The 143,213-nt window shown below is 47.2% G+C and overlaps 2 protein-coding genes across 7 annotated transcripts; one reads left to right on the top strand and one right to left on the bottom strand.

Moving 5' to 3' along the window:
• Positions 1 to 39,741: 39,741 nt before the first annotated feature.
• Positions 39,742 to 89,826, top strand: SLC25A48 (solute carrier family 25 member 48). 6 transcript variants are annotated; one of them, XM_069589794.1, is made up of 9 exons: positions 39,748 to 40,007; positions 44,539 to 44,653; positions 47,559 to 47,602; positions 52,487 to 52,558; positions 54,769 to 55,027; positions 69,949 to 70,206; positions 73,917 to 74,050; positions 86,405 to 86,534; positions 89,081 to 89,826. In XM_069589794.1, exons 2-8 carry the CDS (start codon positions 44,560 to 44,562, stop codon positions 86,525 to 86,527), a joined length of 984 nt encoding a protein of 327 aa, XP_069445895.1. In that variant the 5' UTR covers positions 39,748 to 40,007; positions 44,539 to 44,559; the 3' UTR covers positions 86,528 to 86,534; positions 89,081 to 89,826. The 6 variants fall into 6 exon arrangements, with proteins under 6 accessions (XP_069445897.1, XP_069445895.1, XP_069445894.1 ...); XM_069589793.1 differs by lacking the exon at positions 39,748 to 40,007 and having other exon boundaries at positions 44,234 to 44,653; XM_069589792.1 differs by lacking the exon at positions 39,748 to 40,007 and having other exon boundaries at positions 44,442 to 44,653; positions 86,362 to 86,534.
• A 15,287-nt stretch (positions 89,827 to 105,113) lies between these two features.
• IL9 (interleukin 9) lies at positions 105,114 to 108,182 on the bottom strand. The gene is made up of 5 exons (XM_069592888.1): positions 108,069 to 108,182; positions 107,918 to 107,953; positions 107,801 to 107,833; positions 106,699 to 106,830; positions 105,114 to 105,224 (listed from the first exon to the last, which is right to left on the bottom strand). Exons 1-5 carry the CDS (start codon positions 108,180 to 108,182, stop codon positions 105,114 to 105,116), a joined length of 426 nt encoding a protein of 141 aa, XP_069448989.1.
• Between the last annotated feature and the right edge of the window lie 35,031 nt (positions 108,183 to 143,213).

Raw genomic sequence — 143,213 nt, forward strand, 5'->3', positions numbered from 1 at the left:
CTGGCATCATGTTGCATTCCTACTGCTCACTTTCTGGCCCCTTTTTCTCCCCCATCACCAGGCCTTGCTTTTGCTCGCTGGTTCATCACCCACATTTTCTCTTCTCAGTGCTCAACCTCTGTCTTCACCCCGTTGCTCAGACCCCCACCCCAGGAGTTATCCTTGACTCTGCTCTTCCCCTCCCCTTCCCCCCAACCCATCAGCAAGTCCTCTACCGCCAAAAGCAGCCCAGGCCTGACCTCCTCTCTCCCTTTCCTCTGCTGCCACACTAGTCCAAGCTGTTCTCACCTGCTGCCTCAGAAACTGCAGTGATCTCTGAGCTGATCCACCAGCCACCACTCTTATCCACTAATGTCTCTTCTCCTCACTGCAAACCAGATTGTTCAGGGCCTTCCACTTGGAGTAAAATCCAAGCCCCCTACCCAGCCTGCGAGGTCCCGCATGATCTTCGCTGCCTGGCCCGTCTCCTGATCTCAGCTCCTACCCCCTCTCCTGCTTGCTCCACCTTAGCCACTTCAGCTTCCTTGTTATCTCTCATTTACTCCCAAGCGTATGCCTGCCTCAGGACCTCTGCACTTGCCATTCCCTTTGCCTGGAACACTTCCCTAAGGTACCCTCATGGTTCACTGCTTCCCCATAGTGAGGTACCCTCGTGGTCCCTACTCCCATGTCACCTCTTCAGAGATGCCTCCCATGGTCCCCTTAGCTAGAGCAGCCTCCCTATCCCTGTCTTTCCCACCATCCTGTTTTATTGTCTCATAACCGTTATCAGTCTGAAAGGCTCTCAAGTGCTTGTTTACGTGTGTGTTGTCTATTTCCCTGCCTGTGAGGTCACGGGGACAGAGCACCAGGCCTGTCCTATTGATTGCTGGATGCAGCACCTGGCATGGAGCAGGCTTCATAGCAGGAGGACAGCAAATAACGGTTGAGTGATGGATGGATGGATACAGGAGCTTGAGGCCTGGGTACCTGGGGCTGAACTCGAGGAAGGAGGGTGGGTCCTGGGCAGCTCGGACTTGAGCTGGGACATCCTTTTCCTGTAAGCTCCATATCACTGGGACTCAGACCTTCCAGTCTCCCAGGCAGCAGGGACTATGGAAAAGAATATAGATTATGTCCAGGCATTTTCCTTTTTGTTTTTTAATCTTTTATTACAGAAACTTGCAACATCTGCAAAAGTAGAGAGGAAGATATGATCCATACCCGTGAAGATGGCACTTGCTCTGCCTAAAGTTGGTAAAATGCCATGTCACTGGATAGTGTTTCCATTTAGGCTGCATGACTGTCCTGCCAAAGTGACTTTATTATTACTAAGGGTGCAAAATGTCATTTTGAGAAGAAAATAACACATAGCAGCTTTGCTCCACATACTGAAAACTTTTGTACATTGATGTCTCGACCAACAGCTCTTTGCAATGACAGTCAGCTCCTTGGGTGCCCCAGTCCCCAGCTCCACACCAGGTGCCAGCATTGCCCTTGTCCTACTGCTCACAGAGGCTGCCCAGCACGAGGACTCACCTGCTTCTGGGGAAGGATCTGGCATCAGTCTGGATCCCCCAGCTCTGGGCACTGGGCTCTGGGCTCTGGGCTCTGGGCTCCAGCCCCACCCAAGCCAAGACCAGCTTTCTGGCCAGGTTTCCCACTAAATGTTGTGGGAAGCTATGGTTAGATAGCATCACCAACTCAATGGACACGAATCTGAGCAAACTCTGGGAAATAGTGAAGGACAGGGGAGTCTGGAGTGCTGTAGTCCATGGGGTCACAAAGAGTTGAACATGATTTAGCAATCTGGGAAGATCCTAACTGGAGGCCAAATCTTAATCCATCAGTCCTTGTTTGCAAATGTTAGTGAGCAGGAGAGTTGCCAGAGGGCTCAATAAAAATCCAGAGTCCTGGGCCCCCCACCCCAGAGGTTCCATGTCAGTATACAAAGAGTAAGGCCCCGGAATCTGCATTTTAGTAAACCAGCCTCAGTGCTTTCGAAGCAGGAGTCCTCAAACCATATTTGAGAGACACTGCTGCTGCTGTGCTGAGAGGTCAAGTGTGGTGGTTAAAAGGCAGGGTTATTTGTTATAAATCCTGAGCTTGAATCTTGGCTTACTATATATTAGCCTTTGCTGAACTTTAGTTTTTTCCTTTTTCAATGGTGATAAAAATAATACTTACATCCTATGGTTCCTATGGGTCATGTATGATAATACTTGAGAGCTCAGCACAGTGCCAGGAACATTGTAAGTGCTTAGTTCATGTTGGCTGCTGTTATTTATACTGTTGTTTCCCACCAATTCTCAATGCACAGCTGTTCACTCCCCCAACACACGTCTTTTCCAAGAATACCATCAGCTGGATTTCTGGGTTAAACAAAAAGCCCTGATTTGAGGCATTTACCAATTCCTGTGGTGTAAATGCTCCTGCCAAGGCCAACTTAAGTTCCTAGTGTGAAGGCATTGACCACGGAGTTGGGAGGAAGAGGGCATAATTGGCTGGTGTGTGCTGGGATGAACTGGTTCCTGGCACTGGAGCTAGGTCTGTCTTTACGGTGAGATCTCAAGTACATTGTCCCGGCCTCAGCTGGAGCTGGTAAGTGCAAAGGGCTATGAGCAGAGTCTGTTGTAATTGCTACCTTCTGCTGCAAGGGGCAGCTGTTTTTTTGCAGTTTCGCAATCTGTGTATACTCATAGCTAATGCAGGAAGTGGGAATTGTAGCCTCAAATTATTGTCACTGGGAACCCAGAGCAGACCTGATGTTCAAAGGGCAGAGATGGCTCCCACATGCTAATATTTACCTTTTGCTGTGGACCGCATGAAAGGGTGTGAGGCCTCTGAAGCCGCTGCTGTCTCCTTTGCTGGTTCTGGTTTTGTTTTGTTTTGATCACTGAGAAAAGCAGGCTTATGTTGTGAAACTAGCGTGGGTCTTGGAGCCAGACAGTCTGGGATCAAATTCCAGTTTTAACTTCTCAAGTGTTCAGTCTGTTCCTCTGTAAAGTGGGCATATTCATGAATACATTGCAGACTGTCCTGGGAATTAGCTGTGACATATGTTGTGTGCCTAGGGTAGGACCTGCAGAGAAGAGCAGCTCCATGAATGAGAGGTAAGTTACGGCTATTCCTGGGAGGAAGGTGCAGTCCAAAGGCCTTTCTGGAGCTGTTCTTTATCTAGGAGTTTAGATGCTAGCTGAGAACTCATCCTCATGTGTATGGATGAGAAGGATAGACAGTTTCCATAATAGCAAGTTTCAAATGTTTCATTCTCTCCCCAGAATGAGCTTTTCTACATGAAGAAGTATTAGTTTCTTTCCTCTTAACCCATCACGTGAATAAAGCTGACTGAACTTTTTTTATTTGCCAAATTAGGAGCTGTCTTTGGGATGCTTATATAAAATATAAGGTAAATGGATACATGCCACTTAGAGGCCTGGCCATGAAGTCTAAAAGATTCAAAGATGGTGGAGCCGCACAGTGGAAGGAGCCCGATTTTCCTCTTGAGGACGCAATGCAGGAGAGCACACTGTTTAGGAATATCCACTGTGGATTTTCTGTGAGTGAGAAATAGGCCTTTTCTGAGTTAAGCCATTGAGAGTTGATATATTCTGTTACAGCAACTAGCATTGGTCAGCTCTGAATGATAGCAGTTGTATAAGCAAAACAGACTCAGAAACCTAAGAAACACTCGCAGAAGTGGTCAGTGAGGGTCCAGGCAGCTAAGCTGGGGTCTGAGATGAGCTTCCATGTTACTCCATCATCTTAGATGTGTAGCAGCAGTAAGAGGATCTGGAAGAGGAAATAACTGGTGTATTCAAATAGGAACCCCAACGTGAAAGGCGCAGGGTGGAATCCAAGAATGTTTTCTCCCTCGCCAGGCAGGTCAATTCAGTTCAGCTCAGTCATGTCCGACTCTTTGCAACCCCATGAATCGCAGCATGCCAGGCCTCCCTGTCCATCACTAACTCCTGGAGTTCACTCAAACTCATGTCAGTTGACTCAGTAATGCCATCCAGTCATCTCATCCTCTGTCGTCCCCTTCTCTTCCTGCCCCCAATCCCTCCCAGCATCAGAGTCTTTTCCAGTGAGTCAACTTTTCGCATGAGGTGGCCAAAGTACTGGAGTTTCAGCTTTAGCATCAGTCCTTCCAATGAACACCCAGGACCAATCTCCTTCAGAATGGACTGGTTGGATCTCCTTGCAGTCCAAGGGACTCTCAAGAGTCTTCTCCAACACCACAGTTCAAAAGCATCACTTCTTCAGCGCTCAGCTTTCTTCACAGGCCAACTCTCACATCCATACATGACCACTGGAAAAACCATAGTCTTGACCAGATGGACCTTTGTCGGCAAAGTAATGTCTCTGCTTTTGAATATGCTATCTAGGTTGGTCATAACTTTTCTTCCAAGGAGTAAGCAGTCTTTTAATTTCATGGCTGCAATCACCATCTGCAGTGATTTTGGAGCCCCAAAAAATAAAGTCTGAAACTGTTTCCCCATCTATTTGCCATGAAGTGATGGGACCAGATGCCTCTTAGTTTTCTGGATGTTGAGCTTTAAGCCAACTTTTTCACTTTCTTCTTTCACTTTCATCAAGAGGCTTTTTTGTTCCTCTTCACTTTCTGCCATAAGGGTGGTGTCATCTACATATCTGAGGTTATTGATATTTCTCCTGGCAATCTTGATTCCAGGTTGTGCTTCTTCCAGCCCAGCGTTTCCCATGATGTACTCTGCATATAAGTTAAATAAGCAGGGTGACAATATATAGCCTTGACATACTCTTTTTCCTATTTGGAACCAATCTGTTCCATGTCCGGTTCTAACTGTTGCTTCCTGACCTACATATAGGTTTCTCAGTTAGTTTAGAAGAAAACACAAAAGGCCTTTTCATCATCCTGAGTCCTCTCCTGCTCTTCAGCCCAAGGGGAATTAAGGGTGGCAGACATGAGGCTTGCATGAAGCTGATGATATTCAGCTGTGGTAGATTATATGTGTCCCCAGCCCACGGGAGAAGTGCAACCCACTCCAGGTCAGCCTCTCAGGTTCCTGTGGCCTCCTGTGTGGGTGTAAACTAACCATGCAGGTGAGTTCTCAGGAATGCCCTATGAACTGCTGTTTTCATGCAGTTTGGAGCAAAGGAGAAAATCTTCAGTGCTAAAGGACACTACAAAGAGTGTCCCAGAGAAGTAAAGTTGCCAGCATCTCCTTCCTCTCATCAATCCTCTTCATTCACTTCAACTGGCTCTCTCCCTATAGACCCGGGGATGTATAGACAACAAACGGAGCCTACTTCCAAATTGTTATCAACCCTGTAAAACTCTTCCCAGCATGTTAAAATCTGTCCATCCTTTTGTGACCTTTCCTCATTGCCTGGCCTGTATTCTTCAGTTACCTGGAGTTGGTCCCTCAGGATTGTGGTTATCTCTGGACCTTCCTTCTCTACAGTTTATTCAGGGCCAAGTCCTGGTGGTTCCCCCTTTGCAGAGTTTTCCTCCTGGATCCCTCTTCCTAATTTTCACTCCTGCCCCCTCTGTGGGCCCCAGGCTTTCTCACCTGCGGTGTTGCAACCACCTCCTTACTGGCCCCCTGCTCCCAGCATCCCCTCCCCCTCTTCCCACCCAGGCACCCTGCAGGTTGTACTTTTCACAGTGCTCTCAGCTCCTCACAAGTCTACTTGAAAACTTTCCATGTCTTTCTTGGCCGTGACCCTGAATTGTCGATTTTCTGATGGAATCAGAGTATCCTTTGTTCCAAAGTTTTCTCATTGTTTTTTTTTTTTTTTTTTTTATTCCATGGGATTGTAGAAAACATCTCCCACCAGGCACACCCTACTGTTTTTGTGAAAATTATAGGCTGCAAATAACTGCTTAAGTCAACTGCCAGACAAGGTACTCTCTTCAGAGGGAAAATTCCAGCTGTTGAACAAGTTTATGGCTTTATTTTTGGGGTAAGGAGTTCATCAAGTGAAGAAGAGAATTTTCCAGGTGCCCCAGCTCCGTTCTTACTGTAAAGCATGTGTGTTTGAGTGGGCTACTTCTTTCAAGGACAAATTTATGACTCCAGTACATAGCCACCCCCTCGTTGGGCGCCTTCCGCAGCATTAACAGTAGACTCTTTGGAGAACACACAGAAACAAAGACTTAGAGAGGGCCTAAAGAAGAGGCTCAGAGAAGGCAAGGGCACCCCACTCCAGTGCTCTTGCCTGGAGAATCCCATGGGTGGAGGAGCCTGGTGGGCTGCAGTCCACGGGGTTGCTAAGAGTCGGACATGACAGAGCGACTTCACTTTCACTTTCATGCATTGGAGAAGGAAATGGCAACCCACTCCAGTGTTCTTGCCTGGAAAATCCCATGGATGGAGGAGCCTGGTGGGCTGCAGTCCACGGGGTCGCTAAGAGTCAGACACGACTGATTGACTTCACTTTCACTGAGCAACTTCACTTTCACTTTCATGCATTGGAGAAGGAAATGGCAACCTACTCCAGTGTTCTTGCCTGGAGAATCCCAGGCTCGGGGGAGGCTGGTGGGCTGCTGTCTATGGGTTCGCACAGAGTTGGACACGACTGAAGCGATTTAGCAGCAGCAGCAGCAGCAGCAAAGAGGCTAGCCACCTCCCCATCCTAGCCCACTCCTCCTGAAATTTGAGAGCTTCCTGCCTCAGGCTCTGAGTTGATACTTTGTCCTGAAGGTAATATCTGGCCTAAGCCAGTTTGTTCCCTGAATCTAAACAGTTTCAGATGAGACCCACCTAAGACCGACCAGCTTCCTCCCCATGCACTCTTGCAGGGAGAAGAGGGTACCCAGAAGAAGCTCGCCAAGGTCTGTGATCAATCCATGCTAGCCTCTCGGGTGGCCTGCCTTTCCACGAAGCATCCTGGACACAACCCAGGAAGTGTGTGCACCTGTCCCCTCCCCCAGACCTCACTTCCCTCAAGTGCCCCTGTGCCTCACCCCTGTGTCTTATAGATGGATGGACCATCCTCACTGGCCACCATGCAGGGAAGCCCCATATTCTAGAACCTGCCCATCGTCAGGCAACTCCCTCAAAACTTACCCATTCTGTGTTCTCCTCTCCCTAAATCCTACAATTAGCTGGTTGGATAAACTAATTTACATTTTGGGTTTAGTGAACAGTAATCACTCAGTATTAACCTCATACCTTATTACTCAAAATGTGGCCACAGACCAGAAGCAGCTGCCCCGAGAGCTTGTTAGAAATGCAGAAGCTCAGGCTCACCCCAGCCCTTCTGAATCAGACTCTCCAGTTTAACGAGATACCCTCACACACATGAAAGTCTGAGAAGCAGTGAGACTTAACAGATATTTTGCCCCTTTTCAGCAGATTACATTCAGTGTGAGACATTTCATGTTAGTGATGCCAGTGGTTTGGCATTTTCACAGTTTTACTAAGCCTTTTTCACTAATGTGAGCTTCTGTGGTTATCAGAGGAGCTGGACTATGCGTTTCTGGAGGCTCCAGGGACCTGGGAGATTTCTCCTGGCACCCGCCTTTAGGCCTGGCATGTGACCCCAGTTTAATTAGTAGGTGAACAAACGAATAAATTAACAGACCCCTGAGGGAGTGGACAGACATTCTTTCCATTTTGCACATGAGGAAACTAAGGCTTAAACAGGTTGAGACTTGCTCTAGTTTAGTTCATGAGAACTGAAATTCCATCACTGACTTCTAACTTCCCATCTCCAAGTGATGGAGACTTTCTGATGCTCTGTTTCAGGGAGGTTTGTGTGGTCCTCACTCACCCTGCCCCCACACCTCTTTCCTTGTCATAGCTGTGTAGTCTTTGTGGAACTACCTTCCTGCTCTGGGGCTGGGTGGGTGGAGAATACTGCGGCACTCTGCATAGCCCACCTGAGCCCCCCTCCTGGCAGGCTGCCGCAGACCTGTGGGCACAGGGTTCTCCCCTCGGCACCCAGGTGGCCAGCTATGGGAAACCATGCCGGAAGCAGTTCTGGGAATAGGAACTCCGGCTGCTCATCTCCCTCACCCCTCCAGGGAGGAGTACAGACAAGGCTTATTGAGAATGCTTTCTCAGTTGTGAAGCTGTTAAGCTGGAATCATCTACCCTGGAACACCCCCTTCCCTTCAAGGGTACTGGGCTCTGGCTATCCTTGTGGAGCAGGTCAGGTGTGACCTGGTGCAGAGAGGCATATATTCACTTGCTTACAGGGCCCTTGGAGAGAGAGCAGAGTAAGTAATCAGGCAGAAGTCAGAAAACCCAGGACCACAGGAATGCACTGAGCTTCCCATGGGGAATTACTGTAAAGGGTAGAAGCAGATGAGGGCTTTGCTGTTCCACTGATTCCTCTAGCCCCAGTCCTTGACCTTACAAAAGGGGCACATGGGCAAGGAAGCGGCCAGGAGGGTGGATACCAACCTTCATAATTTCCCTCACCTTGTACTTCCTGTAGTCACTCCAGCTCATCCACAGCTGGAAGCCTGCCTTGATCTCAGGCTTGAAATGCAGACCAACCCCTATGGGGCTGGGTATCATCATCCCCCACACAGTGTAGCTTGGGTGCCCTGGCTGCCCAAGGCACCGAGGAAAGTTAAAAACACTAGTGAGAGTTGCCACCCTTTTTTCCCCTCAATTTCTTTCTTTTAAAAATAATTTTATGACTTTTTATTTTTGGCCGTGCTGGGTCTTTGTTGCTGCATGGACTTTTCTCTAGTTGTGGTGAGTGGGGGCTGCTTTCCAGTTGCACTGCATGAGCTACTCATTGTGGTGGCTTCTCTTGCTGCAGAACACAGCGCTAAGGCGTGCTGACCTCAGTAGTCACAGCTGCATGAGCTCAGCAGTCGCAGACCCTGGGCTCTAGAGCACAGGCTTAACAGTTATGGTGCACAGGCTTAGTCGCTCTTTTGCATGTGGGATCTTCTTGGCCCAGGGTTTGAGCCTGTGTCTCCTGCATTGGCAGGCAGATTCTTTACCACTGAGCCACCAGGGAAGCGCCTGTTTCTATTTATTTATTTTTGGCTGCGCTGGGTATTGCTTTGTGCGTGGACTTTTTCTAATTGCGGTGAGCAGGGGCTGGCTACTCTTCATTGCGGTGCACAGGCTTCTCGTTGCAGTGTCTTCTCTTGTTGCGAAGCACAGGCTCTAGGCACATAGGCTTCAGTAGTTGCAACACACGGGCTCAGTAGTTGTGTTCAGGCTTAGTTGCTCGACAGCATGTGGAATGTTCCCGGACCAGGGATCAAACCCGTATCCCCTGCACTAATAGGGAGATTCTTAACCAGTGTACCACCAGGGAGGTCCAAGAGTTGGCACTCTGTGAGCACTTCCTACCCCTGGCACTTGGCATCAAGTCATCAAATCCCCATCCCAGGCTGAAGAAATAGGAAAGCCCTCTGATTATCTCCATTTTTAAGATGAAGCAAAAGAAGCACAAAACGGTGATGTGATTGCCCAAGGTCACACACTGGTGGGTAGAAGACCCCTGTAAGCACATCTGGGGTTAGTGAGTTAGGTGAAGACAGCATGGCTTGGGGAAGGAGGGGGTCCCTGCAGCCCTGGACTCTATCACGGTGACCTGCAGACTACACTCTGCCTAGTGCTCTGGGCTCAGGCGTGGGGTGTATGTGTTGGGGCCAGGGGATGACACTGGAGAAATGATGCTGAGGGGCAGGGCAAAGAGTCTGAGGCTTCCCCACAGGCAAAGGGAACCCCTCAAGGAGTGTGAGAATCTGACCCATGTTGCAGAAAGGTAAAGGGATGGCATTGTGGGGGCCCAACTGAAGAAGCAGAAGATAGGAGGCCAGAGGCTCGGGGCAGACAGGAGGTGAGGGATGGACTGGGGCAGAGAGTGGGGCTGAGCAGACAGACCACATCTGAAAGAAAGAGCAGAGGTGCACTTAATAGAACGTGGCTACTGGTCCAGTGTTTGAAATGGTTCCTCTTCTGGGCTGGGCCTTTAGCCCAGAATGGGCAGTTCTCTGTCTGTCTTGTCTCTCTGTGAACGTGGGAGTCAGTATGACAGGGCTGAATTAAGTCAGGTTTGTGTTTAGGTTCCTGGAGTGTGCCCAGGGGTCTCCACCCCAGCCAGGGTGGCACAGCTCTTCCCAAAAGCCTACCGCGGTGGTGAGTGACTGATGGCTCCCATTGGCTTTGGTGACCTTTTCACCCCCACCTTCCCACTCCTCCCAGCTCTTCCCTCCCCACTACCATGTGGCTGAGCCACCACCCCTTCATGGACTGACACAGACATGCACCGGAGCTGCTGAATGGGCTGCTGCCCGGGAGGGCGTCAGGAGGCTGTGGCTGGCGGAGGTGACTTCACCTCTCAGGACTCTCTCAAGAGCCCCAGGGGAAGGATGGAAGGTTTGGATATGGGAGAGTTGGCATACAAATGCACTTGTAGGAAAAAGCAAATTTCTTGAATTACTAATCCATCCGTTCTGTGCTAATACCTTCTGAAAGAAAACTCTCAACTTGGATAACACTGCCTTTTCTTGCTTGGAATCAATCATACCTGTAATTAGGAAACTGTGCCCCAGTGAAGCCATGGCCCTGGGTTACAGAGCTGACTTGCCCAGGGTGTAGCTTTGCGCCCTTTTCCTTGTGCAGTCCCGTTTCCCTGGGCTGCATGACTCCTTCTTTGTATCTCCTGGCATTTACTTGGTTCTCATAGATGCCTGTCAAGATTTATTCTTTAATTCCTAGCACTGTTAACTGTGCCATTCTCCCAGAGTCTGTTCTTCAAGGCTTTGTGGTAGACATAGCTTGGGCCCCTTGTCACCAGGTGGCATGTTTCTACTTTGAAACACAACTCTCAGTGCTGAGAAGACATTTTGACCAAACCATCCTCCTTTCCTCAAGATAGAGGCTGTTTCCTCCAGGGAAAAGTCACCTTCAGCCTTCCCTAGCCCCCTACTCCAGGACATCCCCCTCCTCAGGGAGAGAAGCAGGACTGAGCACATTCACTGAGAAAACTCGGGGAGAGCTGCTCAAGCCCCCACCATGCACATGGTTGGTACATTGACATAGAGAGCTGAGGTTTTGACGAGCACCTTTATATGGGCCTGCGAGTAGGTGGTGGTCTGGGTTTCAAAGAAAGTGAGCTTATTGCTGACCTAAGCACTCACCAGAATCTCCTGAGCAGCCACAGAAAAGGGAAACTGTTCAGTCATGTCTGACCCTTTGCTACCCAATGGACTGTAGCCCGCCAGGCTCCTCTGTCCATGGGCTTCTCCAGGAAAGAATACTGGAGTGGATAGCCATTCCCTTCTCCAGTGGATCGTCCCGATCCAGGGATTCAACCCAGTTCCCCCGCATTGCACACAGAGTCTTTACCATCTGAGCCACCAGGTTAAGATGAAATTCCCCACAGGGACCACGCTCTGATCTCATTGGTTATCATGTCTTTACACCCTAGTGTGAATGAGTCTGCTGCTTTCTGAGGAGTAGAGTGTAAACCTGTCTTACAGTACGTACTATATCACTTCAGTCGTGTTCAACTCTTTGTGACCCTATGGACCGTAACCCTCCAGGTTCCTCTATCCATCAGATTTTCCAGGCAAGAATACTGGAGTGGGTTGCCATACCCTCCTCCAGGGGATCTCCTGACCCAGGGATTGAACCCATATCTCTTGTGTCTCCTGCATTGGCAGGCAGGTTCTTTATCATTAGCGCCACCAGGAAGATGATTGGCTTTGCTTTCTCTTCAAGAGGTTTCAGGCATCTGTGAGAGGAACCTTGTCTAGCTGTCTTTCCTGATATTGTGATAAAAAGGCAGTCCCTGAATTTATCTACATAAAAGGTTAATAAGGGATAGACCCAGGGTTGAGTCTATCCCTTAGGGTCTATCCTGGGATTTCTTTGGAAGGATTGATGCTAAAGCTAAAGCTCCAGTACTTTGGCCATCTTATGCGAAGAGTTGAGTCATTGGAAAAGACTCTGATGCTGGGAGGGATTGGGGGCAGGAGGAGAAGGGGGCGACCGAGGATGAGATTGCTGGATGGCATCACGGACTCGATGGACGTGAGTCTGAGTGAACTCCAGGAGATGGTGATGGACAGGGAGACCTGGCGTGCTGCGATCCATGGGGTCACAAAACGTCGGACACAACTGAGTGACTGAACTGAACTGAACTGAAGGGATAGACCCATGGGTCTGAAACCCTAAGTTACAAGTGTGGGATCTGGGTTGTGGGAAACCCCAGACTAGGGGGAGTGGCCCTTGTGACCGTTTACCCCGAGCTCCTGCCAGCATGACAGCCCCTCGGTAGCAGTGTTGCCCAGCCTGTTTAGCTATTCTCCCCAACTGCTGCCTCCTATGAAATTTGAGTATCACAGATACATCATAAATCTGTTTGTGTACTATGACCTTTTGGAGGGCCACAGCCATTACAATAGCTAAGACTTCTTGTTCCCCAAGAACCAGTTTTGTTCTGTTGGTGAGTATCCCTCTCACTGAGAAAGCTTGTTCTCTATCCTGTCCCTGAGCAGTAAACATGCAACTTCTGCTTGGATGTCACAAGCGTCAGGCAGCTCACTACCTGCCTCCTGCTCAGGGTAGCCTTGGAATACTACTTGGCAAGAGAGAACTCTTGATACACACAAGTTGAATGACTCTCTGGAGAATTATGCCAGGTGAAAAAAGCCAGTCCCAAAAGGTTACATACTATATGATATCATTTATATTATGTTTTGGAAATGATAAAATGTTAAAAATGGAAACCAGACTAGTAATTGCTAAGGGTGAGGTGTGATTATAAAAGGGCAAAGAGAGGGATGCTGTGGCTTTGGGACTGTACAGCACCTACATATATAATAAAACTATTGAGCTGAACACACACACATAAAAGTACAAGTTAAACTAGGGAAAATCTGATGACAATCAGTAGATTGTATGATTGTTGGTATCCTGGTTGTGATTCTTTTAAATTTTTATTGGAGTATAGTTGTTTCACAATGTTGTGTTAGTTTCTGCTACTTAGCAAAGTGAATCAGCCACACATATACACATGTCCCCTCTTTTCTGGTTCTGATATTGTGCTATAGTTTATGAGATGTTAGCATTGAGGGAAATAGGATGAAGGCACAGAGAATCCCTCTGTATTTCTTAAAAATTGCATGTAAATTTACAGTCTTTTCAAAATACAATGTTAAATTTAAAAAATAATTAACTTTGAGAATAGAAATGAAACAAATTAAAGAGCCTATGTTTTCACTTTATAAATCTAGGGTTTGTTTTTCTCCTTGGAAGTTTCTCAGAGCCCACATCAACTGTCAAAATCAGTCTGATGGACTTAAAAGACGTGTAAATTAGCCTACATGTAAGTGAGCCACTCATGTCCCAGAGGCAGCAGGAGTGTGCATCCCACTGCTCTGGGGGTGGGGGTGTTCGCTGGTGGGTTGCGGGAGCTGTTCAGGCATGTAGGAGAAGCAGGAAGAATGAAAACTGGCTTCCCTCCCTGCCCATGAAGCCCCAAGGGGAGAGATGCAGAGAGGTGATGGGGGACAGGAAAGGGTGCTCCCATGTCCCCCAGGAACTGACCTTCAAAGGAGCAACAGGAGAAGGAGGGGAAGGCGTTCAAGCTGCTACGCGTAGGACGTAGGACGAGCCAGGCAGAAGTTGGGAGCCCTCAGAACTTTCAGTTGGGGAACTGCCTGGACCTGCTCAGGAATGTGGGAGGGGGTTGGGCAGCCTCGAGCTATTTCTGTGGCTTGCACCCACCCTTCCCCTCCCCTCCTCACAAAGCCAGGACAGGCACCATTTCTGCAGCAACTTGGAGCTCAGGGGTGAAGAGGCTCTGTTTAGCCCAAAGCAGAGGGGGCTGCGGCCCGTCCAGAAAGGAACCAAATTCTAAAGGGGCTCATAGATCTGTTGGATCAACAGTCCCCTCCTCCCCAAATCATTTGTTTTGAAAACTGCATGTAATCCATTTCATTCTTAAAGCTGGCTGAGCTTGCAAAATGCAGTAGCCCAAAGTCACTGCAGCCCCTGCTTATTTTAGCAGCTGAGCTCCTTGATATGAGGTGGGGTCTTTCCCCAGGATCCCCACCCCAGGTGGATCCAGGTGACTCAGACTCATTTCTCAGGTCCAGAATGGACTGAAGTGGACAGCTGCCTGGACCCATGCACGGAAGGGGTTAGCATTGCCCACGTGCCCTTCTGTTGCCAGGACACAGCCGAGTTGCTTTTTAAGCATCTGAAAGCCTTGGTTGATGTGGAATCACTGCCCAGGCCCTCTGTGGAAGGAGGATATGGATTTGGTGATGGGGTCCAGGCCCTGTGCTGAGTACCTCACAGACACACACACACACACACACACACACACACACACAGAGCCCCACTCAGATGTGGGTCCTCTGCTCCCCTTCAGACGAGGCTCACAGAGATGAAAGAGCTTGCCCAGGGTCCCAGCACTGGCCATGCTCACCCTGAAACCCAGGTGTGCCCAATTACAGAGCCAAGCTCTACACCACCTGGCTGTCTAATTTCTGTCTACAGGTCACACTCTCCACGGCCTCTTCATGCCCCACTCTGTACCCCAGTGAGGCATGGAAGGTGGGGATTATATCCCCTTAGTAGAGAGGAGCCCAGGTCCCAGAGGGGCAGCATGTGCTAAGAACCCCAGAGTTGGCTGCAGAACTGTCCCTGATGCCGACTTCACTGTCCTTCCATCTAAACCATGAGGCTCCTCCTGTGACCCGAGAGACTTATGTGACTGTCACTTATACACATTTACAAAACAGGAAGGTGGCTCTAATGGGAATCAATGTTCTGTGACTCCGGTATTTCCTGTTGCTGGTACTTAGTGATAGTAGGTTCCTCAGATGGTTTGATGCCCAGAGAAAGTTTCATAACACCTTTGGTACAGGTGTCCATCTGCCCTTGCACAGCCCAGCTTTGGCACTACCTTGGTGGATCCAGCTCACCTGATTGCCCCACAATTCATTGCACAGAGATACCAGGGTGGGGCAAGAAGGGAAATGAGGAAAACGGCCCTAGGAATCGCTAGACTCATGCCAACAAAAGTGGGGAGTGGAAGGAATTCCCTGGTGGTCCAGTGCTTAGGAATCTGCATGCCAATGCAGGGGACATGGGTTTGATCCCTGGTCTGGAAAGACTCCACATGCCTCAGAGCAACTCAGCTGTGAGCTGCAACTTCTGAAGCCCATGTGCCCAGAGCCTGTGCTCTGCAGCAAGAGAAGCCACCACAATGCGGAGCCTGCACACTGCAGCAAAGAGTGGCCTCCACTTGCTGCAACTAGAGAAAGCCTGAAAAAAAGCAACAAAGACAGCGCAGCCAAAAACAAATTAATTAATAAATAAAGTTTTTTTTTTTTTCTAAAATGGGGAGTGGAGCAGGGGGTGTAGGTATGGAAAAGGCTGCTTTGTTCTCCTGGAGGTGGGAGAAGTGGACACCTCCAGCTGGAGTCAGGAGGCCTGGGTTCTGGCTCCACCTCTGGCCCTGACCCACATCCTCTTCACATTCTTGAGCATATTGGGGTGCAAGTGCCACCCTGATGAAGGGGTGCTCTTAGGAGCAGGTAGCAGAGGGGGACCTGGCCAGAGGGCTCTGAGCTCCAGTTCCCATTTCAGCCAGCTCTGTCTGATTCAATCCACCTCTGTCTGATTATACAAGGGGGCCCACCTAAGATTATTCTCCAGAGGATTCCACAGCTAAAGCTGGTTGAAAGTTCCTGGCTAGATGGTCTGAGCACTGCACAATAGGAGCAGACCTCTGCTCTCCAAAATCAAGTGTAAGAGCCAGGAGAAATAAGAAGTAGGGACAATTCCTGCAGGAGGAGGAAAGTCGTCAAGGGAGTGTGGGTCAGAGAAAGGGAGAGGAGGTGGAAAAGAACTGTGTGTCCACAGAGGCTGCTGACAGCTTTGCTCACTGACTGGACTGATGCCAAAGCTCTGGGATGATTACTTGGACTCAACCCAAAGAAGATGTAGTTGTGATGCCCTGGAATTCCTCTCCGATTATTATGATAAGATGTGCTCTGGTGATGGCATGTTGCTGAAAACCAGAAAGGACCAGCAGGAGGGCCTGCAGCCCAGGTATGTGGGGCTTCTCCCAGCCTGGGCAGAGTTCAGTGTTCATCCTACAGGTTCCAGGTACCATGCTGGAGGGAAGTGGTACTGTGTGGTTTTGCCTTGGTTGTGAACAATTTCAGAAGACCTAGAGCAGAGCAAAAGTTGAAAATCAATTCTCCTCTCTTCTGAATCTCTGTGTGAGCATGTTAATTGAGCAGGCAGGGGTCAGGAGTCTGTATTTCTCTTTTAAATTTCCAACATTTTTCATTCACATTTGCTCGACTTGAAGACAGCACTGTGTCGGGCTGTCTGGGTCTGTCTGTTGGCCCAGCCACCTGAAGTTCCATGCTGCCTGTCCCCAAGCTTCTCACGCTGGTAATAGCAGTTGGTACCTTCTGGACAGTTTGACCTTGTAAACCAGCTGTCTGAGGGATCCATCAGTGGTGTGTGAGCCCCAAGGGAATTTTCTTTCCTTCCTCTTTCCCGACACTGGGTTGCTCCTCCACATCATTCATTACAGCAGGCAATCAGGAACATGGCGTGGATTTGCATCACCGTGTTATTTATAAGGACGTGGCCTTGGACCTCGGGCGAGTTACTTGTTTCTTCAGAGACTCAGTTCTGTCCGCTGGAGAGATACATTGCAGTTTATGGACTCTGCCTGGGAGAGGCCACAGGAGCCCAGAGCCTGAGCCCCATCATGGCTCAGCTGAGGGCAAGGCTGGCATTCCAGGGCACCTTGCAAGATCCCCGACTGTCAGGACAATGATGGGGGCTCACAGCTGTTGTTCAAGTGTGAGTGATTATTACAGGTCCTGCATCTCTCCACCCTGGCTGCCCACTCCACAGGGGTCACCCCAGACAGGGCCTGATGTCTTAAGTGCCCCCTTTGCTCACTACACAACATCTGCTTTTCTTCCAAGAAGCCTGCATGGCTGGGTGTCTTCTGGCTGATGAAGCAGCCAGCCCTTGTGGGCTCTACCTGAGGGTTCAGAGTTTCTTGATTCACAGGCTCCTTGAAGACATCTGTTGTCATGGTCTGGCTTCCCCCAAACTTTCCCTTTGCCCTATGTTTCTTTACCCATTGTGCTAAAAGGTTTGATGACAAAGCCCAGCAATGCTTTTTCACTGGCCAGTCAATTGGCTATGCTTTCAGCTACTGTAAGTTTGCAAAAATCCCTCTTCAACAGGTCCTGTTGGGTCTGGAGCCATTTTGACTGGTAGCAAAAGGGAAAGACGTAGTATCAGAGAAAGAAGAGAAATGAATGAGGGGGACAGCTCTAGGGAGTGCCAGGGGCCCTTGAGCAACACCCATTCCCTTATGATCCTCCCCTCTGCTTTTTTTTACTTAAAAAATGGCACAAACCACAATATAACAACCATAACAAAAATGTTGCTTTAATCACTCCTAATCCCATCAGTCAAGCAAATCAACTGTTTTCAATTTTCGCTTCCAGAGTTTGTCTGTAAGCAGACGTTTTTCTAAACAGATGTAATTGGAACACAGGTTTGCATTCTGTGCTCCCCCTTCTCTGCTAAGCCTGGCCTCACATTGCTACAATCTTCCTAGGTATCATTTTTAATGGTGCACTTCATTGTGGCCTCTGGAATTCACTTACTAGCTATCACATCATTACTTATAAGAGCTAAAATTAGCTGGGAAACAAGTATCTGGGTTATTCTATAATTTCTCAGTGTTACTGACTTCTAGAAGTATCTGGCCTTAACATGCTTCTTTGGGAAGGCACGTCACTGTTCTAAGCCTGGAGCTGTTCTCCATACCTCCTGTGTAAATAAATACACTTTATATTTTCAAAGGAGGCTCCAGCCCGACCCCTTTGTCTGTCAAGAGCACAACCAGAGGTTGTGACTTTTTTGAGTATGAATTTACCTTCTTCACCATCTCCTCCTCCATCATCAGCAGCAGCACCACCATACTAAGAGCTGCCATTTGTTGAGAATTTACCCTGTGCCAGGCACTGTATTTGTCACAGATGAGCACAATGAAGCTCAGGACGCTGAAGTGGCTTGTCTGAAGTCTAGTAGCTCTCGAGAGTGAGAGGCCTCGTCCAGCTCCCCAAACCCCACCCTGGGAGGCATCCCTCTAAGGTGACCGAACCTTTGTACCATCTAGCTCCTCACACAAGGGCCTTTCGTCCAGGGCAGAGTTTGTTAAGAGCTCCCAAGGTGGGCTTCTGGGTGCAGGGAGCCTACTGTCTTAGTCCTTCTGGCTGCTGTAACAGAATACCACAGACTTGTAGCTTCTAAACAACAGAAACTTATTTCTCACAGTTATGGAGGCTGGGAGGTCCATGATCACGGCACTGGCAGATTCAGGGTCTGGGGAGGGCCTACTTTGCTGTAAACCTCACATAGCAGGAAGGCAAGGGAACTGTCTGGGTCCCATTATAAGGGCACTAACTTCATGCTGAGAGCTCCACCCTCATGACCTCATCACCTCCCCACCTCCTAGTATTGCTTTGGGCATTAGGTTTTGACATATGAATTTTAGGGCCAGAGACATTCAGTCCATAGAGTGCACTTACTACCATGAACCTTTTCTCTTGAGGGAAAAGCAGAACTTTTCCCACCCCACAGGAACCCTGGGCAGAACAGAGAGCCTATTGAAGATGGGAGTCCAGCAGCCATGTTTCCTTTACAGAAATCGAGGCCCAGAGATGCCAAGAGATGGGAAGTGTCTGGCCCAAAGTTGTGGGGTGGGTCTTTGGCACAACAGCCACCCCACAGGAGCTGGGTCTCCTGACCCTGATCTCATCACTGGGAAGTGATTTCAACGCACCCCATCTAAACCTGAAGAAGAGGCCTTGGAATACTCTAACATCTCTGTTCTTAGAGCATGCTGACACTGTCACATAGACCATGCAGGACAGGAACAGGAGAGAAGGCAGTCACCGAACCCAGCCTGCCGGCAAACAGCATCGACTCAGAGACTTCAGAAAAGCAACCCTGACTTGGCTTGTCAGACTCTGACAAAACTTCCTACCAAAGGGATTGCCGAAAAGATGGGGCTCTTTGCTCTTTTGAGTTTCCCATAGGCAGCCAAACCCCTGAGAGGAGGCTTTACTGTGACCACAGCTTTTCCTGGGTAGAATTAAAGCTGCTATAGGAAGACACAGCTTCAATCACTGATTCTTTCACCAAGTCTTTATGGAGACTTTCTGTGCCAGGTAATGGAATAATGGGGGAATAACACCAGCTTCCTGTTCTTATGGAGCATCCTCTTTGGTGGGGATAACAAACTAGTACACAAGATACTTCCTGAAGATCAGTGCTTAGAGGGAGGAGGGAGGCGTGATGGGGGCAGTGGGTGGAGGTGGGGCAGGAAACCAATTTGGAGGGAGCGGTCTGGGATGGACGGCCCTTCTGGAGAAGAGTGTGCTGGGACCCAACAGAAGCAGGTCAGAACTGGGGGCAGAGCACTCAGGCCTTAAGGTGGGAAACAGAAAGAAGAGCAGCACGACAGGATGAGATGCTATCTTAGGTTCAGCGTTAGTGCTGTTTTGAGCAAAGAGAGAGAGCCGCTGGGGTTGCTGGCCCGCCTCACCTGCTTTGCTCACCCACCGGGGCTGTACTCCTCCTTGGCCTCTGTGCATCACTCCCGTCGTCACCTGTGTGCACGCTCCAGGGAGCAGCATGTGCCAGATGCTAGTGCCTGCAGACAGCAGCCCTTCAAGGTACAGTGCTCCCTTCAGATTCTCCGTTCCCTCAATCTGATGGCTCGTGTGCATCTCAGGGAGCTGCCTCCTCATTGGAGGCCGTTAACAGATCGAAACCGCTTTTCTTGGATTTTGTAGAGTAATAAGTCATGTTATGTGTACCTTTTGGTTCCTAAGTGGAGTGCTAGGGTTTGCAGAAAGACCGCCTGTGGTTATTTAATTGCAGAAAGCTGCTCTTATTAAGGACTTGTAGCTCAACAGCCATTGGTTCTGAGACAGCCCTGACCAGGCCCTGCCTACCCATTTGTTGGTTCCTGATGGATGTCAACTGACTCCCAGATCTCAGTGCCTGTGGGCAGGGCCCATCCAGGTGTGCACTGCACTGAGGCTGTGCTGCCGAGGTCTAGGCCTGGCTCAGCACTGACTGAGGAGAGGCCCTGCCAGCCCGTCTCCTCCCGTCCTGAGAATGCAGACAGGGCAGGGGGTTGATAGGGGATCCTCCCCCTTCCCATGGCCCTGACTCTGGCTGCCACTTCGACAATGAGGCACTCCTGGGTATAGACAACACACTCGATCTGTTTCCCCTGCAGGATGCAAGGCCTTTAATGAAGACCGCCGTACACGGGCCCATGTCTGCCAATGTTCTGGGAACAGCCTCATCTACTTCTTATTCTAATTAAACCTTTTATTTCAGGATCATTGTAGATGTACATGCAGTTGTGAGCAATAGTATAGAGAGATCCTGCGTACTGTTTATTCAGCTTCCTCCAACGGTAATGTCTTGCAAATAATGGTGTTGAACACTTTTCATGTGTGTTTTGGCCATCTGCATATCCTTTTTGGTGAAATATCTTTCCTTGTCTTTTGTCCATTTTCTGATTGGATTGTTTGGGTTTTTTTTTACTGGTCCATTTTGTAATTTGTTTACCTGCAGGGATAATAGTCCTTTGTCAGATAGGCAGTTTGCAAATATTTTCTCCCACTCTATAGCTTTTTCTCCATTCTCTTAGCAAGGTGTTTTTCAGAGCAAGAGTTCTTCATTTTGATGAAGTCCAATGTATCAATTTAAGGGACAATTTTTATCATTACATTTATGAAATCTTACTTGGCCTTGAAGGCTTGTTTTGTTCTAAAAGTTTTATAGTTTTAAATTTATGTTTGTGATACACTTTGAGTTAATTTTCAAAATAAAATGTGAGACTTAGGTTGAAGTTAGTTCATTTTTGTAGCCCGCAGATGTCCAATTGTTCCATCACCATTTGTTGAAAAGGCTGTCCCCTCTAAAGATTTGCTTTTGCACTTTTGTCAGAAATCAGCTGGGCATGTGTGTGCTGTGCTTAGTCGCTCAGTCATGTCTGACTCTTTGCAACCCCATGGGCATATACATGTGGGCCTATTTCTGGGTTCTTTTCTGTTTCATTGATCTATGTGTGTCTCCACCAATACCACACTATCTTGGTTGCTGTAGTATTCAGTTCAGTCACTCAGTCGTGTCCGACTCTTTGCGACCCCATGAATCGCAGCACACCAGGCCTCTGTCCATCACCAACTCGCGGAATTCACTCAAACTCAAGTGCATCGAGTCCGTGATGCCATCCAGCCATCTCATCCTCGGTCGTCCCCTTCTCCTCCTGCCCCCAATCCCCTCCCAGCATCACAGTCTTTTCCAATGAGTTAACTCTTCGCATGAGGTGGCCAAAGTACTGGAGTTTCAGCTTTAGCATCAATCCTTCCAAAGAACACCCAGGGCTGATCTCCTTCAGAATGGACTGGTTGGATCTCGTTGCAGTCCAAGGGACTCTCAAGAGTCTTCTCCAACACCACAGTTCAAAAGCATCAGTTCTTTGGCGCTCAGCCTTCTTCACAGTCCAACTCTCACATCCATACGTGACTACTGGGAAAACCATAGGCTTGACCAGATGGACCTTTGTTGGCAAAGTAATGTCTCTGCTTTTGAATATGCTGTCTAGGTTGGTCATAACTTTCCTTCCAAGAAGTAAGCGTCTTTTCATTTCATGGCTGCGATCACCATCTGCAGTGATTTTGGAGCCCTAGAAAATAAAGTCTGGCACTGCTTCCACTGTTTCCCCCATCTATTTCCCATGAAGTGATGGGACCGGATGCCATGATCTTCGTTTTCTGAATGTTGAGCTTTAAGCCAACTTTTTCACTCTCCTCTTTCACTTTCATCAAGAGGCTTTTTTGTTCCTCTTCACTTTCTGCCATAAAGGTGGTGTCATCTGCATATCTGAGGTTATTGATATTTCTCCCAGCAATCTTGATTCCAGCTTGTGCTTCTTCCAGCCCAGCGTTTCTCATGATGTACTCTGCATAAAATTTAAATAAGCAGGGTGACAATATACAGCCTTGATGTACTCCTTTTCCTATTTGGAACCAGTCTGTTGTTCCATGTCCAGTTCTAATTGTTGCTTCCTGACCTGCATATAGGTTTCTCAAGAGGCAGGTCAGGTGGTCTGATATTCCCATCTCTTTCAGAATTTTCCACAGTTTATTGTGATCCACACAGTCAAAGGCTTTGGCATAGTCAATAAAGCAGAAATAGATGTTTTTCTGGAACTCTCTTGCATTTTCGATGATCCAACAGATGTTGGCAATTTGATCTCTGGTTCCTCTGCCTTTTCTAAAACCAGCTTGAACATCTGGAAGTCCTAAATCTTAAAATCAGGTAGAGTGATTCTTCTCATTTTATTCTTTTTCAAAAATTATTTTAGCTATTCTAGTTCCTTTGTCTTTCCATATATATTTTTGAATAATCTTGCCTGTATCTTTAAATAATCTTGCTGGAGTTTTGATAGACATTTTGAGTTGTCTTTTTATAAATAACTTTTGTGTAGCTAGCACATATTTTGTATATTATTTTTAGTAGGACTAAAATTTTTAAATTAGCAAAAAAGAGAAATGATAACATACACAAGTACACCAAAATATATGCATTCTGCATAATCTATTTCACAACCAAGCTGTCTTTCAGTTAATATATTATGACTCTTTTTCCATAGCAATGAACACATTTCTATGTTATAATTTTAAACTAATTCATAATATTTACATGTGTGGATATAATATCCTTTATCTGACCAATCTCCCATTGTTTAGGTCACATATTTGGTCAAATTTTTAGGGACTTTCTTTTTTAATTTTATTTTTCATAGAACTTATTCTGTTATAAACAACACTGTGATAAGTACCTTAAAGCCATATCTCTGAAAATATCATCCAATTATTTTCTTAGGAAAAACTTTTTTGAGTAAATAGCTGTTATCTTCTAGACTCGTGTTTTCCTGAACTTAGATGGAGATCCAGTTCCCAGAACTGAAGATAATGTTTGTTTATTTGCTTGAAAGAGGGTTGAGCATCAACCATTTTTACCTCTGGCTTGCCTTCCATCCCCGTTTATCCTCTTGGAATGCCCTCCCACCCTCCACCCCCCTGCCACCCCCCCACCTCAGGCTTGGATTGGAGGGGGGAACAGATGAGAGATCCAAGTTCTCCACAACTCTCTGCTCTTAATATCTTCTCCGAGGCTCTTGCTATAGTTCAGAGCTCTGTGTCCTATTTCTAATCCCAGATGTAAACCAGATGGGAAACGGATCCTATGCCTTCCTCTTAGATTTCCCCCACACCCCTGCATTTGCCCAGTGAGTCTCTAAAGGTGGTTCTGCCTTTCTGGAAAAAGGTGCCCAGGGACTCATGGGCCCCCCTTCCACCTCTATTGTCACTTATAAGCCTCTCCCCACAGCCCAGAGTAGGCTGTGACTGTTTTCAGAAAATTCTTTATGGGCTTCAAAGAGTAATAGGATAGTTTTCTGGGATGCTTGTTAAAATTCTTGAATATATTTAAGGGATTTACATTTTCAAAGAGAGAATGTTTTCTGTTTGATGTTGAGAAGTTTCTTTCTTTTTTTTTTTTCCTTTCCTGTGAATTTAAATAATTTGCTTGACTTTCTAGTGGAAAGACCACAGAGTTCTTACATTCTGGATGTGGCATTTGTTAGACTCTTTAATGATTGACTGCGGGCAGTGTGTGTGTGTGTAAATGATTTTGAAATGTTTTCAAACCACTGGCCATCTGTAAGTTGTCAGCTTAAAAAAAAAAGATGTCTTGCATGAATAGAAGTTCATTTCTTTGAAAGAAATAGTCACACACACAAAAAATCAGAAATAATAGTTTAAAATTATTTTTAATGATGACCCAAAATGTGCCTTCCAGAAGAAATGGAATCAGTCTTCCCCCTTGTGGATAACAAGGAAAGTACCTATTTTCCCCACTGAAAGTTACATGAAAGAGTTCTGAGGGAACTGTACGGCATACAATTTTTCTTCCTTCTCATTTAAAAGTAATAGTCAGTACATTTAAGTAAAATTTGTGTTGAAGTAATAGAATATCTCCATAATAGCTGATTGGCTTAATGACTGGTATTTTAAAATACACAAAATAAGTACAAAGGTTAATGTCAGCTTATATGTATAATTTATACAATATTCCTTCCTATCTATATGTTGGAGAAGGCAATGGCACCACACTCCAGTACTCTTGCCTGGAAAATTCCATGGATGGAGGAGCCTGGTGGACTGCAGTCCCTGGGGTCACAAAGAGTCAGACACGACTGAGCGACTTCACTTTCACTTTTCAGTTTATGCATTGGAGAAGGAAATGGCAACCCACTCCCGTGTTCTTGCCTGGAGAATCCCAGGGACGGGGGAGCCTGGAGGCTGCAGTCTATGGGGTCGCACAGATCTGTCACTTTAGAGATTCCTGACCGGTGTCCTCGGAGCCCTGGCAGCCCTGTGGGAGAGGTCACTCTTCATGTCCCCATCTAGGTCTTGTGAGCTGAGAGGTTTGGGGTACTTTGAGAGGTTTTGGACAAGGAGCCCGGGGACCCGTGGGAGAGGTAACAGTAATAATTACTGTCACCTGGTAGGGAGGTTACTATGTTCCAGGCACTCTTCTGATCATTTACGACTGTTCTCTACATTAATTCTTATCACTAGCTTAGGCTGCTATTATCCCCACTTCACAGATGAGGACTCTGAGGCTCAGAGAGGGCTAGTGGCAAAGTCCCTGCAGAGGACAGGGGAGCACAGGAGCGGCTCTGGGGATCCGGGGAGGCAGGAGGAGGCCATTCTATCTGTGCACAGTCTGAGAAAGGGGCACAGAAGAAGAATGAGCACCTGTTACGAGCCCAGTTGTATCCCCCCAAATTCCCATGTTACAGCCTAACATCTAGTACCTTCAAATGTAATTTGGAGATAAGTTCTTTTTTTTTTAATTTAAATTTATTTATTTTTAATTGGAAGATAATTGCTTTACAATATCGTGTTGGTTTTTGCCATATATCAACATGAATCCGTCAGAGTCTTTAAAGAGACAGTGAAGGCAAAACGAGGTCATCAGGAGGGGCCCTAATCCAATACGGTTGATGTCCTTATGTGTGTGCGTGCTGTCATGTCTGACTCTTTGTGACCCCATGGACTGTAGCCCACCAGGCTCCTCTGTCCATGGAATTCTCCAGGCAAGAATACTGGAGTGGATAGCTATTTCCTTCTCCAGGGGATCTTCCCCACCCAGGGGTCAAACCCGTGTCTCCTGAACTGGCAGATTCTTTGCCACGGGGAAGCCCATAGAGGCATATGACGGTGTCCTCACAAGAAGAGGAGACTAGGACATGGACATGCACATGGGACGACACCATGAGGAGGGACCCGTCTATAAGGGAAGGAGCAAGGCCTCAAAAGAAATCAACCCTGCCTGTACCTCGACCTCAGACTTCTAGCCTCCAGGACTGTGAGAAGATAAATTCGAGTGTTTACATCACCTAGTCTGTGGGCTTGTATTATGGCAGCCCTAGCAGGTTAATACAGCCTCTGGGGTCACCTAGGAAGTTTCTTGGAGGAAGGCTGCTGGCTTGCTCAGGTGGGAGTAGAGCCGCCATGTGAGAGCAACACAGGGGGCAGCGTGCCAGGTCTGGTAGTAGTGTATATAATGTTAAGTCTTGACCTAAGCCCTGAGCTACATGTGAGTGGGACAGACCCAAATCAGCACCGCCAAGCTTTGGGACCAAACTCAGGTTTAAACCATGTACATAAAAGCTTTTTAAAATGAGTTTTATGCTCTCAGGGACCCATCTTTTTAGCCTATTCACTAAATAATGTAAGCACAGGACAGACCCAAACCGCCACTGCAACACAACAAAGGCTTAGAAAACTGAACTAAGATTTGAACCACTGCATACAGAAGGTAAGACAGAACTTGCAGCTTGAACCTGGATTGCCTTCTAAAACAAAAGCATCAACTGTCTCCAGAGGATTCTATACAGGACCCAAATCTACAACATAATATTCATAACGTCCAGGACATTTCAAAATTACCTAGCACATAAAGAACCAGAAAAATGTGGCCAGTTCTCAAGGGAAAATAGATGCCAGTGCCAAGGTATCCCAGGTGGCACTAGTGGTAAAGAACCCGCCCGCCACTGCAGGAGACATGAGAGACTTGGGTTCAGTCCCTGGGTCAGGAAGATCCCCTGGAGAAGGGCATGCCAACCCACTCCAGTATTCTTGCCTGAAGAATCCCATGGACAGAGGAGCCTGGTGGGCTTCAGTCGATAGGGTCGCAGAGTTGGACATGACCGAAGCAACTTATGAAGCAAGGTAACCCATGTGCTGGAATTATCAAAGACTTCAAAAGAAGATATGATAACTGTGTTCCATCAGGTTAAAAAAATACTGGAAATGATTAAAAGGATAGAAGTTCTCAACAGAGAAATAAAACTATAATAAAGAACCAGATGGAAATGTTAGAACTGAAAAACTCAAAATCTGAAACTAAAAAGTTCACTGGATGATTTCAGTAGCAGGTTGGTGATAACCAGAAGAAAAACCTGTAAACTTGAAGAAATCAATAGAAATTAAACAATCTGAGGAACAGAGAAAAAAAGAAAATCAGAAAAAATGAACAGAGCTCCAGGGATCTGTGGGAAAATGTATTTTTAAAAAATAACATGTGTGTTATTGGAGTCCCAGAAGGAGAGGAAAAGCAAGCTGGGAAGAAAATATTTGACAAATATTTGGCCTAGAGCTTCCCAAATTTGGTGAAAGAAAGAAATTGACATATGCAAGAGGCTCTATCAATTCCCCAAAGGATAAAACATGAAAAATAATCTATCGTGACAGAGAGCAAGTCAGTTGCCTGGGGACGGACCTGAGGGAGGGACAGAACAGAAGTGCAGGAGGAAATTTGGGGGGATGGTAAAAGTATCTGTTAACCTGATTGTGGTGATGGTTCCTCAAGTGTGGATATAAGTGAAAATGTATCAAAGTGTACACTTTGAATAGATGCAGTTTACATTTTTTTTTTTTTATTGCCATGCTGAACTTGTGGGATCTTAGTTTCCTGACCAGGGATCAAATCCGGGTCCTTGGCACTGAAAGCCCATGTCCTAACCACTGGACTGCCAGGGAAGTCCCACCAAGACTTTAACAATTACGATAGAGTTGATAAGAGTTGGCAAAAGACTTGGACAGAAATGAAGATAACATAAATTGACAACATGCACGTGTTTGTTGTTCAGTCACCAGGTCGTGTCCGACTCTGCAATCCTATGGACTGCAGCACACCAGACCTCCCTGTCCCTTGCCATCAGCTGGAGTTTGCCCAAGTTCATGTCCATTGAATCAGTGATGCCATCCAACCATTTCATCCTCTCTCACCCTCTTCTCCTGCCTTCAATCTTTCCCACATTAGGAAAAGACCATGCACGTGAAAAGATGCTAAATATCATTAGTAATTTATGCAAATTAAAGCCATAAAGATATACCACTACATACTCACTGCTGCTAAGTCACTTCAGTTGTGTCCGACTCTATGCGACCCCATAGACGGCAGCCCACCAGGCTCCCCCACTCCTGGGATTCTCCAGGCAAGAACACTGGAGTGGGTTGCCATTTCCTTCTCCAGTGCATGAAAGTGAAAAGTGAAAGTGAAGTCGCTCCGTCGTGTCCGACTCTTAGCAACCCCATGGACTGCAGCCCACCAGGCTCCTCCATCCATGGGATTTTTCAGGCAAGAGTACTGGAGTGGGGTGATATACCCACTAGAATGGCAAAATTTTTAAATGATGGTGAGAACGTGTGATGGACTTCCCTGGTGGCTCAGGCGGTGAAGAATCTGCCTGCAATTCAGGAGCCTTGGGTTTGATCTCTGGGTCGGGAAGATACCCTTGAGACGGGAACGGCAACCCACTCCAGTACTCTTGCCTGGAGAATTCCATGGACAGGGGAGCCTGGCAGGCTACTGTTATAGTCCGTGGGTTCTCAGAGTCGAACACGACTGAACGACTAACACACACACAACACACAAGAATGTGAAGCTACTAGAACCTTCATACATTGCTGTCAGGAGTGTAAAAATGGTATAACCACTTTGGAAACAATTTGGCAGTTTCTTATTTAAATATGCACTTACTGTATTTTTTTTCATTGGTTTTATTTATTTATTTTTGGCTGTCTGGGTCTTCACTGCTGTGCAGGCTTCTTTTCTGGTAGCAAGCAGGGGCTACTCTTTAGCTGTGGTGCGCAGGCTTCTTTTGTTGCGGAGTACAGGCCCTAGGGCTCAAGGGCTTCAGGTGGTTGTGGTTCCCGGGGTCTAGAGCACAGGCTGAATAGTTGTGTCACTGTTGAGCTTAGTTGCTTGGCAGCATGTGGAATCTTTCCAGACCAGGGATTGAGCCTGTGTTTCCTGCATTAGCAGGCAGATTCTTTAGCACTGAGCCACCAGGGAAGCCTGTGATCAAGCTATTTGAATTCAAAATATTTACCAAGTATTCACATGTTAAGTCCTGTATATAACTATTCAGAGCAGCTTTTTATTTATAAAGGAAACAACGGAAATGCCTCTATACAGATGAATGGATAAACACGTTGTCATGCCATACAATGTTATACTGCTCACTGATAAAAAGGAGCAAACTGTGCCACAGTAGGAATGAGTCTTAAAATGTGAAACAAAAAGTCACATATTAAAGAATATATATTGTATGCTTCCATTTATTCTAGAATGTATCTTTACCATCAAAAAGCAAATCAGTGGTTGCTTGGAGTTGGGAAGCAAAGAGAGGATTACCTAAAAAGAGGTATTTCTGTATATTAATTTTGGGGTTGTCATATGGGTGTATAGATTTGTTATTATTGTTCAGTCATGTCTGACTCTTTGCAACCCCATGGACTGCAGCATGCCAGGCTTCCCTGTCCTTCACAGTCTCCCGGAGCTTGCTGAAACTCATGTCCATTGAATTGGTGATGCCATCCCACCATCTCAACCTCTGTCTCCCCCTTCTCCTGTCCTCAATCTTTCCCAGCATCAGGGTCTTTTCCAATGAGGTGGCTTTTTGCATCAGTGGCCAAAGTGTTGGAGCTTCAGCTTCAGCATCAGTCCTTCCAATGAGTATTCAGGGTTGATTTTCTTTAGGATTGACGGGTTTGATCTCCTTGCTGTCCAAGGGACTCTCAAGAATCTTCTCCAGCATCAGAATTTGAAAGCATCAATTCTTTAGCGCTCAGCCTTCTTTATGGTCCAACTCTCACATCCATACATGACTACTCAAAAAACTATGACTATGTGGGCCTTTGTCAGCAAAGTAATGTCTCTGCTTTTTAATACGCTGTTTAGGTTTGTCATAGCCTTTTTTCCAAAGGGACTTCCCTGGTGGCTCAGACCCAAGGAGCAAGTGTCTTTTAGTTTCATGGCTGCAGTCACCATCTGCAGTGATTTTGGAGCCCCCCACAAATAAAGTCTTTCCATTGTTTCCCCACCTATCTGCCATGAAGTGATGGGACAAGCTGCCATGATCTTAGATTTTTGGTGGACCATGTACTTTACAGTGTATATAAATTAGACCTTGATAACACTGATTTTTTAAAAGATGATTATATAACATGAATTAAAATTATTATCAAACTAAAGAGATCAAAATAATACGGCATTGGTACTAAGCGAGTCAAAGAGAGGGACAAAACAATAATTTCAAGAAACTGACTTGAGTTTGAGACAGTTAAGAATTTAGAAAGTGGGTTATGCTTTGGTATTTTAAATCAGGTTGTGAGAGAAATGATGTATCCATTAATGATGTTGAGTCAACTGACTAACCATTCAACATATAAAAATTAGAGCCTTATCTGTTACCACTTACAAAAAATAAATTCCATGTGCATTCAGGAATTGAATCTATTAAAAGGGAAAAGCTGACAGGGAGATGGGGGAGCTCTGCCTGGGCCTAGGGGTCCACTGAGTCACACTTTGCTTGGAATCTCCCACTGGGTAAACCTGTGGTCCTGGAGACGCCCAGGCCTTGTGCCCGTCACCTCCACTCCATGGTGGGCTGGGGACCTCCTGTCTTGAGCCCTTAGGCTAAAGACTAACTCTGAAGTCTGCTTCTCCTAGTACTTTGGCTCAAGTCTCCAATCTGTACAGTGGCCTCATAGTGATGCGCTTTGCAGCTTGGAAGTCTGTAGAGAGGACTGTGTGGGAATCATTCAGTGGGGTAAGACACTAGGCAAGTGGTGACAGATGCTCGTCTCTTCACTCTGAGCAGGAGCACCAGGCCTGGGAGAGAAGCTGGGGCTGCTGGCTCCATGGGAGAAGGTAGACGTTTGGCACAATCAGTCCTTGCGTGGCCGTCTCACTTCGTGCTCACTGGTGACCAGGGAAGAGCAACAGAGGAGGGGCCGCAGAGATGGAGACCAGAGATCTGGGCTTCGGCTGCATTCCCAAGGAGCCTGAGGCGTCCAGGTATGGAGAAGTCCAGATGGTCCCAGGCAGCAGAATAGATGCTTGAGACCCCTCCTCACCTTCTGCTGGAGGCCCTGGGGGACTCTGTCAGTCTCCAGGCACAAGTTTCCCAGTGAGTTCACTGGCCCTGTCATGGAGAACTGATCTGATTTCCGGAAGATGCCTGCCTGCCCTTTGTCCCCCTGAGCCTCTGGGAAGGTTCTGGATTCAGCTGAATTAAGAGGCAGGTGATGATCACAGGTGTTGGGTGCTTGGGCAGGAGTCTCCATGGTAACGGAGCCATCTGGCTTTTTGCCTGGCACCAGGCCTTGTGACTTCATGATGGAATCTTCTCTGCCAGGTGCAGAGGTTTCCCAGGGGGAGGAGGAGGCCAGGAGGAAGGGACCTGCTGAGGAGGCTTTGTCTTTTCACCCAGAGTTTGAAGATGAAGCTTGATCTTGTCATGACTCAGGGCTGCTGCTGACTCCCCAACGGCTGCTGGAGGTAGCATCTGAGGGGAGATAGTGTAAACAGCATTGTGCACTGGCCACCTTTGGCTGAGCCCCTTGGAGAGTTAATGGAGGCAACTCTGACTTCCTTCAGTCCAGGCTGGCTGGTGGAGAGGAGCCAGGACCCAGGTGGGAAAGACTGAGGTCTGGGAGAGCTGTTGGCCCACCACTGGGAGGCCCACACTGGGCCAGCACCACCGCATGACAGGAAGGGTAAGGCCTAGGTGAGCCCAGCCCACAGAGGGGCCCGTGGTCATGACGGTGGGCCTCTCCCCACAAGCTGCTCTCCAGAAGAGCCCTTCCAGTCTTCACCCTTGTGTCAGAGCCCTTCATCCACACAACCAGCCATCCAACCAACCACACTACCCGTGTGAGGTGGTGTCCTAGGGTCACTGAAATAAGTCACTGCAAACTGGGTGGTTCACACAGTGCAAACGGATTCTGTCCCAGTTCTGAAGGTCAGGAGCCAAAATCAAGGTGTGGGCTGGGTCCTTCTTCAGGGCTCAGAGAGAATCTGTTCCCTGCACCTCTCTGAGCTTCCGGTGGTTGCTGGCAGTCCTTGGCATTTCTTGGCTCATCTCAGCATTGCTCTAATCTCTGCCTCCATTGTCACATGGCATTCTCCCTGTGTCTATGTCCAAATGCTCTTCATCTTATAAGGACACCAATCATTGGATCTGGAGTCCACTCTAATCTAGGATGACATCTTAACTGGATTCCATTTGCAAAGAGCCCGTTTCTAAGTAAGGTCTCATTCACAGCTTCCAGGGGTTAGGACCTCCTATCTTACAGGGGACACGTTTCAACTCTCGATACCATGTAAATCACAGTGAAAAGGCTTCAGAGCAGGGCAGACTCAGGCTCAAACCCCGGCACCACTGCTAGTCTGTCCTGTTTTCTTGACCCAGCAAAGCTGGAAAGGCTTTGTCCTCATGTGCTTCTAAGGACTCCCAGAGAAAGAGGACACTCTGGGAGTGCCCATGGGGTGTCTGGTGAGTGGCAGAAACTCAGCAAAAGTGGCTTGAGTGGAGCATGTGGGACTCAGAGGAGGGCCTGGTCCCCTGTCTCCAGGAGCTCACGGTCAGCAGGGTAGCAGGCACTGACCAAGGGTTAAGACTTGGATGGGTACCTTGTGCTCAAACTTTACACAGGAGTTGGGGCAAGCATGGACCATGTGGCCTGTGGCAGAAGGTGGCACTCCAGGCCCAGCGGCCCCATCAAGGATCAAGAAGGCAAGGGTCAGAAAACAGTAGGCCCCTCCTGTGTGACCCAGAAGCCATGTGTGCAACCCACAGACCCCACTATATACCCATGGTCCTGACAAACAAAGGTGGAACACGGGCTGGCTTTTCACTGACAGGTGCTCTGGGTACCTCTGTCCCCTCAGGGCTGTAATTCCTCATTCTCCACCCCACCCTACCCTAAGACATGGCTTCTCCCTCCTGGTGACGCTGAGTCTGGTAAGGACTTTTTTCCTGGCCAAGCCCAGTTTAGCATTCTTTTTCTTCCTCTTTCTTTCACTTCAACCTTCCTTTTATTCTTTCATTATTTGGTATCTACTGCCTGTCAGGGCTCCACTCCAGTACTCTTGCCTGGAAAATCCCAAGGACGGAGGAGCCTGGTAGGCTGCAGTCCATGGGGTCGCTAAGAGTTGGACATGACTGAGCGACTTCCCTTTCACTTTTCGCTTTCATGCATTGGAGAAGGAAATGGCAACCTGCTCTAGTGCTCTTCCCTGGAGAAGCCCAGGGATGGGGGAGCCTGGTGGGCTGCCGTCTATGGGGTCGCACAGAGTTGGACACGACTGAAGTGACTTAGCAGCAGCAGGGTGTCAGGGCTGTTGTAGACTCCAAGGATATAGAAGACAGACGGGCCTTGGCCTGCTGCTGCTTCTGCCTAGGTGGAATTTATAAACAGTGAGATGAAAGGCATTAATCAAGTAATCATGCAGATGAATGTTTCACCGCAGAGGAATGGATGCTCTGAATGAGAAGTCCCAGGGTGGTGGGAGTCAATGGTAGAGTGAAACAACCAAGCCAGGAGTTAGGGAAGAGACCCTAAGCCAGGAGCTGGAGAAGTTGTCAACTAGGAGAAAGGAGAGGGGAGAGAGTCCAGGCAGGAGCGTTAGCACATGCAGAGGCCCTGTGGCAAGAGGATAGCTGGCAAGTAAGAAGGACCTAGAGGAGGTCTGCGTGGCTGGGGTGGACAGCGTGTAGGGTATGTGCATGTGCGCTAAGTCTCTTCAGTCAAGTCCAACCCTTTGCGACCCCGCAGACAGTAGCCTGCCAGGCTCCTCTGTCCATGGAGCTTCTCCAGGCAAGAATACTGGAGTGGGTTGCCATGCCCTCCTTCAGGGGATCTTCCTAACTCAGGGATCAACCCCACTCATGTCTCCTGTGGCTCCTGCATTGCAGGCAGATTTTTTTTTTTACCACTGAGCCTCTGGGAAGCCCATAGGGCATTCTAGATGCACTGAAAGTCAGCAAGTTAGACCCCTCACTTGTTGGAAAAGTATCAGTTGAGTGAGAAAAGACTGCTCACACATGGAGCAGGCAGACTTCTGATCAAAAAAACTGTTTCAGTGTAGAAGTGAAGGGCAAGGTGATCCAGAGTCAGCTGAGGGAGGTGGGGGTTGGAAATGCTCCTCTTAGCTGAGAGGCTAAAAGCAGGTTTGGGCACAGGCTCTGAAGCAGGACCTACTTGCTATGACTATAGGAAGGACAGAAGGCTGACTGGCATCTACAGGAGGGAGAAGGAAGGCACTGTGAAACTGTGGGTGCCAGCAGGCTGGGTGCCCTGGGGCTTGTGGGCAACCTGACCCTGGATGGGGAGCCACCCTGGGTTTAACCAAGCAGAGCTGCATTTGGAAAACCCCTCTAGCCTCCAGTGTTGGCAGGAGCAGGGGAGGGAAAGCTGGAGGGGCTGAGGGAGTTGGGTGCCATGACAGATGGAACACCCTTCTCTTCCCAGATGTTCCAGGAGAGCTGCAAGGCTGAGCCCAGAGTCTTGTCCTCTCTGAGGCTCCTGGAGGAGGACAACCCAGAGCCCCCATCCCAGCAACTACAGGCCACCGGTTCAGGGGGCAGTGAGTCCCTCAGCAACCTTGACCTCTCCCATGGGCCCCTGGTGGCCCTGGAGTGCCTGCCCTTCTTCCGCACCTACGGGCAGCTCCTGGCTGAGGAGGAGTTGGTCCCACGGCCTGAGGTCTTCAGGGACCAAGGAGGAGACCGGAGTGTCAGAGAGGAGGACTCAGAGCTGCCCAGCAGCTTCTTCCCTCACTATCGCTCCAAGGAGGAGAGTTTCCCCAGCCTGGCCCTCCCTGGCGGGTCACGTGCAGGCTCCCGTGGCCCCCCTACCAGGAGGGAGATGCAGGCCTGCTGCCGCTGCACAAGGGCAGTAAGCGGCGACTGCTCTGTGAGTCAGGGAGACTACGGAGGGTGTGTGGAGCAGCACTGGGTGCCCTGGGGCCCTTCAGACCTCTCCCAGGTCCCTCCCGTAGGCGTGGCCAGGGCCCCCCAGGGTCAGCTGGAGCAGTGTCATTGGTTACGAGCACAGACGCTGGAGGCAGACCGCCTCACTTAATCCTAGCTTGGCCACTTACTCGGAAAGTAGCCTGGGAAATGTGTTTTAAGCTTCATAATTCTCAGTTTCCGTATAAAGACAGATAATAGTAGTAGCTACTATTTGTTTAGTTCGTAGGCTCCCAGACAAATGATTCATGTGTGCCATTTCATTTTTCCTAGTAAGACTCCGATGAGGTAGGTATCAGTATTCCCATTTTGTGGAATGAGACTTAAAGAAGTTCAGCAACTTGGCCAGAGATGCTGCTATCAAGAGCAGTCCTGGGATTTGACCCAAAGCCCAAGCCCCACAGAATCACTAACAGCCACTTCCAGCATCATGAAGCTGGCACCGATCCCTGTGCCTGCAAGATGGAGGCAGTGGGATGAGTGGGTTCTAATCCCAGCTGGGAGCCCTAGGCGGGGGGTGGAGGGGGTGCCCTGCACCACTGAGAGCTTCCCTTCTGTAGGGCAGGCACGCCTCTCCCTTCTGCTCCTAGTGCTACTGAGGAGTGGAGGCCCAGGCTAGCCCTGGGTGTCAGGCCGAACCTGGAAGCCTGGCTGACCTTCTTGTCTCCCCCTGACCCAGGCTGGCCCAGCAGACCTCACCTCTCGGCGCTCTCACTCAGCTGCCTGCTGCCCTATCCTGCTGGTCTCAGCCGGGCATTCCCATGACAGCGGCCTGGACATCCCTCTCTCCAGCGACGTTGCCTTCGGGTCCCAGTCCCTTCATGCTTCAGGATTTGTGCCTTACTACAGAAGCCCCGAGGAGGGGCTGCACATAAGCCCTGGGCCCCCCGCCTCTCCACTGTGGGGCCAGGAGTCCGCAGGAAAGCTGCCCAGGCCCAGGGCAGCCACACTGTGAGGGAGCAGGAGCTGGTGGTGGCAGGAACCACCAGCAGACAGCCCCCAGTACCTGATGATCAGCACGCAAGAGGGGAAGTGACTGGGGGCAAGGCTCCAGGGCTCAGCTTGTCGTGGGACTGGAGCTGGCCTGGGACTGCAGCCCCCAGGCCTTCATTTTCCCCTCTGGAGGGAGGCACCCAAGCCCAGGCTCTCCTGTTGGTCTCAAAAGAAGACCCTGCACCCTACTAGTGGGTGGCTTGACCCTGGGGTCTGAGTCAGCAGAGGAGAGCTCAGCCTGCATCCCATGCTCAGCCACACCCCCAGGAAGTGACCCCACCACCCTGGCTGCTCCCACTCCTCTCTCCTGGCTGGAAAACCTGCCCAATGGAGAGCAGCTGTCCCAGGAGTGCCTCCACAAAGGGGAGGGAGCAGGGTTTGCCTGAACACTTGAGAGGTGCGGAGATCAGAGACTGGTTTGTGAATAAATCATTCCACTCCCAGGGCTGGACTTGGTACACTAATTTGATGCTTTGGAGTAATACTTGTGGCTTCCACTTATGGAGCACGTACTGTATGCTAGGCACCTCACAGAGATCATCTCCATAGTCCTGAGGTACAGACACTGGGGTCATCTGCATTCTACAGCTGAAGAAACAAGCTCAGGGAGGTCAAGTAACGTGCCTGAGCTCACACAGCTCATGGAGAGCAGAGCTGGGATTCACACCCAGGTCCATCTGACCTGGGGCCCTGAGCACTTGAGCACTTGCCCTCATGCCCCTCCTCGGGGAGTCTTGACACAGCCAGGGGAGAGTCAGCTGCTCCCTGACAGGCTGCCCTGGACCTGCCCCCACCTCCCTCCTCCTCACTGCCCCTCTGCCTTTCCTCCTCCAGCTCTCTGCTCTTTGGAGCAACGTAGTCTGCCGAGCCCCTGCCTACCTGGACCACGTGGACATGTTGTCTGGTGCCCCAATGCCAGGTTCACCCTGTGTACCGCAGCAGAGGGCCCTGAGGCTGCAGCAGGTGGATGCGGGCCGTGTGCTGCGCCTGGGGCTGTGCACGTGCTCACTGGCCGCTGCTGGAAACCGTCCCTAGTGCCGGGTCACACCCCATGCTCACAGCCACTCTGTCCCGCCGTGCTGGCTCCCTGCCCCTTCTTCTGACCCACACACCCCGGTGGCTGATTTGTTCCTGACCAGGGGGATGCCTGCCCCTGCTCCCCACTCTTCCTGAGGATGGGGAAGCTGAGGAGGACGGGAAAGAAAGCAGTCACTCACTTCAGGTACATGCAAGAATTTCTTCTAAAAAGTTTCGCTTTTGTTGTTTGCTGTGATTTCCCTTTGGGCTGGGAGACTTGGGGTTAGGAGTGTGATGGATGAAATCTAGTGGCCTTGCTGGAAGACTCCTTGGCTTGGCCTGAGGGGACTGGCCTGACCCCTTGTGTGTTCCTCAGAGCCGGGTATGGGTGGATCTGTGCTGGCTGGCATCCTTGAGCCCTCACTGCCTTCAGACAGTTAGGAGGTGTGTCTGGGTGTGTGAGAAACCAGGGCCACCCCCTCCTGTGCTTTCTGAGCCGGGCCCCAGGGATGACTCCCTGGTCCTGTGTGTGGGGCTCATAGAGTGCATGTCAGGCTGGGAGCCCTGCCGCCAAGCATCATCATCTCCTGAGCAAGCGGGCGGGACCTCACTTGCTCAGGGGGCTGAAGAGACCCTGGAGCTTTTCAAGACTGGGAGCTCTCTTGAGGGAGTGGTTTGAAGGAAGGATCTGGGGCAGAGAGGTCCTGGGTGGGAGGGTGGGAGGGTTTATCTTCAAGAGCAGGTTGCTTCTCATCCATCCAGCTAGCACCAGCCAGAAGCTGCTCTGGGTCGACACAGACATGAACACAACATGAGAACAGAGGCTGGAACAAGGTTGAGAAGTAACTTCCGTTGAGTGTTCATTGTGCGCCAACCACAGTGCTGAGCACTGTACGTCACGTAACATGTTGATTTTGAGTTCGGTACCACTTCAGCTAGGTACTGTTAGCAGCTCCATTTTACCGAGGAGGAGGTCCAGGCACAGGGGGATTAAATGGCCAACCAAAGAATACAGAGATGGAAAGCTACAGTCCACAGGGTCGCAAATAATTAGACACGACCGGCATCTGAGCACAGCACATGGCACAGACAATACAAGCACACTAGTTGTGAGCATGGACTCCAGAGCTGGGTAGTGTTTCGATCCTGGCTCTAGTGCTTTCCAGCGCTGTGTTCTTTGGCTGGCCATTTAATCCCCCTGTACCTGGACAGTCGCCTCTGTCAAATGGGGCTGCTAACAGTACCTAACTGAAGCTCTATCGAACTCTAAGTCAACATCTATTTCCATGTAACATATTGGGCCTCCCTAGTGGCTCAGGTGGTAAAAAATCCACTTGCAATGCGGGAGACCTGGGTTCAGTCTCTGGGTTGGGAAGATCCGCTGGAGGAGGGCATGGCAACCCATTCCAGTAATCTTGCCTGGAGAATCCCCATGGAGAGAGGAGCCTGGCAGGCTACAGTCCGTGGGGTTGCAAAGACTCGGACATGGCTGAGTGACTAAGCACAGCACATATAACATATTATCTCAATGCTTAATTATATTTATGTTATGTTTAAATTATGTTTGTTAGTCGCTCAGTGGGCTTCCCTGGTGGATCAGATGGTAAAGAATCTGCCTGCAATGCCAGAGACCCAGGTTTGATCCCTGGGTTGGGAAGATCTCCTGGAGAAGGAAATGGCTACCCACTCCGGTATTCTTGCCTGGAGAATTCCATGACAGAGGAGCCCGGCTGGCTCCATGGGGTAGCAAAGAGTCAAACACCACTGAGCAACTAACACTTTCAGTAGCTTAACATAACAATAAACATGAATTTTCTCCCAGCCTCAAGGTTAAGGAGTCTGGGAGCAGCTTGGCTGGGTGGTTATAGCTTGGGATCTCTCATGAAGCTGCAGGTAAGATGTTGACCAGGGCTGCAATCGCTTGAAGGCTTGACTGTGGACTGGAGAATCTGCTTCCTGCCTCACATGGTTGGCAAATCTGTGCCGGTTGTTGGCAGGAGGCCTCCGCTCCTCACCTTGTGAGGAGGCTTTTCCACAAGGCTACCTGAGCAGCCTCACAACATGGTGACTGGCTTCCCCAGAGTGATCAATCCCAGAGACAGAAGCTGGGATGCCTAATATGGCTGAGCCTTCAAAGTCACATAGTGTCACCTCTACCATACTCTGTTGGCCACACAGGTGAGTTCTAATTCAGTGTGCAAAGAGACCTCACAAGGGTGTGAGTGGTCAGAAGACCACCATCTTGGAGACTGGCTACCATAAAATATAGTGCCAAATTCTGGGGGTTCATGGGGAGAAAGGGCTCATTCACCGGATCAGGCTCTGGAGTTAGGGTAGGAGAGTCAGAGGGAAGTAGTCTTAACTCTACACTTGGGAGGAATGTGCTAAGACAATGACTATATCCCCAGTCCCCAGATTATACTTAGTTTCTGGTAGGTTCTGTTCAGTTCAGCCGCTCAGTCATGTCCGACTCTTTGCAACCCCATGGACTGCAGCATGCCAGGCTTCCCTGTCCATCACCAACTCCTGGAGCTTGCTCAGACTCATGTCCATTGAGTCAGTGATGCCATCCAACCATCTCATGCTCCATTGTCCCCTCTCCTCCTGCCTTCAGTCTTTCCCAGCATCAGGGTTCCTGGTAGATACTCAGGTCAATTGTTGGATAAAGCATCAATAAGGCAGAAAAGGGGCCCAACATGGTTTTATGTGTCTAAAGTTAGGGGAGGAGTGGTCATTATGAGGCGCCTGGGTGGAGGGAGAAGGTGGGGGTCCCCTTAGGCAGTGTTCCTGCAGTGGAGAGAGGGCTGGAGCTTGCCTGCTTTGCCAGGAGACCTGGCTTCAGCAGAACCATGTAACCATGGGGCAGCAGGCAACTTCCCTTCTGCCCACTCCCCTGCAAATGAACTTGAACCTCATTTAAGGCTGGTTCTCTTCAGCCTCTCCCTTGGCAAATCATTTTTCGCTTAGGAAGTCTCTATTTTGGAGAAAATCGAATCCATATGGTTTTGAGATTTTATTCTTTGAAGTCTTTTTCTTTGTAGTCGCATCAAAAATGAGATGTCCTGGGAGTCCTTCACATCTCCCCTCTCTTAAAAACAGGAAACTGCTCTTTGCCATGTTCATGTTCACCCTGGAGCAGAGAGCCATGGGTTTGGGTGGGTTCAGAGCTGAGTTTGTTACCCAGACTCTTTCTTCAAGGTGTGGGGTCTTAAGTCTGGTCTCAAATTTCTTTTTTTACTTTTAAATATTTATTTATTTAGTTAGCTGTGCCAGGTCATAGTTGCGACACACAGGATCTTTGATCTTGGTTGCGGCATGCAGGACCTTTAGTTGCAGGCTGTGGGATCTAGTTCCCTGACCAGGGATCAAACCTGGACACCCTGAATTGGGAGAGTGGAGTCTTAGTCCCTGACTACCAGGCAAGTCAGGGAGGTTCACCCTGGCACCCTCAGACTCCTCCTGAGCCTCCGTGTCAACAGCTCTTTCAGTGCCCACGTGTATACTGGCTCTGCCTGCCAGCCTAGCGCCAGGGAAAGTAGGCCAGCGACCCCTCCCTCTTGCCACAGGTAAGCCTTTCTTCGCTTCTTGAGAGCCCCAAATGCTGTGCAGCAGCGCCCTCTGGTGGCCTGTCTTAAGAAGACATCCACTTCTGTCATCTTCATGGTCCACAATTTCAGACTTCTACTTTGCTACAAAAGGCAAAGGGGAAATTGAGGCCTGGACCTGCCCAAGGTGCCCCCAGTGAACAGCAGCACCAGAAGCAGAGCCCAGGCAGCCCAGAATCCTGGCAGCTGCTTGGCCCCCCTCACTTCACAGCCAGTCACCTCTATTTTTTGACTTGGAGCATAAATTGAATGGACCTAGACCCAAATACAGTCAGAACATGGCTCTGAATAGACTTTCTCAGAGAGAAAGTAAAGTAAGGAATCCTGCCCCAAATGAAGAACTCCAGTAGCACCTTGAAAATCAGAACCAGACTCAGGGACGGGACCCCAGAATTCCCATTATCCGAGGCTGGCACAGAGTGAGGCAGGAAGTACAAGCACCCAAAGAAGAAAGACAGCCATGCCCATGGCTATGGGGAGTTGCTAATGGCCCCTCAACAGAGGGGAGCAGGGCCATCTGAGCAGAGGTGCTGAGGAAAGACAGGCGGGAGACAAGGTGTGGGGGTCGTGAGCTGAGAGATGACGGATGCAGCTGGGAGGGGGCCACGTGAGGGCCCTGAGGGTCCCCAAATGGAAAAAGGAGCAGGGGATGAACTCTGAGGATAGAGAGAGCAGGGTCTTTGCCACGGGGGTCGGGGTGGGGGGTGGGGGTCAGGCAGGAGCAGCAGCTGGCCCAGGTATAGTAGGTGGGCACAGGCAGGGGACCTGGGCTTGGCCTAGAGTGTTGAGGATGTAGAGACCCGAGGCCGGAGAGACTCAGGGTGCAACCAGGAGGCTCCCAGCCTGGGGGCCTTCCCTGACTTCTACCTGGCACACAGCTCACCCAGTGTTCTCACAGTCGCCCCCTGTGGCATCTCGGGCAAACAGTCCCCGCTCTGACAGAGACCTTCCTGAGAGCAGACACTGATGCCGACTAGAAAGGACAAGTGAGAAATGGGATGTGCACCACTGATTGTCAGAGCACCGCCCATCTGCACATCCTCACTGCCGCTGTGGTGGAAGCTGCTCTGGGGGTTACCTTTGGGGAAGGAGCTGAGGAAGAAAGCAGCCGGGGGATCTTTCTGGCCCTAGCACCCCAGGGAGTTGACATCTCTTTGCCTCAGTTGCTTCACCTGCTCTCTCCCAAGGCATACAGTGTGCACAGCAGCACCACAAACATTGCTCCAACGTGGGGATGCCAGGACCAAGCAGCAGCCCAGAGCCCTCCCCACACTCAGCGTCCTCCCGTCCTCCCGGGTCTAGGGTTCTCTAGCCCGCCCCCAGCTGCCACGAGAACCGGTCCTCCCCACCCCCCTCAGTGGGGAGCCTCATGGGCAGATCTGTGGCCCACATTTGGGGATGGAGCACAGAGCTTCCTTCTGGAGAGGAGCTCACACCCTTGGCACTGCTGCAGCTCATTAGCAGTTCAAGCAGCTGCTTTCTGGGCTCAGGAAGCTGTCCCAGGGCTCCGGGGCCTCTGCCTGCCAACTCGGGACCTTCCCATTTGGTGCCAAACTGAGGGCCTGAGGGAATGACAGCACCCCCTCCCCCAGCACCTGCTGGGTGGTCCCCCAAAAGAGTGGACCTGGGGGGACTGGCAGGCTTGCCACTGTGGATGGGCTCCAAGGTGAGTTCACAAAATGACCACTCTTTGGAGACCTTTGATTTCTCATCACTGCCCTGGCATGTGTCCCAAGCATGGCAGGGCACAGTTTGGTTGGTTGCTACTGGTAGCCCTCACTTGTCTCGGCCCTTTTAAGATCAAGCCTCAGTGGCAGACTCTGTCTTACCTTGGAGGAGGGAGGCTTGGGCAGTGGTCGTGCCACGCTGGCCTGGAGGATGTGACATCGCTGTGTGGGGTGGGGGAGAAGGGTGGGCCCAGCAGAGGCCCCTCCCCCAGACCTTACCCCCTGCCATTTCCTGCAACCTCAGGTGCTAAGGCCAGGTGCCCTGCTGGGAACTAGCAGGACACTGGGGGTGCCAGGGAGCCCTCACTCCACATAGATAGATCATGTTTCTAGTAAGCATGTACTTTCAGCTGGGGCCTGGCTGGGTGCAGGACCTGCCTCCAGAGTGGGATTGAGAGAGAGATGACTGCCCCGCCCCCTGCCTTTCAGGCTGGACAGTGCAGGCTAAGCCTGAGCCTGGAGGGAGCTGGGTCCCTGAAGAGTTTGACATGACCTTGGACCTCCATGTCCTGCTGTCTCTGGGCCCAGGGCAGCTAGTGGGACACAGCTGGGATGACAGTAAGCATCCCTGCCTGGGGATGGACAGGGAAGAGAGAATCCATGGCTGATGGGGCTCAGCACAGGCCCAGGGAGACATGAGCACCCCACTGCCATTTTGAGGCAAGGAGCTGGGCAGGAAGGTGGGAGGGATGAGAAATGTGTGGGGGATGGTCAAGGGCAATCTGTTAGGTTGTTCCTAGAATGCCTCCCCAGCTCGCAGCTCTGGGGTCATGAGACCCCCTGACCAGATGGGGTCTCATTAAACCTCCCTACGCCCGCTATGAGCCACCTTGTCTGTTTCACAGGTGTACACAGTAAAACCAGCAGGAGATTCTTTGTGACCTAACAGTAGGGTCTGGCTGGGCAACGTGAAATCTGGAGGGCAGTCTGGGAGGCTGGAACCACTCATATCCCATGTGGAATTTCTTCCTCAGGGAAACCTCCATGTTGGATGAAGTTTGCTCATTATCAAGGATAAACTCCCTGGCTTAAAATCAGTTGGCCGCCACATCCACAGATTCGCTTCACAGCCACAGCTAGATCCGTGTTTGATTAAGTCACTGGGCACTGTCACCAGCCAAGTTGACACCTAAGAGTGGCCGTCACTGGGCTGACACCAGTGCCTCCTCACAGCTACTGTGAGGAGGAAGTGAGACTGTGCCTAAACTCTGGCTTGAGCACGTCTTCAGGGCAAGGCAGCACGGGCTCCATGGGCTTGTCTGCAGCATGTGGGCAGAGACAGAGGGGTATACATTTGGGGGTGGCAGGAAGTGTCTCAGTCAAGGTGGCTGAGCTAGGTTTGGGCCTGCTTGCCTGCTGGGGATGGGGGCTGGTCCAGACAGCCTTGGGGGCGAGGCATCAGTAGCTTCTGGGACCTGCAAGGTTCACACTTCCAGAGGCACTGTGTGCTTGCTACCTGGCCACCCAGACATCATGTCTAGGCAGCAGTCAGAGGAGACTTCCAGGCTCGCCTCACCCCTCCTGAAGGCCTGGCCAGGGACAGGCTGAGAGTTTCCAGGGCCTTAGAAATTCCTACCTGGCCTGGGTGCTCTCAGCAGGGGACTCTGTGCCCTCAGCCAGGGGTGCTGCCGGACCTTCAAATCTGGTGGGGTCTCCCCTGGGTGGTCCACTGTGGTAGCCAGGTCTTTGGGAATAAGCTCAAATCTGTCCATGTACCGCTAAACCTACAGCTCAGATGTGACAACTTTCATCTCCTAATTTGACCAGTTTTCTAAAAGATTAAAATCTATGTAAAACTTATGTGACATACCATCATGTTCCTAGGAATGGGGGTAGTGGTAACACCTATTTCATAGGGCTGCTGTAGGAGTAAGCCCAGGTACAGTGAAGATGCCTGATTCCAGTGCTCAGGGCATGTTGGACATTATTAAGATAATATTTAGAGACGATTTGGAGCCCACCTGGGCTAGGTATTTTCCACACATTATTTCAGTGATTCAGGAATAGACCGGATTTTGAAACCTGGGGGCTTGCGAAAGATGTGGAAGGTGGGGCGGAGAAGAGCCCCTGACTGCTAAAGTTGTTATGGAAAATTGTCTGTCCTTTGTATTTTATTGCGAAGCTGTCCATGGCTTTCAATCAGCTCAAAAAATTGAGAACTTCTGATTTAGATGATAGTTGGATGCGTGTGCATGCTAAGTCGCTTCAGTCGTGTCCGACTCTGTGACCCCGTGGACTGTAGCCCACCAGGCTCCTCTGTCCATGGGATTCTCCATGCAAGAATACTGGAGTGGGTTGCCATTCCCTTCTGCAGGGGATCTTCCCAACCCAGGGACCAAACCTGTCTCTCCTGTAACTCCAGTGTTGCAGGCAGATTATTGACAAATAGTTGGGCATTCAATTACAATTATTCCAGCTCTGTTTTAGCTGAGAAGATGTGTCCATCCAGCTAAATAATTCAGTCACAGAGTGACCTTGGTGTTTGTAATCAAATACTTTCCGACCTCAGACAGAGCCTTCCTCTTTACCTCTTGTCATTTGAAAAATGTCCCTGAAATCATTTCCAGTGTCTCAGAGACATGAATAACTGCAGGTGGATACTCCCTCGCCGGCCCGCGCTCTGTGCCTTTAAGGTCCACTGGGGGCGTGATGTCAGCCGCCCGCGGGCACCCCAAGCGGGGAGTGGGGCAGCCCGGTGTGGAGGAGGACCTGCCTGCAGGGAATCCGTGTCCCTGACTTCACCCGTCTGGCGCGCTTGCCCGCAGGCCCTGTCCAGAAGACACTGAATGGGCACTGACCCAGCTACGGGAAAGCGAGGTGCCGCGGCCGGGGCCATGGGCAACTTCCAACTGGAAGACTTTGTCGCGGGCTGGATCGGAGGTGAGCGCACCCCCGGGCGGGAGGGATGGAGGGACCCCCAGATGTGAGTGTGGACGGGGACAGCCCTGCCCGACAGGAAGAGAGCGAGGCGACGGGCGCTGCACGGGCGGGGTCTCCACGCGGTGCCTGATTCGGGAGCTCCGCGCCAGCCACGTACTGCCCACACGCTACCCAGGCGCACGCCGCCCGCCGCCCGGCTGGTCTTGCGGCTTCTCGACTGCTGCCGCGAGTCCCACTCAGATTCTTCCGGAGCCTGCGATTGCCTCAAAGTTCGGGTTTGCAAAACTGGATCCTGATCCGTAATGATTAAACCGCCCATCAGAGTGGACAGCCAATGGAGCATGCCGGCGCGTACACGCCCTTCGGCGCCCCGGTGCGCACCTGAATTTGGGCACTCCTGGGGACTTGTAGGTGAGGGTGGCGCTTGACCACCGCACGCCAGGCGCGCAGGATGCGAGCCCGGCACCACAGTCAGGCTGGCTCTTCGGGCGTCCGGCTGTTGGGGGAGCTGGAGAGCAGGGCTGGGGACCCAACGTCGGCAGCAGACGCCCCCCGCCAGCCAGGGGAAACCCTTATGGTTTTCAGCTGCTGCCAACTGTCACACCTCTCCTCTGGCACTGTTGGGCCGGCTGATCCCTACCTACCGCTCCTGGAGCCGCTGTCTGCTGGGTGTGTTTGCTTGGGCAAGAGTCACATCCACTGCCTCCCTTCTTCATTCTTCTCTGTCCAGCAGGGGGTCGGTCTGTCCCTCCTTTGTTCAGCTATTGGAGGTTTGAGAGACTTTGCTTATTGTAAAATACAGTCTTTCTTTTGGCTCCATCTAAGAGGATCATTGGGCCTCCCTGGCGGCTCAGCGGTAAAGAATCCACCTGCAATGCAGAAGTCACAGGTTGGGAAGATCCTCCAGAGGAGGGCATGGCAACCCACTCCAGTATCCTTGCCTGGAGAATCCCACGGACAGAGGAGCCTGGCGGGCTACAGTTCATGGGGTCGCAGAATCAGACAGGCCCGAAGCGACTTATCATGCATGTTCACAAGAGGATCATCAGAAAAGAGATGTTGATGGATGCAGCTGCTCCCCAAAGACAAAGTAAAATACTGACATGCTCGGGTAGAGGCTGTGGCCATCATGTTTGTGCCCCATCAAGTGTCCTAGGTGTGGAGACCAGGAGGCTTGTAGGAAAGGAAAAAACAGAAACAGCATCTGGAATCGGTGGTTCCTCTTCTGGTGGCCCCTCCCACCTAGCAGGAGTCCATGTCTGTCCCCCACAGGTAGGGGGGACAGAAGCTGTAGGGCTCCTGTCTCTCACCCTCCCAAGCAGAGGTGATCTCTTGCACTGGGGACAGTTCTGTTGCACAGGCTCCCTTGGGTAGGGCTAAATTTACCAGTCAGGGGGCACATCCAGGCCCTCTTCAGACAACTTTTCAGCTGTTGAGAGGGAGAAACTTTCCTTGACTGCTCCTTCAGTAGTCTGACCAGCTTCAGTAGGGCTGCCTGGGACATGATTTGAGAAATGTCCTGGAGGGTGAGGCTACCAGAGTGTCTCAAAATCTCTGATGACAAAGACTCTCTGCACCTCACACGGCAAGTACTGGGTCACCCTTTATTCTGAGATTGGCCTTATTTTGTTTACATCAACAGGGTTTTGCTTCCATGAAATGAAGATGAGTGTACCAGCAGGGAATACTTAATAAGTATCAGGTGCTGTTTAAATGCTATCTGTGTGCTCAGTTGCTCAGTTGTGTCTGACTCTTTGTGACCCCATGGACTCTAGCCCGCCAGGCTCCTCTGTCCATGGCATTCTCCAGGCAAGAATACTGGAGTGGGTTGCCATTCCCTCCTCCAGAGGATGTTCCCGACACAGGGGTTGCACCCACATCTCTGTTTCTCCTGCCTTGGCAGGTGGATTCTTTACCACTGTGACACTTGGGAAGCCCCTAAATGCTATATGGTTACGTTTAAAGCAACTTTATTGCGGTTATTTTACATATCATAAAATCCACTCATTTCAAGTATACAATTTAGTGATTATTAGTAATTTTACTAAGTGGTGCAACCATTACTGTAAGTTAGCTTTAAAACATTTCATCCCCCAGTAAGATCCCTCACACCTATTTATTGAGAAACCCCATTCCATTCCTCTCCCTCTGGGCAACCACTAATCTACTTTCAGAATCTGTTATAAATCTATAGTCATAGAGATTTCCCTCTGGGTTTTAGTATATGATTTCTGTAGTTTTAGTACTTCCGGATAGATCTTTGGTTTCTTTTGAGTTAACTTTGTGTATGGTATGAAAGTGAAAGTCACTCAGTCATGTCCAGCTCTTTGTGACTCCCTTGGACTATAGAGTCCATGGAAGTCTCCAGGCCAGAATACTGGAGTGGGTAGCCATTCCCCTTCTCCAGGGGATCTTCCCAACCCAGAGATCGAACCCAGGTCTCCCACATTGCAAGTGGATTCTTTACCAGCTGAGCCACAGGGGAAAGCCCAAGAATACTGGAGTGGGTAGCCTATCCCTTCTCCAGCAGATCTTCCTGACCCAGGAATCCAACCAGGGTCTCTTGCATTGCAGGCACATTCTTTACCAACTAAGCTCTCAGGGAAGCCCCTATATGGTATGAGGGAGGGTCTAACTTTATTCTTTTGCACTGGTACCCAGTTATCCCAGCACCTTTACCTCCCTTTCTATAGCGTACTTATCCTGGAGGCAAGGCCCAGGTTTTACTCCACTCTCTTTGCCTTGCTCTGTGTGTGAACCCATGCCTGAGGGTCCCTTCTGGTGACTGGGCATGGACCAAGTAAGTGAATGTAAGTGCCTGGGTGCTCTGTTCTGTCCTGAGAGCCAGCTGGGGCAAGCTCGAAGTCCAGGGGCTGAGTAACCAGCAAGTCTCCTTGATCCCCAGGTGCAGCGAGCGTCATCGTCGGCCACCCTCTGGATACAGTCAAGGTACGGTAGCCATGTCACCATTACTTTCTGGAAAGAGGCCTGGAGCGAGTCTGCCTCCAGTAGTGTGCCTGCTGTTTCTGACCCCCAGAAGGTCGCCAGCCCAGGGCCAGCTCTCTGTGCCAGTCCATGGGGGTGGAGAGCTAGGAGGCCCGGCCTGGAATGCTCTACCCTCATTGCTTGGCAGTGATTTTGTTTTCATGAATGCTCCGTTTCTGCCTCTAGATTCTCAGGAACTTCAGGGGAGGGGGCGAGGGCACTGGGAGTGTTCTCCTGCAAGCCTCTGTGAAACTAAGGAACCAGAAAAGGCTTCCAGTGTGAGGTGGCATCTGAACCAGCATCTAAGGTCAGGCGATTGGAAAAGATACCCCAGGCACAGAGAACAGAATGGGCAAAGGCACTGAAGTAGGGGCACTGCCTGGGGGTCATGCTTAGGAAAGGCCAACATGGCCAGTTTTGCTGATGCCTCAGGTTTCTGAAAGCAGCTATGGATCAGAATCCAGGAAGGGTAGGTGGGCAGTCAATCCTTGTAGGCCTTGAATATCAGCTTAGGACTCTGGACCTAGGTTGGGAACGGGAAGCCACGGTAACTTGATGGAGCCAGCAAGGCCCCTTGGCATTGGAATCATCCATGCCCCTTGTTCTACAGGTGTGGAAACTGGCCCAGAAAGGGGAAGGGCTTAGCCCAGGTCACGATAAGCTGAAGCCCTGGGAAGTGAGGTGCTGCAAATGGACGTCTGACTGCACCCCCACCCCTGCCTCCCGTCCCGGTGCTAAGCAGCACCCACAGCTGTACCCTGAGAAGGCAGCCACTAACAGTGCCTCCTCACCCTGACTTTCACATTCGTATCTAATGCTCCGCCAGGATTGTGCACAAAGAGGAACCTCTCAGGCCCTCCTCCAGGGGCTGCTGTGGCCCCTTTTCTCCCCATCTTCCTCCCCATGTGACTGTGGGCCCCTCCTCCGTCAGAGCCCAGGTCTGCTCTCTTCTAATGGGGAGGTCAGCCTACATGTCTAGATAGTTGAAGGTATTTCCTGCCTCACACAAGTCCAGCCTTTTGCTCATATATCAAACACATCCTGGATGCTTTCTCCATGCAGGTGCTGTGGGGCTGGCAGGGCAGAGGTGGTGGACAAAGCAAGTCCTGTCCCTGCCCCTGCAGATCTAACAGCCGTGTTTTTTACCCAAGCAACCAGTGTGTTTCCCTGATAGAGTAACCATCCCTTACCCACAGCCTGGTCAGGGGCTGGTAGAGCCTGTTTGGAAGCCCTATCCTCATCTCCTGCCCCTGGCGTGGCAAGCCTGGCCACCCTGTGCCACATGTCAGCTGTAGAGGATAAGACACTCCTCCTTTTCTCCACTCCTCCCTCTGAACCTCTACAGGGAAGCTTTCCCAACACATAAAATCTAGTCTTTGTTCCACCTGAGAACATCTCTGTTGAGAGTACCAGCCTGATGATGCCAGCTTCCATGGCTAGCCTCTGGGTCCAGCCCGGGGCTGGCCTGGGGCCCTTGTTTCTCTCCAGAACATTTTCCTTCCTTCTGGCTGGCATTTACTCTAGAGTTCCTATTCCCTGAGAAAGGTCTGGGCCAGACTCCTAGAGTCAGAGGAGCCTGGAGTCCAGTTCCCACTTCCTGTATTCTCTCCCTTAACCTCTCTGAGCCTCAGTTTCCTCACCTATAAAGTGGACAGTGAGCCCCTTCCAGCAGCGGGGCTGTCATGAGGACTGTCACGTTGGCAGCAAGGGTAGAGCAGTGAGCGAGCCTTTCTCTCCCAAAGAGCACATGTGCTGGAGTGTGGTGATGCAGACAAGCGACTTGTCCCAGGTCCCCAGGCTCCCCTCTGAAAGAGCCAAGCTGGAAGGATCCAGGCTGCTGACCTGGGGCAGAGATTCCCACCCTACAGGCGGGAGAGCCAGGCTGGCTGCTTGGGGCAGCAGAGCTGGGGTCAGGATTCACTGCGGGCTCCTGGCACACCTGGTATGCTTAAAGTTTACGTCTGATGCAGTGTGACCAGGGTTCTCTAAACAGGGCTCAGCTTTCTATAGACCATTGAGAACACTGTAAGAAAATAAAGTTGCATTGTTTTAAGCCAGTAAATTTATCATATGTTGTTACAGCAGCAATCAGAAACTATACGGGGAATCAGCTTTTTTTCATCAGTGAGGTGGGGATAGTATCCACACCTCATAGCATTTGTGGGATTCTGTGAGATAAGTTCCATAAGATGCCCAGTATTTCCCCATGTATGCAGTAGGTGCATATTATGTGCTAGCTCCTATTGCAGTTGGAGACCCTAGAGGCTTGAGCTGTGCTGCTGGCCTGGGTGTCACCTTCCTCCAGGGCTGACAGACCTTTGCTCTGGTCTAGGCCCAGGGTGAAATATGCCCTGGGCTTCTCTGTGGCCTTACTCAGACCCTCTGCCTGTCTACAGATACCCAAGGCAGCAGAGTCAGCCTCCATTAGAGTATGCCACCAACTCATCCCCCAGCCCCGTGGTCAGTCTGTGCAAAGGGCCAAGTGCCAGGGCCACGCTCTGCTCCAGGGATGAGAGGAAAATACAAGATGGCCCTGTTCCACATGGGAAACCCAAATACCCTACAAAGCCAATGGAGGTGACAGAATATCCTAACAGATGATGCTGTTAAAGTGCTGCACTCAATATGTCAGCAAATTTGAAAAATTCAGCACTGGCCACAGGACTGGAAAAGACCAGTTTTGTTCCAATTGCAAAGAAGAGCAATGCCAAAGAATGTTCAAACTCCTGTACAATTGCATTCGTTTCACTTGCTAGCAAGGTTATGCTCAAAATCCTTCAAGCTAGGCTTCAGTAGTTATGTGAACCAAGAACTTTCCACTGTGTAAGCTGGGCTTCAGAGAGGCAGAAGAACCAGAAATCAAATTGCCAACATTCATTGGACCACGGAGAAAGCAAAGGAACTCCAGAAAAAAACATCTACTTCTGCTTTATTGACTATGCTAAAGCCTTTGACTATGTAGATCACCACAAACTGTGGAAAATTCTTAAAGAGATGGGAATAACAGACCACCTTACCTGTCTCTTAAGAAACTTGTATTAGGGTCAAGAAGCAACAGTTAGGACATGGAACAACTGACTGGCTCAGGATTGGGAAAGGACTATGTCAAGGCTGTGTATCGTCACCCTGCTTATTTAAAGTCTATGCAGAGTACATCATGCAAAATGCCAGGCTGGATAAAGCACAAGCTGGAATCAAGATTGCTGGGAGAAATATCAACAACCTCAGAAATGCAGATAATACCACTCTAATGGCAGAAACTGTAGAGGAAGTAAACAGCGTCTTGATGAGGGTGAAAGAGGAGAGTGAAAAGCTGGCTTGAAACTGAACATTCAAAAAACCAAGATCATGGCATCCGGTCATGTCACTTCATGGCAAATAGAAGGGGAAAAAGTAGAAACAGCGACTGATTTTATATTCTTGAGTTCCAAAATCACTGTGGACAATGACTACAGCCATGAAATGAAAAAAAAAAAAAGTTTGCTCCTTGGAAGGAAAACTATGACAAATCTAGACAGTGTATTAAAAAGTAGAGACATTACTTTACCATAAAAGATCCGTATAGTCAAAGCTATGGTTTTTCCAGTAGTCATGTATGGATGTGAGAGTTGGACCATAAGGAAGGCTGAGTGCTGAAAAGCTGATACTTTTGGTCTGTGGTGTTGGAGAAGACTCTTGAGAGTCCCTTGGACTGCAAGATCAAACCAGTCAATCCTAAAGGAAATCAGCCCTGAATATTCATTGGAAAAACTGATGCTGAAGCTGAAGCTCCAATAGTTTGGCCATCTGATATGAAGAGCCAACTCATTGGAAAAGACCCTGATGCTGGGAAAGATTGAAGGCAAAATGAGAAGGGGGCGGCAGAGGATGAGATGGTTAGATAGTATCACTGACTCAATGGACATGAATTTGAGCAAACTCTGGGAGATGGTGAAGGATAGAGGAGCCTGGCGTGCTGCAGTCCACGGGGACACAAAGAGTAAGACATGACTTAGCGACGGAATAGCAACAACAGCAAAACAGATAAGCAGATCACATCATTGGAGCACTGAAGTTCAGACCCAAAAGATGAGCTGAAGAAGCTGAGTAAAGAGCCTTCCAGGGGAGAAATGTAGGTGGAATGTTCTGGAAGCAGGAAGAAACTGATGGTCCAGGGTCCAGGAATGTGTAATGTGGCAGGCACAGCAGGTGTGGAGGAAATTGCCTGGAGTTGGTGAGAGGCACCACAGAGGCACCACCCAGGACCTCTGTGGTGCTGGTTAAGGGTGGGATTTTTCTGATTTTGGAGGGAGGCCTCTGCAGAGCTTGATACAGCAGTGACAAACATGCATCGTTGTTTGGAAAAGATTAGGCTGACTGTTGTGTCGATATAGAAAAAGGAGTGAGCAGGGGAGCAGGAGGCCATTGAGGAGCCCAGTGTATCACTGGGGGGACAGATACGGGGGTTCTGTATCTGTCGGGAAGTGAGGTGAGCAGGCCACTCCCAGGAGTATTTGGAAGGGCAGGGTGCTGGACAGCAGACAGGCCGGAGCCACAGGTTAGCTCTTGTATTCAAGATGCAGTAAAACCATATGTATCCAAACCAGTGTTGTTCTTGTGCAACAAACTGGCCTGTCTTCTTCTCGAAGCTCGAGGGGCCTCCTGCTGCATTTAGCAAGGGGCGAATGGGATGTGTAGGGAGGCGGTGCGGGTAGAAGACGGAAGGCCAGCCAGGCTGGGACGGGGTCACAGGGGCAGGGCCTTCCCCTCTCTGGGGCCGCGTGCTGGGAGCCCAGTATCATGGGAGTGGTGGGGACGTGACTTGTCTCCGCCTGGTCCTCAGGCCCTTGCCTTTGCCTCTCTCCTCAGGCTCGCCTGCAGGCCGGCTCTGGCTATGGGAGCACCCTCAGCTGCATTCGCACGGTGTACAGGAGGGAGAGTGTAAGTGCTCCTGGCGGGAAGGTTCCCCTGGGGACCAAGGTCACCGTCCTCACCCCCTGTTCATGACGCTCATCACCTTTGGCTCAGTGTTCCCTCTTCATCTCACACCACTCCTCAAATATTATGTATTACCTAAACTTAACCCTGTCCCCGGGTGCAATATTATTGAGGAAAAAAACTGTGTCATCTCTCTGGAGAAATTTTGAGGCACTTAGGAACATGGAGTGGAAAATTCCTGCAAAAACAGGGTGACCTGTCAGGTTTTCAAAACCAGATGAGTGGCAGGTAAGCCACTTCAATCCACGAGCTCCCTTTATCCCAGAGTGGGGCAAGGGGTGGGAGTGGGGTGATTCTTCTGGTCCCAGACACCCAGAGCAGGCTTGTATCCCATGCCTCCAGACCAGGGGACCCAGGGGTTTTCTCTGCAGAGGGGAAAATCTGAGTAACAGATTGTGTAGAAGCATCAGGTGCCATTCTTGAGAATGAGTATGTGCTTTTTGAAGACTTTCGAAGACTCCTCCTTGGGGAATTTTAAATAAATTTTAAAATTTAGGATGAAATGAACTGTTAAAGAAATAGGCATAAGCAGACAGAGAACAAATATACAGATACTAGGAGATAAAGTGGGGGTGGGATGAACTGGGAGATTGGGATTGATATATATACATATATATATATATACACACATTACCATGTATAAAACAGATAACTAGTGAGACCCTCCAGCATAGAACAGGACACTCTACTCAGTGCTCTGTAGTGACCTAAATAGGAAGGAAATAAAAAAATTGCAGCTATTTGTGCACGTATAGCTGATTCACTTCGCTGTAGAGCAGAAACTAGCACAACATTGTAAAGCAGTTGCACTCCAATAAAAATTAATTTTAAAAAAGGAAATAGGCGTAAGCCTGTGGCAGCACTGGGCTTTTCCTTGAGTCACGGGGAACGTGACCCCCTTATCGGCCTCTGTCCCCGCAAGGCTCCCTCCTGGGAAGGGGCCTGGAGCTCAGGAGGCCCCTGCTCGCACCTGGAGTTTCTCCTCCTTGGTTGGAGTGCGTCTTGTGTTTGCGTGTTGCTCTGATTCTCTGGATGGTCTGCTCAGGGTGAGCCCTGCAAACCCAGCACTAGCTGCTCCGGTGTAATGTTGTCCTACGCCTCCATCCTCTGAATGGCAGCTGTTGGTTCTCCGTTTGGGGACATGTGCCCTGGGGTTTCTGTGGGGACTGTTGGCGGTCCTCTAAGACACGGTGGTTCAAAGCCAAGTGATGTCCCGAGTTATTGGAGAGGCGGAGTCCGGAGTATGCTGAGTGCACGCACGTGTGTTTGCATGCACACGCGTGTGGACGCGTGTGTGAGGTGGTGTCCAGGCTCTTGTAAACAGGGTGCAGGCATGCAGGTCAGGCTGAACCGGCTTGAGTACAGCCTGGAGTTTTTACAATGGCTTCCCAGTGCTTTTTCACCTTTGGTGCCCTGGATGTGCCCCGACTCCTCCAAGGGCCTCTGGGATTTTCCAGGCCAGGTGGCACATCTGTGGTGTCTGCTGAGAATGCAGTATGTGTGTACAGAAGCCTTTCATGCTGTTCATTTGGGGATTCTCCCTCTGGCTCTGTCCCAACAGAAGCACATGCTCAGGGGCACCCAGCTACCTGCTGGCCCAGGTGCCCCTGGGGGAGCTGTGGGACCCTTCACACCCCACCACTACAGACTTAGCGCACTATACTTTACTTGCCTGTCAGTCTGTCTGCCTGGGTCCCTCCCTGCCCCGCCTCCAGATTGTGAGCTCAGTGCCCGCGGAAAGTGCTTCTTTCTTCTTGTCCTGCAGGGCCTGGCACATGCCCAGAGAATGCTTTTGTTGGAGTGGCGCATGAGCAGGGAGCATGTGGTGCTTGGCAAGCTCACTGGGCTTCCATGGGCTGCCCTCGGCCACAGCCCAGGAACACTGCCACTCTGGTGACAAATGCAGGTCCCAGGCCCAGCACACCATGGCTCAAGAAACAGCTTCATGCAGAAGCCAGTTCCTCCTCAGGGCAAGGATGCTCTCTTGCTCCCGTTTCTCCTTTCACACCAGCGCCCACTTATTCTTTCCACCGACATACTGGCTTGCTTTTCCTGTGGTGTCTCCCCCACCAGGCTGTGGGCTCCAGGAAGGCAAAGTCTGTGCCAGGGGTGGCACAGGCCCTCATGCGTCCTCCTCCTGGGTCTCCTCACAGGTGTTTGGCTTCTTCAAGGGCATGTCCTTCCCCCTTGCCAGCATCGCCGTCTACAACTCAGTGGTGTTTGGGGTCTTCAGCAACACACAGAGGTTCCTCCGCCACCACCGGTGCCGAGAGCCTGAGGCTGGCCCACCCCACGTGCTGTCTGACCTGCTTCTGGCCAGCATGGTGGCCGGCGTGGTCTCTGTCGGGCTGGGTGCGCCCGTGGACCTCATCAAGATCCGGCTGCAGATGCAAACAGAGCCATTTCAGGAAGGTAAGAGGCCTGGGAGGCGGCCTGGTGTCTGGGCACCTGTGACCCTCTCGTGGCTTCCTAGCTCTGGGATTTGGTTAATATCCTTTTTATGGAGCAGGGCAGCTATGTCAAATCATTTTTATTGATAGCAGTAACTCTCATTAGTCAAGGGTTTACTATGTACCAGACATTTGTGAAGAGCCCCACATGTGTTCTCTTAATTCATCTTCAGAACAATTTCCTGAGGCAGGCGCTGTGATTGTTTCCATTTTGCAGATGGGAAAACTGAGGCTCCCAGAGGTTGAGATACTTACTCAAGGACGCACAATACATGACTGGCCAGTCAGCACCAGCTTTATAGTTTGTAGCCCCTGGCGTGAAACGAAAATAATCTCTTAATTACAAATTAGTAAGAATTTTAAAAGGGCAAGAGTAGAGCATTGAGTCAAGTGAGGGGCCCTGTGTGACTGTCTGGGTCTCAGAACCACACCTGCCCCTCACACCAAGGAGTGCAGCCAGGAGGCCTTGAGCTGGATTGGCTGCTGGTTCATGAAGTGGGTGCCCCTCACCTTGCCATCTATGTTCCATTAGAGTTTCATTTCTTATCTGCTGTGTAGCTAGCTACTCTGCCCCGTGGTGAGCTGGAGCTGACATGTCCTCCCTGCTGGAAAGAGGTGCCTGCCTCTTCTCCTGGGACCAGTTTTGATAAAGGAGGTTGGAAAGAACGAGAAGGCACTTGCTGTGTGGACAGAGAGGGCCGGCTGTAGAGAAAGGACGAGCTGGGGGCTCTTAGACAAATTCCAAGACCTTGGAGTCCGGTTCTTGGCTCTCATTTTAGTCTGCCTCCTCAGGGAAGATACCATCCCTTTCTGGGACTCAGTCTCCTTATCTGTATGATGGAAGGATTGCATCTTGGTCCTTCCTGTGACCTCAGCTATATACCTGACAGATGTTGTGGATAAGACCCCTCTGCTTGGCCACCTTCTAAGTGGCCTCCATGTGAGCCCTCTGCCCACAGAGGCTGGGTGGGGAGTCAGCTGTGCTGACACATGGCTGAAGCCCCAAAAGGTCACTCAGGAGCATCCTGGGCCAGTGCCTCTCCTCCCCCGACTGTTACCCAGGCTCCTTGATTCACCTGCCCTCCCTGCTCAGCTGGGCAGGTGTCCAGGGCAGGTCTGCACAGACTCCAAGCATGGTGCTGATGCTCCTCAAGGGCCCCTCCTACCCCAAGAATAGGAGTCACAGCTGCTAGGTGCTCAGTGCCCCAGGGCCCATGGTCACTGTGAGCATGCAGGGAGATGCAGGGCAACACTGGGATGGTTCACCCAGAGAGTCACAGAGCACGCCCCGCTGGGGGCCACTGAGGAGATGCAGGGCAGGGGCATCCTCACCCCCACCTACCTATGCTGAGTCATGTCTTGGTACCATTCAGTTTGACCAAAGGGTTGCCCCTCTGAAAAGAGTTCGAAGCTCACTGATCTGGTCCTATGTCAGAGGCAGAAGCAAAGATGCAGAGAAATGAAGGGGCATTGTGAACAGGCCTAGAGCGCAGGAGTCCTGACCCCCAGGCTGGTTTTTTGTGCTCTCCTGTCTACTTTCGCGAAGTTGTGTTGGTCTAGGGTGCAGAGCAGGTCCCTCTCCATAAGCCTTGGAGCTCTTCGGGGTCCACATGTCGGACGAGTGTCAGTACTGGGGCTCCTCGGTTCATGGGGGCAGCCCCGCCCGCTTCACAACCAAAGCGCCTCATCCCGGGAAGGGGAGGAGAGCGGGGCAGGTGTGCATGCGTATCTGTAAGGGCCCCCAGCCAGCCTGGACACCCAGGGAGAGTGCTGGGACATAGGATGCCGAGACATTCGCAGACAAGTTCATCGGTGAACTTTGACAGTGTTGGGTTCCATCCTTTGTTCTTCCCTCGCCCACCTACACTTTCCCTGAAGAGGGTTCTAGAATGGGGACTGACTTAGCAGGCTAAGGCCTGAGCTACAGGAATCCTGAGGCCGGACTAGAAGCCTCCGAAACTAGAGGAAGGACGGGAGCAGCTCCAGAATAGCCAGACCCAAGAAAGGCCCCACCCCTGGGTGTGCAGGAGCCTGACTTTTAGGGAGCGGAGCAGCCTCCGTTAGCAGCTGCCAAAGCTGCTAAGCGCTCATCGTGTCCTGACACTGTGTTAAGTGCTGTTTATGCATGGCCCCATTTAACATCCACCCGACAGTGTGAGATTCATTTACCCAATACACAATAGTTATGCACCTGCTGTGTGCCAGGCCTATGGCTAAGTGCTGAGGCCATAGTGGTGGACAGAAGACTCTGTCTTGTTCCTCTTGCAGCTCTCTGTCCAGCAAATGGGCAGACAGGCATTGGGCCACTCCAGATAGGGTGGGGGAGAGTGGGAGGGGCTCTCAGTCAGGCTGGAGGTCAGGAAGGGCTTTGGCGAAGGTGGTGGGAGGAGTCGAAAGAGGGCCTGGAGGTCAGGACTGGGTACCTGGTCAAGGCCACACTGAGGGCCACTTGTGCCTGCTCACCTGGGCCCTGGGGGCCCGGGGCAGAACTCCCTAGGACTGCCATCTGGGACGTCAGGACTCTTGCAGAGCCTTTGTTAGCTGGATAAGTCCTCTGAGCAGGGAGGACATGGGGGTGTGCGCTCTCCGTATTCCTCCCCAGCATCTCATCCTACTCCTGTATGGATGGGACCATGGCCCAGGTTGTAAGTTTATCTGTGGTACCAGAAGGAAACCGGTTCTTAAGCAAACCCCTTGAGGCAGCAACAGAAAATGAAAATGCACTTGTTCTGTCCTTCCCAGGGTGCCAGGAAGCTAGCCATTAGGGAACTCAGGGAAGGCTCTTAGACCAGGAGAGGCCCTGTACACAGAAAAACTTTTCTCAGCCCTTCTAAGCTTGAAGTCATCGGCACCTGGTCCCAGGGGCTTATCTGACAGTGCAAACGCAAAGGAGTTGACCTGAGTGTGTGGAGAGAAGGTAGAAACCAAGGCTGGAGGGTCCCCCTCAGCTGTGCCCTAAAACCTCCAATCTGGACTAAGCCAGAACACTCCTGGCTGTGGGGGCAAGGAGCCAGTGTTTACTCGGGCTTACCATGTGGCAGGCACTGTGTGAAGAGCTCAGTGTGTTTAATATTCACAAAAACCCAGTTACTGGACATTTACAAAGGGGAGACAGAGGCACGGGGAGATTCCACTGCCTGCCCGAGGTCCCTGCCCAAGTTGGGGGTGGAGCTGAGATGAGGGCCCAGGCAGCTGACTCAGGACCACTGATGCTCTTTCTGCTTCTGCCCCCAGGGGTTTTGTAGAAGCTGAGGCTGCAATGACTTTGGTAACATCTGGGCCTTTGCACAGAATCATCATGTACAAACCAGCTGCAAACTTTGAGGGAGGGAAGGGAAGTGGGAACTTGACTCTAAAATGACATTGTTCAAGTAGGGGGCACAGCCCGTGGGCTCCAAGGGATGGGTCTGAATTCTCTGGCTTTGGGCTGCTCTTCTCTGCATGGACGCTCTTCCTTACTTCCCTCGTCCCCTCAGATGCTCGAGAGAGGGGGCTTTGGTGACTATGGGTGCCGGGCAGGATCAACTACTGGGGATAAAGATGGGGAGGCAGGGGATGGGTCACCAGGCAGTTCTTTCTGCCCGGAATCCCTCCAGAAGTAGAGGAAGGATGTGGTTTTTCTTTCTCTTGTTCCTCAGAAACCCTCTAGGCCAAAGGTAGGGGGTAGACTCGCTGGGCCCAGGCAGGAAGCATCCGTGAGCACTGGTGCCTGGAGGGTGCACCCTTTTCCATCGTTTGAACACCTGCAGCCCTCCGAGCCTGTGCTTCATTTCCCCCCTTCTTATAGAAAAACAAAACATACTTACTTTCCATGTCACTCTCATATTAGAAATGCAGTCATTCAGCCTTGGTGCCTGGGAGGCAATGGGGAGAGATGGGAATAGTTGCAAGTTGCCCAAATCCTCTCTAAGGGGGTGGCTTCAACTCTGCTCCAGCCGACTGTTGCCACACAGCCTAAATCTTTCGCTTTTTAAAAGAAAACAGAGAGCTAGATTTTCCCAGGATCTTTTAATTGGAAATTGTCAGATAGTTCAATCAAAACCAAAGTCAAATGCAAACCAACATAACACCATGCATCCCAGACCATTGTGTGGACTAGACAGTGTGGGCTGTGGTTAGCCTCCAGCTTGTGGTCTCTGCTCTGAGTCAGGCCCACTCTCCCTGACAACTGTGCTGAGATGCATAAATTTAGGCTGCCTTGTGCGGGGCTTGTGGGATTGCTCATGGCTTGCGGCTTTACCCCAGAATTGCCAGTCCACTTCCTGGGTGGTGACAATGGGGGTCTGTGAGAGACCACGCTCCATACTGAAGGCAGGGGCCAGAGGCCTCTGGCTTCCCTGTTTGGGGGCAGATGTCAGGTGGAATGCAGGCCATGCTGAGGTGAGAACCCCACTCATCTGGTTGGAGACATGCAGATATAAAGCCATTGAGTTCATCCTGATTGTCTGAATGTGGAGGGAAAGAGTAGCCATCCAACCAAGTACAGTCACCATTAATACATTGGTGTATTTCTTCTTCCTTTTCAGTGTGCATAGATGAAATGTTTTAAGAGGTTTTACTCAAGTTATCTAGACAGTTTCATATCCTGTTGTTAACAGTGTAACGAACATTTTCCATGTTACTAAAATAACATTATAAAATGAAAATAGATGGATAATATTCAAAACAGATGTACAATAGTCCATAAAATACACACACATATTTTGAGAGGGATGGTATAGCATGGAAAGAATTCAGTTTCTGGGGTTAGATACCTGCTTCTGTTACCTTCACCGATCGTCAAGAAGCCTCAGTTTGTGTGCTGTGATAAGTCACTTCAGTAGTGTCAAACTCTTTGCAATCCTATGGACTGTAACCCGCCAGGCTCCTCTGTCCATGGGATTCTCTAGGCATGAATATTGCGTGGGTTGCCATTTCCTACTCCAGGAGATCTTCCCTATCCAGGGATCAAACCAGCATCTTTAAGTCTCCTGCTTTGGCAGGTGGGTTTTTTATTTGTTTGTTTTTTACTACTAGTGCCACCTGGGAAGCGCAAGCCTCAGTTTACTCATCTGCAATACAGGAATAGCAAGAGTAGCTCGTTCATAACTGGGATGGGATAGAACCATGCATAACACATGGAGATCTGAGCACAACGTCTGATACACTGAAAACATGAGATACATGTTAGCAATACAGTTAAACTTATTATTTAGAAGTCTTCCTACTAATGTAAATTTAGGTTGTTTACAGTTTTTCCTCTTTTAAAAATAGTGATGTGATCAGCAAATTTGTCCATAAAGAGTTGCCTTCATTTACAGTCATTTCCCTAAATGTGTGGGCTCTTTGATTCATGAGTAGGTCAAAGAGTATGGTCATTTTTCGGATTCTTGGTACGTGTTGTGAAATATGTTATATAGAGGGGTTTTACCAGATGCTGTCAGCATTTGCTGAAGTTTAAAGGGAATGTCCATTAGCACTGCCTACCAGCACATGCTGGATGGCAGTTATCCTCATGCAAACTCCCAGCTTCACGGAGGTTTTCTCCCTGGGGTCTCTGTCACTTGGCCTGAACTCTTTCAGACCTGGCCTTGACAGTAAGATGCCTGTGAAGGTGCCGTTTTCAAGCTGCCATCCCCACGGGCGTGAGCTGCACCAGGCGCCCTGCTGGGCCCGTGCTGGAATTCGGGGCTGAGGTCCAGGGCCAGCAGTTCTTCTACCTGGGCCAAGTCACACCCTAGAGCCCAGTGGCCAGTGACACTCACTCCTCCCCCATCTGGGAGCTTTCAGGTCTGTTTTCATTAAGAACCTAATTAATGTGCAGATCACAAAGCACATTAAACACCACAGGAGGCCAGGGTTTGGGGGACTGGAGGAAGACTCAGCATTAACTCTGTGCTGACCTTTGCGGTGACTTCACCAGGCCCAGCTGGAGGCAAAGGGCTGAGTGTTATGCCTGCTTAATCCACCCTTCCATTCATTCATTCACTAGCATTTTCCCAGCCTCTGCAATGAGCCAAGCTGAGTGGGTACATCAGGCATCAGATGCACACAGCCCCTGTGTTCATGGAGCCCTCAGTCTGGTGGGGAATCAAATGTGCACTGGAGTGAGAAAGGCCCGTGGAAGACTCTGGAACCTCAGAATCTGGCTCTGCATACCAGGAAGGCTCCAAAGAGGAAGTGGCTGTCAATTGGGTGCTTGAATACTGGCTAGGAATTGGAGGTGGGGAGGGGGAGGTGTTTCAGACTGAGGACCCGATGGAGGGAAGGAGTCAGGGGCAGGAAGGGCAGGTCTGTGTGGGGATGAGTGGGGAGGGGTGGAAGATGCAGGGTCAGGTATGAAGAGCTTGGATTATTAGCTGAGTATGGGTTTCTGTGCTATTCTGCAGGCAATGGGGTGTCTTGGACACCAGCATGACCTGAGCAAAGCTGTGTGGCAGGAAGTGATGAACCTGACCTTCAGAGGAATGGAAGGGGTGGGAATGGTAGAGGTAAGGAAGCTGCTGCCACAGACCAGGCGAGAGGCTGGGAACACCTGTCTCAGGGCCATGGACTTTGGGAACACAGGGGAGCAATAACTCAGAGAGCTATCAATAATGCAGAACCAACAGGCCAATAAGGAGAGAAGAGAGTGTTGAAAATGACCCAGGATTTCAAAGCTGGGTAGCGATGAGGGAGGTGGTACCACCTGCACAGGGAATGAAACAGCAGATGAAGCCTGCGAGACAGAGCTTGGTGGGAGTGGGTCAGCACTCACGCTCGTCCTTGCGCGTGACGGTTTGGATCCCAGCTGGAGAGGCAGTCTCAAGTGAGAATGTGGAGACCTGCCTTGGTTCCTGTTGCTGGGGAGGGGGGAACTCCAGCTGAAATGCTAGGGCAGGAGGTCTAGACAGGAATGTGACAGACGTCACAGTGACAGCTGCAGTCGTGACATTAGATGCGAATGCCACGGCAAGCTGCAAAAACAGAGGGGACTGGCAATGAGAAAACGCATCAAGGGGCTTGAGAAGGAGCTGTGCTGCCACTCACAGCTGTAGCTGACAAGTGCTGTGCCTGAGCGTGTGCTCTGTGCTGACACATACCCTGAGATTCAGTCACCACAGCAACTCTGTGAGATATGCACTGTCAGTCTCTATCTGGCGGGTGGGGAAATGGACGCTGGGTTTAAGTGACTTTTCCGTGCAGTTCCACACCCTGGAAGCACAGTCCTGAGAGACTACTGTCACCATCGTGGGGAGGAGAGGGAAGAGGGGGGAGCTGCTGAAGCCAGGGTCACAGTGAATGGAGACCAAAGAAAAAGACTTTCTCTTCCAAATCGGGAGAGAATAAGGACAGAGATAATTGAGAGAGAGTTTTGAGGCAAGAGGAAGGAAGTTGAGGGAGGCTGACCCTACCATATTTAATATAATCTGATGGGATGAAGGGTAGATAGAGAGTGTAGCCAGGATTCGAGGAGGAGAGGGTCCTCCTCGAGGAGAGGACACACTGACAAGGGCTGGGTTGGATGGCAGCAGTGGGGAGTGCCAGCCGAGGGGTGATCATCAGCCACTCACCTGAACACAAAGCCCATTTGAGTCTGGAAGGCTGTCTGATGACAAAATGGGGTGAAACCATTTCTGCGATTTCCCTGGACCTTCAGAAATGTCTGACTGGGAAAAGGGCAGTGACTGTGCCTCAGAGGCCCTGACTACATCAGTTTGTCTCTTTGGCAACATAGTTTTATTGCTCTCATAAAGATGTGTGGCTGCTCAGAAGCATATTTATCTCTAGGCAGGTTAGCCATCTGATACTTTCTAAGAATTTCCCAGTTCAGGGCAGGAATGATTGATGCTAAGCTCTGTAAAGAGATATATGTTGCTCCATCAGTTTCTAAAGAAGGAAGCCTATGGGAAGGCAGGAATTCTTGGAATGTGACAAGTGGCACAGAAACCACAGTGGGGGCCTTCTTCTCAAGTAGGCTGTATGCCAACAGGAAGTGAGGGCTGGAGCGATGGCAGCCCGAAAGTGGAGGGAGGCGTTTTGTGACGAGGCCAGGCATATAGCCATGCAGTTCAAGAGGCACCCTTGAGTTCTGGACAGTTTGAATCTTTTTCAAGCTGTGGTCTCACATAGCTTTGCACAATTAATGACGATGTACACAACATGACACACCATTGTACAAGTTGCATACAGTAAATAGGGACACACCCATCTGTTCTTTCAGTCAATTGACAAGGGCAAATACTGTCTTGGTCTCTATACTTGACACTGGTGTTGGTAGCTCTCAGTGGTGTGTGGGTTTCCACAGTCTTCCACAGGAGGCTTGGCAGGTCACGGCAGGGCACAGCTGCCTGAGACTGGCAGGTCTGGGTCTTTTGGAATCTGAAATTACATCAGGACAAGTTAATAAAGACAAGAGTGATAACTATTTGCCTCAAGTAAAATACATTTGTACAACACACATTTTGGTAAACTGTGCTTGCCAAAGTGCATTCTCAGTTAATTTTCACAAAAGCCCCGTGAGGATATGGAGAGGCCTCTTATTCTTCCCCTTTTGTATATGACAAGGAGACTGAAGGCTAGTGTTGGGGGAGTCTTTTGCACTAGGTTGTACAGAAAATAACAACTGAGCACCAGAGCAAACTCCAGCTGCTCCTAACACAGAGCTCTTTCTAGTAAACCATCTGCCTGTCATGGACTCTCTAGATCATGAGAAAACTGCCATACTCTCTACAAATAGGAACCAGGCCAGAGCTTCCCATCGGTAATATCCTGGGGAGGTGAACCCAGGGTTCCGCAGCCTGTTCAAATGCAAACCACAGAGGTTATACCCAGCCTGTCTGTTGGAGGATGTCCATCCCTAGTACTGGCTGCTTCCACAGCATCTTAGGCCAGTGTGGAAGCTTATACCATGATTTGGAAGTGTCTTTTAGTTTCTGGCACAAGGATCAGACAGGACTGGGCTTGGAGGAACGTCCAACATGGGGGGTGAGGCTCTGGGAGGCCCCGCTGCTAGAGCTGCCGATCAGATGCTCAAGTGTTCTCTGAATGGTGCTGAGGCACATACAGCCCACAGTGTCAGGCACAGGGTCACAGGGCCTGGGACACATCACAGTGTGCGTTTCCAATACCAGAAAACTCCCTGAGCCAGTTAGGGGGAAACCGCGTGCTCCAAGAACAGAAGCCACCAAAACAGACCGTGACAGGGTGCAGCCTTGGCAGGCTCTAGGGGTCCTGGTTTTTCTATGAGTACCTTTCTAAAAAATTATCTATCTTATTTGGCCATGTTGGGCCTTAGTTTCAGCCCTCTGGCTTGGTTGTTGTGGAACTCAGGCTTAGTTGCCAGTAGGCATGTTGTGTCTTGTTTTCCCAGACCAGGGATCGAACCGAGTCCTGGAAGGTGGATTCTTAACCACTGGACCACCAGGAAAGTCCCTACGAGTACTTTTTAAATATACGAAATGGAGTCCAATCCATAGAACAGTGGCTTTACCTTTTGTCCATGATTAAGAAAACACATATGATAAGAAACTACTGTGGATTATCAGTGTATTTAAGTAATGTTTATTGAGTTCCCACAATAGCACCTACACATGTGAGAAAAATGGTCAGACATGTATATGAGATATTTGAGGAATTCTATCAGTCTTCAAGGCTTGTGGATTTGTGGGTCCCTTGAAATAAACCTGTGCTCCCCCCTTGCACTTGAGAGCCTGCTGGCCCGGGGTATTTGAGCACAGAACACTTGGTGAGCCTGCTCATTGTTGACTGGGGACCAGCAGGGCCTCATCTGTGGGTGTCTGACTTGCTAAGGATTTTCTGGAGAAACTGATGTTTTCAGAAATGATGTTGTGTCCACCTCCAACCCCCACCAACAAACAGAGGGGGTCTGGCGGTGCTCTCCCTTCCAGGGAGTGGTCAGTCCTTTGTGTCCCTGAGGCCTGGGCTCTCCTAACTTCAAGTGGGTCTGTGATTAGTTACTGTGCTTCACCTGACTTTCCTGTCTCCAAGGCCATGACCCACTGAAGACACTGAACAGCATTGCCTGAGGAAGGAAAGAGTTAAAAGTGTTTGTGTTTGTGTCTGGGAAGGGCACCGTGGGATGCTGCAGCAGGTCCCTGGGTTCTCAGAAGAGGGGCGCCAGAGGCAGATCTGCAGGGACCTCAGCCTGTAGTTGGGCCAGTGCAGCCTCTCTGAGGTAGGAGGATCCCCCAAGGAGTGACTGTGTGGGTACCTGTGAGGACTGGCTAAACCTGGACGCCCCCATCTCCTGCAAAGCTCTCTGAAGAGGCGCCTGCCATCAGAGGGGCCTCCTGGCCCAGGCAGGAGCCAGCAAGCCAAGTGCCAGATGCTGCTGCTGAGCAGTGAGCCACGTGGCCCAGCGTGTGGTCCAAGGAGCGAGGAGGGGACTGGGCCGAACAACGCAGGGGAGCCCGGAGGAGGGGTCTTTTTAGAACGGTGGAGGCTTCCTGTGCTCTTAGGTGAAGGTGAGGAGCAGAGTGGGGGCTGATATTACTGACTTTGAACATCCTGCCTGTCCTGTGGGCTTGAGTTGATCCTAAATGAATTTAGGAAAACAAAGAAAACCACAGACATCTTGAGTGTTACTGCACCTATTTTAGTAAAAGGCTCTTAGTGTAAAGAGGACAGTAAAAAATGGCCTCAATAGCAAAGCAAATAGCAAAGCATTCAGGGTAGGAAATAATAAAAATTTGATTCATCATCTTATCCTTACTTCAGAACAAAAAGTTCTCATGAGGGAAACTAAATACATTTCACCCTAGAAGGAAATATACCTAATATGAATCCCTTCACGGGCATGTGTGCACCCCCAAGCCCAGGCCCTGGAGGTTCCTGAACAACAGGCTGAGGGGAGGTTTAGTGTGAGCAAAGTACCCACCTCCTTCCTGGTTCCTTGTGCAAAGACATACAAATTCACATGTATCGGTTGTGTATATTTCTGAGAGCTGCTTGCCAGCAACCTCCCAAGTCAGTTTTTAAGGGTCACCAAAATTTGTTTTACCCAGACTAAAACTGGTCCAGAGTTAGAGTTACCAGAGGCTCCGACTCAGAGCTTTTCTAAGTCTGGCTGCCAGGACTCCCTGGCAACGCCTTCCCCAGCTGAGCCATGGAGCATCTTGTGGTTTGAGCAACTGATCAGAATGCCTGCTGTCTTCTGCCTCGTGGTCCTGTGTGAATTGTCCATACCACTACCACTAAAGTAGGTGGGCCGGTAACAACTATCACCTGGAAGAGATGTGCTTTTCATCGGGTGACACGTTGACATCACAGAATCCTTTTACCTTGAAAAGCAGGAGAGGCTAGGGAGCCTTCAGAGTGTTGCTCTGCCTGAGTGACCAGAATGGCTTCCTTCAAGCATAAGATGTCATTTTCTCAGTAGGATGTGGTATCTGGTGCACGTCATGGTCAAAACTCACCAACTGTGTGCACTTACAAGCTGCACCTTTTATGGGATGTAAATTACACCTCAGTTGAAGAAACAAACTAATGAAAACAAGTAGAGGAGGCCAGAGAAGACGAGGGGATCTTGAGGTTGATTGGTCTCCATGGGAAAAGAGGTGAGACTGGAGAATGGGGAAGAAGTCCAGCCAAGCATGCGTCATCTCAGTGTAATAACAAGGACACATCAAACAAACCTCAGATAAGGAAAGTTCTGTTAACAAGAAGGGGGGTGGTGTACTCTTAAAAAATGTCAGTGTCGTCATAAAGAAAAAACAAAGCAAGGCTGTGGAGATGCTCCAGATGAAAGGAAGCTACACAGACATGATAACGAAATATAATACCTGATGGACTGGATTCTGTCATGGGGTGGGGGAGAAGCACGCTAAAGGCCAACGTGAGACCTCCGAGAGTGTGAGCGCGGGCAGTACGTTAGACAAGGCTTGTCCGTGTGGATTATGAACCTGGCTCTTTTCCCACCGCGTGTAGGATGGCGTCCTGATTCTTAGGAATCACAGACTGAAGAATTTAAGGGTAAAGGGCTATTTTGTATGTAACTCACCCTGAAATGGCTCAGAGAATAAAATTGTATATTGTATATATGGGCCAAAAAATTTCCTTATTGCTTATTTTGGGAGAAAAAGAAAGAAAGTGCAGATTTGGTGCTGGGTTGGGTCTTGATGACAAGGTTGGCTTTCTTTGGCCAAATGTTTTTCCAATTTTATCAGACTCTCTCATTCTATCAGTAACTCCTGAAAGTCACATCATACCCACAACTGACTGATGAAAACCTTGACTCCAGGTCGGGTCACTGTTACCTGGAGCTGAACCAGGCAAGGTTTAGGAATTGGGACAAAGGCATCTGTTCAGTTCAATTGCACACCCATGTTTGAGTGAGGAGTGGAGGAGGGGTATGGACAGGGAGGGAAGGAGAGGACACACAAACCATAAAACAAATAAGGTAAAATGTTAAAAATAGGTGCAGAGGTAAACGTGTTCTGGGTAAAATTTTCTCTTTTTTTTTTGTACTTTTTTTTTTTCAAATTTGAAATTATTTCCAAGTAAAAAATTTATTTACAAATGTCAGGGATGAGCTGCAAGGAGTTGAGGGCTTCACAGTATCACCTTGTGTCCAGAAGGCCCTGACAACCAGCTTAGACTCGTGTTGATGTTCCAGGTCAGCATTATAATTATATTGATGTAATAGTTGTAAATGGATCATTTTCAAGCAATTAAAGCTAGATTGCTTATGTTATAATCCTAGAAGAATATAAGAGAATTTCCTTATTGCTTATCCTGAAAAGAAAAGGAGAAAAAGGGCAGATTTTTTGTTGACAAAGCCAGTTGGTGGTTGGACAGGTGTTTTTTTTTTTTTTTTTTTTCCAACATCTATACCTCCAAACAAGCAGAATGTTAACAGGAGCTCTCCTTCAGTAAGTAACTTTTGAGCTATACATTGTACTCATAGTTGATTCATGGAAACTTTGATTTTAGGGACAAATCACTGGTACTTCCATGTAAGCATGGCCGAGGCAAAGTTTATATGTTGGGACAATTACATCTATGTGGTTTAATGCCGAATTTTTCCAGGATGACCCTGGTGGTATCCTAGTGGCTTTGGGAGAGAAAGGAGTGTTCAGTGATCTCTCAGAGTGCTCTCAAAGACTGCAGTGTCTGACCTTGCCCTGAGCTCAGAGTGCCCTGTGCCCCTAAATGTGGCCGCCACACCTGCTCACTCCCTGCGGGATCCCTTGTAAAAGACAATGGGACTCGGCCTCCTGCAGTTGGCCTAACGCACATGGCCATTATCCCTCTCTTCCCTCAATACGGAAAGAAAATACGGGACTAGTTTGTTAAAGGAAAATTTCCAGGCAAATAGAAACCTCCCCCTTGACCTTGTCTACATCCAGGATAAGTGAAAAGGACAAGTTGTACTTAACTCCTAAATTTCCCCTTTGGACTGTGGCATCATGAAGCTGAATATTCTTTCCTGACCTTCATCTGATAAAGATGGGGCTATTTAGGGGGCTTGGAAGTTCACCTGTGTAATGAAAGTGATCTGTCTCTTAGCCAGCATGCTGTAAAAACCCAAATGAGCTGGTGCTTCTGGGGAATTGAACCCAGGTGACAAAATGGGTGTGTGGTCACAAGCAAGCTCCATTCTGTTCCTGTCCTGGTCACGTCACCTTGGTTCTCCAAGAAGGGAAAGCTGAGAACATGATCTACTTTATTTGCACTGGGACTGGGAGGTCTCTCCGGCCATGAGTCAGAGCTATGCCAAAGGGTCTGTAGCAGAGTAGATGAGCATCAGACAGGGAGATGAAAGGAGCCAGGTGGAAGGATTAGAGCCACTACTTGCTGTCTGCATATGTCCTGAGAAGACGTTACTGACGTAACAACCAGACCAAGACCAGTGATCTGCCAGCAGAGACCCCAGTGGTCAGAGAAGGAGACAGCACTCTGTGTCCTGGACTCTGAGGGGCCAATGGCACAGTTCTGCCCACAGTGGTTTCAGGGCACTGCCTGGCCAGGGCTGGAGTGAGTCAGTGAGACCATGTCCAGGCTTCCAGCCTGTCTTCTGGTCTCAGTAATGCTCTGGTGAGACCACTGCACCCCTACAATATTCCTAGCACCATGCTGAGTTCTTTATAGGTATTACCTTGTTTATACTCTCAAACAGCCTATTCTCATTTTTATTAAAAAAAAAATACAGGTTCCCAACTTTATTGAGATATGGTTGACATATAGCCTTCTACAAGTTTAGGATTCACAGTGTGATGATTTGGTGCACATATGCGTCATGAAATGATATCAAGATAAGGTCAGTCTGCACATCCACCACCTCACATAGTTAGCATTTTGTGTGGGTATGTGGCGAGAGTGTTTACGATCTACTGTCTTAGCAACTTTCAGTATGAGCTTGTCCTCTTTTCAAAGGTAAACAAACAAAGACTTGGAAGGTGCCTACCAAGGTCAGAAAGTTGGTAAGCAGGGCCAGGATTTGGAGCCAGGACAGTTTAGTTTTAAATCTCATATGATTTTTAGCATGCTGTGCACAAGTAGACACACACACACACATACCCACACAGTGTGTTGGATTTTACAGCCTGTGCTTCAAGACAGAGCTTGGTCTGGCTCAGCACATTTGTTCTGAGACATCGTGCAGTCACATCTGCTCAGAATGCCATAGTGACGGTTGACAGAGAACCCCTGGGCATTCTAAGGCAACAGGTGTTTTATCACCTGGTGGGACTGCCTCCAGTCTGGCTGCACGTGCTGGCAAGGGCTCCACACTGGGACTTCAGAAGCCCCATGTGAGCTGCCAAGACAGGCAGAAGGTTTGGTAAAAATCAATTGGTGACGTGAGTGGGAACTCTCAATGGGCTGGGCTGGGCTGCCTCAGTGCCAGAGATGGCCAGTCTCCTGCCTTGGGCCGCTTGCCACCTTTTTGCTCTGTCTTTGCAGCCAACCTTGGTTTGAAGCCCAGAGTGGCAGCTCTTGGGGAACAGCCATCCTACCAGGGGCCTGTGCACTGCTTTGCAACCATCGTGCGGACAGAAGGCCTGGCGGGGCTGTACCGGGGAGCCAGCGCCATGCTGCTGAGGGACGTTCCAGGCTACTGCCTCTACTTCATCCCCTACGTGTTCCTGAGTGACTGGATCACGCCCGAGGCCTGCGCAGGCCCCAGCCCCTGTGCTGTGTGGCTGGCAGGCGGAGTGGCGGGTAAGGGCAGCATGGGTGACCCCTGACCCTGTGCTGACCACCACGGTGGGACTGTGGGGCAAGGGTGGGGCTATCCAGCCACTCTTCCAACAGGTCTTCATTAAGCACCTGCAATGGTCAGACCTGGGGCCTCCTTGGTGGCGCAGTGATAAAGAACCTACCTGCAGTGTAGGGGATGTAGGGGACTTGGGTTCAGTCCCTGGCTTGGGAAGATCCCCCGGAGCAGAGCATGGCAACCCGCTCCACTATTCTTGCCTGGAGAATCCTCATGGACAGAGGAGCCTGGCAGGCTACAGTCCATGAGGTTGCAAAGAGTCGGACATGACCACAGCAACTTAACACACACATGTACTCTCACACACACACACACACACTCACACACTTACAGGCACATACACATGGTCAAACCTAGCCAGGCGGAGGAAGGGCTAGGGATGGGGAATGGCCCCTCTCTTTCTCCCCGCACCTTCTCTGAGTCCCTACTTGGGCTCTTGCTGCTTTCAGTTGGAAGGTATATTTTGAGCACAACTCTGTGTCAGGTAGCGCTGAGCTTTGGAAAGAAATTCTGTTATCACGGTCCACCTTTTAAAAATATTGGCACCCTGCAAGTCTTTCTAACATGAGGATTTCATTCTCCCCAGAAGGTAGGAATCACTCTCCCCATTTTTCAGATGAGAAAACTCAAGTTCAGAGTGACCAACCCAAAGACACACAGCTAATGCAGACAGTATAGCGGGGACACTGCCGTCAGAAAGAGCCAAGTTCAAATCCACACTTAGTCACTTTGTGACCATGGACTGGTTATTTAACCTCCCTCCTCAGAACCCATGCTGCATCTCCATGTCACTTCAGCTGGAAGTCAGTGACCTTGCAGTGGTTTCAAGGCCATCAGCAATCTGCTTGTTACCTTTCTGCACTCCTTTTCTGCTCACGTCCCCTTGCTTAGTTCGGTGTCAGTCACACTGGTTCATTTCCTGCAACTTGACCTTGCCTGGCTCCCTCTCCACCACAAAATCTTTGCACTTGCTATTCCCAGGGCTTGGATTTAGCAACACATAGGCCACCAATGACTTTGACAAGACTTGGATGAAGAGAAGGGTGTGAGAACCTGATTGAAGTAGGATCAAGAGAGAATGGGACGAAAGAAATTGGAGAACCCAAGTAGGCACAACACTTCCGAGGGATTTGACTGCACCGTGCTGGGGAAGAGAGAAACTCAGCTATAGTCAGAGAGGGGAATGAAGTCAAGAGAGGATTGCTTCTTAAGAAGGCTGATAGCCTGGTATGTTTGATGTTGACAGGAAAGATCCAGTGGAAAGAAGAAAGTTGTCATGACGTCCCTGGTGGTCCAGTGGCTAAGACTCTGAACTCCCAGTGCAGGGGACCCAGGGTTCAAGCCCTAGTCAGGGAACCAGATGCTGCAACTAAAGATCCCGTGTGCTGCAACTAAGATCCAGTGCAGTGAAATAAATATTTTTTTTTTAAAAAAAGAAAGAAAATTGTCATTCTTTCTCCTCCTCATTATAACCAGCTGTGCTTGAAACAGGAAATACATAAAAGAGCCTACATCTTAGCCATCAGACCCCAGTGTTCCCCAGGCCCCTGCATGTCTGAGGCCTGGCCTGTGCCAGCTCCCAGTAAGTGCTCAGTAAGTGCCTGTTGGCTGAGAGGGCCGGCAGGCCCCTACTGCTCTCATTTCTGGTGAGAACAGGTGCATGTAGCCTGGCAGACAAACCTGTTTTTGTAATACCCAAGCCCACGGGCTGAGAACAGAGGGATATGCCAGGGCAGCACCTGGACTGACTCCAGGGAAAGCAGCCCCATTTTTCCTGGCAGGAGGTGGGAGATGCCCAGAGGGTTCCCAGAGGACCAAGGCTAGGAGGCCAGGACGGGCAGGGAGCTGGGGACAGGCTAAGGCCTCATTTGGGAGCTGCTGGGCACCAGTTACAAAATTTTGCAAACCAGCTGCCTTGGACTTTGGCATCAGTTTGTTTTTGTCTCCCCATCAAAGAATGTTCCAATGTCTGTGTTTACACAATAACCTGGGGCTGTTTTCTTGGAGTCCTTTAAAGTCACAAAAGTGCTCAAACCAGGACACCTGAGCTTTATCCGATGAAGAAGACTCAGTGGCACATGGTCCTAAGGCTTCTTCGATTCCACATCACTGCAAAAGATAAGCGCTCTTTAAAGACCTGCCCCTCCCCTCTTCTCTACAATCCCTCGGCTGGCCAGCAGCCTATCTGCAAGTGTTTGTTTAGTGTCTCTGTGGACCACCTGACCTGCCTCTTGAGAAATCTGTGTGCAGGTCAGGAAGCAACAGTTAGAACTGGACATGGAACAACAGACTGGTTCCAAATAGGAAAAGGAGTACGTCAAGGCTGTATATTGTCACCCTGCTTATTTAATGTATATGCAGAGTACATCATGAGAAACGCTGGACTGGAAGAAACACAAGCTGGAATCAAGATTGCTGGCAGAAATATCAATAACCTCAGATAAGCAGATGACACCACCCTTATGGCAGAAAGTGAAGAGGAACTAAAAAGCCTCTTGATGAAAGTGAAAGAGGAGAGTGAAAAAGTTGCCTTAAAGCTCAACATTCAGAAAACGAAGATCATGGCATCTGGTCCCATCACTTCATGGGAAATAGGTGGGGAAACAGTGGAAACAGTGTCAGACTTTCTTTTTTGGGGCTCCAAAACCACTGCAAATGGTGATTGCAGCCATGAAATTAAAAGACGCTTACTCCTTGGAAGTAAAGTTATGACCAACCTAGATAGTATATTCAAAAGCAGAGACATTACTTTGCCGACTAAGGTCCGTCTAGTCAAGGCTATGGTTTTTCCAGTGGTTATGTATGGATGTGAGAGTTGGACTGTGAAGAAGGCTCAGCGCCTAAGAATTGATGCTTTTGAACTGTGGTGTTGGGGAAGACTCTTGAGAGTCCCTTGGACTACAAGGAGATCCAACCAGTCCATTCTGAAGGAGATCAGCCCTGGGATTTCTTTGGAAGGAATGATGCTAAAGCTGAAACTCCAGTACTTTGGCCACCTCCTGTGGAGAATTGACTCATTGGAAAAGACTCCGATGCTGGGAGGGATTGGGGGCAGGAAGAGAAGGGGACGACAGAGGATGAGATAGCTGGATGACATCACTGACTCGATGGATGTGAGTCTAGGAGAACTCTGGGAGTTGGTAATGGACAGGGAGGCCTGGCGTGCTGCGATTCATGGGGTCGCAAAGAGTCGGACACGACTGAGCGACTGAACTGAACTGTGTTCAGAATAAATTGTGCCTCTGGGGAGCTACCAGCCTTCAGCCTCAGGTCTCACCCTGAACTCCCTCCCCTGTGTGTGCTTGGAAGGTACTGGGCCTTTTCTTGCAATAAAAGCTGTCAATACAGGCTTCTGCTTAGGAAGCACTAACTACTCACCTGTCTTTGTGCTAAATGCTTCATACGTGTTAGTTCATTTGTCCTCACAGCAGTCCGATGAAGAGAGGTACTGCTGGCACATTTTACAGAAGACAAACCCAAGGCCTAGAGGAGGCAGAAAACTTCTGCAGAGTCCCACAGCATGTGGTGAGGGAGGATCAGGGACCCCTTTCCTAGGTCCTGACCCTGAGCTCCTTCCAGAAATCTACAGGGAGCCAGCGCCCCTCCAGATCCTGACCAGCTAGCCCCTCATAGCTATTTGTCTCTCTCTTTACAGGAGCGATTTCTTGGGGAACAGCAACTCCTATGGATGTCATGAAGAGCCGACTGCAAGCTGATGGGGTTTATGTAAACAAATACAGAGGTGTTCTGGACTGCATCTCCCAGAGTTATCAGAAAGAAGGTCTTAAAGTAAGCCCTGCAGCAGTCACATGTCAGTGACGTCTGGGGTCAATGTCAGTCCCAGGAGGGCTGCTGCTGCCACTGCTAAGTCGCTTCGGTCGTGTCCGGCTCTGTGCGACCCCACAGATAGAGGCCCACCAGGCTCCCCCCGTCCCTGGGATTCTCCAGGCAAGAACACTGGAGTGGGTTGCCATTTCCTTCTCCAATGCGTGAAAGTGAAAAGTGAAAGTGAAGTCACTCAGTCGTGCCCAACTCTTAGCAACCCCATGGACTGCAGCCTACCAGGCTCCTCCGCCCATGGGATTTTCCATGCAAGAGTACTGGAGTGGGTTGCCATTGCCTTCTAGAGTTACACTATTACAATCATTGATCATATATCGAACTAGACATTTGATCAAACTGCTTCAAGGGCTGCTGCTGCTGCTGCTAAGTCTCTTCAGTCATGTCCGAGGCAGGGTCAGACAAATGCAGGGATGTCAGGCTTTAATAGGGAAACCAGAGTGCTGGGGGTTGCCATTACCAAGCACTGCAAGCACTGCCTCTGGGGAGCTGCCAGCCTTCCACAGTGGCCTCACCCTAGACTCCCTCCCCTGGGCATGCTCAAAAAATACTGGGCTGAGAGGTTCAGAGAGGACTGGTAACCAATCTGAGGTCACACAGCTGGCGCGTGATAGAGCCGGGGCCTGGACCTACCTCCAAGTCTCCAAGCTTGCCTCCTTATCCAGTCCTGTGGAAACTCTATAGTCAAATCCCACTGGCCTTCAAAGGCAGATTCCCTGGAGATTCTCAGTTCTTTTGCCAGATCCCCAGGCTGGGAAGCCTGATGTGGGGGCTAGAGCCTTTACAACCGTGGGAGAAAATCTTTGGTATTATTGTTCTCTGGTTTGTGAGTCGCCCACCCAGTACTCTTGCCTGGAAAATCCCATGGACGGAGGAGCCTGGTAGGCTGCAGTCCATGGGGTCGCTAAGAGTCAGATACGACTGAGTGACTTCACTTTCACTTTTCACTTTCTTACATTGGAGAAGGAAATGGCAACCCACTCCAATGTTCTTGCCTGGAGAATCCCAGGGACGGGGGAGCCTGGTGGGCTGCCATCTATGGGGTCGCACAGAGTCGGACACGACTGAAGCGACTTAGCAGCAGCAGCAGCAGCAGCGGCACCCGGTGGGTATGGGATTTGGTTTTATTGTGATTGCACCCCTCCTGCCGTCTGGTCGCAGCTTCTCCCTTGTCCTTAGATGTGGAGTATCTTTTTTTGGTGGGTTCCAGAGTCCTCCTGTTGACAGTTGTTCAACAGCTAGCTGCGATGCTGGTGCTCTCACAGGAGAAGAGAGGCACGCATCCTTCTACTCCACCAGCGTGAGCCAGTCCCCTGCCTCCTCAGCCAAATAGGCTGGGAACTCCTTCCTCACTCCCTGCTCAGCACCTCGCCCTCACCGCTTTGCCAAGTAAGAACTCCCAGACCCGCCACAGTCATCATATCTCACAAGGTCCAATTCCCCGATCTGTCTGCTGCTTTCCACCCAACGCCAGCCAGACTCCATCACCTCTGGTCTCAGCTATTGAAGTAGCCTCCAGCCTGGCCTTGTCTCTCTTCTCCTGAACCCAGAGGGCTTGTCCTAAATCCTAGCCTCTTCTTGCCTCTAAACTATCTCAGAATGAAGATCAGGTTTCCACATCTAGTGTCTCAGGTTATAAACTAATTCATCCCTATCTATCTTCCCTCCCATGATACCTCCTAGACCCCTCATACTTGCTGTTCCTCGAATGGGCCCCTGGCTTCCTTGTAGTGCTTCTTAGAGGCTTTTCTGTTGGCTCTGTGGTTAAAAAAAAAAAAAACCAAAACCCGCCTGCCAACGCAGGAGACATGGATTCCATCCTTGGATCCCCTGGAGGAGGAAATGGCAACCCACTCCAGTACTCTTGCCTGGGAAATCCCACAGACGGAGAAGCCTGGCAGGCTACAGTCCATGGAGTTGCGAAGAGTCAGACATGACTTAGCGACTAAACAACAACTTGACTAAACAACAGCAAAACTTTAATCAGCAGACTTGAGTTCCAAACCAGGTCTGGCTACTTGTAAGCTAGGGGAATCCAGGCAAACTTTATCTGTCTAGTCCTCAATTTCTCCTATGATAACCATCCCTACCATAAACAGAAGAGACATTTGAAGGTTACATTAAATGAGGCATGTAAAAAGTGCTCAGCTTAATGCATAATACATAAAGAACATTTAGAAAGAGTTAACTTATTAGTATTAGCATCGGTATTTGTATGTATTAGTACTAATTTACTACTGACCTCTAGGCCTTCTCTCATATGGCTGCCTCATCCCAAACCCTCCATTTTTTACTAACTGCCATCCAAGTGTGTTCAAACTTCTGTTTTTTTGCTCCAATGAAGGGCCAGAACTTCTCCTCCAGAAACCTGGACTTCCACAAAGGTTCTGTGTGAGACTGCCCAAGTCAGTGTTCTCCAGGTCCTATAGCCAAGAGTGGCTGGAACCTTTTCACAGGCCACTGCAGAGTTCCCTGCCAGGACTGAGGTCTATCTGCCTATTAGCTGATGCACAGGTGGGCAGCATCCTGTTGGGTCCCTTGGTGTAAGGTGCTGGATCCCACAGCTCCCACAGAGGCACCTTTGTTCATGGATGGTTGTTTAATCTTTGTTGTTGAAGTAAGGGCAAAACAAAGGATGTCCTGTGCTGCCACGATGCTGGTGTTACTCTCCCTGTGTGTCTACCTATTGTGAGACTTTTATTTCTTCACACACCTTCAAATCACTGTCTAGTGATATTTTATTTCAGCCTGCAGGACTCTCTTGAGCTTCACTTACAGGGTAGTGTTAGTCACTCAGTCATGTCTGACTCTGTGATCCCATGGACAGTAGCCTGCCAGACTCCTCCATCCATGGGATTCTCCGGGCAAGAATACTGGAGTGGGTTGCCATTCCCTTCTCCAGGGGATCTTCCCAACCCAGGGATTGAACCCAGGTCTCTTGCATTGCAGGCAGACTCTTTACCGTCTGAGCCACAGGAAAGCTCTTACAGGGTAGGTCTAGTGGTAATGTACTTCTTAAGCTTTTATTTATCTCTCACTCTTGAAGGATAGTTTTTCTGGATACAGAATCCTTTTTCAACGGTTTTTATTTTATTTTAGATCTTGGCTTATATTGGCCCGTTGCTTTCTGATCGTGGAAGTCTCTGCTGACTAATCTGCTGAAAGTCTTATAGAGGATCCTTTGTATATAATGAGTCACTTCTCTCTTGCTGCTTGCAAGATTCTCTCTTTGTCTTTCAAAAATTTATTATAATGGGTCTTAGTGTGGATCTCTTTGAGTCCATATTACTTGGAGTTCATTGAGCTTCTTCAATATTTACATTCACGTTTTTCATCAAGTTTGGGAAGTTTTGGGCCATATTACTTCAAATACTCTCTGCCCGCCCCCATTCTTCTTGGACTCCCACAATATACTGCTGTGCTTGAGAGTTTCCCTCAAGTCCCTTAGGCGCTGTTCATTTTCCTTCACTGTTTTTTCTTTCTGTGTCTAAGACTCAAATGATTTCTCTTGTCCTGTCTTTAAGTTTGCTCATTCTTTCCTCTACCTGCTCAAATAAACCTTTGAATCCTTCTGGTAAATTTTTTTCATTTCAGTTATTCATTCAGTACATTTCAGCTCCAGAATTTGTCTGGCTTCTTTCCGGGTTTTCTATTTTTTTAATTGATATTTCTGTTTTGTTCACATATGATTTTCTTGACGCTCTCCACATCTTTAGTTTTTCAAGCACCTTTAAGAAGGGTGTTTTAAAGTCTTTGTCAAGCAGATATGCTATCAGGTCTCTTTGGGGGACATTTTTTGTTGATTTTTTTTTCTTTGAGTGGACCATACTTTCCTATTTCTTATATGCCTTGTAATTTTTTTAATTGAAAACTAGACATTTGAGTCTAATAAAGTAGCAACTCTAGAAATCAGATTCTGTCTCTTCCCCAGGGTGTGGTAGGTTTCGTTTTTGATTGTTGTAGGCTATCTCTGTGCCAAAGATCAACCTGAGGTGTAAACTTAAGGTTTTCTCAGTTTTTTTTCTGAGCCTGTGCTTTTCCTTGGGCATGCACAGTCACTTTTAATTTTCCCCATACATGCAGTTGCTTTTGAATTTCCTAGCCTTTAATGGCTGGCTCTCAAAAGAGGAAAAAGAGGAAAATGAAGGGAAAGGGGTCACCATTCCTTTAAATTCCCTGGAAATCACTTCAGCCAGAGGAGGAGGGGCTTTCAAAACGGAGGGGGACGTTAAACAAGAATGACTGTCTTCCTCTTTGCACCTCATGATCAGAAACAGCAATCAGTGGCCAGGAGCAGATGTCCCATATATTTGGAGGATGAGGTTTTCGTTGCCCACCCTGGTTCCTGCAAGCTGTGTGCAGGTTGCTCCAGGAACTGTGCACAGCTGCCTGCCAAAGGGCTTGGAGTGGGGGATAGGTAGCTGCTACTGTGCTAAAAGCTAACATTGACCAAAATTAACCACTTCCCAAATGCTCCCCTGGAACTTGGAAGCCTTCAGTAAACTCCAGAGTTCTATACTAGTTACATCAGACAAATTCTGTCAGTGTAATAGTTGTCTAGGTGGGGAGACAGAGTCCTGACATCTTCTGCTCTGACATTTTCTTAGAATTCTTACTTCAGTTTTTTCCCTCCAGTTTTACTGAGATATAATTGATGTACAGCATTGTGGACGTTTAAGGTATACAACATAATGATTTGACTTACATATATCATGAAATGATTAACACAATAAGTTTAGTGAACATCCATTATCTCATACAGATATAAAACTAAAACATAGAAAAACATTTTTTTTCCTTATAATAAGAACTCAGGGTTTCCTCTCAATCACTTTCACATATGCTGTATAGCAGTGTTAATTATATTTATCTTATTGTATATTACATCCCTAGTACATATTTATCTTATAACTCAAAGTTTGTGCCTTTTGACCACCTTCATCTAATTTCCCCTCCCACCACCCTTCACTTCTGGTGACCACAAATCTAATGTTTTTTTCTGTTTGTTTGTTTTAGAAGTATAATTAACCTACAACACATTGTTAGTTCCTGGTACACAGCATAGTGATTTGATTTTCCTGTACATTTCAAAATGATCACCATAAGTCTAGTTACCATCTGTCACCATACAAAGATATCGCATAGTTAGTGACTATATTCCTCATGCAGTACATTTTATACCCATGACTCATTCATTCTGTAACTGAAAGTTTGTGCTTGTTAATCCCCCTCACCTATTTCTCTCCCCCTCAACACTCTTCCCCTCTGGCAACCACCTGTTTTCTCTCTGTATCTATGGCTGTGTTTCTGGTTAGTTATGTTTGCTCATTTGTTGTGTGTTTTAGACTCCACATATAAGTGAAATCATACGTTTTTATCTTTGTCTTATTTCACTTAGTATAACACCTTCTAGGTTCATCCATGTTTTCACAAATGTCAAGATTTAATTCTTTTTATGGCTTGGTAATATTCCATTGCATATATATGCATCTTCTTTACCCAGGCATCAATTGATACACACTTAGATTTCTTCCATATCTTGGCTACTGTAAACAATGCTGCAATGAACATAGGAGTGCATATATCTTTTCTGATTAGTATTTTCATTCTCTTTATGTAAATACCCAGGAGTGGAATTAGTAGATTGTGTGGTTGTTCTATTTTTTAATTTATTTGAGGAACTTCCATACTATTTTCCATAATGGCTGCACCAACTTACCATTATGAACACTTTTCTCCACATCCTTGACAACATTTGTTATTTCTTGTCTTTCTGATGATAGTCATTCTGCCTGGTGTGAGGTGCTATCCTATTCTGGTTTTAATTTGCATTTCCCTGATGATTAGTGATGTTGAGTACTTTCCATGTGTATGTTGGGCATCTATATGTCTTCTTTAGATAACTGTCTATGCAGGTCCTCCGTTCATTTTTAAATCAGGTTGTTGGTTTTATGATATTGAGTTGTATACATTCTTTGTATATTTTGAATATTAACCTCGTTGGATATATCATTTGCAAATATCTTCTCTCGCTCATTAAGCAGACTTTTCCTTTTGCTGGTAGTTTCCTTCACTGTGAAAAAGCTTTTTAGTTTGATGTAGTCCCATTTGTTTATTTTTGTTTTTGTTTTCCTTACCTGAGGAGACTGCTCCTAAAATATTGCTAAGACTGATGCCAAAGAATGTACTGCCTTTGATCTCTTCTAGAAGTTTTATAGTTTCAGGTCTTACATTTAAGTCTTTAATGTATTTTGCATTTATATAGAGTGTGAGAAAGTAGTCCAGTTTTTCCAAAACCATTAATGGAGAGGCTGTCTTCTCCCTATTTTACGTTTTTAGCTCTTTTGTTGTAGATCAATTGCCCATGTAAGTGTGGGGTCATCTCTGGGCCCTCTATTCTGTTCCATTAATCTATTTGTTTGTTTTTGTACCAGTACCATACTATTTTGATTATTGTAGATTTGTAGTATAGTTTGAAAGCAGGGCACATGATACTTCCAGCTTTGTTCTTTCTTATGAAAGTGAAAGAGGAGAGAGAAAAAGTTGGCTTAAAGCTCAACATTCAGAAAATGAAGATCATGGCATCTGGTCCCATCACTTCATGGGAAATAGATGGGGAAACAGTGGAAACAGTGTCAGACTTTATTTTGGGGGGCTCCAAAATCACTGCAGATGGTGACTGTAGCCATGAAATTAAAAGACGCTTACTCCTTGGAAGAAAAGTTATGACCAACCTAGATGGTATATTCAAAAGCAGAGACATTACTTTGCCGACTGAGGTCCGTCTAGTCAAGGCTATGGTTTTTCCTGTGGTCATGTATGGATGTGAGAGTTGGACTGTGAAGAAGGCTGAGCGCTGAAAAATTGATGCTTTTGAACTGTGGTGTTGGAGAAGACTCTTGAGAGTCCCTTGGACTGCAAGGAGATCCAACCAGTCCATTCTGAAGGAGATCAGCCCTGGGATTTCTTTGGAGGGAATGATGCTAAAGCTGAAACTCCAGTACTTTGGACAACTCATGCAAAGAGTTGACTCATTGGAAAAGACACACTGATGCTGGGAGGGATTGGGGGCAGGAGGAGAAGGGGACGACAGAGGATGAGATGGCTGGATGGCATCACGGACTCTATGGACGTGAGTCTGAGTGAACTCCGGGAGATGGTGATGGACAGGGAGGCCTGGCGTGCTGCGATTCATGGGGTTGCAAAGAGTCAGACACGAGTGAGCGACTGAACTGAACTGAACTGAAGATTGTTTTGGCTATTCTGGGTCTTTTGTATTTCCATCCAAATTTTAGAATGATTTGTTCTAGTTCTGTGAAAAAATGTCATTGATATTTTGATAGGAATCATACTTAATTTGTAGATTATCTTAAGGAGTATGGTCTTTTAAATAATATTAATTATTTTAACGAGCATGAGCATAGTGTATCTTTTTATCTCTTTGTGTCATCACTGAAGTCTTATAGTTTTCCAAGTACAAGTCCTTTACCTCCTTAGTTAAACTTATTTCTGTGTATTTTTTATGCAACTGTAAAAAAGACTGTTTTCTTAGTTTCTCTTTCTGTTAGTTCATTGTAAGCAACAAATTTCTGTATATTAATTTTGTATCCTACAACTTTACTAAATTCATTGAAGAATTCTAATAGTTTTTTGGTGGTATCTTTCAGTTCAGTTCAGTCGCTCAGTCGTGTCCAACTCTTTGTGACCCCATGGATCGCAGCACGCCAGGCCTCCCTGTCCATCACCAACTCCCGGAGTTTACTCAGATTCACGTCCATCGAGTCCGTGATGCCATCCAGCCATCTCATCCTCTGTCGTCCCCTTCTCCTCCTGCCCCCAATCCCTCCCAGCATCAGTGTGTCTTTTCCAATGAGTCAACTCTTTGCATGAGTTGTCCAAAGTACTGGAGTTTCAGCTTTAGCATCATTCCCTCCAAAGAAATCCCAGGGCTGATCTCCTTCAGAATGGACTGGTTGGATCTCCTTGCAGTCCAAGGGACTCTCAAGAGTCTTCTCCAACACCACAGTTCAAAAGCATCAATTTTTCGGCGTTCAGCCTTCTTCACAGTCCAACTCTCACATCCATACATGACCACTGGAAAATCTCATACATCACTACTGGTGGCATCTTTAGGATTCCCTTTGTGTGTAGTATTATGCCATCTGCAAACAGTGACAGTTTTACTGCTTTTCAAATTTAAATTCCTTTTATTTCCTTTTCTTCTCTGACTGCTGTGGCTAGGACTCCCAATACCATGCCGGATAAAAGTGGTAAGAGTGGATTTCCTTGTCTTATTCCTAGTCTTAGAGGAAATGCTTTCAGCTTTCACCATTGAAAATGAAGTTAGCTGTGAGCTTGTTATATCTGACTTTATTATGTTGAGGTATATTCCGTCTATAACCACTTTACTGAGAATTGTTATCACAATTGGATGCTGAATCAATTGTCTTTTGTATTTTTTTTTTTTTTTAGCAGAAGCACAGTTTGTGATTCAACCAACAAGTACAGAGGGAAACATAAGAGAGATTCAAAAGAGATGCTCACTTTTTGAGATATTCTGTTTTCCCAAGTATTAATGTGTCATATTTCCAAACAGTGTGCAGAAGCAAAACATGCTGCTGATATCATTTCCTATAAAATGTTACTGTGCTGTTAAATGCAGAGTCCTAGAAAACAACTGAGGTCAGATGATTGATTTCTTAATCTCAAAAGCATCTGACCCACAGTGTATATTCAGACAGGTGTTAAGTCATAATAGCAATATTAAAGTTGATTACATTATTGATGGAGACTAATTATTTTTATTAGTTGGTTAAAAATGTTATAGTATTTATAATATAAAAATAGGAAGCTTGAAAAGGTATAAGAGGGACACAAGAGTGACCCTCTTGTGACCCCCAATCTTTTCTCAAAGGCAATCAGTTATGAGTTTCCGTGATATATTTTCAAATATTCACAAACTGTGCATGCATATATGCATGCATATATATTTATGTGTGTTTGTATAAGTGTTTGCATATAAACATACATAGTACCATGAAAAAAATCCTGTACGTCCTGGAAAGTTGGGTAGTCTCACCATCAGATCCCCAGCAGCAGCAGAAAGAGCACCTTTTCCTAAGCCTGGAGCTGGCTCCAGTCCCAGTGGGCTTAGTGCTGGCTTTATGGAGTCCCCGTTCCCACAGAGTTCTGCGGCAGCTCACTGAGGCCGCAGCCTGTTCTCACTTCCCTATGGAGGAAGAACTCGATGTAGTAAAGGACTGGAAAGGAGTGAAATAAAGATGATGATGCCCAGTTTTAGTAGCCCCTTATAACTCAGTGATTACCAGGAAAGCAGTCTTGATGATGGGGGAACTGGAAGTCCATGGACTTCGGGGGCAGCCCCAAGTCAGAATGGTAGAAAGGTGGGGTAGTTTGGAATCCATTCTCTGCCTGCTTTGAGGATCATCCTGAACCACATGGGCCATAGCTCACACTTGGAGAGTTGTCATCTGCAATAAGGAGGCTGGAGGAGCGACTTGATGTCCTCTGGCTCCACAGAGGTGACTGCTTCGAGTGGGGTCAGGACAGTGAGGTGAAGCTGGATGACTCTAAGGAGAGATGGAGAGGACCGTTTGTAAGCAGCAGGCTTCCTGAGGCGTCAGGGCTGGTTGCTCTTTGGTTCTGCCACTGGGGGCATCTGGAACCTTTCTTCTGCTCCAGGAATCCCCCTTCGCCACTACCACAACCACCATCAGGACTCTATGGGCTCAGAGATTGTTGTTTTTTCTCACTGAGGAGTTTGTTCATTTGTCTATTCACTCATTCCTTCACTCATCTGTGCATCCAACTAGCCATTGATTCATTTAATCAGATTTATAGAGGATCTTCTAGACCAAGCACAGGGCAGGTGCTGGGGATTCAAATGGGAGCCATACACATAGCCCAGCTCTCACTACTCTGATTAGGACTATTAATGAGTGGATAGACAAGTCATAGGTGATTGGAGGATGGTGTGAGAAGGCCTGTGATGGCAGAGATACCAAGGGCACAGAAGCAATGGGTCATAATCCTACTTGGTGTGGCCGTGGCAGGGCTACCAGAGGGTAGAACCGAGTCTGGAGGGCATTCCAGTGCCAGGGACCAAAAGAGGGTCAGTGGTGGGAGACAGCTGGCCCAGTAGGAGGAATGGCAGGCCAATATACTGCCCACAGTGTCAAGTGTAAGAGGCAGCTCAGAGAAATGCAAGGGGCATGTGGGTCCTGGAAGGTCAGGGAAGGGTATGGCCTTGATCTTGGGAAGTGGGGAGCCATTGAGGATTCGTGAGGAAAGATTGTCTACTGATTTTGTGTTCCAAAAGCCAGGGTAAAAGCCAGCAGGTCTGCACTCTGCTTGCCATCTTTGGGCCTCACAGCAGAGCAGGCCAGAGCTGGGGGAGGTCCTCTCTGGCTGTCTGAAGTGGCCCACAGCTCGTACATGACCCAGTGCTGTGGGGGAGGAGGCTCACACTCCAAGCTGGGTCCTGCCTGGCCTCCCTTGCCTTGTGGAGGTGCACACGGGAACCTCTGTGTACACCCAGCATGGAATTTTCCTCTTGGAGCCTGACCCAATTCCTTGTTGTTATTCAGCCACCCTGGGTGAATTCCATTTCTGTGGAATTCCAGAAAGGTTAGGCATTAGAGAGGAGTGCTAATGTTACAAGGAGCCTGCTTGCCCCCTGCCTGAACGCTTCAGTGTTTGTCTTGGCCACTTGCTCATCTCTGTGGCTCTTGGCCCATCAGCTCCCTTCCCTGGGGCCAAGGCTTCCCCCCAACCCCGGGTGTACTGAGGCCCTTCTCTCTCCTTCCTGGCAAAGCTGCATGTCCTAGGTTTCCACGAGTGTCACGCTGCAGACACCTCTCCTAAAGGGATGTCACCTGGTGTCCTGGCCCGTGACAGTGGTCTGCACCCACCCTGACACTAGAGTTCAACAAGTAAGGAAACTGGGGGCATGCAAAGGGCTGGACTTCTATCTTCTGGAAATTGCAAGTACCGAGTTGTAGTCTGTGACTAGTAAATCATACGGGCTTAGCTCTTACACCCGAGAGTTCTCAGGTCATTCATGTGTGGGCAGCGACTTGCCTTCAGAGTGTCGTCTCTCCCCGAAGAAGACATTTAATGACAGCTCCTCCCCGCCCTGGGGCCTCCCAGGTGGCGCTCATGGTAAAGCACCCTCCTGCCAATGCAGGAGATACAGGAGATGCAGGTTCAATCCCTGGGATGGGAAGATCCCCTGGAGGAGGGAATGTCAACCCATTCCAGTATTCTTGCCTGGAAAATTCCAGGGACAGAGGAACCTGGAGGGCCACAACCTGTGGGGTCACAAAGAGTCGCTCATGGCTGAAGCAGCTCAGCACACCTCCCCACCCCACCCCTCACCAAGGCCTTTATTTGTTTTCATCATGTTATAGGTTACACTGCAGTTATTCCTAAATGGGGCTTATGTCCCCTAGTAGGTTATACACTTCCCAGGGGCTGGGACCACATCACATAGATCAATGTCTACCCAGTACCAGGCAGGAAGATTCACAGCGGAGGGGAAGCACCGCACCATGTTCCCTAGGGGTGACAGATGAGCCCAGTCTTCTTGTATTAAAGGCAGAGTTTAGCAGCTCAGTACAGGCACTCCTCAGCATTCGTATTTTTGATGGAAGTGGAGTACCACTCTGTATGAAGTAGTGATTTCATACACTATTGTTAATAAGGATGGTGTGATTTGTCAACAGTTAAGGAGTGTTTACTGCAGGACACGCACTGTGAAAATGCCTTTAAAAGCAACATGTCATTTATTCCCTCAACAACTGTAGGAGGTCAGCAGTATTATTACTCCCATTAGACAGGTCGGAAAATCGAGTTCTAGAGCCTTGGCCAGTTTCCCAGGTAACGTAGCTGCTAACTGGCCACGCTGTGCCTGGACTCTGCATCTGCCATCTGGAGCACGGTCTGAGTTAGTTCCCCTAGCCTACCCCTTCTGGGACGCCCTGTGAAGCACCTGTCACAGTGCTTGGTCAGGGCCTGGCGCTGGCTGCCACTGCAGAGCGTATGGAGCTGTAACTTGCAGTCCCAGAACCAAGCATGCTTTCGCGTGCTCATGAGAGAGAGCGCAGTTTTAAGCAAGCGTTCGCGGTGTTCACGGGACTCACCTGTGAGCTGGTAGTATCTAGCGCGTGCATACTGGGCCTGCAAAGAAATGTGCCTTGAGAGTGATGTGGGTGAGGGCGGAGGTGTGGATGCCTGAGAAGGGTGCCGGTCCATGTCCTGTGATAACCCCGCCTCCCGCCAAAGGTGTTTTTCAGAGGCATCACGGTCAACGCCGTGCGGGGCTTCCCCATGAGCGCAGCCATGTTCCTTGGGTACGAGCTCTCGCTGCAGGCGATCCGTGGGGACCGCGTGGTGACCAGCCCCTGAGCGCCAGGTCAGTGCACCTCCTTCCCTGCCTCTCGTGCCCTCCCGGAGCTTAAAACCCCTTCTTTGCGGTGAAAGTGGTGTGGCCTTCAGAAATTTCCCTCTGTTGTTTGTTTCCTGTTTAATCTGTGTTCGTTCAGGACTAGAATTGCCACCCTTCTTGTCATCAAAAAGCTCTTCTGAAATGCCCACCTGTGGCTGATTGTGAGCTAGGCGGTCAGTAACTGAGGCTGGCCCAGAACTTACCTGTCTATGGCGAGCTCACCTGTCTGTTTCCCATTCAGCCCTTGGGGAGAAGTCCATTAGCTTCACCGTACAAATTCAGTAACCCAAGATAGAGGTCTGGAACCAGGGTGCTCACCGTATGGTACACTGTCCCTCCACCTTACTACTGAAGAGGCTCCTAAAGAACAGCCTTTGCCACCACCCCTGCCTCCCACACCCTCTCCTTTTCCTGTTATCATCATAGAAAAGTCGCTGCAACCAAAGGGATCTGAAAACTGAAGTCTGAGTAAGTGACTCCCTTGCCCCACTGCCCTCGATGGCTCCCGATTGCCCTCTAGGTTGTGTCAGTCCTTAAAGCCCTCGTCCTCAGCAGCATCCTGAACATACCATCCTCACTCTTGCCTCTGGGCCTTTGTGCATGCTCTTCCAGCCTGACACCCTCTCCTCAGACCTTCCTCTTGTCCTTGGGCTCACCAACTCCTCTTTGTGATCCAGGGCCTGGTGTAGAAGCCTCCTCCTGCAGGAAGCCTGCCCTGATGCCTCGGCCAGGAGGAGGTGCACCTACTATAGGCTCTGCTCCCCTCTCAGCTGAAAGTTCCAGGGGAGCTATAACTATTTTTTCACCCTTGTATCACTAGTGCTTCCCACGAAATCTGGCACACAAGTGGTTGCACAGAAACATCATCGAGTAGATGGACGATCAGCTTCCAATATCCCCTCAATTCCTCCTCCTCTTCTTCTCCCTTGTTTCCCTTTCTCTTGTTTCAGAGCTCAGAAGACAAAGTGGGATGAGTCACTGAATTTTCTGGAAAACGAGACCATTTTGCTTCAGTCATGGCGACTGAAGAGTCTCTTAGAAAGGGTGGTTGGTTCTCACTAGGAAGGTCTAGCCAACCTGTCTGCTGCCTGTCCTGTACAAGAGCACAGCTAGGATGTATGGATGGGGCCAGATCCTAGAGCCAGCGGAAGGGCAGGATGGATGAGGCTGATGAGAGTGAGCTGAGGCCCTGCCCCAGACGCTTGCTTTAGTCACATGCTTTAGCTTTTTATTAAAGCACCTACATCCACAGCCTTCCTGGCTTTTTGCCCTCCCTTACAAAAGGGAAAGGGTAGCAACACATTTTGCATAATTAAATACCGTGGGTAAAGAGTCACTGTACTTGGGTCATGTTCAGGACAAGGAGGATAAATCTGGTTCTTAAAACTGTGTTCAGCTACTGGCCACATCCTCCTTTTAACAGATGAAAGTGATTAAAAAAAAACTCCTACATAAAATCAATGCATTTTAAATGTAGGAAAACATAGAAAATGCAAATAAAAAGAATAAAATAAAAATACCTTTAATCCCATGGCCTTGTTAATATTCTTCCAACTTTTTTTTTTATCCCCCAAATGGGATCCAATGTTATGCAATGTTGTATAGCTCACTCCTCCCATTTAATAGTTCAGGACCATTTTTCCATGTCATTAAACTTCAGCTGCAAAGGGTTTTAACACCAAGGCTTCACAGATCCCAGAGTTGCTGGACACTTGCCTGAGCCATGGCCCCCTGCCACTTGCGGCCACCCTGATTTGGCTACTTCAGGAGGAAGGAAGACGTTTCCAGCAAGCCCAATTCTGATTGTCTTGGATTTGGCCTTTCAAAGCAGTGACTGGAAGTTTTTCCTTCTGAAAATGCTCTGATAGGACAAAGGGCACAAATGTCTGTGTGTCTTTCCTGCGCAGGGGTAGGTGGGGCTAGTGCCTCTCAGGTGGAGGAGGGGTTCCCAGGAACTCTTCTGGAGCCTCTTGAACAGGCCTCATCCAGAGAGTTCAGCTTCCTGATCTAACCCGAGAACACCAAGGCCCTTCAGCAAGTCCTAGATCTGAATTTACCAAGTAGTGCTGAGATCTCTGGCAGTGGTAGCAGCCATGCTTTGAAGACAAGGCGGTCAATTCCCTCCTTGTAGCCTAGACTGAGGACAGAGTGGGGTGAGGCAATCAGAGAATTAGGGAGCGCTGCAGCTCCTAACAAATGGTGGGATGCTGTATATCTCGATTTCTGGAATGGTGCTGGCCCACCCTCTTCCGTGACATTCAAACTTCACTGGCCCTCTCTCAATTTCAAGAAAATTTCATTTTCAAGGCAAAAAGATACATTTTTCCCCCCAGCAACGTCTTACATTGAACTTTCACAAAACAACCCTGGGCAACCTCATAGCCCCTCCCCAGTCTGTTCTCACGGTAATTCTTTGCCCAGTGTTGCTTCACAAAAGCAGTTTAACTCCTAGATCTTGCTGACTGATAACCCCAGTGAGATGACAGTCTTAACGTTTCCTCCTTTTTCCCCAGGTCCAGCATCACCTGACCAGGACCTCATTCCTTGATAGCTGATGCTGATGGTGGCGGCGTCTCCAGAGCCTGCGGCAGTGAATTGACAGAAGAGAGAAAAGGCCTCCGTGCTGACCCTAAGCCAGCCAGGCTCACCTTGAAATCCCTTCTTGCCCAGCATTGAGTGCAGGTGGGGCGGGCATTCTCTGGGCCTTCTTTACATGTGGAGAGCAAAACAGAACAAAGTGAGCTCCTGATCCACAGTCTGATTTCCATTATGATGACATTAATCTAAATTTGACTTCTAACTGGAACCACGTGGAGAGACCGCTGCTCTTTTGTTATTATGTGTCCATGACGTCACTCCCGCTTCTGTGCCCACCAGAGACTTCCCTCATCCATCCTGCAGCCCCTTTCTCCTGAGATGAATGCAGTTTCTGAATCCTTCTCAACACGGTGCCCTGGGGAGCTACCATCAGCCAGCCTGATGCATCTGTTCCCAGCTAAAGCCCAGTGGGGAAGGTATCTTTAGATTCCAAACCCCCCACCCTTTTTCCCCCCCTTGAAAGGGTCTTCCTTGATTTCTCCACAGCCCCCCATCCCCCTTGAGTGATTAAGAGCATGTCTCTGAAAATCCCCTCTCCTAACAGACCCAGTGCCAGGACAAAGCATGGCTCTGGTGCAAAGTTGAAACGTTCAGTCTAGTCAGTTTATCCTGCTACTGTAGCAAAGGGTTACCTGCTTGAAATAAAACCCTTAGTATGGTCTCCTTGATTTTCCTCCTTTACTAGCCCTGGCCTTGCAGCATCCCAAGGCAGCTCTACGGGCTGTGGTCTAAACTCTCCATCCCGCCAACACCAGGGTGTTGCTCATTCCTTCAGTCATCAAACATTTTTGAGCGTTTACTCTATTTTGACACTGTCCTTGATGTTGGGGACAGCCTTGAGGGTTCCCCGTGGTTCTTCCACTCTGGAGCACGACAGGCAGTTCTGTTTACACAAGAGCTGGGTCTGCATGCATCCCTGGGCTGGGCAGGCACTGTGGATGCTGGTGAAGAGAGGACTGGCATCTGGTCCATTACCAGGGGAACCTGAGGTGCTTTCTGCCACTCAGCCCAGAGGATGCTAACTAAGTCCTTCTCAGGTGGATCATTGCCTAGTGCTGCTGCTGGTTGCCAGTTTGCTTGGAAGTAGTGTTGTGTTCACTGGGCCAGCTGGGGTGTTCTCTTGGGTGCTCCTGATGAGCTGAGATCCATGATGCCCTTCTTCAGGTAGAACCTGTCCCAGGGTCTCTTGATCATCTTGGCTCTTCTCCATGATTGAAGGAGGTAAGTTAAAATGGAAATATGATTTTGGCAGTATATTAAGTGCAAAAATAAAGTAGCAGGATAAAACATGTGATATTATTCATTTTTTGAAATATGTTATATAATATTCACATATGGATAATTACATAGATATTGAAAAGAATCCAGAAGGAGACACATCAAACCTAATAGTGGCTATTTTGGAAATATGGAACTGGGGGAAGACTTTCAATTTCTACTTTGATGATAATGGTGATTTCTCTGTGCACCATTATAGTATTTACATTTTTTTATGAATGTATATTGATTTTGTACTTTAAAAATATAAAGGTACATTTATTTTCAGAGTCATGTTCTGTACTAGGCACTTACTTCTCAGGCTCCTGCTGGCCCGGCTGCACTGGCCAAGCTCACCCAGGCTCTGAGCAACATCTCTTCCTCTGCCCACCTTGTCCTGTCCACCCTGGGCCAGTTGCACACAGCCTGCAGCACACTTTCTGAGTACATACACACACACACAGAGGAACCCCTGGGCTGGGAAAGGATGCAACTCTACCTTAATGAAGGCATTTGACCCCAACCCAGAAAAATCTGGTATGTAGCCAGTCCTGGGAGGAGTCACCAGACAATAGCCTTCGCTTCCTCTTAGATTCTCCTGGAGGAGATAATATTGGGGAATAATTGGGGCCAACAGTTTGAGGGTTTTCCTTAGTCCACACATAGTAGCCTTTCTTTCACTCAACCCCAAAAAGCCTGTGTTGAATCTGACTCTGCTTATTGCTTGTGCTAAGTGGTGAGTGACCCAGGCAGGGACCCTGCCCTCAGGAAACTTAGTACAGGCTGATCCTGTGTCATCATCAGCAATATGTTTACCTATGAAATTCCAGTTTTAAGGGAGGCTGAAGACAGAATTTCATGTCGAGTACCAGGTCTGGTGTCTGCATCCTGGGCTTGAAGAACTTAAAACGTGCCCTTTTACCTTCCTGGGGACAGCGAAAATAACACCAGGGACTGTTACTCTACAACAGGTTCTCCACCGTGGTCCTTCCACCCTGCAAAACTACCGAGGGCTGCAAGGATTTTTATTTAGGTAGATTATAACATTTACAGAAACTGAAGCTGATGATTTAGAAAAAAACTTCCATTGGAGTATAGTTGATTTAGAGTGTTGTTAGAGGTATATAGCAAAATGAATCAGTTCTATGTATACGTTATCCACTCTTTTTTTTTAAAAGATTATTTTCTCATATAGGTCATTACAGAGTATTAAGTAGAGGTCCCTGTGAGATGCAATAGGTGCTTATTAGTTGTCTATTCCATTTGTAGCTATATGGAGTATTGTGTGTAGGTCACTTTCAGTCTCCCAATTTATCCCTCTCTCCTCTCCCCCTGGTAATCAGAAGTTTGATTTCAAGATCTCTGAGTCTGTTTCTGTTATGTAAATAAGTTCATTTGTGCCATTTTTATCAGAGTCTGCATGTAAGCGCTGGCGTATGATGTTTGTCTGACTTACTGCGTTTAGTGCGCTAGTCTCCAGATTCATTCACGCTGCTCCAAGTGTCCTTATTTTAGTGTTTATGGCTGAGTAACAGTCTGTTGTGTGTATATATATACATATGTATATACACACAACATCTTCCTTATCTACTCCGCGGTTGATGGGCATTCAGGTCGCTCCCGTGTCTTCGCTCTTGTCGATAGTGCTGCAGGGAACATCGGGGTGCATGTGTCTTTTAGAATTATGTTTTTCTCCAGATATGTCCCCAGGATTGGAATTGCTGGATCTTGTAGTTCTATATTTAGTTTTTAAAGGAACCTCTGTACTGTTCTTCATAGTGATTGTACCAATTTATATGCCCACCAGCAGTGTAGGAAGGTTCCTTTTTCTCCACACCCTCTCCAGCACTTACTGTTTGTAGATTTTTTGGTGATCAGCATCCTGACTGGTGTGAGGTGATACCTCACAGTAGTTTTGATTTGCCTCTCTTTAATAATGAGTGATTTTGAGCATCTTTTCATGTGCTTTTTGGCCATCAGTAAAAACAGATTTTTTTAAGTATTTGCTTAAAGTATCGTGAGAATGTTAGCATCACATATTTAAATGAAACAGTTACTTTTTCCAAACAAAAACAGATAATGAAAAGAGTTGCACTGTTTTACATTTTTGCAAATCTTCTAATGTCTGGCTTAAACAGAAGACAGTTGGATTCCATATTTGCTTCTGCTTTCACTCAGTCGTGATAAACTCTTGGCGTGAAGTTTTCTGAAAACTCCACTGTACACTTGCGATGAGAATAAAAAGGCAGACGACATCTTGGTGTCATATGAAAATGGTTTTGAGTACGAGTCTGAGAACACCTGATATGCATACACACACTCACACGTCACCCCCCCCATCCCACCCTCACACGTCACCTGAAAGTGCTCTTGGCTGATAAACTGTGAAACCGCCACTAGGTGGCAGCAGAGATCAACTAAATGCACCACAGGTCGGCGCTTCTGGTACCTTGTGGCATTGGTGTCACTGGTGAGAGCAACTGGGCCCCCTGACACTTCTCTTCCTATTTTCGGGGTCTCATCATCTCCATTATTGTCACTGTTCTTTTACTTCTCTGTGGTGGAACTAACTTCAGGCCAGGGAAACCTTGTCTTAGGTTCTAGCTCCAGGTCTGTAATCAGCTACCTTCTTCATAAATCTTGGCAAGATTTGGCCCTCTTGGACCTCAGTTTCCTCATCTGTAAAATGGCCACACTGGGTGGCTCTCCCTTACTTACCTTCCAGGGCTTCAGTAAGACTCTAGTGATAAAGTGGATTTGTAAAGTGCGAAACATAGGGAGGTGGTGGTGGTCGTTGAGCACTCTATGATATTTCTTGTTGCTGGTTTCAGCCTGCCTTCCTCTCTCTGAGTCTGGGTTGTTAGCATTTTCCAGGGGGTGATATGGAGTGGCTACAACAGTGATCCCTGGGCCTTGTCTCTGCCTGTAAAGCTCTGACTTTTGCAATGCTTGGCTCCTAGGCCTTTGGGACCCCCAAGTAGACATCTGGTTTGTGTGCTTGAGTGGGTGGATGCCAATGCCAGTGTGACCTTTCTGATGCCCAGGATATCTGTGGAGTCATTGATTCATGTCCTCTAGTGTTCTGACTACTAGTGCTCTCTCTGATGGGCTGATAACCAAAGAAGTTTCCAGCAAGCATTTGGCCAAGCAGCGGAGTCCAGCCTGTGAGCACCTGGGAACCAGAAGACCCACGCAGAGGCTGTCTGCTTCCCACCCTTGGCTGGGCGTGGGGAGGGGCCAGCTTGCTGAGGGTTCAGTCACCCTTACCCATCCCAGGACCCACCCCTAAGTGCCTTGTGCTCCTGCTTCCTGTAGTTTGGGAAGATATCCCTGCGTCTTCGTCTCCTTTGTGCTGAGGCCAGCACAGCCCGTTCCATGCTCTACTGGTGTTCACTGACTGATTTAGCCGCGTCCTCAGGTGTACAAAAGATTTTTAAAAAAGAAACTCACTTAAAAAAAAAAAAATTTAGTGAAGTTTAGTTTTCTCCAAGCTTTCATTCTACCTGGTGGCAGGAAGAGTGATTTTGCCATTTCAGATGTAAAATTCAGAAATTCCAAGTAAAATTCAGGCAGTTCAGTACTTCCTCCTCCTCCTCCTCCCTCTCCCGGGGTGACTTTCAGTTCTTGGGGTTTGGGGTATGAGGGAGAGGCTTCTGGCTCTTGGGAGATGCTCCACCCTGTGCTAGCACTCTTCCTGTCCGGTCCTGGGGCATGGCCTCCCCTGCATGGTGGCTTCTGTGCAGACATCTTCATTCCCGACTGGTCCTGGCCTCATGGCCTCTGCATACCCCAAGGCCCCTCTGGCGTTACTGTGCTCCATGTCACATCTACGCCCTTCGTGGTTCTGGGGGAAAAGCCTTGCTGTCAACGGTGAAGCTACTCAAGGGCCGGCATCAGCTCCACCTTCCTGGGCTCCCTATGCCACACCACTTGGTGGGTAGCAGGAGGCAATTTGGATTGTAATCTCCCAGGGTGCACAAGACGGGCAGCTCAGGAGCCCTTCCTTCTCAGGTCCTCAAGCCTCTCTGGATTTCTGCCACCACCACTCCAGGGTCATCTGGGGGCCGGGCACTCCCCAGTGTCTGCTATCATCCTCTCTTCTCCAGTTTCTCTTCCACGGGTCATATTGTTGTTACTTCCTCCCCTAGAACTAGAATCTCTACCTTTGGAAATTCAAAAGCCACGAATTAACATCTATATTAATCAGTAAAGAACAGTCACCTCAACTGATGCAAAAAACACGTTGGACAAACTCCAATACTTGTTCATGATAAAAAATGCTCAGTGAAAGAAAACAGAGTTTCTTCAACCTGATAAAGTGCATCTTCAAATAGTCCACAGCCAACATCAAACTTACGGTGAAAGGCTAGATTCTTTCCTACTAAGATCAGGAACAAGACTCTGGCCATTTCTATCCAACATTGCCCTGGATGTTATAGACAGGGTAATTAGGTAAGAAAATGAAATATAAAGCATCCACACAGGAAAGGAAAACTTGCAGATAATATGATCTTGTCCATGGAAAATCCTAAAGAATTCACTAAAACCTGCTATTCAATAGACCCAATAAGCAAATTCAGCAAAGTTTTCAGATGTAAGATCAACCTACAAAAAATCAGCTCTATTTTTATAACTTAGCAATGAAAATTCCAGAAATGAATCCAGAAATTCAGCAAACAATTCTATTTACAATAGCATTTGAAAAATGAAAGACTTGGGCACACTTCAATAAAAAGAAGTACAGAACTTCTACACTGGAAACTATAAACCTTATTGGAAGAAATTTTTAAAGCTCTCAGTAAACAGAAAGATAGTCTAAGTCAGGGATCAGAAAACTAAATATTGTTACAATAGCAGTACTTCCCAAATTGACTTACAGATTTAATTCAGTCTCTCTAAAACTCCAAGCTACTTTTTCTTCTTTCAAAAACTGAAAAGCTAATCTTAAAATTCATATGGAAACACCAAGGACCCAGAGCCACCAAAACAATTTTGATAAAGAAGAGTAAAGTTGGAGGACTCACACTTCCCTTCTTTGAGGCTATAGTGATCCACGCAGTGTGATGCTGGCACAGGATAGACTTGTAAAGCAACAGGATAAAACTGAGAGTCCAGAAATAAACCCTTACATTCATGGCCAATTGGTTTTTGATGGGGGTGTCAAGACAATTCAATGGAGAAAGAATAGTCTTTTCAACAAATGGTGTTGGGACAGCTGGGTATCCATCTACATACCAGAAGTTGGAACTTTATCTCATACCATATACAAACGTGAACCCAAGACAGATCATAGACCTAGATGTAAGAGGTAAAACTGTGAAACTAGTAGAAGAAGACACAGAACTATATCTTTGTGACCTTGGGTTAGGCAAAGAGTTCTTAGAACAACGAAAGTACAGGTAACAGAACAGACACATTGGATGATAACTTTCAAACTTTTGTACTGTCAGTACCTTGAAGAAAAGAGACAACTCACAAAATGGGAGAAAATATTTGCAAAAACCTGTGTCAGATAAGGTACTTTTATCCAGAAGATACAAAGAACTCTTACAACTCAACTATAAAAAGACAACTCCGCTTAAAAATAAACAAAAGATTTGAATAGGTATTTCTCTACAGGTGGCCAGTGAGCACATGGAAAGGTGTATCACTAGTTATCAGGGAAATGCAAATCAAAGCTACCATGAGGTACCGCTTCTGTCCACCAGGATGGCTGCCGTCAGAAAGATAGTTACAAGTGGTGACAATTAAGTGGAGAAATTGGAACACTCATACATTGCTGGGTGGAAATGGAAAATGGTGCAACCACCTTGGTAAACAGGTTGACATTTCCTCAAAAGTTAAACGCAGCATTACCTTATGACTCAGCGGTTCCACTCGTAGGTATATACCTGAGAGAAATGAAGACGTATCCACACAAAAAACCTTTATGTGAATGTTTGCATGCACGCGTGCTCAATGGTTCAGTCGCGTCCAACTCTTTGTGACCCCACGGGCTGTTGCCCACCAGGCTGTTCTGTCCATGGGATTTCCCAGACAAGAATACCAGGGCAGGTTCCATTTCCTCCTCCAGGGGAATCTTCCCAGCCTAAGGATCAAACCCATGTCTCCTGTGGCCCCTGCTTTGGCAGGCAGAGTTTTAACCACTGAGCCACCTGGGAAGCCCTATGAATATTTACAGCAGCATTATTCATAACAGCTAAAGAACAGAATCAATGCAATGTCTATCAACTGATTGGATAAACAAAACAGAGTCTATCCATGCAATGGAATATTATTTGGCTATGAAAAGAAATGAAACGGGACTTCCCTGGTGGTCCAGTGGTTAAGACTCCAGGCTTCCATTGCAGGGAGTGCGGGTTCAATCCCTGGTCAAGGCACTAAGATCCCACATGCTGTGTAGCATGGCCAAATTAAAAAAATAATAATAAAGAGATAAAAAGAAATGAGCTACTGATGCATACTACAACATAATGAACCTTGAAAGCATCATTATAAGTCAAAGAAGCCAGTCCCAGAAAAACACATGTCATATTTCATTTATGGGGGAATTCAGAAGGGGCAAATTTATAGAGACAGAAAGATTATTAGTTGGTTAGGTTGGGGGAAGGGAGAAGAGGAAACAGCTGCTAATGTGTTTCTTTTGTGGGTGATGAAAATGTTCTGAAATTAGACTGTGCTGATGGCTGCCCAGCCCTGTCAATATACTCAAAACCACTGAGTTTGTACACTGTCAATAGGTGAATGGTCTTTGCAGTTCTGCCGAGCACTCCCTTCCCAGAGGATGAAAGGTGTTGGTCTGGGATGAATAAGGAGGGGAGCAAGGTAGGAAAGGAATTGCGGGGCTGAGACTGTACAGTATCTTCCTGCCTCACATCGGATGGATGGGCAGAGAGGGACAGACCGACAGGTGCATGTAGGCTGGTAACTCTCAGGCCAGCAGTGTCTGAGCTTGGCTTTGGCCCTCTGCAGTGTGCCCTGGTCTGGAATCTCCTGAAAACTAGCCCCGCCAGGGACCAGGCAACATGAACAAAGCAGCTGGCCCACCCTCCTGTGGGTCAGATTTAAGAATGTAGCTGTAGAGTCAGTTACCTGAGTTAGAATCTTGGCTTCTCCACTTGTGCAGTGTGCCCAGGCAAGGTATATTACCATTCTGGGCCTCGGTTTCCTCTTTTGTGAGCTGATCATAATAACCTACCTACACCTACCTTGGAGAAGGGAAAGGCTGCCCACTCCAGTGTTCTGGCCTAGAGAATTCCATGGGCTATATAGTCCATGGGGTCACAAAGAGTCAGGCATGACTGAGCGACTTTCACTTTCACTTTGCACACCGACCTCATGGGCTTCATGAAGTTTCAACTAGAGAGTGAACAAAACATCCTTCACCAAGTGCCTGATAATAAAGTAAACAGTAAATACTAGTCCTTCTTCTCCTGTCTACAAGGTGACTTGTAGATCAATCTCAACTGCCCTGGCACAGGAAGGAGAGTTATAACAGGGCACCTCACTGCAGACAGCCCTGAGAACCCTGCTCTGAGCTGTCTGCAGGGGTGCAAGCTGTGGGTAATACCACTTTTGCAGAAAAGCCGAGGGAAACCACAAAGCTCTGCTGGTGACTAAGCTGTGACAGTGGGCCGCAGCTTATCTCTCTGCCATCTTCTCTGGCATCTGGTCGTGTCCTTAGGTTGTGTTTTGAAATCATCCCCAGCTGCCAGCATGTGTCCTTGCTGTGATCCCCGTGTGAGGTGAGTGTTGCTGAGAAGGCACTTGCGAAGCTGCAGGCTGTAAACCTCATTGTGTAACACGACACAGCTCTGTGTTTGGGACCAGTCATTCAGAAAACCCAGATGGATGGAGAGGCGAGCAGAGGGGGAGGCCCTGCTGCCGTCACCTGGATGCCTCGTGGTGGGCCATCCCGGGAGCTACCGAGGTCTCTGACCCTCCTGGAGGTGCCCCAGGGAAGTCCAGAGAGGAGCTGAGAGAGTGTCCCCCAGTTTCTGTAAGTGGGGTCGGAGCTGAAGAAACACCCACAAATCCCTTATCACATTTCTGAAATCCAAACAGCCCAAGACTCGCTGAGACTCATTTGGCTGCCAAGCCCGACTGCCTTGGTGATGGCTCTGTGTGCTTTGCAGAATATTAATGTGTTTAATTACAGCATCCTACCCCAGGCTCTCTTTGGATTTTGTGTAATATATGGCGTGTGAACAGCATATTCTCTTTCTAAAAGGCTAAACAGTTTGAATTCTGAAAACCCTCTGGCCCCCGGGTTTTTGGATAATAGAATGTGGACCCATATTATCATGAATCTGTTTTACTGTTGGGCTGTCATCAGAGGAAGCACAACACAGAAACTTGATCTACACAGTGTAAGAAATGAGCAGAATGCAGAGAGCAAAGCGTTTGGAATCAGAGACAACTGGGGCTGGATCACTACTCTGAATCTCAGAACCCATGGGACCTTGGGAAGGTCATTTAACCTTTTTGAGCCTTGATTTCCTCATCTGTAAAACAGAAATAATACCTGTCTCCTGCTGTTTACTAGGAGGTTAAATGCTCAGATGTTAAAAATCTGCCTGCAATGTGGGAGACCCAGGTTCGATCCCTGGGTTGGGAACATCCCCTGGAGAAGGGAATGGCAACCCACTCCGTTATTCTTGCATAGAGAATCCTAATGGATAGAGAAACCTGGCGATCTATACAGTCCATGAAGTCACACAGAGTCAGATGTGAAGGAGCGAGTAACACAAATGAGATAATGCATGCTTAGTACATACAGAAAGAAAGAAGAAAGTGTTAGTCACTCCATCGTGTCCGACTCGGCTGTCACCCTCCAGGCGCCTCTGTCCATGGGGATTCTCTAAGGCAAGAATACTGGAGTGGATTGCCATTCCCTTCTCCAGAGGATCTTATCAACCCAGGGATCAAATCCAGGTCTCCCATATTCCTTGGGCTTCTTTTCCATCTGAGCCATGAGGAGTCCAGTCCATACAGTTCAGTTCAGTTCAGTTCAGTTGCTCAGTCATGTCAGACTCGTTGCAAGTCCATGGACTGCAGCATGAAGACTTCCCTGTACATCACTAACTCCCGGAGCTTGCTCAAACACACGTCCCTCAAGTTAATGATATCATCCAACCATCTCATCCTCTGTTGTTCCCTTCTCCTCCTGCCTTCAATCTCTCCCAGCATCAAGGTCTTTTCCAATAAATCAGTTCTTCACATGAGGTAGCCAAAGAACTGAAGCTTCAGCTTCAGCATCAGTCCTTCCAATGAATATTCAGGACTGATTTATTTAGGATGGACTGGTTGGATCTCCTTGCAGTCCAAGTGATGCTCAAGAGTCTCTTCCAACACCGAAGTTCAAAAGCATCAATTCTCAGCTTTCTTTATGGTCCAGCTCTTACACCCATACATGACTACTGGAAAAACCATAGCTTTGACTCTATGGACCTTTTAGAGCAAAGTAATGTCTCTGCTTTTTAATATGCTGTCTAGGTTTGTCATAGATTTTCTTCAAAGAAGCAAGCATCTTTTAATTTCATGGCTTCAGTCATCATCCACAGTGATTTTGGAGCATAAGAAAACAAAGTCCATCACTGTTTCCATTTTCCCCCCATCTATTTGCCATGAAGTGATGGGATCAAATGCCATGATCTCAGTTCTTTGAATACTGAGTTTTAAGCCAGCTTTTTCACTCTCCTCTTTCACCCTCATCATGAGGCTCTTGAGTTTCTCTTTGCTTTCTGCCGTAAGGGTGGTATCATCTGCATATATAAAGTTATTGATATCTCTCCTAGCAATCTTGATTCCAGCTTGTGATTCATCCAGCCTGGCATTTCACGTGATGTACTCTGCATATAAATTAAATAAGCAGGATGACAACATACAGCCTTGAAGTACTCCTTTCCCAATTTTGAACTAGTCCATTGTTCCATGTCCAGTTCTAACTGTTGCTTCTTGACCTGTGTACAGATTTCTCAGGAGGGAGGTAAGCTGGTCTGGTATTCCCATCTCTAAGAATTTTCCAGTTTGTTGTGATCCACACAGTCAAAGGCTTTGACATAGTCAATAAAACAAAAGTAGATGTTTTTCTGGAACTCTCTTGCTTTTTTCTGTGATCCAGCGGATGTTGGAAATTTGATCTCTGGTTCCTCTGCTTTTCTAAATCCAACTTGAACATCTGGAAGTTCTTGGTTCACATACTGTTAAAGCCTGGCTTGGAGAATTTTGAGCATTGCTTTGCTAGCGTAAGAGACGAGTGCAATTGTGAGGTAGTTTGAACATTCTGTGACATTGCCTTTTTTTAGGATTGGAATGAAAACTGACCTTTTCCAGTCCTGTGGCCACTGCTGAGTTTTCCAAATTTGCTGGCATATTTGAGTGCAGCACTTTCACAGCATCATCTTTCAGGATTTGAAATAGCTCAACTAGAATTCCATCGCCTCTACTAGGTTTGTTCATAGTGATGCTTCCTAAGGCCCACTTGACTTCATATTCCAGGATGTCTGGCTCTATGTGAGTGATTACAACATTGTGGTTATCTGGGTCATGAAGATCTTTTTTGTACAGTTCTTCTGTGTATTCTTGCCACCTCTTCTTAATATCTTCTGCTTCTGTTAGGTCCATACCATTTCTGTCCTTTATTGTGCCCATCTTTGCATGAAATGTTCCCTTGGTATCTCTAATTTTCTTGAAGAGATCTCTAGCCTTTCCCATTCTGTTTTCCTCTATTACTTTGCATTGATCACTTAGGAAGGCTTTCTTGTCTCTCCTTGCAATTCTTTGGAACTCTGCATTCAGATGGGTGTGTGTGTGTGTTAGTTGCTTAGTCATGTCTGATTCTTTGCAACCCCATAGACTGTAGCCCATCAGGCCCCTCTGCCCATGGGATTCTCCAGGCAAGAACATTGGAGTGGGGTGCCATCTCCTTCTTCAAAAGGAACTATAGAATGAAAGAAAGTGAAGTCACTCAGCAATGTCCAACTCTTTGCGACCCCATGAACTATAGCCTGCCAGGCTCCTCCATTCATGGAATTTTCCAGGCAGGAATACTGGAGTGGGTTGCCATTTCCTTCTCCCATTCAGATGGATATATCTTCCCTTTTCTCCTTTGCCTTTTGCTTCTCTTCTTTTCTCAGCTATTTATAAGGCCTCCTCAGACAACCATTTTGCCTTTTTGCATTTCTTCTTCTTGGGGATGGTTTTGTTCACCACCATTTGTACAGTGTTACGAATCTTCATCCATAGTTCTTCAGGCACTGTCTATCAGATCTAATCCCTTGAATCTATTTGTCACTTCCACTGTATAATTGTAAGGGATTTGATTTAGGTCATACATGAGTGGTCTAATGGTTTTCCCTACTTTCTTCAATTTAAGTCTGAATTTTGCAATAAGGACCATAGAGAGTAAGGGCTTAATATTACATGAGTAATATTAAAACATAATAGTAAGTATATGCCTTTATATAATAGTAAGTTGGTGCCTTTTCTGTGGGATTCCACGGGCCAGCTGGGGAGCCCACACAGCAGCCAAAGCTGAACTGTGCCCTCAGCACAGCCGGCAGGGCAGCCTCCAGTCCTGGGAGCTGGGCGCCAAGAGGCAGAGCCCTGAGGACACGTAGGGGTCAGCCTTTGAATATCCCGGAGGAAATCATATAGGAGCTGCTGGGAGATGTGCGTAAAAACAGTCATAGCTGGAGCCCGAATTCTAAGGTTGTGGAAGATCCCGAGGAAGCCTGTGCCCCACCCCTGCTGCATGAAGTTTTCCATTTTCTCAGGGTAGACAGATTGTGACTGTCATCTGTATGGAGGTACGTGTCCCCTGCAACATGCCTGATGGCATTTGGTGCTGAGGGAGGACCAGGTTTAAAGCACTGAACTGAAAACCTCTGGACTTAAAGATCCAACTTGTTGCCCTTTGACAAACACAGCACTGTGAATTCATCACTGAGAAGCTTGTCTGTGTCAAAACCAAGACTAACATAGTCGTGATTGGATGTTCCCGTGGACTCACTAATAATAAAAAGCTCCCTTGACTTTGGCCCCCTGTGCCAAAACTCCGCTACTTTCCCTGTGTGGGAGGGGCTTGGATGCAGGTGGAGGGTGAAATTCATGCCAGCCCTATTGCTAACCATGCTGGACGGCTACGGGGACCACGCCGCCCACATCATTAGGGAACCTCATCTCTGGCCAAGGCCTATTTGTTGTGCAGGTCATGTTGGATATTGCTTGACATTGTAACTGATGGAAATTCCTTTGAGGAAATCCCTTTGAGGAATCCTGGCTCTTGCTGCTCTGAGCTTTACTTATTATTGACATCAGAAGTACTGAAGGATGGTCTAGACTCATAGGAAAAAGAAACCATTTTAATTTTGCCAGTACCTAGAAAAATACTGCCCTGATTAGATTCCTCTAAGATCTTCCCAAGCCTCTGAGCCTTCAGGCAGTGCAGAAAAAGCCATCCTGATTGCCACACCACCCCAACCCCAAGACCCTTCACCCTGCCTCCTTCCTGCCTATCACACAGAGCCAGGGAGGCCAAGCAGGAGGGGATGCTGGCAGGCTGCCCCCTCCACCACCACCCGCAAGGGGCCAGGCCATGTGAATCCCATGCTGTGGGCCCTCCTGGGGGTGTTTGAATGGAATTCACCTTTCTGAGCTTGTATAGTATGCTCTAGGTACCATTCTTCTACAGGTGGGCACATTCCCTGTCCACATACAACTTTGTCCTTTGCTTTTCAACTTAAAGGCGTTTCATCCATTCAGTCAATATTTATAGAGCACCTCCTCCAGGGCACGAGCAGGACAGGCCCAAGATAGGCATTCAGGACACAAACATGAGCAACACCAAGTTCTGTGTCCTCAGGACAGTAAACAGTGACCATGATGAATTAGTACACGAGAAAGCATCCTAGAAGGTGGTGAGCACTGTGGCATAGAAACAGAATCAGAAGTACTGACTGGGGGGGGGGGGGGGGTAGATTGAGTATTAAGGTGTGTGCATGCTAAGTCACTTCAGTTGTGCCTGACTCTTTGCAACCCTATGGACCATAGCCCACCAGGCTCCTCTGTCCATGGGATTCTCCAGGCAAGAATACTGGAGTGGGTTGCCAGGCCCAACTCCAAGGGATCTTCCTGAGCCAGGGATGGAACCCTCACTTTTTTAACATCTCCTGCATTGGCAGGCAGGAGATGGATGGTTTAATAGTCAGAGTTCTCTAGAGAAACAGAGCCAGTAAGATTGATGGATAGGTGGATGGATGGATAGACAGGCAGATAGACAGATAGCTTTATTATAAGGGATTGGCTAATGCAATTATGGAGGCTGAGGAGTTCCCCTCTCTGCCGTCTCCAGGCTGGAGGACCAGGAAGCTGGTGGTGTAGTTCTAATCCAAGTCAAAGGCCTGAGAAGCCGGGGAGTTGGTGGTATGAGTCCTGGTCCGAGTGTTAGGAGACCAGTGTCCCAGCTCAAGCTGTCGGGCGGAGTGTGAGTTCTCCTTACCTTTCCTTTGTGTTCTCTTCAGGCCCTCAGTGGATTGGATGGGGCCCACCCACACTAGGAGAGCATCCGCTTATACCAATTCAGGTGCTCACCTCTTCCGGAAACACCCTCATAAACTCAGAAGAGCGTTTAGTCAAATATCTGGGCATGCCAGACCTGGTCAAGTTGACACATAAAATTGACAGATAGCTACAGTCACACCATGGCAGCCCGACAACCTAGTTCAACCATTGCTGCAGTACACCCCCATGAAGCTCTGCACCCCAGCTTGGCACTGCATCTGGCAGAAGGTGGGTGCTAACTGAGGCTCCTTCAGGGGAGTGGGTGACTATGTGGACCCCAGGGTTTCTCTGCTTTTTGCTCTGGCCCAGATCATCTGCTTCTTCAGCTTGGCCAAGGGCTTTCCTCTCTTACAAACACACATGCCCACGTTCTTGGGTGTCCTTCATCTCCTGGCCTGACCAAACTGCTGCCTTCTCCCATTTCAGATACATAGTTGGCTTTTCAGGACCCCAAATGCCTTGGCAGTGCCCTGAACATCCCTCCAACAGAACCCATAGATAGGGTACCTCAGTTCTGCCTCTGGCCTTCCCTACAACACCCTCAGACTGTCTGCCCACTCCCATGTACCCTTCCTAACAACCCCAGACACAGTTCGTGAGGCTTCAAGTTTTTGTTCAGGGAATAAGCCTTACAGTTATTACAGGAGTATTTGATCCATCAGGAGCTTCCCTGGTGGCTCAGACAGTAAACAATATGCCTGCAATGCAGGAGACCTGGGTTCGATCCCTGAGTCAGGAAGATCCCTTGGAGAAGGGAGTGGCTACCCACTCCAATGTTCTTGCCGGAAGAGTTCCATGGACAGAGGAGCCTGATGGGCTACAGTCCATGGGGTCACAAAGAGTCAGACACAACTGAGCGATCAACACATTTCACCTTCACTTGACCCATCAGCTCATTGACAGAGCTCATGGCTTTCTTTGTTCTGAGCATCAGGGAACAAATAAGCACTTGCAGACCAGGTTGAGCTTTTTTCCCATATCTATTTATTCCAAAATAAACACATAACATTTTAAACAAATTATTACAGCTGATTTTGATTTAACATGGCTTATTTGATTTTTTAAATTATAACAACTTAAAGAGGAGGCTTTCTAAATTCAATAAATAGAATAAATAACATTTCAGCTTCACACTTTGCCTCTCATATTTTCATTCTGGAAACTTTCCAGCAGAGTCTTCAGAAATGTCACCGTATTGCCTGTTGTGGTTCGGTTGCATGGCTGTTCACAGGCAAAAGACTGTGGGGGTGAAAGTTGAAAAAGGCAGAGTGACTAGGACAGTATGGAGCCCAGCAACCCCAGAAACTGGCCTGCCTAGAACCTGGTGAGCAGGAGAGGGGTGGTCATTGGGACGGAGGGTGTGCAGGCAGTAAGGGGCTTGAGGTAAGGAGGACTAGGACAGTATGGAGCCCAGCAACCCCAGAAACTGCCCTGCCTAGAACCTGGTGAACAGGAGAGGGGTGGTCATTGGGACAGAGGGTGTGCAGGCAGTAAGGGGCTTGAGGTAAGGAGGACTAAGACAGTAGGGAGCCCAGCAACCCCAGAAACTGCCCTGCCTAGAACCTGGTGAGCAGGAGAGGGGTGGTCATTGGGATGGAGGGTGTGCAGGCAGTAAGGGGCTTGAGGTAAGGAGCAAATGAGTGAGGCTCCAGGGCTAACATTTGTGTAGGTGGCACAGATGCTTGACTTTGTGGTAGGATTTCAGGTGCCTGCTTGCCACACACACACACCCTTATCAAGGGGTCCTAAATCTTATTAGAGGATGTCTTCTTGAGATACTTTGAGGCTTAAAATTTTGTTGTTGTCCTGTTTGGTTGTCCTTCCAAGGTTGTTTTATAGCACAATGACTAAGAACAGGATTTGGCCGTTTTATAGACCAGAGTTCAAATCTCAACACTGCCATTTGTTAAACATGTAGCCTTGGGCGAATCAGTTAACCTCACTGAGCGTCAGTTTCCTCCTTCACAGCATAGGGCGTAAGTCTGACAGTTGTCATTAAGGCAGGTATTCAGGGAAACAGTATAAATGAAGCACCTAGAACTGCATGCTATTGATGGCAGAATCCTCTACAAGCCAGTAACTGAGTGAGGAGGGGCCCTTGTAGCAACAGTAATGAAATAGTTTACCCCCTGCCCTTTCCTCCAGGGTCTAGGGTATATATATATATATATATATATATATATATATATATACACACAGGCGTTTAGGGCACGTGACAAGCTTCCACCTGGATGTGGATGTGTCTTCCTTTAAACACCTCCCTGTTCAGTGGAAAGAAAACCTGTAACTTACAGGTCACATTGTCTACACAGCTAACTGAATCTCTAGGATAATTTAGAATGGTATGGGGCTATAGCCCTGATTCTCAAGATTTAGCTTCTAATTACAATGTGGCTAGATTCTTTCATTATTCAAGAGGTAGAGAGAAGTAAAAGCCAACAGGGAGGTGAGTGGTTTTTTAAAATGAGATGGAACGATGAGCCATCCGGGCAGTTCAGTTCAGTTGCTCAGCCGTGTCTGACTCTGGGATCCCATGGCCTCCAGGCAGAGCTCACATTAATTCTCTTATTCTGAATAGGTTTCTTAGATGTCTCTAATCAACCCTGAACTACCAGTGCCAACCTTATCACCCTTTCTCATTCAGGTGGCGTTGGCATCGACATTCACACAGAAATAACTAACCAGAGCACATCACAGATAAAAACACACTTACTCCACACTTGTTGCTCTTGAGGGCTACGACTATTCTCTTCACCTGGTTGAGAGTCAGGCGGAATCTCGTGCTCACTGTGGAGTTGCTCAGCTGTGACAGGCCCTCTTGGAAGCATGCTGTGGAGCAGTTGCCCTGGTGAATAACAGGGAGTTAGGAAAAGAAACAGCTTTGAGTAGGAATCACAGAGAATGCTTTTAGAGGCGATTTTAATTTAACCAGTGTAATCTAAACTTGGGCTTCCCAGGTGGCTCAGTGGTAAAGAATCCGCCTGCTCATCCAAGAGATGCGAATTCGATCCCTGGGTTGGGAAGATCCCCTGGAGAGGGCAATGGCAACCCACTCTAGTATTCTTGCCTGGAGAATCCCATGGACAGAGGAGCCTTGCATCCACGGGATCGCAAGTGTTGGACGTGACATAGCAACTAAACCACCACCACCATTGTTGCAGCAGCAGCTAAAAGTGTGGATTATAAACCCAGGGGATGGGCTAGGGCATAAATGTGTGGTTCCTCCTCAGAAGCTTTCCTCCCCGGAAACCCTTTTTACTTCCCCTCCACCCGCAATCTCAGACACCCTATCCTCCCGGAGGTCAGCCTTCAAACCTTGCAATAACCACTATAAATCAGCTGAAGAGAAGTACAGGGAGGGAAGGAGAGAAGCAGGGAGGGACAGACAGAGGGAGAAGACAGAGCATATGAACAGTTGAGGCCAGAGGAAGGACAAAGGGCTGTCATCTTATCTACATTGTTTTGCAACCCTGGAGTTACCAGTAAATGGATTAGAAAACAATGAGCTAGGAATGACATCACTTATTCTATTCTCAATCCCAGACTGATTTAATTGTGCACATGGCCACTAATCTCAAAACACATTCAAGATTCTTTTTATTGAAAGGTGTTCAGACTTCTCAGGGAGACTAAATGCAAAGAAATGTGTACAGTATAGAATTTCAAGATTTTGAAAGGTTTTCAAAATTGTTACTAATCTGTAATGATTGTAATGTAGTCACACTTTCTTACTTAAAATACATCAAATCGAACAATTTTGACTTAAAAGCTTAAGATAAAACAAGATCAAGATAATTCACTTTTACTATACTTACAGAGGACATGGGCAGACACAAACAATCAGCCGCCTGCAAAAGAGGAATTTCAGATGTGAAGATCCCAGATGAGAATATTAAAATCAGTTTCGAAAGTTCTTAAGAGCATCTACTTACATCGGTGCTGCAGCTGCAGTTTGAAGATGTGTCTTTCTAAAAAGTAGAGAAACAAGAACCCATGAAGAGTGGTATGTTGTTCATCCTCTTATATTTCACTTCAATTTTCAATAGCTGCCTTTCCCACTGGTGCCCCGCCTTTGCATCTTACCTGCAGGTTGTCGATGAGGTACACAATGTTCTTGATTCCCACATAGGTGAAACACCCCTGGCTGGCTGAAGAGCAGAGGAACAGGGCAGAGGCAAGGACCACAGCCAGGAGCATCTTGACACAGAGCTGGAGCTTAGTCTTCAAATGATTTCAAATGCCTTCAGATGCCTTCAGATCACGTTGTATTTAAAGCCACTAACATGGGAAAACCCTGACATCAAACTGATACCAATGCCCACTTTTTCTCTGTAAGTTTGGGCCACCTGACATTGAAAAAAAAATTGTGTATGTATACATATATCTCAAACTGAGTCACTTGGCGAAGACTATGTTACGTTGTCCCAGAAAGTATCATTCCTCAGAAATGATGCTTTTCAAAAAGTTAGGTGCCACAATGCTGTAGGAAAAGCTAAAGATCTTAAAACGATAATTTTTTTAAGGTTCTGGTTGTGAGAGTGAAAATACTTTCCATGAAGCCTGTCTGTATTTCCCCCTTTTAACTTTATTGGAAATGCTGATATAATAGCCAGTCATTGGTATTCTAACGAAGGGGGTGGGGGGCGGGGAAGATGAGAAATAGCGCAGGAGAGTTGTCCTGTCATCAGGGTTTTGCAAGCTCAGACACATCATTGCATCATTACTACTTCAGTCCAACTATATTCTGCTCCCCAATCTTAACCTTGGCTTCCATGCCTGGGGCCAGAGTCTCTACCTCACACAGATGAAATGCATCTTTGAACAAGTGACTGAAGGAGGAAGTCTTCAACTAAGGCACAGGAATGCGGCAACAATGCCTGTTAAAACTGGCCTGGAGGATTCCTTGGCATCTTTAAGGAACTTCCATAGCACTGTGCAACATCCAGTTAAAAACTCTGTGCTCAAAATAAGACAATAGTTAACATTTATCGAGTACTTAGTACATACTAGCCACAGTTCTAACCGCTTTATGGAAATTAAGCCATGTAATGCATACAGCCATCAAATGAGGTTCGTACTAACGTGTCATCTCCTTTTAAAATCTTTTAAAACACTGACTGCAGCTTACCTTCTTGATTTTTTGGCGAAGCTGTTCTTATCGCTATGAGCCAAAAAGCAGTCTTACTGTGTCCTTAAGTAGTACGCAGTATAATTATCCTCATTATTTTATTTTATAGATGGGGAAACTAGTCACAGAGAGGCAATTTGCCCAAAACCAAATTTGCCCAAAAGCACACAGCCAGAAAGCAACAAATTTTGTCTTCAAACCCAGACGTCTGACCTCCAGGTCCAGACCTTCATATTTTGACTCTCCTGCTTCCCTGTGTGTGTGTGTGTGTGTGTGTGTGTGTGTATGTGTGTATTTGTCTGCCTTTTCCATCAGGATATGTGCCGCTTGAGGATATAGCTCACCTCTGTATCCTCAGCACTTGGGAAAGTGCCTGGGGAACAATGGGCCATTACTAGATGTTTCTGGGTCAAATCACTAATATGAAAATTTTTCGAAATAGTAAGGAAGGTGAACATAAACTGAGATTTTATAAGATTTTTAGATCTAGGGTACATATTTGGAGGTGTGTGCGCTTAAGAAGGAGAAGGCAATGGCACCCCACTCCAGTACTCTTGCCTGGAAAATCCCATGGACGGAGGAGCCTGGTGGGCTGCAGTCCATGGGGTCGCTAAGAGTCGGGCACGACTGAGCGACTTCACTTTCCCTTTTCACTTTCATGTATTGGAGAAGGCAATGGCGACCCACTCCAGTGTTCTTGCTGGAGAATCCCAGGGACGGGGAAGCCTGGTGGGCTGCCGTCTATGGGGCCGCACAGAGTCGGACATGACGGAAGTGCATCTTCTATGCAACAGAGACTGAAAAGGCGCTCTGCTGGGCGCCGTGCCATAGCGGCCACAGGAGCAAGTCCATAAGATTTCTCACCACTCCTCCTCCTTCTCTAAGACTCTGGGACGTTTTTGCTTTTCTCAGTGCCTGTTGTTTCTTAGGAGTGGCGATGGATCATTGGTGTGTGGCTGCACTCAAGAAAAGCAGTATCTTGGTGGCAAACAAGATAAAAAGAAATTGGCTTTCTGCTTAATTCCTCAAATCCTCCCACCCCTCTGACTTCCAAGCCTATGCTCCGCAGGCATGAAGAAGAAGGTTCAAAGGCCCCCTAGCCTATGATAAACACTTATTACCAAGCCTGGTGTCTGTTCCCTTTCCCTGAAGGTAGGACCCTGATTAGTTCCGGGTGGCAAGTGCCCAGCCAAACATTCACTTTTTAAGGCTCTCTTGCTGCTGCAGGCCACCATGTGACATGTTCTGTTCAATGTGAGGTCTGTATAATTCTTTTGCTTTCTTGGTAGAAGGAGAAAAGAGTAGCTGAAACCTGCCCTTACCAGTTTGGGCATGGATGTGATGGCAGGAGCTTCAGCAGCAATCTTATAACCATGAAGGAAAGAAGAAGAGAATTGCAACAATAGCAACACTAACACTTTACATAAACAGAAAATAATCATAAAAACAATAACAATGAAACTGTGAAGCAACAAGAGAAAGTAATGATAAGAACAGAAGAGTGGTCCTAAATTCTAGCTAGGTTTCACTGCCTACTGAAGACCCTGAACCTTGAAACTCAGTAAAAATGGGAAGCTCTTAATATAAACGGAAACCAGCACATGCTGGAGAGATGTTAAAGACATGTGAGGGTCAGACTGAGCCTTTTTCCCTGACATCACTGGAAGTTTTAAGAGATTTGAAAGGCCAGTCATCTCACTGTTTGAATCAACATTATTTAATGCTGTGTGTATGAACCACGGGAACCACTTGCCATGACATCAGGTATACCTCTCACGCGAGGAAGTCTCCACTCACTGCAGATGGGGGTGTGCCCAGAAAGAAATATGGACTCGTCCAAAGTCAGCTACTGAGGGGATTGTATGGTGTCACGATTAAGACCAGGAACCCTGAGAACAGGCTGCCTGGATTCAGATCTTACTGCTACCATTTGTTAAACACATGGCCTTGGGTAGGTGTCTTGACCTCTCCAAGCTACCGTCTCTTGACCATAAAACAGGATGAACTGGGGATGGGGTTGTCATATATAAAGCCTATCTCAGAGGATTCTTATAAAAATTAAGAGAAATATTTATACAGCAGGTAATGTAGATTAGATAGCCTTAGGTTGAATTTGACAGGACAACGCAGTCTAGGTTAGGAGTCAACAAGCTATAACTTTTTTTTGCCAGATTCAGTGTAAGCTCTGCAAGCTAACAATAGTTTTTAATCCTCTCAAAGGTTTGTTAAAATGTACAGATGAAACTATTGGCAGGGCAGGAATAGAGATGCAGATGTAGGGAATGGACGTGTGGCCACAGGTTGGGCAGGGAATAAGTTGGAAGATTGGGAATGAGGTATGTCCACTGCCGTGTGTAGAATAGATAGCTGTGGGAAGCTGCTGTGTAGAGCAGGGAACTCAACTCAGAGCTGTCATGACCTAGAGGTGTGGGGTGGTGGTTGCAGGATGGGAGGCTGGGAGGGAGGGCCAAAGGGAAGGGATATATTTATATATATACATACAGCTGACTCGCTTCGTGGTATAGCAGAAACTAACACAAAATTGTAAAGCAACTATACCCCAGTAAAAATTACAATTAATAGATAAAAGAAAAGAAGACTTCATGACAGAGAACGTATGTAGCCTGTGATGTCTAAAATATTGAGCCTCTGACCCTTTATAGAAAAAAGTAGCCTACCCCTGGCCTAGTTGACATACGGCATTCCTTATTTTCAGAAGATACGGCCGGCTGTCTCCCACTCCTGAGAAGGGCGCAGCTAGAAGCTGGTGGCCCTGCGTCTCTTCTCCCATTGTCCTTTGCTTATTCAGGTCAGCCCTCCATACAGATGGAAAGGGACTGGGGGCCTTGGAATCTTTGGCGGCCAGGTTCTCTGAAATGCAGAAGGCCCAAGTGTATTACTTCCTGCGGCTGTCTATGGCGTGAGCTCGGTGGTCCCACGAGCAAAGCGTCTTCTCTTGGTGTAGCCGTGACCCACCAAGGAGTCTCAGGTAGGGCCTGGTTTACTGGAAAGAGCTTTACATAATGAAGTCAAAAGAAGTGGGTGAACTTACCTTCTTTTCTCCCCCTGGGCCTAATCCTGGCCTGACCAGCGAGTAAGCCTTGGGTCACCCACCCTCCCCCTGCCCTCTAGGAGCTGGTGCCAGGGAAAGGGGATCCGTGGACACTGGTGCTTCTTGGGCAGGTCAGCTAGTCTTTCCAAGCATCAGTACCGCCCACGCTCACCTGCATCGGAGTCTGGGTAGGTCACCTAGGCCCACCTCGCGGAAGGATAGGAGTGTTCCATCTGGAATGCTTCTTCAGAAACGAGCCGTGTTTACATTTGAAGGTTTGGTCTGATCTGATACAGACTCTGCTCATGCTCTGCTACTCCCACCTACCACCCTCCAGTCAGGCTGGCTTCTTTCCATATCCAGTCTCCAGGCTGTTGCTCTTGCTGACCTCTGCCCAGAATATTCTTCTTAAGCTCTTCCATGTATGGCCCATTCTCATTCTTCAGGTTTCAGCTCAAAAGCCACCTCCTCCCAGAAGCCCTCCCTGACTGCAGTAACCCTGCAGAATCTGTACGATTCTGTCTTAGGGTCTATTTCTCCTGGTGGACTGTAAGTTCCATGAGAGCCGATATGATGACTGAGTTTTGTTCATCTTTGTATCTCCAGGGTGCAGTCTATGTTAAGTGCTCAGGAATTACTGGTTAAATGAATGAATGATGAATATATTCCATCTTGTTAAAACTTAACATTTATATTATTTATGAAATGACCAATGCATATTCTCCACGGATCAGTAACAAGAAAGAGTGAATATAACATTTTAAAAACCTGAGCCAGGAAAGACTTTGAAGAGTGTTTTCATCAATGAACAAAACAAACCCTCCTGTTAGGTAGTCTCTTGAGAAATTTGAAGTACTTTTAAATCTTCTCCCTTTCAATTCTCATTGAACTACACAAGGAAGGCATGTCAGGTGTGGAAACTTCAGCTCTGTAGAGGATGAAACAGAGAGAGAGAGAGAGGTGACTGTTCTTTACAATTCTTTCCCATATCCCCACCCACTCAGTTATAAAGAAGAAAAGAATTAATAATATTTAAGTGGTAGCTTTGTGATTCAAAACACCATTAAACAGCAGATGTTTATCTACGCAAAGTCTACAACTTTTGTAGTTTAGCTTTTAGGATTTCTTTCAGTATGAAAATGTAAATATGCAAATGATCTCTTACAGAGGAAATGCACCAAGCTCAGAAATTCATTACTCACCTATTTTATCAAGAAGGTTGGAGAGTAAGATGCTTACCAAGATGTAGCATAGATAACATATTTTACAATAAATGACAAAAGACTATACTCAAACATTTATTTTGTTCTAAAGATAAAGTTTGACATTTTTATTCTGTGATTAAAAACCCATGTGTCATGGATTATTTCTCTGGGAATAAAACAAAATGGTTATTTGTTCTAGGAAGCCACAGTGCAAACTGATACACCCCTCCCAAAAGGCACTCAGTTTCTAAGTAAAACCCATTCTACCTTTTTCTCTAAACAACCAAGAGATAACTAGGTATGAGACTCCGCAAGCACTAATTTCTTAATCAAATAGTTATTTCTAGGTTGGTATTTCCCAGTCGAGTGTGATGGGGCAAATCCCGCTGGACGTGCTGTCACCCCTCTAGAGGCTTCTCCCCCAAGGAGGTGGTTTCAGGCTGGGTGCCCAGCACCCCTTTCTTCCCACCCATCCCTCCTAAGGAGATTCTGGGTCCCCTGGGCATAGAAGCTGCTGCTCCTAGGCTGGCTCCCATGTGGCTTCCAGGGCTCCAAGACCAGCATCCTCGCCTCCTTCCCCTCCCTGCTTCTCCTCCGCCTCACTGATGGTGAATAACAGTGCAGGCTGCCTTCTGTTTTTATTTATTTACTTATTTGGCTGCACCAGGTCTTAGTTGCGGCACGCAGGATCTTTGGTTGCAGTATGTGGGGTCTCTTAGTTGTGGCATGCAGGGGTTGAATTCAGGCCGCCTGCATTAGGGGCATGGAGTCTTAGCCACTGAACCATCAGGGAAATCTCCCAAGCTATTTTTATCAATGAAGTTTTTACATCCGCCCATCCACCTAGCCCATCATTACCTGAAACATGCCCCTACATTAATTAGAGACTGTGGGACCCCTTTGCTCTGGCCAGTTTATTAGTGTCCATCTAATTAAGAAAGGATAAGAGCTCCTGTTCTGGATCCTACTGCGGAAGGCACTAGAATTTGTTGAATTTGCTTACTGTGTACAAGTGGCATGCTAAGCACTTCATGTATGTTATCTGACAGGCCTTGCGACAATGCTTATTAGCCCCATTTTATAGATGTGGAATGTGAAGTTCAGAGAGGCTGAGGGTCACTTTAGCCACGCAGCTGTCAGCTTGAACTGCACTGATCTGCTTAGCTGTACTTCTGCACTCTCTGGTTTGCCCTAGTGACTGGTCCACTTATACTGGTGCTATTGTACCGTGATCTCTAATTTCTGTGGCTCCTCTATATATCTAAATATATGGTTGAGTGTACCTGCCTGCTTCTTCTTACTTGCCATTTTCATAAGTGCCTTTGTTGTTGTTCAGTCGCTTAGTCATGTCCAACTCTTTGCGACCCCATGAACTTCAGCACCCCAGGCTTCCCCGTCCTTCACTATCTCCCAGAGTTTGCTCGGACTCATGTCCATTGAGCTGATGATGCCATCCAGCCATCTCATCCACTGTCTCATCTCCTTCTTCTCCTGCCCTCAATCATCGCCAGCATCAGGGTCTTTTCCCATGAGTCAGCTATTCACATCAGGTAGCCAAAGTATTGGAGCTTCAGCATCAGTCCTTCCAGTGAATATTCGGGACTAATTTCCTTTAAGATTGGCTGGTTTGATCTCCTTGCTATCCATGGTACTCTCAAGAGTCTTCTCCAGCACCACAACTTGAGAGCATCAGTTCTTCGGTACTCAGTCTTCTTTATGGTCCAACTCTCACATCGGTACATGACTACTGGAGAAACCATAGTTTTGACTATATGGACCTTTAAGAGAAAAGTGATCTCTGCTTTTTAATACACTGTCTAGGTTTGTCATAGCTTTTCTTCCAAGGAGCAAGCGTCTTTTAATTTCACGGCTGATGTCACCATCCTAAGTAATTTTAGAACCTGAGAAAATAAAGTCTGTCACTGTTTGCATTTTTTCCCCATTGATTTACCATGAAGTGATGGGACCAGATGCCATGATCTTAGCTTTATGAATGTTGAGTTTTAAGCCAGCATTTTCGCTCTCTTCTTTCATCCTCATCAAGAGGCTCTTTAGTTCCTCTTCGCTTTCTGCCATAAGGGTGGTGTCATCTGCATATCTGAAGTCTTTGATATTTCTCCCGGCAGTCCTGATTCCAGCTTGTGATTCATCCAGCCTGGCATTTCGCATGATAGACTCTTATTATAAGTTAAATAAGCAGGGTGACAATATGCAGGCTTGATGTACTCTTTTCCCAATTTTGAACCAGTCTGTTGTTCCATGTCCTGTTCTAACTTTTGCTTCTTGACCTGTGTACAGGTTTCTCAGGAGGGAGGTAAGTTAGTCTGGTATCCCCATCTCTTTAAGAATTTTCTACAGTTTCTTGTGATCTACACAGTCAAAGGTTTTATTCAGACATTTATAGCTCTAGAAGGTTTTAGAATCCTTTTGATAAGTTTCCTCCAAAAAATCATTTTAATTGAGATTGTGTTCAATATAAATTGAATTTGGGAAAAATTGCTATCTTTAAACTATTGACTTTCTCCACCCAGGATGATGATATGTCTCTCTATATGGTCAAACCTTTTTTATTTCCCTCAATTCAATTTTAAAGTTCTTTTTTCATACAGGTCTTTCTTGCAGAGTTTTGTGAAGTTTATTCCTAGGTTTACCTATTTATTTTGGCTTACTGGTAAAGATCATTTATTGAAAACCTATTATATCCTGGACATTGTTGTAGGCCTTAGGGATAAAGCAGTGAGCAAAACGAAGTGCATGATTTTGGGAAGCCTACATTCTAGAAAGCAGAGAAAGACAACAAACAAATGAATAGCTTGGTAATAGTCAGGTGGTCTTGACTACCTTGAACATCAAAAGCAGGTGAGGAAACAATGAGTGGTAGGGAGTGGGAGCTATGTTTTCAAATTTAAAATTGGAATATAATTGACTTACTATGTTGTGTTAGTTTCTGCTATACAACAGCACGAATCAGTATGTATGCACGCATCGCCTCCCTCTTGAGCCTCGCTCCCGCCGCCCCCCGTCCCAGCCCTCTCAGTCGTCACGGGGCAGCGAGCTGAGCCCTCTGTGCTCTGCAGCTGCGCCCCGCTGGCTATGAGTTATACACATGGTAGCGTACATGCATACATCAGCGCTGCGCTCTCAATTCACCCCATCCTCTCCTTCCTGCCCCGTGCCCACAAGTCCATGCTCTGTGTCTGCGTAGGGAGCTGTGTTCTTCAAGGTGGAGAATGATTTCGTATCAAATCTCTGATACAGTGATTAGAGTAGAGGCTGAAAGAAAGTGGGTGAGCGAGAATAGAAAGTTCGCAGGTCCTGAGGATAGCGTGTGTCTGCCATGCAGGAGGAACAGCATAGAGGATAGTGTTTCTATAGCAGAACGATTGACGAAAAAACGGAAACGGGGTCAGAGAGAGGGCCAGAAGGCAAATCACAAACAGCTTGATTGGCAGCAAGGAGGACTTAAGCATTTACTAGAAATAAAGTTGGCACTATTGGAGAGCTTTGAGCAGAGGAATAACGTGATTTTACCTATATTTTAGACCGTGAAGAATAACTGCTGCCTGGAGAATAGCTGGGACCAAGAGTGGAAGACTTGATTAGCCTTTAGAATTAGGTCTGCAAGGCTGCTATTGACCAAAGTGATATTAATAGTGGTAGATATATCAGAATTTGGATGTATTTTTTAAATAGAGGCAGTAGATTGTGCTGGTCACTGGCTAAATGATGAGAGAGAAGGAGAAAAGTCATTCAGTTCAGTGCAGTTCAGTCGCTCAGTCGTGTCTGACTCTTTGTGACCCTGTGAATCACAGCACGCCAGGCCTCCCTGTCCATCACCAACTCCCGGAGTTCACTCAGGCTCACGTCCATCGAGTCAGTGATGCCATCCAGCCATCTCATCCTCTGTTGTCCCCTTCTCCTCCTGCCCCCAATCCCTCCCAGCATACCACCTTAGTGGCATGCAAAAATAATCATTAATTTCATCTACATTTACGGGGTTCATGTGAGCTTGCCTGAACAGCTCTGCTGATCTTTGGGCTCACTTATACACCTGCAGGTTTGCAGTAGTAGGTTAATCTAGATTGGGCCCAGCTTTCACATACCTGAGACGATTGGGATAGCCCCATGGGAATGGTCTTCTCATAGTAGTGGAAGATGTGCAGGAATAAGCCCAATGCTTACTTTCTTCTAAGCCTCTCTTTGCATCACTCCTGCCTATATGCCAGTGCCAGAGCAAGTCATATGGCTGATCAATGAGCAAAGCAGGACACCTTGTCCATAGTGAGAGGACATGTTGCAGTTACTGGCAAAGAGGGTGGATGTGGGGAGCAGGGAGGACCTAGGCCAAATGATGCAATCCAACACAAGAGAAAAGCAATCAACGTTTGTATGTTTATCTTGCACCCACCAACTACCAAATCCTCTTGTTAGTTTGAATGATTTTCAATGTATTCTCTTGGCTTTTTTTCCCTGAATCGATGTTTTCATTTGAAAATAATAATCCTTTTGTCCAGGGATAGCAAATTTTTCTTAAATATCCAGTTAGTAAATATTTCAAACTTTGCAAGCCATCTGGTCTCTATCCCAGCTCTTCAACTCTGTTGCCTATAGCAGGAAAATAGAGACATTACATATTTATATTAACAGTTGTGGCTTTGTCCTAATAAAAATTTATTTAAAAATAAACAAGTGATGAGCTCATTTGCTGACCCCTGCTGCTCCAATCAATTTCTTTAGAATACTATGTCTGATTTCTTTTTGTTGTTATTTTATAACTAGGATCAGGAAATGCCATTGTGATCATAGCAAGTCTTGCGGGCGTTCCCTTTACTGGTAATGCTTTCAGTGTTTCTTATTTAAATATCATGTTAGCTATTGATTTCTTCATAAAGAATTTGAATTTCTAGTTTATAAGTTTTTATTAGAAATGATCACTCAGGAATGCATTTGAGTCAGTGCTAATGAGACGGATGAACCTAGAGCCCATTTTACAGGGTAAGGTAAGTCAGAAAGAGAAAAGCAAGTATCATATTTTAACACATAAATATGGAATCTAGAAAGATGGTACTGATGGACCTATTTGTAAGGTAGCAATGGAGATACAAACATAGAGAAAAAAAACTTGTGGACGTGGGGTGGAAAGGAGAGGGTGGGACGAATGGAGAGAGGAGCATGGAAGCATATACGCTACCATCTGTATAACAGAGAGCCGGCGGGACTTGCTGTATGACTCAGGGAACTCAGACCAGGGCTCTGTGACAACCTAGAGGGGCGGGATAAGGCGGAAGGTGGGAGGGGGGTTCAAGAAGGAAGGGGTATATGTATAGCTGTGGCTGATTCATGTTGGTATCTGGCAGAAACCAACACAATATTGTAAAGCGATTATTTTTTCAATTAAAAATAAATAAATTTTTAAAAATGAAATCATAGAAAAAGAAAAAAAAAGAAATGATCACTCAGTTTTATCCAGTGTGTTTTTAAATTTCCTATCCAGATCACGAATTTTATTTCTTATCTTTTATTCATGTGCTAAATTATTTTAATAGATTACCAAATGTTGAATCATTCTTACAGTCCTTGAGTGAATTCTATTTGGTCATACTACATTACCTTTTAATACATTGCTGGCCAATTGGCTATTCCTTTTTTTGAATTTTTAATTTGTAATGCACACTGGGAGGTTTTCCTAGGCTCAAACAGCCAGCTAAATGTAGGCTCAACTAAACATTCAGACTCACAAGCCTATCCTAGCTCACACTTAGTACCTAACGTCTCTGAAGGGTAGCAGGTGGACATAATTTGCAGGAGGGCAGCGTTAGTCACTGTTCTCAGTGGGAGCTGTCATCCAGGAGTTGTTCCTTTAGCCTTCCATATGAGATAGTTCAGATGTGAAGAAGCAAGATTCCCAAGGGTAGGGGATAGGATGAGAGTGGCTTAAAGGCTTTGTACCCCCATAGAAGCCGATATCTCTTGGGAGAGATCCCTGGGGGAGTTTCCAAGCCCCCTGCATTCAGGGGACCCCAAGGCTGTGATGTCCCAGGAGGAATTTATAGTTCGTTGGTAGTCCTCCCCATCCATACATGCAGTTGATATTTTACCTTCATCTAGGGTTCAGGGAAATAGAACCACAAAGTTAATGGAAAGGCCAAATTCTCTTTCCATAGGGGAAAATGGTTGTGTTAATACATTACCTACATTACCACATCCATTAGCAAATTCTTAATGTTTCCTTTTTTTGTGCTTTCTTTTTCAGGTTTTGGTCAGGGTTATGCTATCCTCTGGTGGCTCAGAAAGTAAAGCGTCTGTCTACAGTGCGGGAGACCTGGGATCAATCCCTGGGTCGGGAAGATCCGCTGGAGAAGGAAATGGCAATCCACTCCAGTACTATTGCCTGGAAAATCCCATGGACAGAGGAGCCTGATAGGTTACAGTTCATGAGGTCGCAAAGAGTGGGACACGACTGAGTGACTTCACTTTCACTTTCATGCTATCCTCAGCTTCCCAGGGGGGAAAGTGGCAAAGAATCCACCTGCCAGTGCAGGAGATCCAAGAAGTGCGGGTTCAGTCCCTGGGCTGGAAAGGTCCCCGGGAGAAGGAAATGGCAACCCACTCCAGTATTCTTGCCTGGGAAATTCCACAGCCAGAGGAGCCTGGTGGGCTACAATCCATGTGGGTCGCAAAGAGTTGGTCATGGCCAAGCGACTAACACACGCATACTATCCTCATAAAGTGCATTGGGAAGCTTTCCATCTTTCTCTATACTTTCAAAGAGTTTAACTAGTATGAGAATTTTGAGTGTTCCATCATGCCTCATGGAAAGCAAGGGATTTTTCTTGTTCATTTCCAAAAACCTAGTGACAACAGTGCCTGCCTGCATGCATGCTAAGTCGCTTCAGCCCTGTCTGACTCTTTGAGACCCTATGGACTGTAGCCTATCAGGCTCCTCTGTCCATGAAATTCTCCAGGTAAGAATACTGGAGTGGGTTGCTATGTCCTTCTCCAGGGGATCTTCCAGACCCAGGAATCAAACCTGATTCTCCTGCATTTCCTGCATTGGCAGGCAGGTTCTTTACCACTAACTCTACCCGGGAAGCCCAACAACATTGCGTAGGACACAGCAATTAGACTATTTGCTGTCCTTTCCATACTACTCAGAGAGGGGTCCACAGCATTTTTCTAGGTTGCTGTCCTAATTTAATCGGAAACTTTCACAGTATCCAGAGCCCTTCATGTCCTACAAATGAAGAAGGAGAATGTCTTCAAATTTCTTGCAGGAGGAGCCCACTTAGGTGGCACCAACCTTGACTTCCAATTTGAGGAGAACCTGGGAGAAGCTTCTGCTGGCAGCTCGTGCCATTGCTGCCTTTGAAAGTCCTGCTGAGATCGTGCCATATCCTCCAGGATGACTGGCCAGCAGGCTGTGCTGAAGTTTGTTGCAGCCACGGGGAACCACTCCTATTGCTGGCTGCTTCTCTCCTGGATCTTCACTAACCAGATCCAGACAGCCTTCTGCAAATTGCAGATCCTGGTGGTTACTGATCCCAGGGTTGTCTGATTTAACCTGCCCAACGTTGCTGTGGACAGAGCAGACTCTGAGCCCTGTGGATGTGGCCGTGCAGCACATGGGCAAGGGCATTATTCACTCCATGGCTCTGCTATAGTGGATGCCGGCTTAGGAAGGTCTGCGCCTGCGTGGCCTCATCTCTCCTCAGCACCCGCCAAAGGTCACACCTGCTCTCCTTCTACGGAGACCTTGAAAAGATGGCACAGGAGGAGTAAGCTACAGTTGCAAAAGCTGTGCCCAAGGAGAAACTTCAGGGTGAGCCTACTGTTTCAGCTCCTGAATTAATGGCCCCTGAACCAGAAGCAGCAAGCTGTGCTGCAGCCTCAGGCGTCCTCTGCTGTATTTCGCGATTCACTGCTGAGGAGGAGCCAGCCCACCTCCCAGGACCACACTGCAGCTAGTTGGTAGGGACATCTTAAGCTCTTCTTCCATAGATTCTCAAACAGAAAATGCAAGTAAGTTTGATGGAAAACAAACCATTTCTTTTTTTAAAAATTGCTGAATTAAATTGTCCCAAGAACTTGTCCATAAAATCTGGTTCTGATGACTTTTGGAGGTTTACACTTTGGCATTTTCTGTTTTTTAGCTTCTTAGTGCTCTATTAGGCTTTTCACAGATTGATTTTTTTTTTTTAATTGTGCATTTTCCTAGAAGATGATCCGAGGTTTGCGCTAACGAAGTAGTGATACTGTGCATGTTGCCCACATTTTCTCTCTGAGGAAACGTGTAAGAAATTTGTATAGTTGCTTATTTTCAGAGAATCAAGTTATGCTTTTATTTCTCAATACTGTGTATGATTTTTCTTATGGTTCTAATTTCGCTTTTTTGCTTCTTTGTAAGTTATTACTGCCTTTACTAATTCCTTCTCCTCACATGATTTAGATTTATTTTATTGTTCCTCTTCGAGCTCCTTGAGTCACACGTTTGCTTCATTTCTTAAACAATGAATAGCTCTGATTACTGAGCACACCCGTATGGAAGACACTTGCCCCATGTTTTACTTCATTATCTCACTGAATCCTCATAACACCTGTAAGGCCTCCTAAGTCTTCACAAGGCCTCCTAAGTCTTTAGCATAGTGGTTATGACTGTGGACTTGAGCTACAGTTGCTGCCGTGTGTAACTTGTGACATGACTTCTTTATGCTCCGATTTCTTCATCTGTAAAATGGGAAAATTACATAGTCTACATTATAGGCCTGTTATGGGAGAGAAATAAATGTGTACACATAAAGCCCCTAGGACAATGCCTGACACGTCATTTTCATTGTGGAAGTAGCTGATCTTATTATCTTCAAATAATAAGGAATTGAAGCTTTAGGAAGTTAACTTGCCAGGATCCCATAACTGTCACTAGATAAGAAGCCACTCTTTTGAACACAGTCTGAGCAGCCTTTGTAGACTTGGGGGTATAGGTTGCTCATTCTCATTAATTTCTTAATAGTTTACAATTGCAGTTTTGGTTTCTTCCTTGATGAAGTTTCTACTGGTTTTTCCTCTGTATGAAACCTTTTTGTTTCTACTTATCTATGTGATCTTCATCCTTGGAACTCATAAATTTCACCAGAATTTGTCTAGTTCTGGCTATTTTTTATTCCTGACCAGTACATACTCCATTTGACCTTTAGATCATAATCTTTCTTCCAGTTAATATCTTTTCTATTTTTTTTTGATCCCCAATCTTTTTCTCCTCCTATAATTCCTATTGTACATATTTTGAAATGTCTTAAACTTACTTTTCATGCCTTTGTTTTCCCCTTAACTTTCTCATCATTGCTTTTACTCCTGGTTTCTGGGGGGAACTTTTGGATTGGTACTTTAATTCTCAATTCAATTATCTGCAGAATCCAATCTGTTGTTTAGCTGCCTTTATTGAGGGCTTTTTTTCCTTACCAGTGAGTATCTTAATTTAAAATTTTCAATGTGCATTTCAAAAAGTATATAATAAGCTCATGAAGCTCCTTATGTACCATTTTTATAAAAATGCTTAATTAAAAATTCCAGCCAAATGTTCATTCCCTTTAAAGTTCTCCTGCCCTGGATACAGCCATCCAGCTTCTCTTCCTCCAAAATCTGACACATATTGCCAAACCCTAAAACAGATTTTTGGTTCAGGCCCCCCCCCCCATACCTTACTTCAGCATCTTTCCATCTTCTTTTTTAATCTTTAGTAAAGGCTTTAATCTTAGTGTAACATCTACAACACACTTGTGAATATAGTACAGAAAGTTTTCATATACCCTGTAACAGGTTTCCCTGGCTGTTAACACCTTACATATGGATATGGTACCAATACTGATACACTATTATTAACTGAAGTCCTCACCTTATTCACACTTTCTTGGTTCTTCCTTTATGTCCTTGTTCTGGCCCTACCCAGGACATCACATTACATTTAGTCGTTAATGTCTCTTTAGGCTCTCTTTGGCTGTGACAGTTTCTCAGACCTCCCTTGTTTTCGACGACTTTGACAGTTTTTTTGTATCATTCTTTTTTTTTTCTTAATTGGGGTATAACTGATTTACAATGTTTTATTAGTTTCAGATGTACATCAAAGCGAATTTGTTAAACATATAAACATATCCACTCTTTTTAAGATTGTTTCCCCATACAAGCCATTACAGAGTATTGAGTAGAATTCCCTGTGCTATACAGTAGGTCCTTATTAGTTATCTGTTTTATATCTGTTTATAGCAGTGTGTGTGTCGGAGAAGGCAGTGGCACCCCACTCCAGTACTCTTGCCTGGAGAACCCCATGGACAGAGGAGCCTGTTGGGCTGCAGTCCATGGGGTCGCTAAGAGTCGGACACGACCAAGCGACTTCGCTTTCACTTTTCACTTTCATGCATTGGAGAAGGAAATGGCGACCCACTCCAGTGCTCTTGCCTGGAGAATCCCAGGGACGGGGGAGCCTGGTGGGCTGCCGTCTACGGGGTCGCACAGAGTCGGACACGACTGAAGTGACTTAGCAGCAGCAGCATGTAGTGTGTATGTGTCAGAGAACTGATCAGGTATTTTGTAGAATGTCCATTAGGTAAGATTAGCCTGATGTTTTTCTCATGATTAAACTGAAGCTGTGTTTGGGAGGAAGACCACAGAAGTGTTATTTCTGTCGCATCACATGAAAGTACATGCATCAGTATGGCTTGTCCCTCTGATGTTGACCTGATCATCTGGTTGAGGTAGCATTTTTCAGGTTCCTAGTATTGATTATTCTTTTCTCCTTTCCCCATACTGTACTCTTGGGAAGGAAGTCATCATACATAGTCTACACATAAGGAACAGGGAGCTATGTGCCATTTCCTTGAGGGCTGAGTATTTACATAAGTTATTTGGGGTTCTCCTGCTTGGGAGATTATCTACTTTTGCTTTATGATTATCCCAAAGCCTTTGACTGTGTGGATCACAACAAACTGTGGAAAATTCTTCAAGAGATGAGAATACCAGACCACCTTACCTGCCTCCTGAGAAATCTGTATGCAAGTCAAGAAGCAACAGAACTGAACATGGAACAACAGAGTGGTTCCAAATTGGGAAAGGGGTACATCAAGGCTGTATATTGTCACCCTGCTTATTTAACTTACATGCAGAGTACATCATGAGAAATGCTGGGCTGGATGAAGCACAAGCTGGAATCAAGATTGCCAGGAGAAATACCAATAACCTCAGAGATGCACCACCCTTACGGCAGAAAGTGAAGAAGAGCTGAAGAGCCTCTTGATGAAAGTGAAAGAGGAGTGAAAAACCTGGCTTAAAATTCAACATTCAAAAAATGAAGGTCATAACATCTAGTCCCATCACTTCATGGAAAATAGATGGGAAAACAATGGAAACAGTGAGAGACTATTTTCTTGGGCTCCAAAATCATTGCAGATGGTGACTGTAGCCATGAAATGAAAAGATGCTTGCTCCTTGGAAGAAAATCTATGAACAACCTAGACAGCATATAAAAAAGCAGAGACATTACTTTGCCAACAAGGGTCCATCTAGTCAAAGCTATGGTTTTTCCAGTAGTCATGTATGGGTGTGAGAGTTGGACTGTGAAGAAAGCTGAGCATCGAAGAATTGATGCTTTTGACCTGTGGCATTGGAGAAGACTTGAGAGTCCGCTGGACTGCAAGGAGATCAAAACAGTCCATCCTAAAGGAAATCAGTCCTGAGTATTCATTGGAAGGATTATGCTGAAGCTGAAGCTCTAATACTTTGGCCACTTGATGCAAAGAACTGATTCATTGGAAAAGACCCTGATGCTTGGAAAGAGTGAAGGCAGGAGGAGAAGGGGACGATAGAAGATGAGGTGGTTGGATGGCATCACTGACTCAATGGACATGAGTTTGAGCAAGCTCTGGGAGTTGGTGATTGTCAGGGAAGCCTGGCGTGCTGCAGTCCATGGTGTCACAAAGTCAGACACAACTGAGCAACTGCATGGGAGATTTGTCTCCTCATTTATTTATATTAGTACAAACTCATGAAATTAATTTTACCCTTTGGGTTACAATCCAATATGACTTTATTTTGTTGCTCAGATTATTTCAGCTTGAGCCACTTGGGAGCTATTTCTTTTCTTGGTCATACCACATGGCATGCAGGATCTTCCCTGACCAGGGAATCAAACCCATTGCCCCTGTACTGGAAGTGTGAAGTCTTAACCACTGGACCACCAGGGAAGTCCCGGGAGCTGTTTAAATTGTCCTCTGTGTCCCTTTGGACGGCATCATTGTGTTTTTGTTTTGGTTTGTATTTTTGATTACTGTATTACTTTCTGGCACTATAAGATATTCCAAGCTTATATTATCTATTTTTTCCTCAATCCTAGAGTCAGCCATTTCTCCAAAGAGAGTTGATACCTTTTATTGGGGGATGGCATTTGAAAGCAAGATTGAAGCAAACTAGCTGTATTCATTGCTGCTGGGTTTTTTTTTTTCTTTTCCATCATGCACTTATATTTTTATCTGTAAGAATTGTTATATATTGTTTCCTTCCCCTAAGAGCCTGGTCTTACTTTATCGATAAGAATTATTAAAAATGCATACACAGGAAACAGAGGAGGGAAAAGTTCTCTTATGAAGTGCTTTCCATTCAGGGTTATTTGCTCTGATTGTTTCATTTAAACCACTGAGTGTTTTAATATATCTGGTAATTTTTTGCTCTGCTGATGCGTATGTTGTATGCATCAGTTATTCAGAAAGATAATCAGGAGGGGTAGCTGAGATGGGTCCCAACAGGCACTATGTAAGCCAATGTCATTTCTTTCTGTCCTTAACAAAAATAGAAGACAGCTGTAGATGTATACTTTTTCTTTAGTGGCTTAGCGACTGAATGGTTTGTTCAGGACAGGAATGGTGCTGTGAGCTGAGCTGCTTGGGTGAAATGTCATCTTAGCTCAAGAGCAAAGTCTCCTTCTTGTCTTGGAAGTTGGATATTACCTGACACAGAGCCTCCCTCTAGGTGACATCTCTGCCATCAGTGACCTCACAGAGTCTCCCTCCACCCAGAGGACAAGCCCTTGTCCTCAGCAGCCTCAAGGATGCAGATTTTAAGCGAGGTTACTAGATTCTACTCCCCTTGGTCTCTAGCACCTGCTCTGGGTACTTTAGGTAAAAATACTCAAAAAAAAAAAAAAAGAACTTTATCCCTTCTCACTCCTTTTCAGTAACCTGCTCTAGCTCAAGCTCCCTGAGAGGGTATGATGGCAATCCTTTCACTTACCCCAGGTGAACAGCCTCTCATGGCGGGATGCCTGACTAGCTTTCCCTTACTCCAATCCTACCTGGACCATTCCAACTGAAAACTGATAAAACGACAAGGTTGGTATATTAGTTACTAACTGCTTGTTGTTCAGTCGCTCAGTCGTGTCCTACTCTTTGTGACACCATGGACTGCAGCATGTCCATGGGGCTTCCCTGTCCTTCACCATCTCCCGCAGTTTGCTCAGACTCATGTCCATTGAGTCAGTGATGCCATCCAACCATCTCATCCTCTTTCATCTCCTTCTCCTCCTGCCTTCAATCCTTCCAAGCATCAGGGTCTTTTCCAATGAATCAGTTCTTCGCATCAAATGGCCAAAGTATTGGAGCTTCAGCTTCAGCATCAGTCCTTCCAATGAATATTCAGGACTGATTTCCTTTAGGATGGAATGGTTTGATCTCCTTGCAGTCCAGCAGACTCTCAAGAGTCTTCTCCAACGCCACAGGTCAAAAGCATCAGTTCTTCGATGCTTAGCCTTCTTTATGGCCCAACTCTCACACCCAAAACCAGACTGACTGCTGTATAACAAATTACTCCAAAACTTACCAGCTTAAAAATACACATGTTTATTATCTCATAGTTTCTGCCAGGAATCAGGAATGGCTTAGCCGGGTCCCCTACTTCAAGATCTCTCACAAGATTGCAGTCAAGTGTCAACAAAGTCTGTGTGGCCTCATCCAAAAGCTCAGTTTTGGCGGGGAAGGACCTGCTTTCAAGCCCACATGGTTTGGGCAGGAATCAATTCCTCAGGGGTGGCTGGACTGAGGACTTCGATTCCTCTCTTGGTGAAGGCTGTCAGTTCCTTGTCACAAGGGTCTCCCTAATATAAGACCCATTGTCACCAAAGTGGTCTATAGAGAGCATCTGCTATCAGGAGTCACAATCTGTTATAACCTAATCACAGAAATGATACCCTCACTAGGTCCAGCCCCTGCTCAAGGGGAAGGGGTTACACAAGAACATGAATACCAGGAGATGGGGATCCTTCGGGCTATCTTAGAAGCTGGCCTATCACATGTAAGGATGGGGCCCTCCTCCAGTCTCCAGTTGGGTTACATGATTTTTTCTCTGGTATAGTCGGGTTGATTCTGTGGGATGCTAGGAAAGAACACACATAAGACAAGCGGGCATAAAGCATTGTCTTCGTCCTGGGCTCCATGAGCTCGCTTTTTTATGTGCTGAGTTTGAGATTATGGAAAGAGCTTCTGGTGAAAATGGTCATCCTGTTGTTTGCTTGATAGTAATTCTTTTAACATTTCCTATAAGCCAGCTGTTAAGTTAGATATTCTGTGTATACTCTCTTAAAACATCACACCGGTTGCTTGAGGAAGGCATTGCTAAGTGGAATGTGGGCTTCAGAAAGCTGAGAAATAGGGAATGGTGGTAAGTTCCCAATGTCTGAGCATCCTGACACCCTAAGCAGCTCCCTGCTAGCCCCAGGGCTGGCTGACTCTTCTTAAAGGGAACAGGGCTCTGTGTAGTAACACTTTCGGATTGCAGTCGAGTCCACTTCCTGTGCACCCCTCCCATCTGTTAACTCTGTCTAATTGGCCTCATATGTCAACGATTGCCTCCGTTTCAGCTTCCACCTCTCTATCTGGCTCCCTGATGATGGAATGCATCAAGATGACAGTCTCAGTTCCTGACTCAGCCCCCTTATAGTCACGGCAAGCCCTGCTCCTCCTCCATGACTCCTGACAGGTCTCAGAAGCTCGGCTCACTCAGAGGGCTGGTTTCTCACTATCTACTCCATAACCCGCCAGGTTACTTAGACCTCCTGGGTAACTCAGCTAGTGAGAGGCAGAGCCAGGCTTCAACCCACACTCTTTGTACCATCTCATTCCATTTCTCAGGTTGACCATTAAAGTAAACGGATAGTTCAAACTCCAGCACTGTTTGTCTTGTTCTCTCCATAGTCTGTGTGCATGCTCAGTCACTGCAGTCGTGTCCGACTCTTTGCAACCCCATGGACTGCAGCCTGCCAGGCTCCTCTGTCCTTGGGATTCTCCAGGCAAGAATACTGGAGTGGGTTGCCGCGCCCTCCTCGGGGAGATCTTCTGGACCCAAAGCAAAGAAACAGAGTCACCTTGCTGCTCATGATGCTGCCTGAGAGGTAGACTGGAGATCCAGTGAAGGACCTTTAAAAGTTCTCAGTGACAGTGTGGATCTCTAATAGCCAGTGATCGTCAGTTCAGTCATTCCCACGGGGTTTCACTTTGGCTCAAAGACTGCAGAAATTGCTGAATAGAGTATCATCTTAGTTAAAAAGGGTTACATGATATTATGAAGTTTTGCTACTAACTAATGGTCCTTTTAGATAAGGTATTGTTTTATTCATTCCAACTCATTCTTATTATCCTTGGGGTCTGAGAAGGGCCGGGATCAGAGTGTGGAGAGGGTCCTTTCTTAGGCTTGCTCCCCTGGGAATGTTTGATTCAGTTGAATACTCCCTTTTTCTGAAGGCTTGCTCCTCTCTCGGGCCCAGTGACAGCATATGCTCGTAACTGTCTCCTATTTCCTGCATGAGTCCTCAGTGTCCTTCACGGGCTCCTGCGGCCTGTCCAGCCTCTCTGTACTGGGTTGTCCCAGCACTCAGTTCTGGGCTCTCAGCTCTTTTCTGCGTGACTTAGCTGCTCTCCCTCAGGCCTAGCTTTATCCCATCCACATTGCTGGTTACTCTCAATTGTATCTCCAGCACTGACAGCTTCAGTGGGCCATACACTTGTGTTTTAAGTGTAATATATTTAAAGATGTCTAGATTGTGTTTCCCTCTGGATAATTATATCACCATTTCCCACAATCCCTTGGCCATACCAATGTGACTGGAAAGAATTTTTATATCCTTCAACATATTAGAATTCTGCATATAGGAAGAAGAGTTCATGTCTCCTACCCCATCTCTGCTATCTGGGCTGTGATGCTTGTTTCCAAGGGCAAGGAAAGAGTGGACCAGGATGAGTGAAACTTGGAATCCCATTTCTTCTGGGTGGAAGGGCTTGTTGGGGAAAGAAGGTGGGGCAGAAGAGGCAGATAATGAAAGGTTTTATTCAGCCTACTTTGGAGGCTATGAGAGGAGATTATCACCCATCTGGTCCTTATGCCAAACTGGCTGATGGGAAGCAGATGGTGGACAAGCGTATCAGGGTAAAATCAGTGCTGCGGCATAGCCAGGCAGAGACAGCGGTGGGAGGTAGCTCTCTATAGCTACCCTCAGTTCCCATGTGACGAGAATGGGACTCAGAAATGCCCACATGTTACCAAAGTGTCCATGGATTATGGCTGGGTAGAGAGCTAGTAAACACGGTCCGTCTAGTCAAAGCTACGGTTTTTCCAGTAGTCATGTATGGATGTGAGAGTTAGACCATAAAGAAAGTGGAATGCCGAAGAATTGATGCTTTCAAATTGTGGTGCTAGAGAAGACTCTTGAGAGTCCCTTGGACTACAAGGAGATCAAACCAGTCAATCCTAAAAGGAAATAAATCCTGAATATTCATTGGAAGAACTGATGCTGAAGCTGAAGCTCCAATACTTTGGCTATCTGATGTGAAGAGATGACTCACTGGAAAAGTCCCTGCTGCTGGGAAAGATTGGGGACAAGAGGAGAAGGAGGCAACACAGGGTGAAATGGTTAGATAGCATCACTGACTCAATGGACATGAGTTTGAGCAAACTCTGGGAGGCAGTGGAGGACAGAGGAGCCTGGCATGCTGCAGTTCATGGAGTCTCAGAGTTGGACATGACTTAGCGACTGAACACCATCCATCCATAGGGCCACAGTGTGCATTTGGGTCAGGAGCTAGGCAGGTACCCAGAGGGCCTTACAGAGCCAGCTGACCAGAGGCTGAATCAGCCAGGGAGTCCCAGAGCCTTTACTGAGCTCTCACCAGCCCCTGGCCAACCAGTGTCAGCAGTGAACGCCAGCAGGGCGAGCAGTGACCAGGGCCATACAAACAAGGTCCCCTGCTGTGGAGTCCAGAGGTGGCAGAAGACACCGCAAGGTGCAAAGACTCCTCCTAGGCACAGCTGAATGTGCATCGTGGGTACCCACCACCTTGAGGGAGAGAGCAGTGTTGGGGTAGAAAGATGAGAGATTGAATCTGTTTAAATTCTTCCCTCAGTGGAAGAAGACCAGAACCAGGCTGACCCTAGTTCTGTTCCTCAGCCTGTCCCCATCCCACAGTGAGTGAGGAATCTTGAGGAAGATCTAAGAGGCCATGATTTCTTTGCACTTGTGAGTTATATTTAATGGAATGAAAAATGTCCTCAACTCTTAAGTCTGACTGTTAGACATCTAACAAGTATCTTAGGCTAACGTTGCCTAAATTTAATTCTTGACCCCCGTCTAAAAATAACCTGGCCCACTCCCCAGTGTCCCTAGCTCCATCAGTGACAGTAACATACCCCCATGAGTTTAAGGATCACCATTGATTTCTCCGTTCCCCTGGCCCCTCACATCTAATCCATCAGTAAGTCCTGCCATCTCTTCATCCAGGCATATCCTAAACCCATTTTTTTTTCTTTTCCACCATAATTATTATCTCTGCAAAGGTTATTTCAATGTCTTCCCCTCTGTCCTCATTCCTGAAGGTGCCTCCTGCCCATATGATGCATTGTGTGTGATAGAAAAAGATACCCCTTTCTCCAAGTGAATGTAGCCCCAAGCTGGACACAAGGCTTAGTGAATGGTGCAAAAGCTGGATTTCAACCCCACCCAGCTACTCTGCCTGCCTTCCTTGCATAGGATCCAACCTACATGAACAGTACCAGCAGCTCTTCTCACTCCTGAACTTCTCCCCATCATCCATACCCACCAGCAGCCAGAGTGATCTTTAAAAAACATGAATCAGATATCACTGCTCTGCAAACCCTCCATGTCTTACCCAAGCCCTTAGCACAGAACTTCAGCTTCCCACCCCTGTCACCTCTTGACCTACAGTGTCCTGTGTGCTGGGACCCCTGCTTCCCTCTCCAGCTTCATCATACTCCCTCAGAGTCACTCTCTCTTTTCCGTCCAGCACCATGCCAGAGCGTTCTCTGTGCTCCTGCTGTTCCCTCACCCTGGAAAATGCAGCCTGGCTCCTGTTTGTCATCCAGGTTCAAACTCAAATGTCACCTCCTCAGTAAGAATTTCTCTAAATGCCCCTATTTACACCACCCTCCTCCCACACCCTCTATCATATTACCTGTTTTGTTTCCTTGAGAGGATTTACCAACATCTGGTCCCATCACTTCATGGGAAATAGATGGGGAAACAGTGTCAGACTTAATTTTTTTGGGCTCCAAAATCACTGCAGATGGTGACTGCAGCCATGAAATTAAAAGATGCCTATGCCTTTGAAGGAAAGTTATGACCAACCTAGATAGTATATTCAAAAGCAGAGACATTACTTTGCCAACAAAGGTCCGTCTAGTCAAGGCTATGGTTTTTCCAGTAGTCATGAATGGATGTGAGAGTTGGACTGTGAAGAAAGCTGAGCGCCGAAGAATTGATGCTTTTGAACTGTGGTGTTGGAGAAGACTCTTGAGAGTCCCTTGAACTGCAAGGAGATCCAACCAGTCCATTCTGAAGGAGATCAGCCCTGGGATTTCTTTGGAAGGAATGATGCTAAAGCTGAAACTCCAGTACTTTGGCCACCTCATGCGAAGAGTTGACTCATTGGAAAAGACTCTGATGCTGGGAGGGATTGGGGGCAGGAGGAGAAGGGGATGACAGAGGATGAGATGGCTGGTTGGCATCACGGACTCTATGGACATGAGTCTGAGTGAACTCCGGGAGATGATGATGGACAGGGAGGCCTGGCGTGCTGCGATTCATGGGGTCGCAAAGAGTTAGACACGAACTCTTTAGAACTCAGGTAGAGCGACTGAACTGAACTGAACTGAAAAAATCATCTTTTTAATGTTTTCATTTGTGTCCCCTCTCTCTGTCTCTCAAGAATAAAGGTTCCGAAAGCAGGAACCATTTTTGTCTGGTCTCCCTTCATTTTCAGTCTTGAACAATGAATAGTACGTATTTGTTGAATGAACACTTAAAGAATGAATGGTGAAGATGCATGTGGTACTATTGTAGATGTTTCATAAAAAGACTGCACTTTGATCGGCAAAGTGTTTTAGTGTTTCTCTGGGAGACAGTGATGTGGCCCTACGCACATACAGATGGAAGAATAAGACAAGAAATCAGTGAGTGGTTTGCTGGACAGTGAACCATGCACTCATGCTAAAAATTTCTCAGTAATATGGCGGATTGATATCAGTGACATCGTTGAATTTTTTTTTAATGTATTTATCTATTGGCTGTGCTGTCTTTTGTTGCTGTGTGCAGGCTTTCTCTAGTTGCGGAGGGTGGGGGTTACTCTACACTGTGGCACATGGACTTCTCACTGTGGTGGTCTCTCTTGTTTCAGAGCACAGGCTCTAGGGTGCTGGCTCAGTAGCTGTGCCCCCCAGCTCTAGCGTACAAGAGTTTCAGTAGTTGTGGCTCATGGGCGTAGTTGTCCCTCTGCGTGTGGAATATTCCTGGAGCAGGGATCAAACCCATGTCCCCTGCATTGGCAGGCAGATTCTTAACCACTGGATTATTGGGGATGTCCCACCAATGGTGAATCTTAACAAAAGTCATACTTAAGTAAAGTTCTATCAGTGTTTTAAAAGTTCTAGGAATAATTATAATAATGTACTCCGCTTGGAATATAAAACCTTTGATGAAAACTTTTGTTGTCTAGATTACCATATGAGTTAAGGGAAAGCTTTCTTACCTAAAGAAAAATTTATTTGAACAAACAATTCACATATTATATTCTATTTTGCCAATTTGATGAGGGTGAGAATGAAATCTCTCCCCCCTTCCTTTTAACTGTCTATATAACATGGTAAAAGATGCCCTTAGTTCTGTGCTTATGATACTAAGAAATCTTGGTGGGTATTGTCTTTCATTACTGAATTTAAAACTAGAGAAGAGCAAGTTTTAAAGTATCTGGGTACTTTTACAATGTCATGCAAAACATTCTCCTGGTGATCATCTTATTTTCTGACTCTGAAACTTTTTTTTTTCGTTATTTGTCTTCATCCTGTTTGTGGTTTAAAAAGTTTGATCACAAAGAATGATATAACATACACTAAACAATAATTCAAATAGAGTAATCTTAACATCTATTCATCATCAAGTGTTCAAGTTTTCTAAAACATTATTTATCGTGTTACTAAATCCAGGAACTGGCCACTTTCACACAGTTTACAGTCCTTGTAACTGAATATTACTCCTTGTGACTACTTATGTTGTGATCAGTTCATGGAACTACTACAGTTACGGCATTTATCAAGAGTCAGCATCTTCTGTTACCACATTTGCTCCTAAGGTTCAATCCTCCACAGATGAGCTGTGGCCTGAGTCCTGACTTGACTCACAACTTCTTCTGTTCAATGTAGGAAACACCGTAGTTGCATAACAGGCTAGGTTTCATGGTGTTTATTGAGATTACGGTATGATACTAGTCATTAATACATACTCAGTTGAACAGTATAAAAAACAATTAACTTGTGCTTGAGACCCACTCTCCTTTTCTTCTTCTTTCCTCTTTCTCCTCCTTATTGCCTGCTTTCCTTCCTCCTTCCATATGTCTGCCATGCATTAAGCCCGGTATGAGGCAACTCCACATGAACACATTCATAAAATACCCTATTCTGTACCTGGAGCACGGAAGATATTCCATAGGCAAAAGAATAGAATCAAGTACATGGTTTTTGCTTTTGATCCTGATGTTACTGAATCTTTTATTTGGTCTTAACCTGGACAGAAATCAATTAGTCTATACTCGCGTGTCCTATCACAGAATCTTTGGTAAATGGTCCTCCATACTTCGCTTAAATAAATGAATTTTGCCGTGATTTGGTATGGTATGCATAAAGACCTGACCTATCGTTTAGGAAGTGCTGAATAACTCACAAGACAGAGCATATAAAGCACAGAGCAGTAGAAAATGTGTTGGAATGGAAATCAATGGATCCGATTTCAAGTCTAAATTTTGTCCCCAGTGTCCTCTGTAACCTTTAGGGAATCACTCCCTCTGTGTAAACCTCACTTTCCCCATCTGAATTATTAGAAGATATATTACTCAGGACTCTTTTAATAAAAAGTGACAGAAATCCAGATAAAGCTAATTCAGGCGAAAAAAAGAAATTTCCAAGTCAAACATCTTCAGGCACGGCTGAGTCCAGGAACCAAACAGCATTACTGGAACCCTGTCTTCCTCTCTGCCCTGCTTGTCTCTGTATTAGCCTCATCTCTCCTCCTGCAGGTGGACTTCCACTGTGGACTCAAGGGAAGGGGCCACCGTAACCTCAGGCTTGTGCCATCCCAGCTTACTCACTCTAGAGGAAAGGACACGTTTCCCAAGACCTGTATCCCAATCTGAGGAAACTGGAGACTGGGTCTGCTTTAGTTCTGTGGCTATCCTTTGGTCCTCTTTCTGTTGCTGAGGGAGTAGCTATTATCATCTTCCATGTGTAGATACCGTGTCTACCACTGAAATTGGCTTGGTGTGGGATCTTCTTGGCTGCCACCCTGATGTCTGTTTTCTGGCCCCAGAAAATAACTGGAAAGACGAGGGATAGCACTAGTGTGTGCTCTGCACTCAGCCTTTCCAGACAATCTGTTTCTCCAAGTCTTGTCTTTGCTAGATTAGGAGACACCGAGCCAGAGAGCCTTTAAAGTAAAACCTTTTCACCTTGAAAGTAAAACTATTGCCCATTTACTTTGCACGTCTCTCCATCCGGCCCTCGTGGACGAGAGCAAGTTTGATTGCTTACTAGGAGGGTTTCTATTGCCCAAGGAGATGAGTGAAGTGCAAGTCACTCAGTCATGCCCGACTCTTTGTGACCCCGTGGGCTATAGCCTGCTTGGTTCCTCTGTCCATGGGATTCTCCAGGCAAGAATACCGGAGTGGGTAGCCATTTCCTTCTCCAGGGGATCTTCCCAACCGAGGGATCAAACCCAGGTCTCCTGCTTTGCAGGCAGATTCCTTACCATATGAGCCACCAGCCCAAAGTGAAATGACTAGATTGCAATGAAATCTAGGCTGAAACTCATACCCGCCTTCTCCCATCCAGTGCCCACTTCATACCACCATGCTTCTTTGCTCATATTGATTTACCTCGTGGTGGCTGGGGTCCTGGGCTTCTCTAGTTTGGAGGCAGATGACAAATAGTTCCTTCTAGGCCCAACTTGAAAATTGTATTAGCTTTTATGACTTGTATTCCTAGAAAACAGGCATCTTTGGAGCATCCTGGCTGTCAAGCTCAAACAGGTAGCATTGCTTTTGACTAAGAAGATGTCCAGAATGACTGTGTTGAATTATGGGAGGTTTTGCAAGTCATATACAAGCACACATTAATCGAGGCATGAAATGTGCACTGAGAGGCCCACATGACTTCTAAGTTCCTCCAGAAATCTGTGCATATATGATTTAAAGCTGCAGGAGTTTCTTTCAGACTTCAGACCCATGTGACAGAGTTTTTTTTAAAGTTTAGAGCAGCTACCTGCTGGAGATGCTTGGGGTGTAGGGGTTGTGGGTGTCCAGCCTACTAGACTCTATCTCCAGGGCACTGTCAGTCAAAGCCCTGACCCCCCAACACAGAGGTCTGGCTCTCTGATTCCTGGAACTTCACCACTGGCACTTTATTCATTTGGTTTCTGGCTTTGATCTCTCCAAAAGGACGTGTAATAACTTTGGAAGAGGCAACTTGTTTAAGCTGTCATCGGAGGCTTTCCTGTGTGCTAGCTTGAAAGCAAGAAGAGTGAGTGTTCTGGGTATCAGAAGAGGGCATTTAAGGTGCTAGAAGCATGCTCTTAGGAAACCAGGGTGCCAAAGCCACATTCTAAACATTTGGCAGCTTTGTAGGGGCTCAGTCTCATAAAGAACACTTGTCTTTATGTTGTAAGTGTGGTTAACACACAGCGTATGTGTCACTCACACTTTGACCTCAGAAAAGCACTTTTGGTTAAGAAAAAAGTGCCAAGAGTGAACCCCACTTCCTTTTCAGAGGCTTCTCTCAGCAATCTGCTCAACTGTGATGTGCTGAGTAGACAGGAAGAGCCAAGGAAAATCAACTGAGGTCACTGGCTGGCCCAGGGTTAGCACGACACTCTATTGATAGTCTAAGTGTCAGTTCACTTTTTCTTATGCTAATGAGCAAGGCAACAATAGACTTTCTAAGGCTTAAACGACATATTGTAAATGTCAGACTGCTGCTGGGGCTTTTCTTGCATTTTTTGTTCCATTACAAAGGTGTCAAAACCAGTGAGATCTTGAATCCATTAAGCCTTCCTCTGCTGCCTGATTTTTAAAGTGATGTATAAGTACATGTAATTATGGTACTCTTTTTTAAAAAAAACACATTTTAAGCTGTTACAATGAAAGGTATTACTTAACACTTAATTTCTAAGAGATATAAAATGTATAATGATTATATGCTATCCTAAGGCTAGAATGAGAAGTTCTATCTGTAATTCTGTAGTGGTATTCATCCTACTTTTCCTGGAGCAGGAGTGGGGGAGTGGTAGTGCCAAGCTGTACCAGCCTATCTCTATATAGGCTTTCTCTGTCCATCCATCCATTCACCCATCCATTTTCTATCTATTCGAATGATTTTGTGAGATGACAAGACATTCATTTACTCATCCCCTTTACAATTGCTCATTGAGTACTTGCTACCTGCCAGGCGCTATTCTGAGTAGTGAGGATACAGCAGTGAATGAAACAGACAGTCCTGCCTGCCTGGAGCTTACATTCTAGTGGGAACAATAGATAAGAAAAACGTATTTGTGGTTGTTGTTATTGTTCAGTGGCTAAGTTGTGTCCAGCTCTTTGCAACCCATGGACTGCAGCACGCCAGGCTTCCCTGTCCTTCTGTTAGGGGAAACACACTGACTGAAACCGCCCACCCTGGCCAGGCACCCTAGTAACCATTTGTGTGAGTTATTTTATGACAGGAGGTCCTAGGAAGGAATGCTGAACTAACAAGCCATCACCAACCAAAAGAGTTCAAGAAAGCTCAAAAGGACACACCGCATGTCCGACCAGCTCCCAGAATCCTTCTCACTGGCATCCATCTTGGCTGAGCAATGGGTGCACTGCCAGAAAGGACTCTGAGTCAGAATGATTGGCTAAAGACAACCCAGAAACGAATCCCATCACCATAAAACCTGAGACCCTGAGCCACGTGGTAGAGCAGTCCTCCTGGTTCCTTTACCCTATGGCTCTCTTCCCGGCACCTTTCCCAATAAAGTCTCTTGTTTCATCAGCACATGTGTCTCCTCAGACAATTCATTTCCCAGTGCTAGACAAGAGCCCACTCTTGAGCCCTGGGAGGTGGTCCTCTTCCTGCAATACTGCACTATCTCCTGGAGTTTGCTCAAATTCGTGTCCATTGAGTCAGTGATGATATCTAACTATCTCATCCTCTGCCACACTCTGTAGTATATGATATAGTGGTTAGTACTAAGGAGAAAATGAAGCAAATGACATTTGAGTAAAGCTCTGGGCTTTCCTAGTAGCTCAAATGGTAAAGAATCTGCCTGCAACGTGGGAGTTCAGTTCAGTTCAGTCACTCAGTCGTGTCCGACTCTTTGTGAGCCCATGAACCGCAGCACGCCAGGCCTCCCTGTCCATCACCAACTCCTGGAGTTCACCCAAACCTATGTGCATTGAGTCGGTGATGCCATCCAGTCATCTCATCCTCTTTCGTCCCCTTCTCTTCCTGCCCTCAATCTCTCCCAGCATGAGGGTCTTTTCAAAAGAGTCAGCTCTTCACATCAGGTGCCCAAAGTATTGGAATTTCAGCTTCAACATCAGTCCTTCCAATGAACACCTGGGACTGATCTCCTTTAGGATGGACTGGTTGGATCTCCTTGCAGTCCAAGGGACTCTCAACAGTCTTCTCCAACACCACAGTTCAAAAGCATCAATTCTTTGGTGCTCAGTTTTCTTTATAGTCCAACTCTCACATCCATACATGACCACAGGAAAAACCATAGCCTTAACTAGACGGACCTTTGTTGACAAAGTAATGTCTCTGCTTTTGGGAGACCTGGGTTCAATCCCTGGATCAGGGAGATCCCCTGGAGAAGGGCATGGCAACCCTCTCCAGTATTCTTGCCTGGAGAATTCCATGGACAGATGAGCCTGGCAGGCTACAGACCATGGGGTCACAAAGAGTTTGACATGACTGAGCAACTAACATTTTCATTTTCTGAAGGAGAAGAGGGAGTAAGCCTTGTAGATATCTATGGAAAGAGCATTCCAGGTAGAGGGGAAAGTGAATAGTGAAGGCTTGAGGCAAGAGTATTCTTACAAGATTTGAGGAACAGAGACTAGAGTGAAGGATGGAGGGAGGAGGAAGTAGAAGATGAAGTCAAGGGGATGGGGTAGCAGAGGACAGATGGCAGGGAGGGTTCTTAGGTCCTTAGGTCCTTATAAGGACTATGTTTTACTCTGAGGGGAAGGACACCACTGGTGAGTTTCAAGCAGAGGACTGACATGAGTTGACATCCTTACAGGAGTCCTCTGGCCCTCTGCGTTTAGAATACATTGTAGGACCAGGAGTGGAGGCAGGGAGGCAAATGGGAGGCCACCAAACACTCCAGGTGAGATGGTAGTGGCTTGGACCAGAGTTGTGACAGTCAGGGTGGGGAGAGGTATTCAGATTCTGGACATGTTTTGAAGTTAGAGCTGAAATTTGCTGACATATTTTACATAAAATGTGAAAGACTGGGGCCTGTGAAACTAAAAGCATGGTATTGCTATTTAATGAGATAGGAAAACAGCAAGAGAAACATGTTTTTAAGAAGAGAATCTAGAAGTCACCTTGGATGCAAGTTTGAGATGACTATTGTAAATCCAGCAGAAGCCAAAGGGGGAACTGGATATAAAAGTCTGGAGTTCAAGAGAGAGGGGAGGACTCAAGGTCTAGATTTGGGAATCAATAACATATAGACTGAGCTTAAAACCAGGAGGAGTGATGTCACCAAGAGAATGAGCATAAGTAGAGAAAGAAGTGCTCCTAGAACTGAGCTGAGCCAGGGCACCTCTGCTGTCAAGAGGTTGAGGTAATGGGAGAGTGCGCAGCCAAGGAGAGGGGTTGTCAGAGCAATCAGGTTTAGAAAGCCAGAGACTGCATCCAGACTCTGTGTTGTGGAATAGGAGATAATTAAACAGTGTATTCAAACAGGTATGTTCAATGTAGCACTATTTACAATAGCTAGGACATGGAAGCAACCTAGATGTCCATCAACAGAGGAATAGATAAAGAAGTTGTGGTACATATATACAGTGGAATATTACTCAGCCATAGAAAGGAACACAGCTGAGTCAGTTCTCATGAAGTAGCTGAACAAAGAGCTTGTTATACAGAATGAAGAAAGTCAGAAAGAGAAAAACAGATACCTTGTATTAATGCATATATATGGAATCTAGAAAAATGGTAGTGATGAACTTTTGCAGGGCAGAAGTAGAGATGCAGACATAGAGAAGAGACTTTGGACCCAGCAGGGGAAGGAGAGGATGCGACGAACTGAGAGAGAAGAATTGAAACATATACACTGTGCTCAGTTGCTCAGTCGTGTCCGACTTTTTGCGACCCCATGATCTGTAGCCCACCAGGCTCCTCTGTCCATGGGATTCTTCAGGCAAGAATACTGGAGTGGGTTGCCATTTCCTTCTCCAACATATACATTACCATATGTAAAATAGATAGCTAATGAAAAGTTCTTGTATAACACAGGAGTTCAACGTGATACATGGAGAGCCTGGAGGAGTGAGATGGGGTTGGGGGCAGGGGGATTCAAGAGGGAGAGGCCGTATGTGTACGTATGACCTGATGCACATTGTACAGAAGAAGCCAACACGACACTATAAAGCATTTACCCTCCAAGTAAAAATAAATGTGTATAAATGTGTAAAAATAAAATAGTGTACTCAAAAAAAAATCTTCATATGTTACTGTCCTATATCTAGAAAAGTGTCTGTGACTTGGGTTGAGGGTAGAAGAAACCAAAGCTAAAAAAACAGGCCAATGAGATGATTTCTGGTCAGAGAAAACCGATGCCTTCCCATCATTATTCCTACTTTGCAAGAGGCTGTACATCAAAGTTTAAAATTTGAAGCATTTGGTATAAAAACTATTTGGGGATATTTTTTTCCCTGACATAATTCAGAAGTAAAATTATTATAATTCTCAACATATTTCTATGGAATATTAGCCAAAAGAATCTAAATTAAATTTAGGCTTCTTGGAAATAGATTTTATTCAGCTTCCAGAATATGGGGGAATCTGAGTTTGTGAAAAGGAACTTTTACTCAAATCCATGATCTTTTATGGATAATGTTCTAGCTCTGTATTGAGAATGGCTAGGAAAAGTGCTAGGGATGGCATGAATATCATAGGAGAAATGCTGTGGTTAATTAATTAATGTTTTTAGCGTAATTCTCTAGGTAGTTAATTCAAGGAAATGTAGCTGAATTTTACGTGAGTCAGTGACATAATTGCACATCATGACTGTCACTTGTCAAAGGGAACCTATGTATGGCATGCTACAAGCTTGATGTTAGTTCTTTTTTTCTGGATTCAAAATGAAACCTCTGCTCCAAAGGGAATACATCAATATATTGACTTGGTTTGACTTGAGTTTGACTTGGTCCCTGTCTGAAGCACCCATGGAAGTTTTCTGCTAAAAAGAATGAGTCACTTTCAGGATATGACTCAACAGTCATTTGCTCTTAATGAAACACCCTTCATTCAGTAGTAGATGGTGTAGAGATTTTCCTTTCAAAGGTTTGAAAAGTTCCCTAAAGGCAAGAAGTTGTGATTGATGTAGATAAAGGAAAGTGAGTAACCAAATTTTCTCTGAAGAGAAATCTTTTATTAAACGTAAGGGCAAAAATACTCAGTAAGGATTTGGGGATCTAAAATACACTTTTTTACTATGATTCAGCCCAAACTGAATATATGCTCTGTGAATCATCATTAAAGGAAGAAAATAGCTCCAGCTCACACATGTGATCTGCTTCCCCCTTCTGGAGGAAAATCATTGCCCCTAAGCCCAAAGCTTTGTGCATTCTCAAAAGCTTCATGCATTCTCAAGACTTCCTCAAAGCCCAGCTGAGAGCCCACACCATGCCATGTGCTGGGTATGTATGGGGTCTGGAAAGAGGTGTCACTTGGATTTTTTTTTCACCTTGATTCTTATTCAATGTGTTTTGCATCCTATGTTTATAAAGCTCAAATAAGACTACTCATTTGAAAGAGTCAAAGCTGTAACACTCTAAATGTTGAGCTTTGCAATTTTACTCAACACAGGGAGTTCACACAGGGAAATATAAAAGCCAGACATGCTGTGCTTGGTTTTAATTTCTGCTGAGGTAATACTTTCATTAACACCACCGTCTAGGAGACGTGGTGGTAGGTGTGTGACGTGAGCACTAGTGGACATTATGGTTGACACTGGCCCGTGTTGCACAGGTGACTGTGTGGCTCAGTTTTTTTATTTTATTTTACCTATTCATTTATTAACTCCAGTACTTTGGCCACCTCATGCGAAGAGTTGACTCATTGGAAAAGACTCTGATGCTGGGAGGGATTGGTGGCAGGAGGAGAAGAGGACGACAGAGGATGAGATGGCTGGATGGTATCACCGACTCGATGAGTTTGAGTGAACTGCGGGAGTTGGTGATGGACAGGGAGGCCTGGAGTGCTGCAGTTCATGGGGTGGCCAAGAGTCAGACACGACTGAGCTATTGAACTGAACTGATTCCTTTATTTATGGCTGTACTGGATCTGTGTTGCTGCGTGCAGGCTGTCTCCAGCTGTGGCGAGTGGGGACGCTCTTTGTTGTGGTGTGTGGGTTTCTTATTCTTGTGGCTTCTTTGTCGCTGAGCGCAGGCTCAAGGGGCAGTTGTGGGGCACACAGGTTTAGTTGCCCCACGTCATGTGGAATCTTCCTAGACCAGGCATCGAACCCATGTCCCCAGCATTGGCAGGCAGATTCTGAGCCACTGGACCACCAGGGAGGCCCCCCTCACTTTGTTCTTGCTCTGTTGCCATTGCTGTTGATTGGCAAACTCTGTTGATGTCTCTGAGCCTGTGTTTACAGTGCCTCCTCAATACCTTGTAACAAAGATCTATTTCTGTTTGCTTACTTATTGGTGTGTTTGCTGCCAGTCTACTGCTATCCTGTAATATTTTAAATATTATTTCCCTTAAATATTATAGTATCTTTTCCATTTCGTCTGACAGTTGTAATGTAATCAACTGGTAATACAGTGCATCCTTTATGATAATGAATAATAATTATTAAAAACAAAACCTACTTTGGAGCATTTACTTTATAAAGCCAGTACATCAAATTAAACTATTGTGTATTTAATTTCCAATCTTAAGACTTGGCATTTTTCAGAGATTTTAAATTGCCATAGTAAAACATAATAAAGAGGAAATTTTAACACATTGAAAGCACTTGCTGTTTTTTACAAGGAAAATAT

This window comes from Ovis canadensis, chromosome 5, assembly GCF_042477335.2.
Source record: "Ovis canadensis isolate MfBH-ARS-UI-01 breed Bighorn chromosome 5, ARS-UI_OviCan_v2, whole genome shotgun sequence".
NCBI classification, from domain to species: Eukaryota; Metazoa; Chordata; class Mammalia; order Artiodactyla; family Bovidae; genus Ovis; species Ovis canadensis.

Coding starts and splice junctions, on each gene's coding strand:
- SLC25A48 (XM_069589792.1), top strand. CDS start 44,560: ATGGGCACTGACCCAGCTACGGGAAAGCGAGGTGCCGCGGCCGGGGCC. Junction 47,603..52,486: donor ACCCTCTGGATACAGTCAAG/GTACGGTAGCCA, acceptor CTCTCTCCTCAG/GCTCGCCTGCAGGCCGGCTC. Junction 70,207..73,916: donor GCTGGCAGGCGGAGTGGCGG/GTAAGGGCAGCA, acceptor CTCTCTTTACAG/GAGCGATTTCTTGGGGAACA.
- IL9 (XM_069592888.1), bottom strand. CDS start 108,182: ATGCTCCTGGCTGTGGTCCTTGCCTCTGCCCTGTTCCTCTGCTCTTCA. Junction 107,834..107,917: donor ACTGCAGCTGCAGCACCGAT/GTAAGTAGATGC, acceptor CCTCTTTTGCAG/GCGGCTGATTGTTTGTGTCT. Junction 105,225..106,698: donor TCAAGAGCAACAAGTGTGGA/GTAAGTGTGTTT, acceptor TCACCCCCACAG/TCTTTTGCCTGTGAACAGCC.